The following is a 144179-nucleotide window of genomic DNA, read 5'->3' on the forward strand; positions in this document are numbered from 1 at the left end:
ACAGGTAGCTTTTTTTTAGTGGATGGTATCATAAGTCAGCATTAGACTTGTGCCACCTAAGCAACTTAACAAATATGTAATGGGAATAGACGAAATCCTGTCAAAATGAAGCGAACATTGAGTTTTAGGTATAAAGTGGTGATATTTTAATTTAAAAAAAAAAACATTAAGTTCAAGTTACATGGGAGGTAACAAAAAAATAAGACTTTAATCAATAGAAAGGCAACATCATGTACAGAAATCAGTCAATTTAATCAAAACCTATCACATATACAAATTACAAGTTGATCTTGCAAAGAAATTATGCAAATTCCACGGTAGTGGGAAGCAAGGATCCGAACCATGATGGAGCAATTTAATGAAATGGACTGGGAATGAGAATGTGGTAGGGAAGGCAGCGTAAATACATTTGTTAGAAACAACAGTAATAATAAATAGCATCATCAAAGTGAAAGACCGCAAAAATTACATTGCACAAAAGGGGCTAAAAATATATGCAAAGGTTCAATCCGCGAGTCTGTTCCCAATAAACTGAAAGTTTGTAAGCTTCTTGACATTGATATTTCTTGTTAGAGGCTTAGAGGTGAAGTCTGCATAAGATAGGCTGACGGTGATGGTGCAAAACTTGAACTTTGATAGAAACACATGATGATAGCAATACATTATACATTACAAAATGCTTAAAGAGAAACCCCCATTTACTGTACGAAACTAAAATCTTGAAATATTTTTATTGATTCCACATGAAACGAAGGCACATAATTTGAATTTGCATTTACGGGAACAACAATAATAACATATCTCAACATGAATAAACGAACCAAAGAATATATAGAAAAATTGAACATATTCAGACACACATATAATATATAAATATAAGTAAAATGATGCATCAAGATTCATGATAGAAATTAAGGTTACAAACCAAATCAAATTGAAGTTGGTAAACTAACTCTATAACTCATAGTCATATAACTCTGTAACTAATTTCGTATTGTTGAAATGATAAAATCATACCTGCAACAAGTACGCATCAAGTACAGTGCAATGAGTATGAATGATGTGACAATTTTAAACCTTCAGATGCATTTAATGGTCAGGATTTAAATTCATAGAATTCATATAAATTCATTTAATGCAAAAGATTAAAATTCTCATATTGGGAAGTTTTCAATCCCTTCATTTTTTTAAAATTTTTTTAATATTCACGTGGGTCCTAGATTGACACGGGGCGCCTAGTCATCATTTACGTGGGCGCCACGTCACATGTTAATTGCTGTTTTAACAGAAAGTTTAACATATGTATGAAACTGTCCAAGAATTCACTTTAGGTACCAAACTAGGATGAAAAAAACTTGAAGTATGAAATGTTGAAAACCAAGAAACTTCAAGATAGTAAAATGAGATTTACTTTAGTTTAATTTCCATGTGATGTCTAATCATTGTCTACGTGGATGCCGCATCATCAATTAATCGAGGTTTTGACGAAAAATTTAACAAATGTATGTAAGTGTTCCAGAATTATAACTTTATGATCTTGAATTTTAATAATTTCACGACATCACAAAGTTGCAATTTAGTTAGTTTTTATAGGAAAGAGGGGAGATGAGAGATGAAACCAAGGGTAAACATGCAGCTGTGGAAGAAAAACAAAGAGAAAATAGAGAAAAATGTATAGTATAAAAACGACTCATCACTATACACTCGTTAAATTTTGTATTCATTATTCTTTTAGGTTAACTAAATAAGAAAATTGACAAATTATAGAAAATAAGATTCCGTCATTTTTATTTCTGTCATTTTGGAATTTCTCATCCAAACACAATGTGTAAATGAATTTATGAAAATACCAAAGTATTCAATCAAGATCTCAAATGATTTTACAAAAAATTATAGAAAACCATTAATGTATTCAATTATGATTTTAAATAAATTTACAAAAGTTTATGTGTATTCCAAATATCATTGATTTGATACGATTTTTAAAAGTGATGGATTTTGGAGTTTATATTGTAAATTAAGCCATAATAAATCTTGCCTTTTTCTATAAGATTTTGATGAGTTTGTCTTACCTTGTTTCTCATGATATCTTACTGATTTATCACTCTCACCATCACAATCATTTGCTCTCCCATTTTCATCATCTTCATCTCCGGCTTCCTCCACGTCACATTGCATGCCTCATCCAAATCACAAAAGTCTCATTTCCCACCTTCATTCATTCAACCACAATTGAATCCGAGTCTCCCTAACTACTGCACAACCAAGAAGTACGATCGTCCCTCTAATCTCAAAACATGATTTTGTCTTTGCATGAAAACACAAGCCTAAATGTTTAAGCCAGTGTGTATCCTACAATGAATCTCAAAATACTTGGCAATTGCTTGCAGGTTGTGATGGCTAGTGACTTCGTTGGAGAGAAATTTGGTTGTCCCAAAGCATTGGTTTTATAAAAAGATTGCTTATATGGTAATACCATGGTTTTTCACATAGGAGGATGTAGGTGCAAAGGAGATGCAACTTTTTGGTATGATTTCGACCTGTAATTTGTTTATCAGGTATAATTTCTGATCTTCAATTTTAGTAATTTCACGACATCACAAAGTTGCAATTTAGTTAGTTTTTACAGGAAAGATGAGAGATGAGAGATGAAATTGAGGGTAAATATGCAGCTGTAGAAGAAAAACAAAGAGAAAAGAGAGAAAAATAGTTATTCACTGAAAAAATGGGTAAATACATTGCAATGAGTATGAACAATGTGGCACACTCTAACCCTTCAAATGCATTTAATGGTCAAGATTAAAATTAATAGAATTCACAAAAATTGTTCAAAATAAAAAATAAAAACTCACAAACTCCATTAAATCCACTTAGAATTCACTTTTGAAATTCAAATGGAATTTATAAAAATCAATTAAAATTCTTCGAATTAAAGTCATTTAATCACAAATAAATAAATGATTAATGATAATTTTACAGAATTTGTCTATTTATTTTTGTATAGTTTGATCATCAAATGATTTTATATTGTATTATTTTTTCACAGATATAATATAATTTTAATATTAAACGATTTCGATCGTAAGATTGGGAATTGGATTTTCTCCTGAGCTTGGACTCAGGAACCTCCTGACTAACACATAAGGATCGTTGGATTTTAATTCAACGATTACAATTATTATAACTTCTAAAATACCTCTTGTTCGTAATTATTTGATCAAATTCAATGATCCATTAGGCAGCAAACTCTTAAGCCCAAGTTCAAGAGAGGATGAATTCCGTACGATTGAAATCGAGGAATACGTAGCAAAAGTGAATGGGGAGGAACTCTCATCAGCCATCGAGCCAAGTTAATCCTTTTTGGTAATCATGTGGGTTTTCAGTATTAAAAAAATAATAGGGTGAAGGATGGGACAAACATGGTGCCTAGAAGAGTTGACCTTGGCAGTTGGGCAGCCTGTGAGAGCAGCTCAGAAGAAAAACTGAAATAAATCTCTCCCTCTCTCTCTTCTTAGATTCAGATTGATTGATTGGGATTTCGATTAGGGTTTCAGTTTCTTTCTTCTCGTTTTTCCTCCCAGACGAAAGAAGGAAGAAGATAATGACGCGGGAATGGTGACCAAATAAACCAAAAATCCCAATAAAAAGCAGAAAAATGGCGTGGAAGAATGCGTTCGACAAGGCGAAGCCAGTGTTCGTGACGATATACGCCACCGTAATAATTGGGATCGTCTTCTCGTCTTTGTATGTGATATCCGCCATCTACTCCGGCAAGTCTGCCGCTGATTCCACCACCTCCTGGCTTTCCCGTCAGTTCCCCCTCTATCCCTCTCTCTTGATTTGCTTACAAGTGAAGTACCTTTCAATTCATTTTCTGCAAAAGCTTCAATCTTTATCACTTACATTGCATATTCGAAACGGGGGTTTGAGATTTTAATAATTCAGCACATATGTGCTCAGTTAATAATTAACGCAATGGACCTTGTCTTTCTAACCAAGTACAAATTTTCAACTCCTTGCTTACATGTCCAAGTGATGAAACTGATTCAGCTATTACATCGTAACCGGCGAACATGAATGCAACCTCATTTAGGAATTATATGATCAAATTTTCTACCTTTGGTATTTTTTTATAATCTTTTCGGGTTGGGTAGAACTAAAGGCGATCAACTCTGTGCTTCTTGTTTCTTCTTATACACCAAGAGTGTGAATTTTACACATTGTGGTTACTGCCGTTGTGTTTTGGAGTTGCCATTGGAGCTGATTTAGTCCGTTCGGTCTAAGTATGTGTGTTTGACTTCTGAGCAGACTCCAAGCATTGGATATATGCGTCAGATTTTGTGTATGTGATTTTGACGTTCTATTATCGATTACCCTGCAGTCAGTAATATTGTATAACTCGGGACTTTTTGTTTTGTTCAATGCACCCTTTGTTGCAATGTCTTGCGTTTATTCAATAAGCAATCTGTCTATGATCCCAGTCTTCTCCCTCTTCGTGCATGTGTTTTATTTATGTGAATGAACGAATTGTTACAGATTTAGGTTCTCCTCCTTTAGAGCAAGCACCCAATGTTTCTCAACCAGAAATAGTTCAAGCAATGGCCACACCTTCAGTAGGGCCTCAAAGCATGTCAACAAGACCTATTTGGGAAGCTCCCCCACGCACAAAGAAAATGCCACCTTTGAAGAAATTTAGACTGAGCAAAGAACTAGTTCAGCAAAGAGTGAAGGATAACGTTGTTATAGTGACCTTTGGGAACTATGCATTCATGGATTTTATCCTGACTTGGGTTAAACACTTGACTGATCGGGGGCTTTCTAACCTTCTCATTGGTAAGCTACCCCATATTCTCAGGCGTGCGTTTTTCTTTCTTTACAGCCTTTGCAATTTGTATACATTTCTTGTTCCACTTCCCAAGGAAAAAAAATGTGCTTGTCTTTCTATTTTCATTTGCACCTCTGAGTTTGACCTTGGTGGCTTAGGTGCAATGGACACCAAACTGTTGGAGGCTTTGTATTGGAAAGGTGTTCCGGTATTTGACATGGGCAGCCACATGAGCACAATAGACGTTGGATGGGGGTCGCCAACATTCCACAAGATGGGACGAGAAAAAGTTATACTGATAGACTCAATTCTCCCTTATGGTTTTGAACTATTGATGTGTGATACAGACATGGTTTGGTTGAAGGTACTTTTTAGCTAGCGTTCAAATTTTTAATTGTTTAGTTGCTTCGTATGGCATTATGAGTTATCAATTTTCTTGGAACAGGACCCACTTCCGTATCTTGCTCGTTATGCAGAAGCAGATGTCTTAACTTCCAGTGATCAAGTTGTACCAACGGTCACCGATGACAGGCTGGACATTTGGCAACAAGGTAAAGATTTTTTTTAATATTTCTCTTTCTATCTCCTTTATCCTTTGTTTGCAGCTTTTCCATGAGGAGGATTTCAGTATAACTTGCATAAGATCTGGTGATATAAAAATGTGTCCCACCACAAATGATTACTATGGGTCTACCCATCAGGGAACTAGTATAGGATCCTAAACTCTCCTTATTTTTGTAGATACCTTCATTACTATTCTTGGATGTTTAGGCACTTAGAAAAGAAAAAGAACTACTGAATGTGCTTTTTGTCCTACTCCTAACGAACCTATACTAATATGTTATTCTGGTTTCTATTTAACACTATATGAATATTCTTCATGTACATACCAAGTTGGATTAATATATATGTCAGTGTTGGCTGTAGTATACTCTGGAATTCATACACATGATGTATATTGCTGCAGCTCCGTTCCTGGATTTAAAAGATACCCCAGTGTTTATTTTTGAACATAGGAGTTGTGCCCGTGTCAAACTAATATGCTCACCATTCACACTCTATCCACATTGTTTAGTGCAGTCTAATTTTGACTCCCTCTTTGTCTCTGGTCACCCTTGTTTATTTTTATTTTAGAAGTTATTTGTTCGGTTATGTTTCTTTTTCATGATCAATAGATTTAAAGTTAAATCAAAATTTGAGAATTTTAAAAGATGTATCTTCACCTATAACAGTTGGTGCTGCGTACAACATTGGAATTTTTCACTGGCGGCCAACAGATGCTGCTAAAAGATTGGCTAAGGAATGGAAAGATATGCTTCTAGCTGATGAGAAGATATGGGACCAGAATGGGTTTAATGATCTCGTACGAAGACAGTTAGGGCCACCAGTTGATGGAGAGAGTGGACTTGTATATGCTTTTGATGGAAGTCTCAAGCTGGGAGTTCTGCCTGCGAGTATATTTTGTAGTGGGCATACATATTTTGTCCAGGTAGATCCTGTAGTTTTTATTTGATAGTTTGGGTATCTTTTCAATTTACAGTGTTATTCCTTATTTTCATCAATTTTGCTGTCAAAGTTAGGTGTCTTTCAAGGACTTAATGCAACTAAGCTATAAAAGGTTATGTTTCACTTAAGCCCTAAGCTTTAACGCTTTAATGACAGGCCATGCATCAACAATTGAGATTGGAGCCATATGCAGTGCATACCACATTCCAGTATGCAGGTACTGAAGGAAAACGCCACCGACTACGGGAAGGCATGGTTTTCTATGACCCACCAGAATACTATGATGCACCAGGTACTAAAAGGAAATATCATTGATATTGTACTGTACATTGGATATCTTCTAAATCTTATTAGGATGCATCTTTCTTTCAATTGCTTGCTTAATGCGAATGTTCGGTATCATCCTTTGCATCATCTCTGCCAAGATTTCCTTCCAATCTCATGGAACTTGATCTTTCACATTAAGAAACCAAGGTACTGTTTGGTAGCTAGAATGAGCATTGGAATAGAATGGTACGTCTGAGAATTAGAGGGTAAAGTAGGAAGAATTGAAAATTTGGTATTACCTACAATATTTGGGGGAATGAACATTCTATAGGAATACTAGACCATCTCTAATAATTAAAACACCAGCTAATCTCTTTTTCCTTCAGAACTTCTAACCTCTTCAGCAATCAATAAGTTTGTGATTTAGAAGTGAAAAGTTGATCACTTGAATACATGGATACGCTACTACTGCACATTTGTTCTGACTGATGACTATTTATACAATTGACGCTTAACATCTTTCTTAACAAGGACTTTGCAAATTTACGCAGGAGGTTTTTTGTCATTTAAGCCGTCTATTCCTAAGAGCTTGTTGCTAGATGGGGAGCATAATGTTAAATCACATTTTACTCTTATTAATTACCAAGTATGTATGTGCTAACCTGCTTCCATAATCTTTTTACATTGTGTGGGATTGTATCTTAGTGTTACATCTTATAATTTTTATTCTAAATGATTTTGTTCAGATAAAACAAATAAGAACAGCTCTTGCAATTGCTTCTCTGTTGAATCGCACCCTGGTAAGAAAAATTATATATCTATTATCTCTCTTTTATTTTATTTCTTTTGGACTGAAATGTTCTGGTGGTATATGTGTGAATGAATTTAGTTTTGGATCATTAAATGAGTTTGAGTTTGAGTTTGGTTTGTTTAGATGTACCTGGGTGAAATTACAATTCACCATTAACAGAAGCCTTGATGCAATCGTCATCATCAATTTATCATATATGGAAATTGGGGGCTTATTAACACATGTTCCATTGTGCATGCTTCACAAAATATCACAGACAAGGCTTAGTTATTATTTTCTTGTTCAAAGGTGTAAACCTTGTAAGGACCTGCATGTCTAACAATATAGTGGGATCATGACTGATAATCTTAAGTACATACGTAGATATGTCTTCTAAGTTCTATGAGAATATAGAAATCTCAAATCAGATAGTCTAAGTCTTGTATCTCTTTATATAAACCACGGGCTTCTCCTCTAATAATCCACTGGTTTTTGGTTGCATTGTCCAACTCTGACAAGGTATGTGAGTGGGACAATTTATCCACATTTCAGGCCCAATTTGGCTGTACATGCTCCGTGTCATCCAATATATAAGTTAATCCATCTGTTTGGCTCAGACCAGCCACACATGGGTTAGTGTTGAAAATATAAAACTCTTACATCTGGTATCCAAATTCGTGTATCTCAACATATAAAGTCTTGGTCCTCTCCACTAGTAGCTATTTGGTTTTAGATTGGATGGTTCAACTTTAACACAGTGCAATTTGAATTGGTCACCTTTTACACACTAGATACTGTGTTGTTTTGCTTATTGGTTTGGTCATAAGGATAAGGGACAAAATCAGTCCTCTGATTAATCAAACAACAGTGTGCTGGGATATGTACTTAAGGTTTTAGGGTTTAGGTTTACAAGTTTGGAATTCATTATTGTTGAGATGAAATAATGCATTTTTCTGCATATGTATTTTAATCGTCATCTCTTTTATTTGTGTTTTTTAGGTTATGCCTCCACTATGGTGCAGGTTGGATAGGCTGTGGTTTCCCCACCCTGGCGTTCTTGAGGGATCTATCACTAGACAACCTTTTATTTGCCCTCTAGATCATGTGTTTGAGGTATGTCCAATTTGTCAGAGCTAACTTTATACAGTTTGTTATCTTTGCTTCCACAGTAGACAAGATTGCTTGAAAAAAAATTCTTGTAAGACAGTTGCCATTCCTTTGGTAGAATTTTGTATTAAATCAGCCTTTGTACTAAAATAGCAGAATGTGTAAGACAAAAAAAAAACAGCAGGATATGAGTTGCATTTTCTAAATTGAGTCAGTTACCATATTAACTCAAGGCTCTTTTTCTGCTAGAGTTTAATTGTTTGGAATAGTGAGTTGAATTACAATGAAATGGGACAAAAAGTAGTGATCGTATTATCAACTTGGTCCTCCTTGCAATGGGCTCGATTAGAATTTTAGACTTTTCCCCTCTCCACAATATAAGTATGTGATGGAGTCTGAATGACTATTTGTGCTGATTACTTTGTTGTTACTACCCTTGCTAAAAACCTATTAGGATTACTAGAAGTGTCAGTTGAATTTTCTGATTGCATCTCGTTACGATATCCCAGTTGCCATTTCTGAGCATGATTTATTGCAAAAGGGGAAGAGAGGGGGGGGGGGGTGTTGGGGTTGTGGGGTTGTGGGGTTTCCTTAGAGGGGATGGTTTCTAGTAGTGTCTTTTCTCTCATTTGTTTTTGGTTGGATGTGGTGCAACCGCACTTATGATGGTTTAGGGAATCGGCTTCACCTGAGGTATTTTTCTGTATTTATACACATCGTAATAGTCAACTGGTAATACAATGTCTTTTTCAGCTAAACTACAGATAAACCAGTCGCAACTTCGGCCTTATAAAATGTTTTATTTTTGTCACATAGATACCTATGTGGTTTCCCCTGCTACATAAAAAAGTTGACTTTGGTAGTAATTAAGCACGTCTGCAGCACATGATTTTGGTAAGACGCCATAAAAATCATACCTAATCTCTACTTCTCTTCCATCAATTTTCATATTAAGTACTGATGAATGAAATAAACGATAAGTGCCATGATGCCTGAGGACAATACATGTTTTACAATCTAACCACAAGATGTGTTTCCATAATTTTCCTTTTTCTCTATCCTATGTGTGGACCCTTTTTATTATAAACATTTAAAAGTGGCTGCGCTACAAAATACTCTCTAATCCCTGATTAACAGAACATGAGAAGTTTCAAGGAAAATTCATGGTTGGATTGGATATTTGAGAAGCTGAAATTTCTATAAACTGGAAAGAAAAAAAAAGATTCAAGGAGAGAAAAAGAGGCATACAGCGGTTATTTAATTATTTTCCTACACCTACCTGTGTACAATCGATTTTCTAGTTTTTTTTTCCTTCACCTTTGTCATTTGTCAAATCTTACATCTCGTTTAAACTGATTAAGTTCCACTGTTTAGATTAATGGGTTTGTACAGAGTGAAGCTTCCAAGAATTGCACAAATAATTCATAGGAACATTGGTGTATCTCAAGGTCCTACTGTGAAATCCCTTCTGGAGGTGGTAGCTAACAAAAGTGTACTGTGTCGCAGGTGAATGTCATGCTTAAGGAATTGCCAGCGGAGATATTTGGGCCCCCAATCGGTGTTAGAGAATACTCATTCTTTGACAATCCATTGATGCCAAAACAGGTAAATGGGTATCTATGAAATTTTTTAAGTCAAAAGAATCGGTTCCATTGATTCTGTAGCTAAGAGTAGACAACTTCATTTATGAATTTTGTTTTAGGTGAAGGACTCATGGCTTGATGTCCAGCTTTGTCAACAAGGAACGCGAGATTGCATAGCTTCAAATACTACCACCCCTTCAGGAGCACTCAGATTTCCAAAGAGAAGCAACGAAGAAACGGTAATGTGATACGTGTGTGCGTGTGTGAGTTCATTTTATTTCTCTCTTGGAAGAGTGTACAGATTAATATATGTATGTTTTATATGTGTAACAAACCCTGTTCCTTCTTAACCCTATTAATAAGTAGTGTCTTTTGAATCCTGGTGTTCTGAGTGACTTACACGATATTGGATTTCACTTGTATATGCAGTTCAAGACTGTATTCTCCTCGTTCAAGGATGTAAAAGTAATTCAGTTTTCTTCTATGCAAGATGCATTCCCAGGTTTCACCGACAAGGCAAGTCTTTTCGTCAATCTTATTCGGCTTTTCTTTCTTACTTTGGTTGTACATGCACCACATGCTTCGTTATCATGCGCTGATCTGACGCTTTGCGAAATTTATGGTCAGGCAAGGGAAGAGAAATTCAGGAATCGTGCGAAGCGGTATGTTGGTATATGGTGTTGTGTGGCTGAACACACTCCTGGTCACATATACTATGACATGTACTGGGATGAGAAACCAGGTTGGAGACCTATCCCTCCTCAAACCCGTGAGGACGATCACCCACCACCGTAAGATAAACGGAGCAATATCTGTACGTGGATCTGTCAAAGGAAATACAAAGACGAGGAGTATGGGAAAGTATCTGACAAACGAATTAGTTCCTAACTTACCTACATGAATAGACAGGAAGAGGACTGCATCCATGTTTGTACACGGAGGAGAGGCTGTACCGAATGCCGATCCATATTAAGAACGGGAGAAATAGTGTTGTGTATTAAAGAAATCTTTTTCAGGTGTATCATTCATAATCTTCATATGTAGCTCCAATAAAAGAAATGGAAAACTTCATATTAATTTGCACGTCTATTTTTTTCCATATGAAAATAGAAAAATATTAGGCGAGACTAGTTCTACGACAATTGACGTGTGCGAGGTAATGGGGAAAGGACTGTTGTACCTTGAACCCTCCGCCGGGCCCCTCTATTTTATTTTATTAATAATATGAAGACATAGTAAAACAAGCGGGAGGATTAGGTCGAAACTCGGCCTTAAATATTTCAGTAATCAAATAAAATAAGGAATATCATTGATCAGGAATACAAGTTCATATGTATAAAGGATGATACAATACGCGTCAAATTTGAATGGGTTAGATTAGAAGCCTATAAACTACGTACGCATCCGCATGGCCATAAAAGTACATCCGATTAGGAGCCACATATCATATGCAAGTCAAGCACAAGTATGATTACACATCTTGTATAGAAACAGTGAAAACTGGCGCCTGCAACCGGCACTTATTACATTGGAGTTGCGTAGTACCATCGATTCGGACTTATTACATTGAGGCAACACGTCACTTACATGCGAAATTTAGTATAACAGTATCACAACACGAGGATAAACAATTTAACACTTGATCCCACATTTTCCTTTCACTATGTCTTATCGAAACTCAAACATCTTGCATTGGCATCACCCTCAAATGCTCGGCCTCACGTTAAGACGAGATGCCAGTTTTTGACCAAAAGATCCGTCAGCCTGCATTTCAATTACCACCAGCACACATCATATTCCAGTAAAAAATCACATCCAATTATACCAATTCACAAATGCGAATACTTTGCACGTATGCACTCACCTGAGACCAGTATGAGATCCAAATGCTGCGAATTTCATAGGTGACACGAGGATCAGATAGGGCATCAACCCATCGGTGGAGGAATCGCTCTTGCCTGCAATTAACATTTAGATTATGAACATGACGTTTAAATACATTTATTTCCACATAGAGACATCATAGGGTTGGCAGCTACCTGTCGGGTGCCCAAGATCTGTATCTCTCTCCAGGTTGCTTGAAGTTGTTCTCCTTCTCAATGACGCACTGCATATCCAACAAAACCACCATACACAAATTAAACGCAAAGTTGCTACATGAATCATGATGTGCAGCACACCAAAAGGATTCAGATATGCAAAAAGCATTCATGCATGTATCTAACTTTTTACATTCCAAGTGCTTTCAAGTTTCAGGTAAAAAGAGAAACACAGAAAAACAAGAACATGGGAAAACTAAGGGAAATTTAAATGAATTCTTCTAAATTGATACAAACTGACCTTCTCACGCTTTCCAGTGCAAATATTAGAAGGAATTGGGAAGGTCTCAGCATGGCGAGCAGGATCATACCTTGATGGGAAGTAGTTAACCTACAGAAAACAGTATGGCATCTGAGCAGAGAAAACTTTGATGAACAAACAAGTGAAAATTTAAGCACATGTCTGAATCTTTAGCAATGCAAGTGTAAAAAGGCACAAAGATATTCAATAAGCGTCAGCAATTGAGGGAAAAAGTGGTATCGTACTTGGAAAAGAAATTCAAAAGAGCAAAAGTACCTCCTCATCTCTGTGCATGAAATTCATAAATCCTTCATGGTGATTGTTGTGATGAGAACACTTGGGAGCATTAACTGGGAGCTGCAGATAGTTCGGGCCAAGACGGTGCCTCTGAGTATCAGAATAGGAGAAGATTCGAGTTTGGAGCAACTTATCATCTGAATAATAGACACCAGGGACAACAATGGCAGGGCAGAAAGCAAGTTGTTCATTCTCTGCAAAGAAGTTATCAATGTTCTTATTCAGTACCAAACGTCCAACTGGCTGCAGGGGAAGAATATCTTCAGGCCAGATCTTAGTAACATCAAGTGGGTCAAAGTCAAATCTGTCTTCATGATCAGGATCAATTGTCTGAATAAAGAGTTTCCACTCCGGGTAGTTGCCAGCTGCGATGGAGTCATAGAGATCCTTGGTAGCGTGGCTGTGATTAGCTCCTCCAACCTTAATAGCCTCATCCTCCAACAAACACTTGACTCCACAAGTGGGTTTCCAATGAAATTTCACATAGTGTGCCTTCCCGGTCTTACTGATAAGAGTATAGGTGTTAACACCAGACCCTTCCATGTGCCTGTAATCTTGTGGAACTCCCAGGTCATCCAATAGGAAGGTGAACATGTGCAGGCTTTCTGGATGGTGGGAGAAGAAGTCAAGGATCCTCCAATTCTCTTGGATGTGGGACTTAGGGTTCGGTTTGAGAGCATGGACCATGTCTGGGAATTTCATTCCATCACGGACAAAAAAGACGGGGAAATTGTTTCCCACCAAGTCAAAATTACCCTGTTTAAGAAAAATAAAGTCACGGCATGAGTAAAGAAAGGAATGCAGGTATAAACAAGCAAAAACATTAGGACCAAATGATTTCCAAGAGTTAGTTAATAATAATGTTACAAAGAAATCAACAATCTGTAGAATCAAAACAATATTTAAAAAAAGAAAAGAAAAGGATGAATGTCATATTTCATGGAAGTCACAAGACTACTGGGTTTAGTTAAATATGACTAAAGTCTTTGTCACTGGAGCTGTGACTCGAGATACCACTGCATATTTTCAACTATAAATATGCTGTTGAATATAATTACGATCATCGACGTGTCAAAACTCAACTATCATTATCCAGAGGTCATAAAACATCAATAAGCCATTGAAACCTCACCTCTCTGGTGTAAAACTTCACTGCAAAACCACGAGGATCCCTCAGGGTTTCAGGGCTGCCACGCTCATGGATAACAGTGGAGAAACGCACAATGACAGGTGTCTGAACTCCAGGGGCTCGAAGGAAGTCAGCACATGAAAGATGAGAAATGTCATGGGTGACCTCAAAGAAACCTTTTGCACTAGCTCCCCTAGCATGGACAACACGCTCTGGGATCCGTTCTCTATCAAAATTGGCGAGTTTCTCCACCAGATGGTAGTCCTCAAGCAGAATTGGACCTGACAAATAGACAAAGAATTAAATTCTTAACTGCATCTACTCAACTCGACATAATCAACCATCCTGATTACATGCAAAAGATGTGATAAGAATGAAATTAGCGGTTATACATTTTATAAAGTATGTCAAGTATAGATGACTGCTCTCACTTGCAAAGATAGTAACTTTTATTTAGTTTCAGGCAACCAGACGATCAAAAAATCATCTTGACAACCCGAGAAGCAATGAAAAAAAGGGACCCGCAGGAATTCATTGAAAACCAACAGACTGGGAACTATAGTTGAGAAATTTAGACATTAATGTCAAATAGGGAAAGTTCTAACTTCAAATACAAACTATATATGTGTGTGTGTGTGTGTGTGTGCGTGCGTGCATATATATATCCGAAAAACAATGAAAAACAACAAGAGTTTCAAAATAGTAATCATCTTCATCTTGTAGATCACAATAACATAGACAGAATATCGATGCATACACAGATTACAGCATCAAAACATGATTACGATTATTCACAAGGTGCTTGAAAAGCGATGTGCAACTAAAAAAACACAAAAAAAAGTAAAACTTGAAGCAAATTTGCAATTGAAAATCTGTCAAAAGAAAATAAACAAATAGATAAATTAAAAGTGGATTAAGAATCAAATCACCTCTGGGTCCAACAGTCAGAGAAGAGTTGTTGTTCGAAACTGGAGCACCGGAATTGGTGGTCCAGAACGGGGAATTGAAAGCACTTGAAGGGCGGTGCTGCAACAACACACAAAAACAAACCAACCCAAATCCATTAGAGAGGGCTCTGTTTGGTAGCCGAGAAAATAAACAAGAAAATCAAACTTAAATAAATCAATTAAGAGCATAAACAAGTAAAAAAGAAAACATCCCAGAAAGATTAAGATTAAGATTAGAGTAGTACCCTGTAAGGATCCATGGAGGAAGGTCAGGTTAGAGAGAGAGAGAGAGAGAGAGAGCTTGATGGAGAAGGTAAGAGGTGAGCAGAGGAAGGGGATAAGCCACTCACTCGGATATTAGAGTAGAAATGTAGGTTTCTTTGTTTTCCAAGGAATTAGGTTTTACTTATTTAATTTGATTTACGTATTTAATGAGGTTTACTTATTGAACTTGCCTTGTGTTTTGTTCTCTGTAGGTTTCTTTGTTTTCCAAGGAAGAAACAAATATGTATTAGAATTGCGTCGAATTACGAAATATTTTGTTTAACTGATTTTAATGTAATAAATATTTCATTAATCAAATAAAATGAGGAACATAATTGATTAGGAACATAAGTACAAACATAACTGAAAGATAATACAATACTAACCCACGTAACCATATCTAACCAAACGAAAAAATAACGCTCACACAGACAACCTTGCATAACCTTGTAATAAACTTACAAAAGATAACGTTCATGCCTCAAATTAGAACGGACTAGATTAGATTATGGTAGACTCTTGTAAAACCAGTTGTCCTATAAACTACGTACGCATCCGCATGGCTATAACAGTACATCCGATTAGAAACCACATATCATGTGCAAGTCCAGCGCAAGTATAACTACACAACATCTCGCATAGAAACAGTGAAAATTTGGTGCCTGCAACCGGAACATTTTTTTTTTCTTTTTTTTTTTTTTTTTTTGGAAAAAGTTTGACTGTAGCAAAACTACAGTCAAAACTCCCTCACTTTTATTAAACAAGTCCAAAATTACAAGCAAACCAAATATGCAACTTACAACTATACACAGCCAAAAAGGCCTGAAACCAAAAGAAAACAAGAAAGAGGCCCCACAACAGTGAAGCCTCAAAAAAACACAGAACAACCAACCGAGAAGCTTCTACTGAAATCTCCTCCATCGACAGAGATCCAAGCCAGCCACCGGAAATGTCATCCACCACCGAGCATCGCCGCCTCGAACACCACCGCCAATCCCACCCCGAACAACAACCAGATCGTAGCCATTAATAGGAGATAGTTGGCACCAAGGAGGGATTACATTGGAGTTGTATAGTACGAACGATTCGGACTTATTACATTAAGGCTACATGTCACTTACATGCGAAATTTAGTATGACAATATCACAACACGAGGATAAACCAATTTAACATTTGATTTATCTCCTCCCACATTTTCCTGAAACTCAAACATCTTGCATCGGCATCGCCCTCAAATGCTCGGCCTCACGTTAAGACGAGATGCCAGTTTTTGACCAAAGGATCGGTCAGCCTGCATTTCAATTACCACCAGCACACATCATATTCCAGTAAAAAATCACATCCAACTATTACCAATTCACAAATGCGAATATTTTGCATGTATGCACTCACCTGAGACCAGTATGAGATCCAAATGCTGCGAATTTCATAGGTGACACGAGGTTCGGATAGGACATCAACCCATCGGTGGAGGAATCGCTCTTGCCTGCAATGAACATTTAGATTATGAACATGACGTTTAAATACATTTAATTCCACATAGAGACATCATAGGGTTGGCAGCTACCTGTCGGGTGCCCAAGATCTGTATCTCTCTCCAGGTTGCTTGAAGTTGTTCTCCTTCTCAATGACGCACTGCATATCCAACGAAACCACCATACACAAATTAAACGCAAAGTTACAATGTGAATCATGATGTGCAGCACACCAAAAGGATTCAGAAATGCAACAAGCATTCATGCATGGATCTAACTTTTTAGATTCCAAGTGCTTTCAAGTTTCGAGTAAAAAGAAAAACACAGAAAACAAGATCATGGGAAAACCAAGGGAAATTAAAATGAATTCTTCTACAGTGATACAAACTGACCTTCTCACGCTTTCCAGTGAAAATATTAGAAGGAATTGGGAAGGTCTCAGCATGGCGAACAGGATCAAACCTTGATGGGAAGTAGTCAATCTACAGAAAACAGTAGGGCATCTGAGCAGAGAAAACTTTGATGAACAAACAAGTGAAAATTTAAGTACACGTCCGAATCTTGAGCAACGCAAGTGTAAAAAGGGTAAAAGGCATTCAATAAGCGTCAGCAATTGAGGGAAAAAGTGGTGTTGAACTTGGAAAAGAAAATCAAACGAGCAAAAGTACCTCCTCATCTCTGTGCATGAAATTCATAAATCCGTCATAGTGATTGTTGTGATGAGAACACTTGGGAGCATTAACCGGGAGCTGCAGATAGTTGGGGCCAAGACGGTGCCTCTGGGTATCAGAATAGGCGAAGAGTCGAGTTTGGAGCATCTTATCATTTGAATAATAGACACCAGGGACAACAAGGGCAGGGTTGAAAGCAAGTTGTTCATTCTCTGCGAAGAAGTTATCGATGTTCTTATTCAGTACCAAACGGCCAACCGGCTGCAGGGGAAGAATATCTTCAGGCCAGACCTTAGTATCATCAAGTGGGTCAAAGTCAAATCTGTCTTCATGATCAGGATCCATTGTCTGAATAAAAAGTTTCCACTCCGGGAAGTTGCCAGCTGCGATGGAGTCATAGAGATCCTTGGTAGCGTGGCTGTGATTAGCTCCTCCAACCTTAATAGCCTCGTCCTCCAACAAACACTTGACTCCACAAGTGGGTTTCCAATGAAACTTCACGTAGTGTACCTTCCCGGCCTTGCTGATAAGAGTGTAGGCGTGAACACCAAAGCCTTCCATGTGCCTGTAATCTTGTGGAACTCCCACGTCATCGAATAGGAAGGCGAACGTGAGCAGGCTTTCTGGATGGTGAGATAAGAAGTCAAGGACCCTCCAATACTCTTGGATGTGGGACTTAGGGTTCGGTTTGAAAGCATGGATCACGTCCGGGAATTGCATTGCATCACGGACAAAAAACACGGGGAAATTGTTTCCCACCAAGTCAAAATTACCCTGTGTTAAGAAGAATAAGGTCACAACATGAGTAAGGAAGGAATGCATGTACAAACAAGCAAAAACAATATGACCAACTGGTTTCCAGGAGCTATAGATAGTTAATAATAATGTTACAAAGAAATCAACAATCTGCAGAATAAAAACGATATTTAAAAAAGAAAAGAAAAGAAAAGGAAGAATGCCATATTTCATGGAAGTCACAAGACTACCGCTGTAGCCGAACTAAAATTTTAAAGGATTTTAAAAGTGATAAATTTTATAGGATTTAAGAAGATTAGAGTCTTCAACAAAATTCATATGAATTTTTAAAGAATTTAAATGGATTGTGGTGGAAGGATTTGAAATCCTAGGGATGAGATTAGATTCTTTTTAATCTTAGTTATATATACTTTTGGCTTTCAAATTCCACAAAATCCAAATTTATTGAAATCCTCTAAAATCTTAATTTTTTTATTACACTTAGATTTGGATGGATTTTAAAATCCTTTAAAATCTTTTAATTGATTACATCTAGATTTTAAAAGATTCTAAAATCCTTTAATTGACTACACCTAGATTTGAATGGATTCTAAATTCCTTTAAAATCTTTTAATTGACTACACTAAAATTTTAAAGTCTTTTAAAATTCTCTCAAATCCGAGTTTAACTACACCCCCTAAATACTAGCAGAGCACACTTTGTGTGTGTCAACAACTGTCCACCTCCTTCCACTTTCTCCTCAAGTGCAACCGCTTCAATTCATTCAAATTATTCAAAAAACATCATGATTTCACTTACCTGTATGAAAAAATGATTGTAGGATAATTTCTCTTAATAAGTGAATATTTTTATCTTCTGTAAATATTTTGATACAAAATTATTATTTTACCTTCTTTGTGTAAATATTCTATATCAAAAATGAGGAAAAAAGGGATAGGATTGTCATTTTGTCAAAAGGTATAAAATTACTATTTTACCCTTCTCATCTCAACTTTGTATATTAAAAAATGAAGGGGAAAATTGAAAAAAATAGGCAAAAAGGTTCACAAGGTGTGTTCTTTTAATAATATAATCTTATGTAAAAATTTTGATACAAAATTACTATTTTATCCTTCTTATATAAATATTGTTTATAAAAAATAAGAGCAAAATAGGAAGAAAAAAAAAAGGATATAATTATCTTTTTATCAAAAGGTACAAAATTACTATTTTACCCTTTCATCTCAACTTTGAGAATTGAAAAATGAGGGGCAAAATTGAAAAAATGGACAAAAAGGTTCGCAAGTGTGCTCTCTTAATAATCTTAATAATATAGAAGATAGATAGATATGGATAATATAGATAATATAGATATAGATAGATAGATGACTTAAGTATTTGTCACTATCCATGACTTAAAGTATTTGTCAAGTATTTGTCACTGGAGCTGACTAGAGACTATCCATGACTTAAAGTATTTGTCACTGGAGCTGTGACTAGAGACACCACTGCGTGTTTTTAACTATGAATGCGCCGTTGAATATAATTACGATCATCGACGTGTCAAAACTCTACTATCATTGAAACGTCACCTCTCTGGTGTAAAACTTCACTGCAAAACCACGAGGATCCCTTATGGTTTCAGGGCTGCCACGCTCATGGATAACAGTGGAGAAACGCACAATGACAGGTGTCTGAACTCCAGGGGCTCGAAGGAAGTCAGCACATGAAAGGTGAGAAATATCATGGGTGACCTCAAAGAAACCTTTTGCACTGGCTCCCCTAGCATGGACGACACGCTCTGGGATCCGTTCTCTAGCAAAATTGGCGAGTTTCTCCACCAGATGGTAGTCCTCAAGCAGAACCGGACCTGACAAATAGACAAAGAAATAAATTCTTAACTGCAGCTACTCAACTCGACGTAACCAACCATCCCTATTACATGCAAAAGTCAGAGAAGAGTTAAATCACCTCTGGGCCCAACAGTCAGAGAAGAGTTGTTGTTCGAAACTGGAGCACCGGAATTGGTGGTCCAGAACGGGGAGTTGAAAGCACTTGAAGGGCGGTGCTGCAACAACACACAAAAACAAACCAACCCAAATCCGTTAGAGAGGGCTCTGTTTGGTGGCCGAGAAAATAAACAAGAAAAGTAATTCAACAAGAAAATCAAACTTTAAAAAAAATAAAAAAAAATCAAATTAAGAGCATAAACAAGTAAAAGAGAAAAACCCCAGAAAGATTAAGATTAGAGTAGTACCTTGTAAGGATCCATGGAGGAAGGTCAGGTTAGAGAGAGAGAGAGAGAGAGAGCTTGATGGAGAAGGTAAGAGGTGAGCAGAGGAAGGGGGGGGTAAGCCACTCGCTCAGATCGGCAATCAAGGCTGAAATGCAAGCAAATTTATAAGGAAACAGTTACTGTTTATTTTTAACATGAATGATATTTTAACTTTAAAAATTGAAAATTTTTATTACCATTCACTTGTAATTCCTTTTTTTTCCTTTTTTTATTAAAGCTTAAGGTTTTCGATCACTTTCCTATGCCATTTTCCGCTATCGGCCCCACGTTATCTTCATCCACACACACAGCTGGAAGGTCACTACATATCTTCTCCAACTTATTGTCACAAGTCGGAATGATTATCGTAAGTGCTTTGCTCGCTGATATTCCGTATGGTGATCGCAAAAAGACAAGAGGGCGAGGTGGAAAAAATCAATGTGAATAATTGAGAACGTTATGTATTCATTCTTCCTTATCCTAACGAGAAATTTTTAATTGTAACGGAAATACACAACCATTGACACCGGATGACATTGTCCACTCCTACGACACCACGTATACTATAAACACCTTCAAACGTGTGCTCTTTGAAATTACATAAAGACTATCCGATTCTCGAATATGCTTTAAAAACCTGAGTTAGAACATCCTATTTTGGTGCTTTATTAGAGGCATCTCTTGAAGATTTATCTAAAAGAGCAAATTGTAGCAATAGTCTCTCAATTTTAACTTAATTGGAATAATGATCCCTTAACTAAAAATCAAAACGTGCAGCTATAGTCCCTCAACTAAAAATTCATTACCAAAGGTCCCTCAATTTTAATCCAACTGGAGAAATGGTCTCTCAACTTTAATCCAATTGGAGAAATAGTCTCTTAACTTTAACCCAATTGTATATATGGTCCTTCAAACATAATTCATTTTGACAAAATTCTGACGAAGTTGATAAAAATGACCATATCTACACGTTTTGATGAGTTAAGGGACTAATGACAATGGATTTTTAGTTGAGGAATCATTGCTCCAATTTGTGGAATGAATGAAGCAAGACACAAAATTTACGAGATTCCTCTACAGTCAATGTGACGGGAGTACGTCCTTGAGACAGTAGTAGTGCTTTCATTTATAATAATAGGAGTACAAAAATAACTTTCTATCCTTTCATGTTTCTCTCAACCTTGAGCCTTGTGGCTTCACTCATTCCTTCCTTTGTAAGTTCTCATTTTATAGGAAAAATGTTATTGTAGCAACACTATTCATTTTACAAAATTTCCGTAAATGAATAGTGAAAATATTGTGCATGAATAGTAATACATACGTGTTTCTACACATGAATAGTTGCACAGCCAAACAGTACTTCTCTGATGGATTATGGAGGAGTTGGCCATCCTTTACCTACTTAACTAAGGAAAAACTGTGAATTTTGCACGGATCGGCTATTGATGTTGTCGGATTTTGAGGCCTTGCCTCCGGAGCTCAAATGAGAGAGAGCTGCTGAGCTTGAAAAAGAATAAATGCAAAAGGTACATAGCACCATGTGAAACCAGGACAAGGATTGTTTGCCTCCCACTTCCGATGCCCTCCCATACCCTCCTGTTTGTGTGGTCACGGTTAAACCACGTCAATATTTTATATTACTATTCATTTTTGTCTTATTATCTTTATAAAAAAAACAATATAAAATGTTGACGAGGTTTAACCGTGACCACACAAAACAAGAGAGCACGGGAGGGCAACGAAAGTGAGAGGCTAGACAATCCTTGTTCGTGAAACCACGTGATTGAACAAGAAAAAATAATAAAAAATAAAAATGGGGACAAATGTTCATGAGGTGCAGTTTTGGTTGCATCCTACGCAACAAAATTATAATAAAATTGATAGTGGAAAGTTGTATGGTGTATGCCCTCGTGCATTTGGTATGTGAACAGCCACATCATTTGAAAAATTTACAAAACCCAAGGAAAGGAAGGAGAAAGACTCATTGTATACAACAATTATCATTTAATTAATGAGTTTTTCTTAATTATTAGTTTATTAAATAATGAATTAAATTTAAAAATATGATTAATTCAAATGATGTGGCTAGCCACATCAAATGCCACCTAAGGTGGTATGAAAATGTGATACAAAAATATGGTATGAATAGTATTACTCTATGTGATATTGTCAAAAGTGGCCATCATTTCATTTTTGTATGTTTTCACGGGAGTAGCTCTATAAATAGAGTGTTCCGTGTGTTATCAAAATGCACATTGTGAGAGAAAAATAACTGAAAGCAATAAGATCAGTATCCTTCACTTCCTCTGCAATATTTTGTGTTAGTATAATATTTTGCAGCCTCTTCGCTCATATCCCTAGCAAATGTTATCTCTATATTTTTTGCCTATTTATAACAAAAGAGCAATCATTTTTGAAATTTAGGAAGCAATATCCACCTGTTAAATATTAAAAAAATAATAAAACTAGTGAAGTTTTTTGTTTTTTTTATGAAACAAGCAGATTGGGTTTGTTAATATTAAAATATCCAAAGTCTCTTAAAATTTTGATATAAAAAGTTAAACTGAGTAGCTACTGCAATTTTTTTTATACAGTTCACTTGCTCTTTTAACAAAAATTTAGCTCTTTCTCTTAAAGATGCTCTTAGCTAGTTTTTACAAAAACGAACAATATCACTTTGTATTACAATTTAGGGATACTTTTGTTAATTATAAAGCAGGAGTATTAGTTTCGACTTCCGTAGATGACAAGTTGACACTAAATTTTCTTAACTGACTCATTGTGTAACATAACATTATTTAAAAAATTGTTTGTCTAAAGCATCAAACCTAATAAAACTGAAGCAAAGCATTACAACCTCTTCTACCATAGAAAAGACACCAAAAATGTGAAAACAAAGGTATATGTAGTCTGGACAATTTTGGAGCAGTGATGAATTGAATTGAGATAATACAAAGGTAAGAGTAAAACCCTACCTGTTGCTCTTGTTGGAGAAAACGCCGAGTAGACGAGGCAGCGTCAGTTTCTCGATATGAACTTCACAGCTAACGATACAAATGTGTTTTGAATGCTTTTCATCTTTGCATGTACAATATCATTTTTCTCTTCTCTCAGTTATAGTATTGTTTTGCATGTAGTCCAGCATTCAAGCGAACATGATTTTGGCTTCATTCATGAGCCCTGGGTTTAAAACTCATTGTTGTAATAGTTTTCAAACCCTTCCACTCCTCTTAATAATAATAATAATTTAAAAAAAAATTAGAGTATTGTCTCATCAAAGAAAATCAACCCAATTTCACAAATTTTGTACCCACATTTGAGAAGAAGATATTTGAGTTTGTCTTCGCTTAAATGACAAATTAGAGTGGGAACTCGATTTTATCTTCGATTAACAAGTTATTAATGTGGAGTGTGATTAGAGATTAAATTTTTTACATTTTCTCTAAATCTAGTTAAAAAAGCTCATTAAAAAGTCCATTGAATATGCTTTTAGTCTTAGAACATCTCTAATCGTGTAAGGAAGATAATTCATTTTAATGAGTCACATAGTCAAAAACTAACTCCAACGTAATAGGCAATTGACAAATTTTACCTATTCTCTCAAAGTAGGCCAATAGGGCCTCACATATATCTCCATAATAAAAGTAGAGAAATATGACAAAGCTAAAAGATAAAATAAGATGTTATGAAAGAAATATAATTTTGCCACTTAATTTGCTTTATCATTGGAATTAGGGATGGATTTAAAAAATCAAAAATCAAAAATCGAAAAAACCCGAACCGAACACCGAATCAAGATAAAAAAAAACAATTGAAAAAAATCAAGCCGAATTAATTAAATTAATATTTTTTTGTTTAATTATTTGTTTTGGATATGTACATGTGTTGGAATGTGTAATGGGTCATTATTATATTATTAAAATAAAGTGTGGCTGACAAAAGTTGATCAATCAAGCACATGGGTGCTTGCTTTCTAAAGACAACTCTGTCTGTCTCTCTCTCTCTCTCTCTACAACCCAGAAGGCAGTAACCACCCAATTTCATCTCCTCTTTGTTCTGACTTCTCAGCCTCTCTCTCTCTCCACCGTGGAATTATTGCACCTCCATGCTGCTTTGCTTTCTTCCTCTCTTCCTCCAAATCAGACTCTCTCTCCCTCTTCTTGCACCTCCATGAACCCGCGGGGCATTCCTTTCCTTCACTCCAAAGCTTGGCTGCAGACGGTTCCTTGCAAGCTCGAAGAAGGTGCTGCATCCAATCTCACCACCAGATATTCTGTCTCTCTCTTTCATAGCCATGGCATGGCAATTACTCATGACGTGATTGTGATCGTGACTTAACACCAATTATCTTATTTTTATACTTTATCAATTTCAAATATAAAAATATACGTCCACCTAACATATAATTATATTAATAATTGGGTACAAGTGAAAAATCATTCAAACGACAAGAACCAATATTAGCGTGCAGGTCTGCGATATATTGCGAAACGTCGGTGATATTTTGTATGGTGATCGCAGAAAGACACAGAGGGAGGTGGAAAAAATCAATGTGAATAATTGAGAACGGGAACGTCATGCATTCATCCTTCCTTATCCAAGTTTTGGTGTTTTGCTGACTTCTATGCACAACCACTGATGCCGGGTGACATTGTCCACTCCTACGCTTTGAAAAGTAGACTTAGAAAACCCCATTTTGGTGGTTTATTAATATTAGAGGCATCTCTTGAAGATTTAGATAAAACAATCAAAACTCTTAGAATAGATTTTTAATGGGTCAGAAACATAGTTTTGTGCATCAAGTGTCATTGTATTATGAGATAAATTTTTTGTCGAGTAAATTGTAATAATAGTTCCTTAACTTTAACTCAATTTGAACAATGATCCCTCAACTAAAAATTCATTACCATTGATCTCTCAACTCATCAAAACGTGCCACTATAATCCCTCAACTAAAAATTTATTACCATTGGTCCCTCAACATTAATCCAACTGGAGAAATCTCTTGAAGATTTATATAAAACAATCAAAACTCTTAGAAGAGATTTTTAATGGGTCAGAAACATAGTTTTGTGCATTAAGTGTCATTATATTATGAGATAAATTTTCTGTTGAATAAATTGTACAATGGTCCCTTAACTTTAACTCAATTTGAGTAATGATCTTTCAACTAAAAATTCATTACTATTGGTCTCTCAACTAAAAATTTATTACTATTGGTCCCTCAACTTTAATCCAACTAGAGAAATGATCCCTTAACTTTAACTCAATTAGAGCAATGGTCCTTCAACTTTAACCCAATTGTAGCAATGATCCATCCAACACTACTTGTTTTGACAGAATTCTGACGAAGTTGACGAAAAGGACCATAACTACACGTTTTGATGAGTTGAGAGACCTCAATTGTAGTAATGATCTTTCCAACATAACTCATTTTGACGAAGTTGATGAAAATAACCATAGCTATATATTTTGATGAATTGAGAGACCCATGATAATAGATTTTTAGTTGAGGGATCATTTCTCCAATTTGATTAAAGTTAAAGGATCACTGCTACAATTTACCCTTTTCTGTCAGTTAATAATATTATGACACTAGTAAACTGAGCCGTATTCTCAACACACTGAAAAGTTTCTACTATTTTAAAAAGTTAAATTTAGCCACACAGTATTACTGTCTAGTGGTATTCTTTCTCACTTATAAATGAGAGGTTTTAGGCTTGATTCTCGCCAAAGGCAAATTGAACCACATTATTGCTAACTCATTATAAGACTAAGTCCACCTTCTATTTTTTAATGTTGATAATATCATTTGTTAAAAAATTAAAAATAAATAGTTAAATTTAAAAAATTTATCTCTAATAAATGTTGTCAAAGACTATTTAATTATAGCAAAAGAGCAATCATTCTTGAAATTTAGAAAGTAACTAGTAAATTTTACCCGCACATTGTTGCGAGAGTAAAAATATAACTATAGATAATGTTTTTAACATGTAAATATGCAAAGAGTGTTATAAATACTAAACAGAAAATGGATATATCAAAATCAATTTGAACATATGATAAAAGTCCCTATGACAGTATCAAAGCAACTATAATCACAAAGAAGTTGAGAGATTACTTTCTAATTATCAAAATCACTCTTGGAGTTATGCAGACACAAAATCTCACAATATTATTACCACAACCTTATGCATAATAGGAAAACACTATAATCATCTGCCTACCAGAAATTAACTCTTCTACAACAGCAAGTTTAACATTATAATAAATTGAAAATATCAACTTTATGGTAAATATATATAACACTTAAAGGCTTGTTTAGAGCAAAAGCTTTGAAAAGCTTGTCAACGTCCTCTAAGGTAGTTGTTTCGCCAAACGAAACAGTGATCTGAAATGAGTTTAACATTCAATAACCTCATGAAGTAAAAGCACTCCATCCTTCGTCCTCAGAGAACAATTAATGAAATAACCGATGCAAGCGACTCATGAAAATAAAAAAACTTACAGTGCTCGAGTCTACTGCCCTCAAATTTAATCCAAGCTTGTTAGCAGCATCCGAAATTGCATGTGCATCAGCAACCTTAACCTTCACAGTGTTGAAGAAGGGAAGGCTCTGAACTTCCACGGTTCCAAGTTTCTTCAATCCAACTGCAAATGCCTGCCATAGAACAATTAATATGAATAAATGTTGACAAAAATTGATAGTAACTTAATATCCCAAAAAAAAAAAATGAGAAAGTATGAAAATCAACCCCGAGGTGATGCACAATCGGAGATTCAAAAAAGCCAGACAGAATGATAGCAACAAATTTAAAAGATTAAAAAGAAGTAACTTAATATCCCCAAAAAAATAATGAGAAAGTATGAAAATCAACCCCGAGGTGATGCACAATCAGAGATTCAAAAAAGCCAGACATAATGATAGCAACAAATTTAAAAGATTAAAAAGAAGACAACCAACCAACCTTTGAACAAAGAACACAGGGACAGAAAACATAAAATTAATAACAAGGAAACATGAAGAACTTAAAAAGATGGGAGAAAGGAATATGTGACCAAACGGAGGAGTTGAGCCCGAGTCAGTAAGCCAAGTCAAGTAACAAGTCTCAGAGAGATTGAACTCGGCAGCCAAAACCTGCAACCACTGGTCGTCTTTGTCTTCCTCCAGCAAGCAAACCGCTGCTGGGTTCCCCTTGAAAGCTGAGCCAGTGAGCACATCCATGAAAAATGAGATGGACCAATGCTTTAACCGAAACACAAAATAACCATCAAACATTATAATTCCAAAATCATTACTCAAAGTGGGCTAAAAAGGGCTATTACCACCACTAAAATTACCCTCTTGTGAATTTGAATCAGAAGTCTTTGATAAATAATAATGTGAACCTTCATAGTTACCTCCAGGCCAAAAAGCCTCTGGATCTAGTCCCATGATTGATGTCTGGTTTACCTACTTAAAGATTAATGTAGACAAATGTGAATTTGGTTAGTAATTAGTAATCTTTGTTTAACCGGTATTTTTATTCCTACTTAACAAACCAATTTGAATGGCTTAAAACTCAAAAAATGCAAAATTTAAGAGAAAAGTTTCAGTCAGACCTTATTTCAAACACATTGCTCTGTTCTTCTTGAGGCTGCAGAACAACACCTCCACCAACATTGATTTACAGAATCTGTTTCAATCACTTACTCATCAACCCAATAGAGCACAATGTTCAAAGGTTAGTATTTACAGAATCTATTGTCCAGTGAGGCTCATCCTGTATCAAGCAGATGAAATAGACTTCAGTTTCGTTCGGGCAGAATTCAAAACTTAAAACCGGGCCTTAGAAAAAGCTAATTAACTTCTCAACCAACAACCTTAAGCTCCAAAGCAGTTCATTACCCTAATCTCAAAATTCCTCCACCCTTCTTTGTGAGTATAAAGACATCCTATTTTTTTACCACATAAACAACAAATCACATGTGATGTGTAATATATATTTTTCTTTTCAAATTTGAATTTGGCATATCACTACCAAATCAGAAATTTAATCTAAGAATTGTACAAAACATACTAAAAAACTACTAAGTTCAGATAAATTTTTTTTCTCCGACACCCAGAAAGTTAGCAAAAATCTACAAAATGATGAAAAATGTACTAAAACCCAATTATATTTAATGACAAATTTGAAGTAGATCCAAATTTTACATGAGTATAAGATCCATTTTGTTATACAACGATATTTTATTTGACACAACGAGGTGAGGTACACATCCATAAGCGTTATATAGCTTAAATACTAATATATAATCCCTGATTCATTTTAATTGTGCAGTATCTCCGTTGTTTTTCTTTTTGATTTTTCATTATTTTACATAACTGTTTATAATAAATTCAATATATCTATGTAGTAGACTGATAATTATCATTCCAAAAGTCAGCAAGTACAGAACTTTTCCTGGCCTAATTTAACTAAAAGCCAAAACATCACTCGTAAGGAATTCAATAATTACAAGGGGAGAGGGGTTTAGAGCTGAACAAAAAGAGGAACTATAATCATGTAATTGGCATAGAAAAAGAGGAGAGATGAAATATCATTCCAATATTACTTTTACCAACATAAACATGCATTATACTATAATCCATCAACATACGAATATACATTATAATACATTATATTATTTATATTATAATACAGTATGAGCACCAGCCTGTAAGAAACCATAGTCAGAAAATTAACCAAGATAAACATGCATTCAAACATACTTTTATAAGCAGATGTTCAACTGGCACATTGTTATCCAATCGCGACGAAAACAAAGTAAAACCCTACAATTCTCTTTTTTCTTCGCTCTATTGTTTACCAGCCGTGTCAATCTACAAACTTGACGTAAATGGATAAATCCTTCCTATAAAAACAGAGTACGCAATTCAAGTATCCGTGGAAGGAGTCTCGGAAGGGTTGAATTGATCAGGAAGACTTTTCAAATCTGTGGAAATGAGGAGACGCATGCACGGAAGAAAAATGAGAGAGGGGCAAAACGGCCAATTCACCATACAACCCCACTAAAACCAAAACACCTTGAAGTGAATGAGGGGCAAAACCGGGTGGACAGTGTTAGTGAACAGTAGTCATCCACTAGGTTTTAGGAGAGAATAATATTCACCCGTTAAATATTAAAAAAATAATAAAATTAGTGTCAGTTTTATTTATTTATTTATTTATTATGAAACAAGTAGATTGGGTTCGTTAATAATAAAATATTCAAAGTCTTTTAAAATTTCTATATAAAAAGTTAAACTGAGTAGCTACTGCAATTTTTTTGATACAGTTCACTTGCCCGTTTAACAAAAATTTAGTGCTTTCACTAAAAGATGCTTTTAGCTAGTTTTTACAAAAACGAATAGTGTCACTTCGTACGACAATTTAGTGATACTTTTGTTAATTATAAAACAGGACTATTGAGTTTGACTTCTGTAGATGACGAGTTGACACTAAATTTTATTAGCTGACTCATTGTGTAACATAACATAGTGACCACCAGTAATATAAATATATTATCTTAATAAAAAATTAATTTAATCCACGTGTTTTCAATTTGACTAATTTAGTTCTTGTATTGGCCTCCGTTAACGAATCTACGACAGCATCCATTCATAATTCTAGAAATCTTAAACAAAATTGATTATTACAAAATAAATTAAAAATAAACACAATAACCAAATAGACAAACTGATAACACAAAAACTAAATGCTCCAATACAGTAACCTAAAAAACTCCCAAAAAATAATATTAGAAAAGTAATGTGTGTGGAAGCTGCCATATACTGTCAATATGATGATAAGGTTGGAATGGGCCGTGAGGTGGGATTAGCCACAAAAGCCTGTGCCTCTGGACCACTTCAATTTTTTTGTATCAAACACCCACCAGAAAAAAAAAAAAAAATCACTCTTTCATGGCTCTTGCTTGGTCCATAAGCTCATTTAGATTTTTCTTCCTTTTATTGGTCTATAATTAAACAACTATTGTCCAATTTAAACTCTGGCTTTCTCGTGTAGTAACTGTCATTCTCACATGTATAACATGTTTGACGTTACTTTTTTTTATACAAGCGATACTGAAGAATGATATTTGAATAAAAGACCTCGAAACAAGAGTGAACGCTCTTAACCACTTGACGTACAAGTCTCTGCCTGTGAGATTTCTAGTTTATCATTATATTAAAAATGGTTTGTCTAAAACATCAAACCTAATCAAAACTGAAGCAAAGCATTACAACCTCTTCTGCCGTAGAAAAGACACCAAAAATGTGAAAACAAAGGTATATGTAGTCTGAACAATTTCGGAGCAGTGATGAATTGAATTGAGATAGTACACAGGTAAGAGTAAAACCCTACCTATTGCTCTTGTTGGAGAAAACGCCATGAGTGACATATGGCAGTAGATGAGCCAGCATCAGTTTCTCGATATGAACTTCACAGCTAACGATACAAATGTGTTTTGAATGCTTTTCACTTCCCCAATATATTTAGAGCTTTCATCTTTTGGATCTCTTTTGCTGCGTAATATGCATTGATTACTAGAAGTTATTTAGTTAAAAAAATCAAAGGGAGGATCCGAAAGCAAGCACCAAACTGTGAATCATAGCACACATTTATATAGGATTACCTTCCTCAACTGATAGCTGCATTGATCTTTTCTCTAGCTCAACGGCATGTCTGCTAAGCTCGGATGAAGGTATACAACGAAGCACTGATAACGCATTCAGAACAAAGAGATTTTCAGTACTGGAAAATTTTACTATAGCAAAATTTTATCTTAAAGAAGCATTGCCAGAAGACAGTGACATACTCTGGAGATATTCGCTCTGATCAGACTCGTCAAAGTGTTTCAAGAGGTTCTGCAGATGTAGAAACCGTTCTGTCCTTTCCTCATCACGGTTCCTCTCAGAAAGAACTGACTGGGAAACTTCAGATTCAGGAGTAAATCTAAGGTGCTTGGAATGAGCAGCTGGAAGGCCATTACTAGACTTTCTAAGAAAATTTGGAACTGGTGGTCTACCAGGTGAGAATTTAATCGGAGAAGTCCAATGCTTTGGTGAAAATGCAGATATACAAGATGGCTCTAACTCTTGCTTCTTGTTTCTTTCTTTAGGCAGGTCTGGCTGCTTTTGCGAACAATGTCGTTTGAAATTTAGACAATCTTCCTTAACACCTTGAGCTCTTCGCTTTCCTAGCTCCGAATCTAACTTCTTCACAACCCCACCATGCATGAGATGATCACTTGGATCGCTGATTCTCGTGAACTGGTGGCAAGGAGGGCTCCGCGCAAACTCAGGGCTGAGTATCTTAGTTCCAGAAACCTTACTTGGATCTGCGAAGAGCCGTCCTAGAAAAGAATTCTCAGGATAACTAGGCGTACAGCTTCTATTATCGTTCTGTACATCTCTCAACGCCACCTTTTTTACCGGTAATGTGGATTGCTTATGGCACATAGATGAACCAAGCACACTGTTGGCCAGTGCATTGTTGCTGAGATTCGAGTTCATTATTCGAGGGACCAGCAGAACCAACTTGGCTTGGAATTAAGGTTCTGGCTGCAGAGGCATTACATAAAAATGAAAGATGAAATCAATACATGCTACAACACAGTATCTTAAGCTGAGGTTTTCAGATGCATAAGACTAAAACAATTATTATAGGGGCAACTGCAACATTTTCAGTAGGGAAGCAACAATCTATGCTGAATTTGTAAATTCCGTCCATAACGAAAGTAATCTCAAACTTACAAGATTCACTTTCTGCAATCAAATAATAAAACTATATTTCAACAATTCAAATTCACTAATTACTCACTAGAAAACCAAAATTGATGAGCCCGCGAGTCCGATTTAGATATGTAAACAATTCGAACGAAAGAGGAACTCATATCGCAATTCAATGGACTAAACTGAGAGCAACACTCCAAGAGCCATAGGAATTAAATTGAACAAGATTCATTCATTCGATTAAGTAATACATATCTACCATCTCTGTGTGTGTGAGAGAGAGCGAGAAAGAGAGTATTGGATTACCGTTGGAGGTGAAGAAGTTGGAGCTGTGGAGATCTGCAACTGCAAGTCGTATTGGGAATGGATCTCACTCTCAGGCTTGGCTCAGGAAAGGAGAGAGTTCAAAACAGGAAAACTGGCTCCAAAGGTGGAGGTCAAATCATTTTGACATTCGTCTTCTCATGTTTACGACGCCTCGCGTCATAAATTCACGTAAACCAAGGAGTTGGGCAACTCCGCTCAATAGAGTTGGCTGGCTTATCAAGCCAAATAAGGCCCAATGAGAATTCCACTAGCCCAGGAGGCAGAAGGTTGAGCAGATGACATCAGCCTAAAAAGGTCTGATAAGGCAAGATCTAGCAGGATACTCCAACCCACCAGCCAATTCGATCCACATTTGGAGACAAAAGGAGATAAATTTTTATGAGTAGGTCTATTGGATCGAGTTCGAAGTGCTTATCAGTGACCTGACCAAAATGAAACAATACGAGCATGAGTTTACAAAGGATTTCATTGCATGATATGTTGAAGATGAAGCGTAATTTCAATTTGTCCAACCAGCAACAAAAAATTTGATGATGTTACCTTTTATGACCTCCGAGATACACTGGTAACTACTAAGTACTCATCCACCATATAGAGCATGGATGTTTGTCTGGCCCTAAAGGGATTGGGGAATAAGAATACGATGTTGCCTTTGCCAAGATTGATATGAAAAATCCATTTGTTTTGGGAAGCATGGTTACGTCTAAAATTTTATACTACATTGCTTACATATATAGTTCCAATTCGAATTTTGGAGGGGCATTGTGCCATTTGAAATTTGACGTGTGATTGTGTTCCATTTTGGATTAATTTGGTAATTTTGAGAATTAATGAAAATTAACGGGAACTTTTGAGATATGACATGTGACTTTGTGCCATTTTGGATCAATGCTATCTTCCTCTTAAAGCCCATTTTATTGCTTATAGGTACATAAAGTTTCTAAAGGATATCACACAAATTTGTAGTTAATAGACACAATCAATAGCTTCTATGCATTAAGTCTATTAATAATGTACGACAATCTCAGTTCTTATTGATTAAGACTCAACTTGTTTTCTAACTAAATCTCACATACTTCTCCGAACTTATTTGGAAGACATTAAACTCGGAAAATTATAGCATTTTAGCAATGCATACGCCATAAGAATACAAGTAAATTAGTTAAACTTTATATCTTTTCCAAGATGTCAACGTTGTTATTCCAATCTAGTAAAATCCTGGCATGGTTTGGTCAAATAATAGACAAGAAAAACTGGTTAATCTTAAAAATGTTGAGGAGATGGTGAGTGCCGAGGCACCAACCATCCCTCCTTATTTTACTCATCCCTCTAAGAATTTCTGATTCCATTTGCTGCATCAGCCTTCATCACCATTTTAGAATCACCACCCATCCCCCACTGATTCTCTCAAATCTCTTTTTCTATTTTTTAATTTTTTAATTTTTTTTTTTTTTTTTTTTTTACATGCGAAATTTAGTATCACAACACAAGGATAAACCAATTTAACATTTGATTTCTCTCCTCCCACATTTTCCTTTCACTATGTCTTCTCGAAACTCAAACATCTTGCATTGGCATCGCCCTCAAATGCTCGGCCTCACGTTCAGACGAGATGCCAGTTTTTGACCGAAGGATCGGTCAGCCTGCATTTCAATTACCACCAGCACACATCATATTCCAGTACGAAATCACATCCAATTATATCAATTCACAAAAGCGAATACTTTGCACGTATGCACTCACCTGAGACCAGTACGAGATCCAAATGCTGCGAATTTCATAGGTGACACGAGGGTCGGATAGGGCATCAACCCATCGGTGGAGGAATCGCTCTTGCCTGCAATGAACATTTAGATTATGAACATGACGTTTAAATACAATTATTTCCACATAGAGACATTATAGGGTTGACAAACCTGTCGGGTGCCCAAGATCTGTATCTCTCTCCGGGTTGCTTGAAGTTGTTCTCCTTCTCAATGACGCACTGCATATCCAACAAAACCAACATACGCAAATTAAACGCAAAGTTGCTACATGAATCATGATGTGCAGCACACCAAAAGGATTCAGAAATGCAACAAGCATTCATGCATGTATCTAACTTTTTACATTCCAAGTGCTTTCAAGTTTAAAGTAAAAAGAAAAACACAGAAAACAAGAACATGGGAAAACTAAGGGAAATTTAAATGAATTCTTCTACATTGATACAAACTGACCTTCTCACGCTTTCCAGTGCAAATATTAGAAGGAATTGGGAAGGTCTCAGCATGGCGAGCAGGATCATACCTTGATGGGAAGTAGTTAACCTACAGAACACAGTATGGCATCTGAGCAGAGAAAACTTTGATGAACAAACAAGTGAAAATTTAAGCACATGTCTGAATCTTTAGCAATGCAAGTGTAAAAAGGCACAAAGATATTCAATAAGCGTCAGCAATTGAGGGAAAAAGTGGTATCGTACTTGGAAAAGAAATTCAAAAGAGCAAAAGTACCTCCTCATCTCTGTGCATGAAATTCATAAATCCTTCATGGTGATTGTTGTGATGAGAACACTTGGGAGCATTAACTGGGAGCTGCAGATAGTTCGGGCCAAGACGGTGCCTCTGAGTATCAGAATAGGAGAAGATTCGAGTTTGGAGCAACTTATCATCTGAATAGTAGACACCAGGGACAACAATGGCAGGGCAGAAAGCAAGTTGTTCATTCTCTGCAAAGAAGTTATCAATGTTCTTATTCAGCACCAAACGGCCAACCGGCTGCAGGGGAAGAATATCTTCAGGCCAGGTCTTAGTAACATCAAGTGGGTCAAAGTCAAATCTGTCTTCATGATCAGGATCAATTGTCTGAATAAAAAGTTTCCATTCCGGGTAGTTGCCAGCTGCGATGGAGTCATAGAGATCCTTGGTAGCGTGGCTGTGATTAGCTCCTCCAACCTTAATAGCCTCATCCTCCAACAAACACTTGACTCCACAAGTGGGTTTCCAATGAAATTTCACGTAATGTGCCTTCCCGGCCTTATTGATAAGAGTATAGGTGTTAACACCAGACCCTTCCATGTGCCTGTAATCTTGTGGAACTCCCAGGTCATCCAATAGGAAGGTGAACATGTGCAGGCTTTCTGGATGGTGGGAGAAGAAGTCAAGGATCCTCCAATTCTCTTGGATGTGGGACTTAGGGTTCGGTTTGAGAGCATGGACCATGTCCGGGAATTTCATTCCATCACGGACAAAAAAGACGGGGAAATTGTTTCCCACCAAGTCAAAATTACCCTGTTTAAGAAAAATAAAGTCATAGCATGAGCAAAGAAAGGAATGCATGTATAAACAAACAACAACATTAGGACCAAATGATTTCCAAGGGTTAATAATAGTTAATAATAATGTTACAAAGAAATCAACAATCTGCAGAATCAAAACAATATTTAAAAAATAAAAAATAAAAGAAAAGGAAGAATGCAATATTTCATGGAAGTCACAAGACTACTGGGTTCAGTTAATTAAATATGACTTAAGTATTTGTCACTGGAGCTGTGACTAGAGATACCACTGCGTATTTTTAACTATAAATATGCTGTTGAATATAATTACGATCATCGACGTGTCAAAACTCAACTATCATTATCCAGAGGTCATAAAACATCAATAAGCCATTGAAACCTCACCTCTCTGGTGTAAAACTTCACTGCAAAACCACGAGGATCCCTCAGGGTTTCAGGGCTGCCACGCTCATGGATAACAGTGGAGAAACGCACAATGACAGGTGTCTGAACTCCAGGGGCTCGAAGGAAGTCAGCACATGAAAGGTGAGAAATATCATGGGTGACCTCAAAGAAACCTTTTGCACTGGCTCCCCTAGCATGGACAACACGCTCTGGGATCCGTTCTCTATCAAAATTGGCGAGTTTCTCCACCAGATGGTAGTCCTCAAGCAGAATTGGCCCTGACAAATAGACAAAGAATTAAATTCTTAACTGCATCTACTCAACTCGACATAATCAACCATCCCGATTACATGCAAAAGATGTGATAAGAATGAAACTACCGGTTATACATTTTATAAAGTATGTCAAATATAGAAAACTGCTCTCCCTTGTAAAGATAGTAACTTTTATTTAGTTTCAGGCAACCAGACGATCAAAAAATCCATCTTGACAACCCGAGAAGCAATGAAAAAAAGTGACCCGAGAAGCAAGAATTCATTGAAAACCAACAGACTGAGAACTATAATTGAGAAATTTAAACATAAATGTCAAATAGGTAAAGTTCTAACTTCAAATACAAACTATATAAATAAGTAAATATACATACATATATATGTGTGTGTGTGTGTGTGTGTGTGTGTGTATCTCAAAAACAACAAGAGTTTCAAAATAGTAATCATCTTCAACTTGGTAATGATACAAACATCCAAAAAGTCATCTTGTAGCTCACAATAACACATAGATAGAATATCGAAACTTTCTCGTAAGCCATATATATGTACGCCTGTGTGTACACAGATACACACACAACACATATATATATATATATATATGTATAATATATATATATATATAATATATGTATATATGCATACACAGATAACAGCATCAAAACATGATTATGATTATTCCCAAGGTGCTTGAAAAGCGATGTGCGACTAAAAAAACACAAAAATGTAAAACTTTAATGCAAATTTGCAATTGAAAATCCGTCAAAAGAAAATAAATAAATAGATAAATCAAAAGTGGATTAAGAATGAAATAACCTCTGGGTCCAACAGTCAGAGAAGAGTTGTTGTTCCAAACTGGAGCACCGGAATTGGTGGTCCAGAACGGGGAATTGAAAGCACTTGAAGGGCGGTGCTGCAACAACACACAAAAACAAACCAATCCAAATCCATTAGAGAGGGCTCTGTTTGGTTGCCAAGAAAATAAACAAGAAAAGTAATTCAACGAACTTAAATAAATCAAATTAAGAGCATAAACAAGTAAAAAAGAAAAAAATCCCAGAAAGATTAAGATTAAGATTAGAGAATTACCCTGTAAGGATCCATGGAGGAAGGCCAGGTTAGAGAGATAGCTTGATGGAGAAGGCAAGAGGAGAGCAGAGGAAATGAAAGCAAATTCGGGGGATTTATAAACGCTGAGTTTCGGCTTTGGGTATGGGTCGTGGGCGTGGCTCAATCTTTTGTGTGAAATTACCATTTTCCGCTCCCAGCCTCACGTTATTTTTATCCACACGCACAGCTGGAAGTTCACTACGTATCTTCTCCAATTTATCGTCACGAGTCGGAATGATTATCGCCAAGTCCTTTGAAATGGAATTTTGGTGCATTTACATGGCAAAATTATAAATATTAGACAAGGTTTATTCGTGGTTTATTCAATTCAATAATAAATATACAAAATTATAAATATTGATCCTGGTTCGGTATGGGATACCGAACTGAAAACGGCATATCAAGTCTCAAACCGATTATTTTCGGGATGGAAATCTGAGGACCGATCCCAAATCAAAATTTCGGTATTCCCGAAATATTTTCAGTATTTTAGGATTTCCCAAAACCGAACATGAAATCATCTGAACCTGCATTAAAATTTTAAAATTTAAAACCCCAATTTAAAATCAGAAACAGTGGTGAATCGATGAAAATTGAAGGTCGAGAGAGAGAGATAGAGTGCAGAGATAGTCAAACCTTCGTCTTTCTCCTGACCTGAGCCCCCAATTCGAAACCCTAAGCCCCAATTTGAAACCCTAACCTTGATTTGAAACCCCACACATATAGAGAATCGCTGGAGAGAATCAGAGGTGGGGATGAAGCAATGAGGTGTGATGGTGGCCGAAGTGGAGAGAGTTGGTTAGAGTCTAATTGTGAGAGGATACGTAGATCTTCGAATTTGAGAGGAGAGACAGAAAGAGTCTGAGATTTTGGCGAAGGCAGAGATGGAGACTTTGGCGAAGGCAAAGATGGGAGAGACATTTTGTCTAAAGAGTCTGAGTCTTTAGACATCTTTCTGTAAACTTTTCTTATTTTAATATTATACAATAGGCTATGTTTGCAATTTGCTTGATAGTAATTTAGACAACACACAACATTCATGTGCTTTTCTACACACTTTGATTATTTTAATAATATATAATTGATATTGCTGTTTGCTTTTCTGCACACTTTGTTCTTTGATAGGGTGGGAAGTACGAACCAAAAGCAAAAGTAAAAGAAGATTTCGGGATTTCAGGATTATCGAAAAATGAAATCTGAAAACCAATACCATACCGAATATTTTGGTATTTTTCGGTACGGGATTACCAAAGTTCGAGATAATTTCGATTTGGGTTTGAAATTTTTTCGATTTGGTTTGAGATTTTTGGAAATTTTTACCAGCCCTATATAAATGTATAAGTCCAGCCAACATATAATTGGGTGCAAGCGCAAAATCATTCAAACGACAAGAACTAATATTAGCGTGCAGGTATGCGATATATTGCGAAACGTCGCTGATATTTTGTATGGTAATTGCAAAAAGACAGAGAGCGAGGTGGAAAAAAATAATGTGAATAATTGAGAACGTCATGCATTCATCCTTCCTTATCCTAGTTTTGGTGTTTTGCTAACATCTATGCACAACCACTGATGCCGGTGACATTGCCCACTCCTACGTCGCCACGTATACCAAGAACACCTTGAAACGTGTGCTCTTTGTAACTGCACAATGACTGTCCGATTCCGGGATAAACTAGAAATCCTCGTATTGGACTCTGTTAGCTTAATCCAGGACAGAATCCATTCATAATTCTAAAAATCTTAAACAAAATTGATTATTAACAAATAAATTAAAAATAAACACGATAACCAAATTAGCAAACTGACAACGCAAAAACTAAATGGGCCTACACAGTTACCAAAAAACTCCCAAAAAATAATATTAGAAAAGTAGTGTGTGAAAGCTGCCCTATACTGCCAATATGCTGATAAGGTTGGAATGGGCCGTGAGGTAAGACTAGCCACAAAAGCCTGTGCCTCTCTCGCCCACACCAATTTTGCTACATCAAACACCCACCAGAAAAAAATCACACTTTCGTGGCCCTTGCTTCGCTACAGAAGCTCATTTAGATTTTTCTTCTTTTTATTGGTCTATAATTCAACAACTATTGTCCAATTTAAACTCTCGATATCTCGTTCTCACGTGTATAGAATGTGTGACGTTTCTTTTTTAATACAAGCGATACTGAAGAATGATATTTGAATAAAAACATCAAAACAGGAATAAACGCTCTTAATCACTTGACATACAAGTCTCTCTGTCTGTGAGATTTCTAGTTTATCATTATATAAAAAATTGTTTGTCTAAAACATCAAACCTAACCAAAACTGAAGCAAAGCATTACAACCTCTTCTGCCGTAGAAAAGACACCAAAAATGTGAAAACAAAGGTACTTGTAGTCTGAACAATTTCGGAGCAGTGACGAATTGAATTGAGATAGCACACAGGTAAGAGTAAAACCCTACCTATTGCTCTTGTTGGAGAAAACGCCATGAGTGACATATTGCAGTAGATGAGACAGCGTTAGTTTCTCGATATGAACTTCACAGCTAACGATACAAATGTGTTTTGAATGCTTTTCACTTCCCCAATATATTTAGAGCTTTCATCTTTTGGATCTCTTTTGCTGCATAATATGCATTGATTACTAGAAGTTATTTAATTAAAGAAATCAAAGGGAGGATCCGAGAGCAAGCATTAAACTGTGAATCATAGCACACATTTGTATAGGATTACCTTCCTCAACTGATAGCTGCATTGATCTTTTCTCTAGCTCAACGGCATGTCTGCTAAGCTCGGATGAAGGTAAACAACGAAGCACTGATAACACATTCAGAACGAAGAGATTTTCAGTCCTGGAAACATTTAGTAGAGCAAAATTTTATCTTAAAAAGGCATAGCCAGAAGACAGTGACATACTGTGGAGATATTCGCTCTGATCAGACTCGTCAAAGTGTTTCAAGAGGTTCTGCAGATGTAGAAACCGTTCTGTCCTTTCCTCATCGCGGTTCCTCTCAGAAAGAACTGATTGGGGAACTTCAGATTCAGGAGTAAATCTAAGGTGCTTGGAATGAGCAGCCGGAAGGCCATTACTAGACTTTCTAAGAAAATTTGGAACTGGTGGTCTATTAGGTGAGAATTTAATCGGAGAAGCCCAATGCGTTGGTGAATATGCAGGTATACAAGATGGCTCTAACTCTTGCTTCTTGTTTCTTTCTTTAGGTAGGTCTGGCTGCTTTTGCGAACAATGTCGTTTGAAATTTAGACAGTCTTCCTTAACACCTTGAGCTCTTCGCTTTCCTAGTTCCGAATCTAACTTCTTCACAACCCCACCATGCATGAGATGATCACTTGGATCGCTGATTCTCGTGAACTGGTGGCAAGGAGGGCTCCGCGCAAACTCAGGGCTGAGTATCTTAGTTCCAGAAACCTTAATTGGATCTGCGAGCAGCCGTCCTAGAAAAGAATTCTCAGGATAACTAGGCGTACAGCTTCTATTATCGTTCTGTACATCTCTCAACGCTACCTTTTTTACCGGTAATGTGGATTGCTTATGGCACACAGATGAACCAAGCACACTGTTGGCCAGTGCATTGTTGCTGAGATTCGAGTTCATTATTCGAGGGACCAGCAGAACCAACTTGGCTTGGAATTAAGGTTCTGGCTGCAGAGGCATTACATAAAAATGAAAGATGAAATCAATACATGCATCCTTGTTGCAGATATTACTATCAAGCTACAACACAGTATCTTAAGCTAAGGTTTTCAGATGCCCTTTGTGCATAAGACAAACAATTATTATAGGGGCAACTGCAACATTTTCAGCATGGAAGCAACAATCTATGCTGAATTTGTAAATTCCCTCCATAACGAAAGTAATCTCAAACTTACAAGATTCACTTTCTGCAATCAAATAATAAAACTATATTTCAACAATTCAAATTCACTAATTACTCACTAGAAAAACAAAATCGACGAGCCCGCGAGTCCGATTTAGATATGTAAACATTTCGAACGAAAGAGGAACTCATATCGCAATTCTATGGACTAAACTGAGAGCAACAGTATCACAATCACTACAGATCTGAGCTGGGTAACACTCCAAGAGCCATAAGAAATTAAGTTGAACAAAGATTCATTCATTTGATTAAGTAATACATATCTGCCATCTCTGTGTGAGAGAGAGAGAGAGAGAGAGAGTATTGGATTACCGTTGGAGGTGAAGAAGTTGAAGCTGTGGAGATCTGCAACTGCAAGTGGTATGGACAATGGATCTCACTCTCAGGCTTGGCTCAGGAAAGGAGAGAGTTCAAAACAGGAAAACTGGCTCCAAAGGTGGAGGTCAAAACGTTTAAAATTTGATTAAATATACGAGGGACCACGCTGTGCCGAAAGAGCCACTGCCCAGCCTCCGCTGTGACTCAACCCCTCCTTTTGACAACTGTCTTCTCATTTAACCTAATTTTAACTCTTGATTTTTTCAGGGGTGATGCTAGAGAGACCATCAACTTGAATTATCCTTTTCTTACGCCCGTCTTCTCATATTCGCGATGCCTCGCGTGGACAAATTTTTCATTATGACGGAAACACAAGTGGTACACCACGTGTTTTAGTAGAAGTGGTGAAAATTTTATTTTTCAAGTTATTAACTTTTTAGTACACATATTCCATTATTTGTATCGTAACACGTAGTGTACCACTCCGTTACCGATCATATTGAAAAATTTCTCCCTCGTGATAGATTCATGAAAACCCAGGAGTTGGGCACCTCCACTCAATAGAGTTGGTGGGCTTATCAAGCCAAGTAAGGCCCAATGAGGATTCCACTAGCCCAAGAGGCAGAAAGTCGAGCATATGACATTAGCCTAAAAGGGTGATAAGGCAACATCTAGTTGGATACTCCAACCTACCAGCCAATTCGATTCACATTTGGAGACAAAAGGAGATAAATTTTTATGAGTAGGTCTATTGGATCGAGTTCGAAGTGATTATCAGTGACGTGACCAAAGTGAAACAATACAAGCATGAGTCTACAAATGATTTCATTACCTGATTCAAAAGGTTGAAGATGGAGCGTATTTCAACTTGTCCAACCAGCAAAGCATAGCTATTGCTCATAAGGCATTGAGTACCCTTTCAACAAGAAATTTGATGATGTTACCTTTTATGACCTCGAAGATATGGTGGTAGCAACTAGCAACTACTAAGTACTCATCCACCAGATAGAGCATGGATGTTTGTATGACCCTAAAGGGATTGGGGAATAAGAATACGATGTTGCTTTTGCCAAGATTGATATGAAGAATCCATTTGTTTTGGGAAGCACGGTTACGTCTAAAATTTTGTACTATGTTGTTTACAAACCATGTTTGTGAGAGATCAACCATATGTAGTTCCAATTTGAATTTTAGAGCGGCATTGTGTCATTTGAGATTTGATGCGTGACTTTGTGCCATTTTAGATTAATTTGGTAATTTTGAGAATTAACGGGAACTTTTGAGATTTGACGTATGACTTTGTACAATTTTGGATCAATGCTATCTTCCTCTTAAAACCCATTTTATCGCTTGTAGGTATAATGTCTTTGGCGTGTCAACTGGTGTCCAAATTTGATTGGCACTTCCAAAAGTCATATGGGACTTAAAGTTTCTAAAGGATATCTCACAAATTTGTAGTTAATAGACACAATCAAAAGCTTGTATGCATTAAGTCTATTAATAATGTACGACAACCTCAATTCTTAATTTGATTAAGACTCGACTTTCTTTCTAACTACATTTCATATACTTCTCCGAACTTATTTGAAAGACATTAAACTCGACAATTATAACGTTTTAGCAATGCATACGCCATAAGGATACAAGTAAATCAGTTAGACTTTATATCTTCTCCAAGATGTAAACGTTGTTATTCCATTGTAGTTAAATCCTTGCATGGTTTGGTCAAATAATAGACAAGAAAAACTGGTTAAAAATGTTGAGGATAGGACCTCTTTTGCTGGCTTCTGTCTAAAGTGGGAGATGGTGAGTGCCGAAGCACCAACCATCCCTCCTTATTTTACTCATCCCTCCGAGAATTTCTGATTCCATTTGCTGCATCAGCCTTCGTCACCATTTTAGAATCAACCCCCCATCCCCCACTGATTCTCTCAAATCTCTTTTTATATATTTTTTAGTTTAAATTATTATTATTATTTTTTGCTACTTAGATTGGGGGATGTCACTTTACTTTTCTGATCGTGTGGGCTAATATGTGCTTTGAGTTCTGTATGGTTCATAAATTAATCGAGGAATTTCTATTTATATTAAGATCATCTTCAATTCTTACATTAAAATTTAAAATTTAGGTTTAAACTAACTCAATTATTCTTCAATGGGTTGGGCCTAAAGTAAGTTTTAAAACTTAAAATTTGAGCACATTTAACCTAGAATCCGGCAAAGTTAAAATGTTGGCCCACCTTATATACGTGGACACGCCCATAAAAGTGGTGGTCGCAGCAAGGCAACGTGTCCAACACATGAGAAGCATGAGGGCTGACAGGAAGTTGGGCCTACCCCTGAAGAAAATGTCAGCCACCCAAAATGAGCCCAACGACTCTATTTCGATCCGACGATTTCAATTATTGGATCGTTGGTTGATCTAACTGTCCATATTCAAACCTATTTAATTGTTAAATACATTAAATCCAATGATTGAGATTGAATATGATCAAATCTAATAGTAAAAAAAAAAAGAGATTTAACAGCTCAAAATTAAATCTAACAGATGAAATAATTTAAAAAATATTTAAATCAAAATTTATCAAAACTCTATAAATACATGATTCATGGGGTCGGTTCAGTGAATCTTTCAACTTTTCTCGAAATCTACATAAATTTTATTCAAAACAAAAAGTTACCGGAAAAAAGAATTTAGCCTAAATTCATTCTTTAATAATTTCGGGCTAAAATCTTAAACTGAAACTATTGGAGTAAAAAAAAAATTGTTTTTGGGTTAAAACCTAAATTTTCTAGATTAAAAATTTTAGGTTTTAAGCCAAGGGTTGGAGAGGGTCTAAGGGGGTAAGGAAGATTTGGCCTAACCCTTAAATTGATTTCGAACTCGGTAGTCAAATTTAAGTTTTTTCACTTACAAATGAAATAGAATGTAATTAGACCGTTGTATTATGTGGCATTGATTTGAATACTATAGAAGGTGAAAGTAATGAGGGTCCATTCGAAGCTAAGAAAGGTAATGATAAAACATATTCAAAAAGAAGTAATTCCGGTTCTTTATATGGAGGTTGTTTTTTTTTTTTTTTTTTTTTTTGGAACAATCAATATTATCCACATTAAGGGGGATGGAGTGGGCTTAGCCTTATAATGGACTAGCAATAATGTGGTTCAAATTCATATTTGGCGACAATCGAACCTAAGATCTCTTACTTACCAATGAAGATGAATAACACTAAAATGTAAGACTACGTGGCTCTTTATATGGAGTTTGAAACAAAAGATGAAGCATAAATAGTGTCTACATCCCCTGGCATTTTTGAAACTTCAAAGAAATTAAAGAATTGACGCTAATATTGAAACTTTAAACACCTATTTCCAAATTGTATATTTGTTCTTTTCACCAGAAGTTTCATCCAGCTTCTCTTGTTAATCAACTACAAGATGGTCGGGGCTAGTTTTGAGAATGGAGTAGGATTCTCTTCCTTCTTTTTTTTCTTTTTCTTCCTTTCACTTCTATTTAAACAGTCACAATTAAGCCACATCAACATCTTATATTAATTTTTTTATAGAAAGAAAAAGATAAAATAGAGAATGTGAGAGGAAGAGATGGAAGGAGATGGAAAGAGGAGAATTGTGAGAGCAGATGTGTATATACAATAGGGAACATGATTTTTTTTTTAATTTTTCACTCTCTTATTTAATCATGTCCGTTACTATTGTTTGATTTACTCGATCAATTGACTAGAAATGAAGAAGATGTATTAGAAGGTAAATTGAGTGTGTGAAAATCATCTTCTATATAATATAAAAAGGGTAGTGCTATCAACATACCCCTTTTTACCTCTCACGCATCTTCTCAAATTTTGACCTCAGATCAAATATATTGAAAAATATTAAATAATATAAATTTATTTGAAAAGATCGTACAAATTGAAAAAATCAAATTTTATATCAAATAAATTCAAAAATATCAAGTCACCATTGCAAAGCATTACAAAATACTAAAAATTCCTCACATAATGTATATTTGACAAATTTCGGTCGTCACGAGGCGTGTCGTCTATTAAAAACAATATAAAAAGTTACAAGAAAAGTTATTTAATTTCCACAACTAGACAAGTTTTTCTTTGGTACTCCAACCTACCAGCCAATTAGATTCATGCACATGGAGACAAATGGAGAGAGATTCCTATGAGCAGATCTATTGGATTGAGCTCGAAGTGATTATCAGTGATATGACCGAAGTGAAACAATACGAACATGAGTCTACAGAGTATTTCATTGCCTGATTCACGAGGTTAAAGGTGAAGTGTAATTTCATATTGTCCAACCAGCAGAGTATAACTATTGCTCATAAGGAATTGAGTACCCGTCTCAACTGGTTAAGGAGAAGCAACATAGCAAACATTCATCCAAAATTCATTTCTGTGAGACCAATGTACTCATCCACCACCACCAGATAGTATGGATGTTTGCATGACCCCAACGGGATTGGGGAATAGGAATACGAAGTTGCTCTTGCCGAGATTGATTTTTAAAATCCATTTGTTTCAGATGCGCATTTTTATTTAAAATTTTGTACTATATTGCTTACATACTATCTTTGTGAGATATCAAACCACAAGCAGTAATAATTTGAATTTTAAAGTAACTTTGTGCCGTTTGAGATTTGCGGTGTGGTTTTATGTCATTTTTATTAATATGATAATTTTGGGAATTAAGTAATTAAAGGGAATTTGAGCCATTAATTGCCTGCACACTATCTTCTCCATAATGATCATTTTATTGCTGGTAGGCACAATGCCTTTAAAATGGGCCATTAAGGGGAATTGGCTTTGTGCCATGCTATCTTCCACTTAAAGACCATTTCATTGCTTGTAGGTACAATGCCTCTGGTGCACAACTAGTGTCCAGACTCGGTTGACACTTACAAAATTCGTCTCGGATTTAAAGTTTCTAAAAAATACCTCCAAAATTAACCTGCACTTAATAGACACAACTACAGGCTTGTAGCATTAAAGTTTATTGACAATGCACGACAACCTCAACTCTTAATTTGATTAGGACTCGATTTTTTTTTCTAACTACATCTCATACAGTTATCCGAGCATACTTGAAAGACATTCCATTTAACAATTATAACATTTCAACAATGCGTATGTCACAAGGATACAAGTAAATCGATTAAGCTTATATCTTTTTTAAGATACAACCATCACTGTCATTTAAGGTGATGAAAAAAATATTATTATGATGCAGAAGTTATATCATTGGAACTGGAATAAAATAAGGAAGGAGAGTGAGTCAGAGCCGTGCGAGAGCATCTGAAGTGGGAGATGGTTAGTGCCGGGGCACGATCCCTCCTTATTTTACTCATCCCTCTAATAATTTCTGATTTCATTTGCTTGCTTCAGCCTCCATCACCATTTCATAACCACCCCCACTGATTCTCTCAATCTCCTTTTCAAATTTTTAGTTAAATTTAAACGTTCCTCCTTGATTACGATTCTCCTCACAACTCAACCAATCTCTTTCCAAGCTCACTCAACTGACTCAGTCTCTCGTGAAGAAGTTGAGGTACACTGTAAAATTAAAGATTCTTTATTTTTTTAATGCGGAATTTACTCGCAACACGTCTTTTAGTTGTAACGAATTTTTCATACCTAACACATGAACAATATAAATAAAGTAAAATAAAAATTGAACTTCACACATAAGATAACCTGCTTTGATTGAGGTTTCATTGTAGATTCAATAGGGAGGAATAACACAACTCAACATCTCTGTTTGTACTTTGCTGAGCTATCAGCCATTGGTTGACTTTAAAGCGAGAAGTACAATGTCCATGATGGGCTGCATACGTCTGCGGTGGGGACCATTTGTGCAAGTTAGAATCTTTCTCACCAATGAGGTAGCCTGGACTGGAATTATAATATATTCCTAGAAGGAAAGATGGGAACTTTGGAATTGTGGTGGGGATGAGAAGGGGAGAAGGAACTCTCTGTGACTAGGAAACAACTACCTCTTCAACTCAGAGCTCTTTTCTGAGTTTGTTTGTTATATTGCAGTTGCAGATAGCTTTTTATGGGTTTATGCAGAAACTAGTGTCTGAATAAACCGAGAAAAAAATAAATAAAAAACTCCAAGAATCTTCACACAGTGAGTTCTTCTTATTCCTTTTTCTTTTCTGTTGCTTTTTCTGGGTCTCAGAAACTGGATTGCTCCTTGTATTGTGAAGTGAAATGCTTGAATTCTCAATTGGAATCTTGACTGTAAGTGAATGAAAGATTGTTCCTTTTTTTGTTTACAAGATTTGACCCTCCTCTTTCTTAAGAATTTGTGGAAAGTGGGTTTTATTTAATTTCTTCTGTTTTTGCCTTTTGATTTGAACCATTGATATTGGAAGATTTGATGGTTCTATGGTCATTGACTCGTATGGAATTTCTGTTAGTGGAAAGGAGAATCTAATCTTTGTACAATAACTAATATATATATTTACAGTTTAATTCTTGTTCCTTTGCTTTTGTTTAGTTACTACTTTACCTTGTTAATTCTACGAGAAGAGTTGTTTGCAATTTCTTTTGTTATTTGTTGTACTCGGAAGAATTTTTTTTAATGATTTTGGGGAATTCAAACAGACTCGGATTTGAAGGCCGGACGCTCAAGAATTGAATTCTTGCCAAGATTAATGAGCTTTGGAACCTACTGGTTGGGGGATAATCCGGAAAGTGAGGCTTCTGCAATGGATGATGGTGTTCTGTCACCAGCTACCATGTTGGGAGCTCAACCTGATTCCGCTACGGATTTAGATTTCATGGACGAACTCTTCTTGGAGGGATGCTGGTTGGAAACCACACATGGACCTGAGTTTCATAATCAGAGCCTTCCCAGTACCGCTGCCCCCTTGAACCCCTCGTTTTTTTGGCATACGTTGGAGACCAATGGCAATATGGCCATGAACACGTCTCACAGCAGTAATCAAGAGGAGATGCAAAGACCATTCCTTAAACAACTCGTAGAAGGTCCTGTGAATCCTCAGTCTCCTAGAGAGAATATGATAAAAGATGCTGTGGCGTACTCTGGTCAATCAGTGGATCCTACAATTGAAGGTCGTGAATTTAGCAGAAGGTGGTGGATTGGTCCCACTGGAAATGAAGGTTTTGCATCATCTGTGACGGAGAGATTAATGAGGGCTCTCGTGAACATTGGAGAGGTCATGAGAAACGAAGATGTTCTTGTACAAGTATGGGTGCCAGTGAATAGAGGGGGTAGACATGTTTTAACAATGAATGATCTTTTCTATCTTGATTCTAGCTGTTCCAGGCTTGCTAAATATCGAGACATCTCTGCTAAATACCAGTTCGCAACTGGGGAGGATTCAACAGAAATGGTTATGGGGTTGCCTGGCCGGGTTTTCTCAGGTAAGATTCCTGAGTGGACTCCTGATGTTCGATACTTTAGACATGATGAATATCCACGGGTTGGCCATGCTCAACAGCATAATGTAAGTGGAACTCTAGCCCTTCCCATCTTTGAACAAGGTAGTAGGACTTGCTTGGGCGTTATTGAGGTTGTTACGACCGACCAGAAGATTAAATATCAACCTGACATTGACAGCGTTTGCAAGGCACTTGAGGTTTGTGCTCTTTCCTTGTATCAAAATTTCATTCATTTGGCCTTCTTCCTTTCACGTCACTGCAATAGGCACTTGGAGTTTATTAGGTTTGCAAGTTTCTTGCTTTATATTCTTTTTTGTATATGCGGCATCTAACACTGTTTTCCAAACCGAGAGAATACTTAAAGAATTAAACTTAAACTACGGGAGTGAAAGCAAGGCTATCTCAACAGAGACTCCGTCCCACCCATGAATTGGAAACTCAGTTCTGTTGTTTATCCCTATGAGCTTCTGAATCAGTGCACATAAACACCAATTTGAGGATGGACATATGAGTAGAAACCTCTTTTTTTCGTTACTGTGTTTGTTTTCATTCAATTTACTTAGATAAACCTTCATAGGTCCATGCTCCTAGATAAATAGACTTTTGAATTTCATATCACAGGGGCTTATAATTAGTTGTAGGCTGTTCACATGAATCTTGTTTTCTGATGTCGACAAGCTTTAAAATTTGCAGGCTGTTGATCTTCGAAGTTCTAGAAATTTGAGTACTCAAAATGTAAAGGTAAATGCATAATTACCCTGAGGGAAGATTGATTTATCACATATTAGTATATTCTGATTTTTGTTCTAAGGTTATTTGGTGGATTATCTTAGCAGGGGTGTGGCAATCCCTTTCACGCTGCGTTACCCGAGATCCAAGAGGTCTTGAGATCTGCATGCGAGACGCACAAGTTGCCCTTGGCACAAACCTGGATGTCATGCGTCCAACAAGGTAAAGATGGGTGCCGGCATTCTGATGACAACTACGTCCACTGTGTTTCAACTGTGGAGCATGCTTGTCATGTGGCTGATCCTTGTATCCAGAGTTTTCATGAAGCGTGCTCTGAACATCACTTGCTAAGAGGCCAAGGCATCGTTGGGAGAGCTTTTATGACCAATCAGCCATGCTTCTCAGATGACATAACTTCCTTTGTCAAGACAGAGTATCCTCTATCTCACCATGCCAGGATGTTTGATTTGCATGCAGCTGTTGCAATACGTCTGCGGAGCATTGACACTGGTTCAACTGATTTTGTCCTGGAGTTCTTCTTGCCAGTGGAGTGCAGGGATCCTGAAGAACAGGAAAAGATGCTCACATCACTGTCCTTGGTTATGCAACAGACATGCCGGAGCTTACGGGTTGTCACAGACAAGGAAGTTGAGGAGGAAACTAATTTTCATGTCAGTGAGGTGATAGATCGGTCAGAGCCCGGACCAAGTAATATTGCTTGTTTCACAGAGGTCCAACAGAATGGTAAGGATGTCTCAATGTTCCCAAACCAAAAACCACGCAAGGTGCTGAGTGTGAAATTGTCGAAGTTAAGGCAGCATCAAGAAGATTCAAACCTAAAAGGTGGTGTTGAGTGTGGACAAGAGTTTTCTGCTCTAGGTGAGGGTAGCTTTTCAAGTGTTGGTGTGAGTAAGACAAGAGAGAAAAGACGTACCAAGGCAGAAAAAGATATCAACTTGCAAGTTCTTTGCAAATATTTTTCCGGTAGTCTAAAAGATGCTGCAAAGAGTATTGGAGGTAAGCATTTCTTGTGATAAACCTGCTTCCTGTTTGATGTTTTAGTTGTGAATATTCGTATGGCATTTTGGTGGCCTTTAGAGTAATGGGACTGCTGTGTATACTTGATGCAATTTATAATTGTTTTACTTGTACAATCTGTATGGTGTACGTATGCACCTTGCAATCTTCCGAAATTAAGTTTTTCGTGTTAGTATTTTCTGTTTCTCCGGCTAATACCAATTGGACTTTAAAAATATCTGCTAGCACGCTAATGCCTTGCAGCATTCTATGTTTATGTGGCTTATGTTGAACTTTCTACTATGAAGGTTTTGTGTTTCAAAATTTTAATGAATTTCTTTTCGAATTGATCATGTTTAGTCTGCTCCACAACCTTGAAAAGGATATGCAGACAACATGGGATTAAGCGTTGGCCATCTCGAAAAATCAAGAAGGTTGGTCACTCTTTACAGAAACTCCAACTTGTAATCGACTCAGTTGAAGGCGCATCTGGTGCTTTCCAGATCAACTCTTTCTATACGAACTTCCCAGAGCTAACATCTCCAAATTTATCGGGGACCAGCCCATTTTCAAGTTCAAAGCTGAGTGATCAACCAAAGCAGACAAACTTGTCACCCAAAGGTGGTGTTTTGAGCCCCCAAGCTACCGCATCAAAATCTCCGCCATCTTCATGTTGTCAGAGTTCCAGTTCAAGCCAATGCTGTTCCAGCAGGACACAGCAATGTCCCTTCTCATGTAACATTGCTGGTAATGATGATCCAGTTGTTGGAGATAAGTCAAGAGATAGTGTGCTAAAGAGGGTCAGACGTGAGGCAGGATTGCATGCTTTTGGCCAAGATCGAGCGGAGCTACTGCCAAGATCCCAAAGCCAGAAACTTCTCTGCGAGCAACGAAATCTGCAGTCTATTCCACATTCACTGAAAAATAATGGCCGGGTAGCTCAAGAAAGCAAGGTTCAAAGAGTAAAAGTTGCATATGGGGATGAGAAAACCCGCTTCCGCATGCAGAGTAATTGGAGACATGAAGATTTGGTGCAAGAAATCGCAAAGCGATTTAGCATACAAGACATGAGTACATATGATATAAAATACTTGGATGATGACTCGGAGTGGGTCTTGTTAACATGTGATGATGATTTAGAGGAGTGTGTTGATGTGTGCCGATCTTCAGAGAGCCGCACAATTAAGCTCTCTCTCCAGATATCTCGTCATCACTTGAGAGGTTGATAGGTAGACCGTCATGATAGTAAGATGTTTGTCTGAGTTTGCAAGCACTGAAGTAGCAGAAGTCTGCAGTCAATAAAGTGGGGATGCATCCGTTAGTTTTAGTAGGGATGTTGAAACCTTGCTTCATAGATCGCTGCTCCGAGCATATGAAATCTTCGCAATGTAAAGATGGAAGTTTTGCGTCGTGCAGAATTAAACGAAAGGATGGTGGAAAGGAACATCTGGGATCTCCATCTGAAACTGCAGCAGCTTGAATGTATTTTGTTAGTCTAGTAGCTAGCAGTTAGTGACTTAGTGTATTCCTAATTTTTTCTTTTCCTTTTGTTAATTACTAGTGGATAGTTGTCTGTGTATTTACATAATTTTTGCCAGTTAAAACAGTGCTGTTTATATATTTATTTTTAAGAAAAAACTAATGAAAAATGCTTGAAAACTTTGAGTTTTAACAATAAGGACAAAATAAAGGATAAAGTGAATTGTACCAGCATTGACTTTTTAGTGTAAAAATATGGTTTTTCGTTAAAGTGAATAGTACCGAGGGTTTTTCGTTGAAGTTCCTTTTTTAATATGTGAATTGGGAATAATTGTGCCAGATTTCTAAGCATTGAGTCAATTTCCAGAGGAAGAATTTCCTTTCAGATGAAGCTTTAATAAAACAATTAAATGGGTTTGTTTCCTATCAGATCAGATGTTGGTAAATCTTTTCAGGGTGTTGGGAGACTTTAGATGCTTAATTGGGTTTCTGCCTTATAATGCGAATGTTCCGTCAAGGGTATTAATTGGAAGAAAGGAAAGGGTTTAGGACTATTTCGTTTCTAGTTTTCATTTGTCTATTACAGATATCGAAGAAAATACATTGAAAATAGATAATTGAAGTAGGATCGAAAGTACGTTTATCACTGAAGTATAAAATGTCGACTACTATAAGCATCGGCTCCCGAAAAGATGGACTTTCGTAACGAAACCACTAGCTGGTCCCTTTAAAAGAAAAAGGAAGTAAAAAAAAAAACCTCCTATAAGCTTCAAGAAATTGTGTATAATGTCTTAGAAACTACACAAATTGTGAAAACTGAAAGTATTACCAAATGTGTTGTAGGACGAATAAGAAAGATTTTAAAAGAACACATAGATAAGTTGAAACTTGCTCAATCAGGAACAACAAAACAAGATCAATATCATTAATCGTGGATTCAATCGATATTACCAAGTCACGCTTGATTTGAGAAAGAAATCATTTACTTCAATTGCACACGCAAATATAATCTTTAATTTATCAATTCTCCCTAAGACCTCTAGTACATCATTTTTCAAAGAAACTAAAAACAAAGGATGAACTTCGTAAGAAACTCTCGCCATACTCTAAATATGACTTAACAAATTCCTACGTTATTATTCCAATGCAATTAGTGGTCTTCGATTTTATTTTTTTCAATAAAAAAAGTGTTCTTTTCAAAAAAAAAAAGAAAAAAAAGAAAAAAAACAGTTCTTTTCAAGGTTTGACTCCCGCATCAAAACGAGTATTCAATTAAAAATAAAAAATTAAAAACTGAAAACAAAATAGTTATCAAACGGCCTTTTAATAAATCAATAATTGGATGCATCCTAAACGGAATAGTTTTCTGAGTTCTTCCTTTGTTCTAAGGTTAACATATCTTTATACATTGATGTGATGTATGATATTTACGCCAAGGGAAGTTGATGCTAGCCAAACAAACAAATCTCAAAATCTACCATATTCTTGCTCTTTTTTGTTTTCTGTTCCTTTGTCAGCAGCGGCAGTTTTATAATTTACACATTTAACTATTTCGATATTTCTGTTCGTACATAATAATTCAGCTGTAAAACAACACGAAAAAGAACTGGAGAGGTAGTAATCCGCTATCTTCATAGTTGTGGGGAAACAGATGTCTGATCTTGTCTCTGCTCAACGGGCACGCGTCTTGAAGGCGGACCAAACATGCTCAAGAAGACCTGTAAACAAAACGTCGTTATGTACTAGTTGATCAAAATTCAAAACCAGACTAATGCAAGACATGGTTTCTATCTCTGTTCAACATATTTTCTTTTCAGATGCTGGTTATTGTTCAAGAATTTTATAATTTCCGTCGAGGATGGCAAGGACGTGATAAGGGAACTGTACTAACTTACCGGCAAGAACACAAGCCCGTGTAAGAAACCAAGAAGAACCAATGCTAGGTACATTTGGAAGTAATACACCTACAAAACATAAGAGGAAAAGATGTGTTCAAAGGGGGATCCGACAGTAATGGCCAGTATGATTAGACGGTGAGTGAAAGATTTAGTACCACAAAGATTTCCGTCCTCGAGAAACAAAGTACAATAACCCCAACTAACTTTGTTAATGTGATTCCACTGCAAAAGAATGTCAAGAGAGAATGGAAATGTAAGCTTAGATCGGATAAAATTTATCACACAAAATCCTATTGGCACTGCACTTGAGACTAGCTATTTGGCAAAGAATGATCAATCGCAGAAGATGCTCGGAGATGGAACAAAACAAAGTAGGAGTTTCTCCCTTTCTTACGAAGGAGGGTTGGAATTGGGCCAAGTACCTGAATACAGAGGCACCCATTGTAGCCAGAGCCTCCTTGGTGCGCTGGTCTTTATCTCCTGTGCTAACCTGCACAACAAATGTTAATTATACACTTCAGAAGAAAAAGGTAGCGTGTTGTCGCCAATGATAACTTTGATTCTGTTCTGTGAAGCCAAAATCAAAATACCCCAAGATTTGAAGGGACTTTAGGCATCACAAAAACTAACAATAGCGAGAAAGAGAAGGCAAAAGTAAATAACTAAAGATAATGTTTAAGAGTTTGACACTGACCGAGAAAGCATGTGTCATATGCACACAAAACTCAACCGAAATGCCCACTGCCATTACAAGATTCACGACAGAGACTGCATTCAATTGGATGTTCAGAATTGCCATCACACCCTGTAGTATGTTATCTAGTGAGCAAATGTGACCACTAATAGGAGGTATTATTTGTTTCAAAAGAGAAATTTTAACGAAGAAAGATCACCATGAGATCCACTAAAATCATTGCCAACACCAACAGAATAATAGCTGAACTCCATAAACTACAAAACAAATTTGAAGGAAGCATCAATGTATCATTATAAACACCTCTTTGCAAATTTATTTGCTAAGGAAGCTGAACACAACGAGTAACCTTGCACACAATTACAAGAATTAAACGAGGCTAAGAATATGAATACTGACCTGCATGTGATAGCTAAACAAACAATAAACACAGCAGCTGGTACACCAACAATATATCCAGATTAATCCTTTTACTAAATGAAACCACAAATCTACCATATGCATATCTATAGTAGATAGATACAAGCTGAAATTAAAATCCGAGTTCCAGAGAGGTGAAATTTGAATTTTATCAATTTTTTCCCCACTAAGATATAGTATTCAAAGCTATAAAAAAAACTAACCAATGGCTATAGAAAGGTTGATCAGTGCCGTTCTCCAAATATCAAGGTATTGCTCAAAGAACATATAGTAAACTGAATATGGGAATATCTCAATCTGCACCAGAAAATAAATATCAGTTCCACAGGTATACCACGAGCAACGCATTAGTGAATCAAGCTAACTTATTATAGTTTAACTGTCCCAGTGTGAATAAATAATGAAATTTTGAAGCAGTGGCTTATGGAAAGGGGCGGCACAAGACTGTTGTACTCAATCTAAATGTAGAATTTGGGGTCTCTTGTCAAATGAATCAAATGAACCAATGGACATTAACCCTTTTCCCATTTGCATGGGTTGTGATGTCGGCATAATAGACACCGAGTCGTTTGCAGATGTGGGCACAACCACATTGGCTAGAACAGATGTGCCACCCCCTATGCACTCAAGTTCGAATCTCCCTCCCCACAATTTAGATTAGTTTAAACTTTAAACTAGAATACTGCTTAAAAAAACTAGAATATTTGCTTGTATCAAAAACAAAAACAAAGTAAAGTATAGGAGTCATCCTTTTGCATAGTTTTCATATAGGGTTGCTTCACCACAATTCCGTTTTGAGCTATGTTTTCTACTTATTTACAATACAGATTTTGGTGTAGCTTTATAATATTAAAGTTGTACTGTAAATAAATCAATCGACTTAGCAAGTAGCCTTCAAATTTTTACCTTCAAAGAATCAGAAAGTCTAGAACTGAGCTCCCGAGCAGCTCTCATTGAATTTACGTAGTCAACCTAACATAAATTTGTAGATATTCAAGTTATGGGGCTTACTTTAGTGTTGAAACCTAGAAAAGACGGGAAGTGGTAATCTTTTTTGATTGATCACAGGATGAGATACCTGCTTGTTGAGAGGAGTATGATATGTACGAAATGATGATGCTTGAATAGTGCCACTTTCATTGCCTGATAACAAAAATATGATTAACATGTTAAAATGTAAATTCAAATAAAAAGCTAAATCTAATGGAAGTTTAACCTGAAAGCAGATAAGCCGTTTGGAAAGAGAAGTCATCATAAAGGCACAATATTCCATCAACAAACCTTTGAATTCCACACTGCTAGTGTAAGCTCCATGGCCACCTTTAGCACAATCATTAGAGGGTAGAGCATTGAGGAACCATGGAAGTTTTTCTTTAAATTGTGTGGTAGAGGGACGGTCATTGTGAAGATCTGAATGACGAAAGCACTGACAACAACAAAATTGAAAATGAGAATGGATGTGTTCCCTTATAAACAAAGAAATTCAGTTAAAATATTTCTGTCATGCCATGTGTATATTACCGTAGTACAGTCTTTGCACACTCCACCAAGGCTACAGGAACTATCACTGGGAGAGCAGCAAGGTGGCTGGAAAAGTGGAAAGGGAAAAACTTAAATTTAGTACCAAGGGGATTGCAAGCAAAACAAAAACAAGATGATTTGTGCTCTTAACAGATTTATAAGCGGACAAGAAAAGCATCATTATCATAAATTCTCTTTTGCATGTAAAAGAAATTCCAAAACTGAAGACAATTCAACAATTTTGAATGTAAAACAAATTCCAAACATCAGACCACGCTTCCATAAGCATACTAACAATCATACTAAGAAAAATGCACTGTCACCTGATCATCAGGAGGGCAGTAAGTCCCATCTGTAAACTTCCGACAGCACCCAAATGCTTCTGGAGATATCCACACAAGAAAATCATCAAGCCATGAAGCAGCAGGCTTAGCAATGTAACTTGATTCTGGATTTAAGGATGCTCTTGCAATCTGTGGAAACAAAAGGACAATCAACACAAAGAAAAGGACAATTCAAATTTAGACATAGAAAAACAAACAAATGATTCAAATACAAACAGACAAATCAAACACATAAATTCTGAAATTAAGGATGGTCTAGCATTTCTGCAGATGCAGAAGGGCAACTCACAAATTCACACACACATACCAAAACAGAAACTAAGGGGCAATCAAACATAATGGATACCAAAACCCTGACACGTATTGGTTGGAACCAACCATAGGCAAAAGAATGAAGGACATGGAAAATTTAATAGCCGAGTTAAAGAATAAAAGCTCAAAGAGATATGTACCAATTCACATTCATAAGAAAATGAACAGACAATTCAGATATTAAAAAGCTAGAACTTTCCAGCATTACATATCATATTAAATGTATTATGTACTAATCTCTTTATAATTACAGATTGAGAAAATATTAACATATAATATACTAATAACGCTAAATATGAATTAAGCTTAACACATCAATCACTCTGGATTAGCAGTAAGATTGAAAAGAACCAGCTTGAATTAGCAAGAGATATTAATTATTGTATGATTATCAAGGAAATACTGGCATGTGAACAAGAAAAATGCAGGGGGCATTTTATGCTCTAAAACAGCATCCAAAATCTTATAATTTTCCCATTATAAAGAGAACAAAGAACGTTTTACCTCATTCAAAAGAGAATCTGAATCACACTGGCTAATTGAGCACAACTGGTTCGTATGTCTTGATTCTGAACTGAGGGACAGAGCAACATCAGAATGAAGCAGAGTTTCAGCAAACAGAAGCATTAAGATAAGTGTTTGCAATAAATAAATAATAATAATAATAATTGGCATCGTAAATGCATACATGAAAAGGTAAATGGAGAAAATTCCTTTTATGACTACAAATAGTTGCTTTCATATGCAGATGTATGCATGCCAACTGTCCATGGGATGCCCATTCCTAAAGGAAATAGTAGTTCTGATAGATAGCCACCATTGGGCATTTGGATGGAAAATCAAATGAAATGCTGAAGCACAATGTTGAAAGGTGAACATTTCAATCAGATTATATGTGATTTTCTGGGTAGAGTATCAGCAGCAATCTCAAGAACTCATGACTGCTATACGATATGGTTTATATGTTGACCTAAGAAGACATTCATAACTAGTTTGGTTACATCTTACATACATCAAACAAGAGTGAACATGAATAACAGTAAGATACCTATAATTGAAGTTCTTCACAACAAAGTATAGTGGGGGTCCAATTCGGAGATACTCTGAAACATTATTGAAATACCCCTGCAATATATGAAAGACAGTGTTACCTCAAAGAAAGAACAGAGTAATCAATAGCAAAAACGCATTTTTATAAGTAGGCAACTGACTTATAGACCTGAAGATAGGAGTCTCGGGGAAGAACAATCTTTTGTTCCAAACCAGGCTGAATTCTGGTGCATAATGCCTATAAAGTTCAAAAGAATCAGAAGTTAACTGAGGAAGGTGTGGCCACAAACAGTAAATTGGATATTCACATAGATATGAAATATATGATATGTTAGGAGGAAGAATCAAAACTCACAATACTAGCCAATGCAAATGCAACAAAGATGGAAATGACAACTATCTTGACTCCCCAAAGACTGAGAATGGGAGCATGGATCTCCTGGAAATGTAAAACAAACAAAAAAAGGAGAAAAAACAACATTGTTAGAAATTAGGTAAGCAGAAAGCAAATGACTATCATCTACCAGGGTTTTTGAAAAAATAGCATCAAAGTTTTTAAGGAAAACTAATGAAAAGGGCTCGAAACTTTGAGTTTTAACGATAAGGACAAAATAAAGAGTAAAGTGAATAGTACCAGGATTGACTTTTTAGTGTAACAAATGTGGTTTTTTGTTAAAGTGAACAGTAACAATAGTTTTTTGTTAAAGTTCCCAAGTTTTTATTGACAAGCCAACATTCTATTTCTTAAAGGTTTAAGCCCTTGTACATAGAAAAGTATGAAAATCATGGTAGATTTGTAATTCCAACTGCCAATATCATCCCTACGATCCATCCACATGGTTTTGTAAGACCGTTTACTGTAGTAAAAAAAAAAGCAATCACCTTCATATAACGAGTCAATAAACCAGGATTCTTCTGATCAATACCTAAATAAAACAGCATTCAAATGAAAAACATAATATGAGAATAAGAGTAGGGTTGATTGAAAATTAGTGTTGGCATTAGGGAAAATGCATCAACCTGAATCAAGCTATAAAAACATTCCGATACCTTTGTCAGAGTTAGCATATGATGAAATTTTCATGCATGGGAAACAATCAACCCTCTTATCCTCAGTTCTCCTAAAATCAAAAACAATCAAAGCTACAAATGCAGTAACTTGAAGGAGAAAGTCCAGCAGAACAGCCAGTGCTGCAGAAGAACGTGCAAAAGTAAGTTTGGAGGCCTGAGGTCAGACAGCAAGACAACAAAAACGTATAACAAATATTTCATATATCTAAAAGTTATTATGGATCAGAATTTCCAACCTGCAAACATGGAGAACACGCGGCATGCTGGCATAGGAATAAAACTTCCAACTGCAAATGCTAAGACCTCTGATAGACTAGCCAGTGTTATTGATGGTCCAACTTCCACGAGTGCATTGCTTATTCGCCCTTCTAAAGGCAACTCCAAGGGTTGCCGTTTGACAGCATTCACCAGAATACACATATTATCTACCCCAACCTATACACATTATGAACAATTTGGCAAACCAAATTTTCAAGCAATATGTATATGTGTGTGTGTGTGTGTGTGTGTAGACACACATTGTATATGATATAAACAATTTGGCAAACCAAATTTTCAAGCGATATGTATATATGTATATATATAGACATACATTGTATGTATAATATATGTAAGAATGTCGAGGAACTTACAGCTAGAACAAGAAATGGAATAACTTCCATGATGATTAAGGTAGATTTTACACCTATAACACTGAAAAATCCCACTGATCCAAGAACTGACAGCATGACAAGCACAACCCCAGAGAGACCAAGCAATACCTGGAATTCAAACGTGCACAATTATAGTGACATAAATGATTCTCAATTTTGAATCAGAGGAAAACCAAACACATACAAATAGGGCAGTATTTTCCAGTAACTTGAAACAAACTAAAATAGTTGAGAACATACCTTAGACGAAATGTAAAATGATGATAGACGAGGTGAATCACCCAAAGTAAGAGATATATAAGCAAACATCACAAGATAGCTTATCTGCAGTGAAACGCAAAACCATAAATAGATTAGTAATTTAAAAGATTCAAATGATAAATGAATAAAAAAAAATTATTTAACCCACATACTATATCATGTACAGTACTTATGCATTATAGATATTCTGAGCCTTGATTGTAAAAGGAAACATGCAACTAAAATGAAAGAGAGAAAACACTTACCAATATTGTAATAGCATCTGCTGTACTTTCTCTTTTAAGTTCTTCTTCAACAGAACTTTCCGATGAAAAAGAAAGTGTTAAGTTTCTAGATTGCACCATCTGCAACAATTCATCCTATCACAAAAACGAAACAATAAACGGTTATGAGAGAAATATGTCTACTTTCATTCGGGACAGGATGGTAACACGAACAAGAATGCAAAAAGTAAACAATTACAAGAATTATGCTAGAAAAAGAGTAAACCTTTGCAAGCTCAATAAAGGCTTTCTCCCATGCCACTGCTCTTTGAGTTTCATTCCCATCATTATTAAGAGCATTGTTTACAGGATAAGTTACAAGAAATGCTGACGCCTGCATTGAAAAGAATCATAATGGTCAATAAATACTCAAAGAATTCGATCTTCTTATCAACTTAAAAAGGTGAAAAAAAAAAATGAATTTGTTCATGAAAATACAGAAAAATCGTTACCTCAGAGTAGTTTTTCCCAGAGAAGCCTCCTAATGCTGTGCTAGGATCAAGAGGACCTTTAAATGCACTCATACATGTCTCAGCAGATGAATAGTGCTTCAATAACACAAAACACAAATGTTAATAGGTCTACTTTCCGTAACAGTATTGCCATGTTCTTTGAGAAATTTGGAATGGTAAAAAAAGCAAGAAAATCAATTATAGAACAAGCTGGAGAGAAATGTAAGTATATTAAAATGTGAATTTGGTCATTGGACCAGATGACTACGGCTTATCTAGAAGGAAAAAAAGAGAAAATATGGAGAGATCTCTATGTTCTCATTATTTGAGAAATTGAGCAGAAAATAGAAGCACATAATAATAATATAGATCAAGCAGTGTGATGAGCAACAGAGATATTAGTTTTATCCATCAGCCTTAAATAAAAACAATATTGTTTTGTGTTACCAACCCTGATATTCTAAAAATAACATACCTATAAAATAGTGATCAAGCATACTACTATAAGATGCACATATGATGGACCCTGGATCATGAATCTCATTAGACAATAAACTAGATTTACACTTCAGATAAGTTGTAGATGGAAATTATAAGAATATACCTCAAAACAATACTTTAGGTGTTCAACCCCACCATAACCATCATAATTTGCAGGATCCATTTTGAAGTACTGGAACGAAGAGAGAAACTGTTAAATAATTTTAAAAATATCAAGCCACAATGCAATAATTTTTTTGGAATATGAAGAAATTGTGGTTTAACACCTTAAAAAAAAACCAACACACTGTCAGTGCAAGTTATACATTTAGGTACCGGTTTCAAGAACTCGTATCACATTCAGAATGATTACAAACATGCAAAAAGTGTGAAAATAAGGATAAGCTAAACAAACAAAAAATCACAAGTTTCGTTTACCATATGGTCACCCAGAATGCATCAACTAAATGTAGGCCATCAAAAAGAGTTGTACCTGCAGGACACTTTGAGTGGCGCAATCTTTGTCCATGGGCTTCATGCAAATATCAGCAAGAGATGCCACGGATCCAGAATAATCTGCTTTAATTCCATCAACCTGTCAAAGATGAGTAATGTTGTATAAAGAAGTATTCTTTTACCACACGTCAATGCAGAAAAAACAGACAGAACAAAAAATCAATTGGAGTACATATCAAAACCATGAACATTTCTAGTCTCGTATAGCCCATCCTATCTTATAAGATAAATACTTAAATTCTGAAAAGTAACACTACAGTCTGGAAGGATAAGTACCTTCTTCTGTATCTCAAAAAGTAACTTAATATTGTCCTCTGTCACAATACTAGGTGAGTTACCATGCTTACCCTCTGGAATTGTTGCTAATATTAGCTGCAAAATATAACACAGGGTGTGACATAAGTTTCTCTGCAAGTTGAAAGCTAAAGGAGTTGAGTTGTAAATACAACTTCACCCTATACTACGGCAGGCTTCTCATACCAACAACAGAGTGATGATGATACATAACGTCCAGATAAAAAGGAAAGGCAACTCATTTCCAATATATGTCTGTTGGCTCTATGCTTTTTAACCTTTTTTACTTCCCAGTTCTGCTACCTTGGAAAGGTAACCTCATTGCATCGCGTAAAGTGCAACACCTCATAAGATGAAAAATAGTTCACCAAAAACAGTGTGTAACAATGTAGTACCTGCTCAATTCTGTAGAAAGGGGCTAGGTGGCTATCAAAAAATTGCTTCTCTTCTGCTGCTTTACTCCCAGGCCCTACCCACAGCTGCAACATTACACAACTTAAGTTGAACAGAATGGTACAACTCCAACAATAACATAGAATGCTTCTGGCCATAACAAATTAAAATGTAAAACGTATATATCTAGTGACATAAAAAAATGTGGCATGCATACAATAGTTGTTTAAATGCTAAACGCCCACAAAAGAACCCACGTCAAGGTTCAGAGGGGAGAGAGTATAATTGTGAATAAACAGTGGGTTGAATACTAACTTCACAAGATTTGAAATTGATGAACCTCATGAGTTATCTAGGCACACGTTCCATTGTATAAAAAACAGTCATGGTTCCAAAGGCCAAAAACGAGAAAAAGAAAATTTTGTAAAATAACTGAGAGCACTAGAACTCATTTCATTCAAAATAGTGCAACCGATCACATTCACATTTTTTAAAAGCATAAATTATTTAACTTAAAAAGACCATTCAAGTACCGAACCGAACCTTTTCAGGCCTTGTTTCCACCTTGAAACGGATAAGACCCAAACAAAGCAGAAGAACTACAGCCAATGATGAGCACAACACTATAATTGGATTCCTAGCAACCCATGTTCCATATCTCCTGTACATCAAAATGTAATAATTTAAGAAAATAATTCTGCCTTAACTGAGTCACTGACAGAAAAGTTTGACATGGAGCAATCACTCTGCAAGGGATAGCAATCACCTGAAAAATTTTGAAATGTATCCTTGCACAATTGAAAGTTGGACATCATTTCTAACGTGAGGAGCATCTTCAAATACCTATTACCAACAATTTTAGTGAAATATATGCTTACAGACTCGAGATGGCAGTGATATAAGTTGAGCACACCAGAAGCACACAAAGCAATTTCATGAAGCGAGTTAACCAAAAGCTAAAGAGGAAGACAATACTGGTAGAAAGCAACATATTACAGGGACAGTTTTTTTGGCAAAGAACTTTGCTATATAGAAGCAAAGAAAAATTCTGTAAGCATATGTCAACTAGAGAGCAGTATCAGTAAACTAAAGAATATAACAGTAAAATAATTGGGCACAATACAGAAAATATATCAAGCGTTTATACTACTGAAAGCTAATGAGGAAGACTATACTAGAAGAAGAGCTGATAGAAAAAAATCCAGTGAGAATTCATCTTTTGTTAGAAAATGAAGAAATTAACTAAAAAAAAAAAAAAATCCTAAGCATATCCCCGCTTTTATGTGCTTAGTTCATCAATGTAGATTGGTAATCTGACATGATATAAATAATAAATTCATTATTAACAGGAGAATTTGCAATAAATATGAAAATGACAACATAGCAAGGAAAACAAAACAAAACATAAATCGAGGAAGGGGCAGGTGAGGTCAGGAATGACATATATGATCCATAAAGCTTCGCAGATAGATGAAACAGACAGCTAGCTAAAAGTAGCAGAAATATATGGCGTATGTATGATAGAATGCACACAAACTGTCAAATGAAAAAAACCAAAAAGCAGATTTAAACATGTAAACACGGAAGACAAAAATGATATAAATTTCAGATCAACATATGAATAAGTAAACTATTAATATATGCGCGTATTACATATGTATATCACGAAAAGAAAAAAAGAAATTGGTTTCCACCTGCATCGGAGGGTTCTCATTCTTCTCCCTGTTAGAATGAACTTCGCCATCATCCATTGCACTCCACCATGGTTTTGTCCCAGAAGCTGGCTTGGTTTTTCTAGTCCGATGAAACAAAACCCACCCAAAAAACACAGAAACCAGTGCAACATATAGAACAGCAACAGCAAGGTCAATACATTTAGCCTGCAGTTGTCACAGAAGTAAAGCGTATGAACAAAGAGTATAGTTCCTGACGTACCTACATGAAATATTCATCCGATATGACCAAGCTAATTCATGTGAGAGCCAAAAGCTTAAAATATACTAAAACATGCTCTCTCACCTTAATCGATCCAATTCTCACTGAACATGAACCTCCTTTTCGGGAAACCGGAGAAACTGTGTTAGAACAAACTGTAGCTGAAGGGCAATCACCACAGGAACAGCCCAGTGAATTATCACCACATGAATAAGTAGATACATTCATAGGTTTCATCCCAGATGACTCAGTAACACTTGAAGGGAATCTAATGGCATATGGAGAACCTGGCATACTAGGAGGTGCTTGTCTGCCGATAAAAGCAAACCAGTCTGCCATAACCAACAGTAAAAGCACAGCTAGTTATTAAACAGCACAAACTAAGGCCAGGCATACAAGCACTTGACCTTAGAGCAAAAATGTAGGCCTCAATTGCATAACGTAAACAAAGAGATGTTCTTGGAATTCTATAGAACAAGGAACATCACTCAGAGATGCCTTGTCTCTGCCAATTAAGTATCCAATGGCCAATCAATCCCCACTACCAGCAAAAGCAAGAGGCTAAAAGACCCACGTTTCATGATAAACTAAATAGTGAAGCGTTATTTCCACAGTTAGATCTTATCAGCTATTGCAAAAGTAGCCATGTCACTTGATTAATTTATGCCATTTTGATATGCTTATCTTTCCATTATCATGCCCCACTTAAGGGTAAAATCCATGTAGTGTACATTTGTCTGTCTGTGTGTACGTGAGAGAGAGATAAAGAGAGATGGAGAGTGTGTGAGAGAGAGAGAGAGAGAGAGAGAGAGAGAGAGAGAGACCTAATTTGCAATTTCAAAAGAATAAACTTACCTTTAAAATTTTTAGCACCAGCACCAATAAATTCTATAGCTCGAGAATTCATGGTACCGAACTTGACATCCTTGCAGGAGTTAAATAACCCTTCACCAAAGTCATCAGTTATATAATAATCAATCCCATCGACAGTCATGTTTCTGTTAACCTGAATACGGAATAAGCTTCATTAAGTATTGTCTCTCTCTAAGAAGACATAATCATATTCTCTATTCGATAAAAAATAAATTTAAAAAACAAAATTATTTCCAAGTAAAAGACTAAATCCTTGCAAAATTCAAACTTTAATCAACGAATCAAGAGGGTAACAACATGCTCAAGTAATAAAAGAATTATCTGCTTCCTTTTCCCATTTTTCATCAACTAAATGTGTACCAAACTATCAAGTAAATTAAACATAAGGATGAATATCAAACGATTTCTGGGACTTAATCCTTTTACCATATAACTCAGAGCTTTCATTTCTATTTTTAGTTGATGCAACAGTTATAAGACTACATAGAGACCAATTGATACCATATTGGCATGTTAGATATAATTCTAATATTCTATACAGACATCATACATCACAAAAAACAATCGACTGCACTAGGTTGCTTCGGCAAGCCAAGAGATGTAAACACATCCCGATTGGCAAGAAATTTTGTAAAAGCATGAATCAATGTCTCTTGTTGTGCTTGAGATCATATATAGCCTTCTTATTTGTATAATTAATAAATCATACGATTGTACTGCAGGATGAAGGGAGCATAAAATATTTCAATATGGAACGGTAAAATACAAAGAGGGTTTTCTGACCTTGGCTACAGAAGTCACATTGATAAATAAACTCTGATTTGGAGAGCAGGTAAGCTCACAAAACAAATTCAAAAAGTTTCTTAAGCATGCCGGACAACCTACAAGTAAGGGAATCGCCTGCAAAAATAAAACACAAGTTAAAAGAATACTAATTATATATTGTGGGGTGAGGGTGAAAAGATTATGGAGAGAAAAATGAAAAACCTAGTTTCTTAGCAGGGAGGGATTACGACCAACTCGAACAGAAAAAAAATACTTACTTGCTGGACCTGTGCCCGTAGTGTGTCAAATTGAGCTTCTGTACAACAAACATTTTCAGTAATTGTTGGACACAGACTTTGGACCTTGGACGAAAGTAAATCATCCGGCTGGAACACATAAAATATGCGATATTTGGGTTAATTAAAAATCTTAAACACACACATTATGATGGAATAAGAAGCAAGGAGGACTTAAAGCTACTTTTTTATCAGCTCTTTTACTGATAAAAGAGTGACTGGTTCTACCTTAACGGATGGGGTACCGAAGGGGCAGTTTATGTACTTTCCATCACTACGTTGCCCGCAAATGCCATACATTGCGCAATACCCTTCCGAATGTCTTTCCCTAGACAACAAGAAAAATAAAGTGAAGAACAAATTCAAGAAACCTCGAGTTCAATCGTCATACTATTTTTTATTCATTGGATAATTAATCCAGGAAATTAAAATTACGATTCCCGGAACTAAAGACAGTTAATTGAACAACCATCATAGAAACACCACATGAGCAGGACATAATTCAGATCAGGAGCGATTTAAAAACAGCTAATTTAAAATTAACTTCCAGTCACCATTTATTTTATTATTACTATCAATATTTTAGTGAAATTTAACTAAAACACACTATATGTATCATGAAGTGCCAAACTTAAGCAGAATTAACTAAATTAAATAACAATGAAGCCTCGGAAGTTTGCTAATACAAAAAATAAAGTTGACATCTTGTGCATGTAAAATGTCAAGGAAGCCGCCTCACCCCGCCGCCGTAGCATTAGACGTCACGGAGGTCTGAGCAGCATATGCTACGCCCAGAATAAATAACACCTGCATAAACAACACTTGCATCAGTGAAAGTAAGCAAAGTGAAAATGTTGTTAATTACACTCGAAACGAAGTCGAACGCGCCTCAACTAATTCAATTCAATTAAATATTGAAGTGAAAATTCTGTTTGGTTACTGAGAAAACTGTAAGAAAAACTTGGGAAAAAAAAAAGAAACAAATCGAGAAAAAAGCTCAAATTCTTTTTCCGTTTCTTCAGCTTTTCGTGGTCCTCAGGAAAAAAAAAAAAAAAAAAAAGTTGGAAAGTTGGGAAACGAGCAAGAAATTCCGTCGGAGTTTTTATGGACATATTCGGAAAAAGGAATTAAAAGTGCTTGCCTGGAAGAAAGAGAGGGGGAGGAGGAGCCCCGGACGGCGGAGGGCCATTATCCTCTGCGTGCGACCTCAATCCTCAATCCAGTACGGAAGAGTCCAAAACGCAGCGAATAATGCGGAGGAAGACGGAGACGACCACTCCTCTGTAACTGCGTCGGCGCGTTTATCGCTCTGTGCTCTCTGTATTTGTATGTTGGAGACAGAAAGCGAGGAGAGAGAGAGGACTGAGAGAAAAGAGTGAGAGAGTGTATTTATAACTACAAAAAAATATAACGTTTCCTTCCCTTCGCTGCTTGTATTGGCTTTCGCCTGTACGATGACACGTGTATTAATTTAGCTTCAGTGAGTGAGATATTTTTCAGTATGACCGTCACATAGGTAGTACATCACGTGTCGTTATATAAATGATGGGATATCTATGTTAAAAAATTAATAACTTAAAAAATAAAATTTTCTATCACTTGCATAAAAACACGTGATATACTACCCGTCTTCCTGTCACAACTAAAAATTTATCCTGAAACACAGAATGATACACCACATATCACTACATTAATAGTAGTGAAATGTGTGTGATAAAATGTTAATAATTTAAAAAATAAAAAATTTCACTATTTATATAAAAACAAATGATATACAACCTATGTTCTTGAAAAAAATTTCAATATGATTTGAACACGGTTTTAGGGTAGGTTCTTCCACTCTTTCTTTATCTCTCACAAGTCGCACCATCTTCAAGGGGCAGCGAAATCAAGGACACGACGGCAATAAGAAAATTACCGGTTTCATTTACGAATTTGCCCTTGCTTTCGGTTGGTTTGTCGGAGCATCTCAATGATTTTTAAGCAAGTACGACAGGGATTCATATCACTTAGTACATAAAACTGATTTATTGATTTTTTTTGTCAAATAATTGATTTTATTAGATTAAATATTAGATTAATCACCGACTGAATTTGTATCTAAATCATCACGTAATGGTTGATATATTTTTATCATTGTGGTAAATGATCATTTAAATTGATTTATTGTAACTATAACAATTCAATTCTTATATAAAAATTAACATATAACATTATAACATTGAATAAAAACATTATTTGACAATAAATTTAGTTTATTTTAGTCATTCGCGTTATTGGGACGTGGCTGTTTTAGTAAGTTGAAAATACGTTGACAAGGAGTGGATTTAGGTCGATAGAGAGGATTGATTTAGTGATTACGTAAGGATGAGATGAGATGGTTGATTTGTGAGCTGGAATTAAGTCCGTTTTGGAAGAGAGACAAGCCAAAGTGGTGGACTAGAAGTGTGAACATAATTTTCTTCTTGTTAGTGTGAAAGTGTGCAAAATCTTACGCAGACCTATGATATATGGCCTTGGGATTGAGTGTGGTTGTTAAGCGATAAAGACGTATGGCATGCCCACAATATCAAATCAAAAGATTTATCTATGACATTTATCTATCAACTGTTATCGGTATGAATTATGTAGAAATTTACGAATTGCGTATTAATAAGAACGACTGACAGTCTAAAATATTACTCTATAATGTAATAAACTCCTTAAAATAGTAAGAAATTTTGGTCTCAATATCGTGGTATTTTTTGTGTTGATTTTTATGTCTCTCAATACTTTGAAATATGAGATAAGCTTGTCCCGTTAGGCATTTTGTTTCTTATTTTAAGGAATAAATAAATAAAATTAGATAGAGTCACCCCTGTTACAACTCCCATTCGACACTTTGCTGATCTGTGTATCTCAACTTTTTTTTTTTTTTAATTGATGCTTTTAATGACTTTACGAAAAATAATTTTATGCTTGAAATTTTGGAATGAGTAGTTTTTCATGATTATTAGCAGTGATTTTCACATGCACTTTGTTTTCTCTTTTTATACTCCTTTTTTGGGTTTCTTGATATCTAAATGCTAGAGAATACAAGTGAATGCAAAGAAGAAAATAAAAGTTCGAAAATCGCTTTTTATTTATATATGTATTGAGCTAATTGTGAGTAAGGACTCGAGAAATACTCAAAGTTGTTCCAATAATATTAGCATTCATTTTACTTTTACAGAAACATATAACATTTATATAATTTAGCTTCACACACATTCTGATTTATGCCAAGCAATACTCTAAAGTTTTTATTATTTTTTTTATTTTTCAAAAAGACTAGATGTTGGTGGCAGTTTATCTTTTCAAGGATCTGGAAGACTCATAGAGGCATTTCAAACTCTTTATGCCCACTATCGTGTGATTTTTCAGCATCAGAAATCGAACTCAGAACGTGCCATATGGAATATAGACCTGAAATTTGTCTCCAATCACCAGACCATCTCGTTATGGTTAAAAGTTTTAGAAATAGTAAGTTTGTTCAGCATTATTGCCATTCATTTTAAATTATTTTTTGGCCCATAATATTATACTAAACAAAACTATTTCAGTTCAACACAAGACAAAGGCAACAATTATAAACAAATTTTAAAAAATAAAATAAAATGCCCACCAAAAAGTGCAGCTTATTATTTCGGGTGCGGTAGTTTGAGATCCTAAAATGATTTGAACTTCTATGGGTCCAAAGCTGTTTTTAACTAGTTTGACTTTTGTGCGGTCGCAACTGGGATTACGGTCTCATCTTATTTTCTGTATTTGTACTCAGGTTTTAAATTTAGGGTAGTGATGAGTTTACCAAAAATAAAAAATAAAAAAATTAGGGTAGTGGTGTTTAAAGGGGGCAAATTAACATATTGAGTTGTTAATTTGTACTCGTTAAAATTTATTTAGTTTGATTTCAACTTACATCATTATCACAATTAGTTCAAATACCAATCTCACATCTGTATTGAAGTGATCTTAAATTAAATGCCTCTTAACATGTATCCACTCACAACCCTACGGGTTGATTTGCCACCTTTACCGATATCCACACAAACTTTTTTCTACCTTCCACGCAAACTTTTTTACCTTCCACACATCATTGTTAATTTTTATTCATTAACATTTTTCAATTCATTTGATTTGAGAATAGAAATTTAAGAAAAATGTTTGAACTATATAAATCGCACTATCTTAATTTAATTTCTATGATTGACAGTGGTCATATCAAATTATTAGGACGAATTTACAGCATAGCCTGACTCAAAATTAGGTGATATGGCATAAACCCTAATCCCTACATACCTTGTACGTAGGCTTCTAGATGGTGCCAGGTAATTTCACTGCCAGACACATCAAAGGGTCAGTTCGGTGGCTGTGGATTTTAATGGGTCGAACCAACTACCAACTACCAACGGACCAGGATGCTCTCCTAATTTAAGGATGAGCATCCTTATGATTAAGGGATATGGATCGTTGGATGAAAATTTAACGGCTACAAACAGGAAGGTTCTTTTAAAGTTATAATAATTATAATCGTTGGATTTTCATCTAACGACCCACATTCCTTGATCATGAGAATCCTCATCCTTAAATTAGGAGAGGATCCTAATCCACTACCAACTACCAACAAACCCTAGTGACTCCGTGAGTGACTAATGCTAATTAGCACCAATCCATATGATATTATAAAAGATGATGTTTTTCTAGGGCACGTAGCATAAAACTCATATCACTAATGAGACGTCGCATCGTAGTCGAGCCTATTTTATTAAGGGTTTTTAGGAGCCGCTGCCTCGTAAGTCAAAAGTTTAGAATAATGGCTTACCATTCATTCTTTTGATTGAGAGATAAATTGAATATATACCGCGGTGCGACGTGTTACATTAAAATCTAATTAGATTTATAGTATTTAGAGATGGGAAGTACTATTGATGTGGAAAATGTTAAGGTTTTACAATAAAATTAAGGGAATTGTTTTTAGCACTCTAAAAATCTCATCTGACATTCCAAACTTTCTATAATTAGAAAGAAAAATACACTTGTAAGGAATATAGAATGAGATTTTTTGAGTACTAATAACAATTTTCAAAATTAATTGACAATATATATAATAGTTTAATTATTTTATAAGAGCATGTAAATTCCTTCCTCTTAATATTGTAAAATTTATTCTCAACACGTCCTCGTATGTGTGGCGAATTTTCAAGCTTAACATGTAGACAACACAACTCGGGTGACGTGGAGCGTGTGTGACCATTGGGCTTCACACATAACACAACCTATTTTGAAACTATAAAGAAAGTTGATGTTCCACCGTAAAACCAATTGGCAATATAGAGAGTAACCCAACTACTTTATAAGCACGTGCAATGTCTATTCTCTCATCAATGTGAAATTCATTCTCAACATAATGTAGGACTCGTATACGTCCTAAATAACATTGTTGTTGTATATCCACTTGTTGCCGTATTAGAGAGTGCACACTGACAGTGCTGATTCGATGAAGCTAACACAGCCTTAGAGAAATTAACAATGCAGTTATATATATTATCAGCTCATTTAGTACATGATTGTCTCAGTTAACTACAATGCATGCATATGTCACATCTTGGTCCGGAGGACCACTTTTCGGACCCGTTCCATCACCGTAGCACGATATTGTCCGCTTTAGGCTCCGACCATGCCCTCACTGTTTTGTTTCTGAGAACTCACACGAGAACTTCCCAATGGGTCACCCATTCTGGGAATGCTCTCGCGCGCTACTCGCTTAACTTCGAAGTTCCAATGGAACCCGAAGCCAGTGAGCTCCCAAAAGGCTTCGTGCTAGGTAAGGATGAGAATATACATATAAGGATCACTCCCTTAGGCGATGTGGATGTCACACATATCGATAACTTTCATGATTTCGCATAGGTACGTATATGAATATGAACAGTGTGGTGATTGGGTGATATACATGGGAATTGATGCATGGGGCTATATTTAGTACATGAGACAACCTGCTGCTCTGATATCATAAAAAAATTGATGTTCTACCGTAAAATTAATTGGCAATATAGAGAGTAACTCAACTACTTTATAAGCATATGCAATGTCTATTCTCTCATCAATGTGAAATTTATTCTTAACATAACGTAAGACTCACAAGCGTTAGTCAATATGTGCCTAAATAACATTGTTGTTGTATATCCACTTGTTGCCGTAAGTTAGAGGGTGCACACTGTCAGTGCTGATTCGATGAAGCTAACACAGCCTAAGAGAAATTAACGATGCAGTTATATATATTATCAGCTCATTTAGTAAATGATTATGTCAGTTAACTATAATGCAATGCATATCTAGAACTTTCATGATTTCGCATGGGTACGTACATGACGACAGAAGTCGAATATGGACGGTGAGGTGATTGGGTGATAACATGGGGCTATATTTTAGACACAAATTTAAAAATTTATCTTTAGGTTATTAAATTTAAACATGTTGACCAGTACTTAAGATTTAAAATATAAACAGTTTAAATCGTTAAAAAAAATTATGAAATAGGTTTTACAAAATGGATGTTAAAGTATGTTAAAAATATTAGCGTCGTCAGATCATAACCTATATATATTGTACATTATCTTTCACTAGATTTTGAGGAACTCACAACATCATAGTTCATATTTTGCAAACTGCAGGCTATATATATATGATATCATATGTACTTTTTACGAGTGGAACTCATTTTCTCCTAGGATGGGTATGGGTTAACCAACTTTCTGCACGCAGCTCAATTTTCTGTGCAAAAGTAAAGGTCAAGACTTTCACTTAAAGCAAAGGCTCCTTTTGGCTAGACATGGCAAAGTGATCGATCACAAGTTGAATTGCATTGCACATAATATTGCATGCGTCTTTTATCATTTTTTTGCATGTAAGTAGTTGTAACGTTACATATATTCTGCATGCGTCTTTTATCTTCTTTTATATGTAATAGTAGTTGTAACGTTATTCGACCAAAAAAAATTGTAACGTTATATATATTTTGGATGAAAACGCTTGCATACCAAATTACCAATAACGTACAATATACTTCAGTCGTCATGTATATGTATAAGCCTATGATTAGTTACCCATCTTTGGAAGTAAGTTCAAATAAAATTAACAAGGATGAGAAGTCTTTCATTTTTGAGCTATCTTTGTAAAAAGATGACAACTTAAGCCAATTAGTCGTATAGGTCTATACCTTTCAAAAAGTTAGAAGAACAACAACGCAGAGAAAATCAATTCGTTTATAGTACTACTTTGCATCCTTTGAATAGTTGGCCGGTTTGTTAATGATTGATATGTATGCATGCATTTTTGAGATATGAATTATGCTAGGTAGAATAATATTTTAAACTAAATTTGTAAACTACATAATGTGTCACTAATAAGTGGTAAGTATCTTAATCAACACTTCAGTAATAATTTAATAATAAGCAATCATGTCATATAGTTTATAAAATATAGTTTAAATGAATGATCTTCCTAGCATTACCCGATAAGATATGTATAATTTAAAGAGATAGACGTTTACGATAGTAATTCTACCATCTAAGTGCCACTTTTTAAAACAATAATATCTATACTAAGAAGTGGAGAATTTGAACGACTAGTATTAATGAACTTGTCATCTATAAGTGTCGAATCTAAAACTTGTACTTACGAGTAAAGATAAATACAAATGGATCATAATGCTAGAGACATTATCGTCTTCATTTTTATTCACAATATTAGACAGGTTCAAATATAATACCTCAAGATATGTTTTTATACTATTATTAGGTTGTTGCAAATTAACTTGCTTCTTTGGTGATATTTTGCTGATGATATAAATAGTTTCAATAATTTGGCTATTTATTGGTTGCTTGTTTCTGCCCTTTCCTTTGTTCACTGTTAAGCAAAAAGGAGCCTGAAATGCAAAAAAAAAATAAATGAATAAATAAAGGAACCTTCTAAGCTTAATTTGTTTTTCTGCGGTCACCAGCATAATGCTGGCAGGGCACAGCAGATTCGAACTCTGGAAGTTTAAACCAAGCAGCCCCCTCCGTAATCAATCTGAGAGTCAGTCAGTCAGATTTTCTTAGTGAGGTTTTTTTTTTCACCCATTGCCGTGACTGATAGGGATCCAGATAGGTAGAAGGAGGAAGATAATTAAAATGAAATTAATAGATTAACTAAGTTACCGTATAAAATTAAGAAAAGTATTAGGTCAAACCAGTAAGTAGCTGATGCTCATTATATATAAGGAAAACTAATGAAAAGATTTTGAAAATTTTGAGTTTTAACGATAACGACAAAATAAAGGGTAAAGTGAATAGTACCATGATAAATTTTTTAGTGTAAAAATATGATTTTCATTAAAATGAACAGTACCGAGAGCTTTTCGTTAAAGTTTCCTTATATATATATATATGCTTAAATACCATGCAGTTTGGGGATGGGCAATTAAGTAAAATAAATAAAGGCTAGAGCTGCATGCTGATTAATTAAGATAAAAATGATATTCATTAAGTAGGACAAGAGATGGCACGAGTACACTATTACGGTGATGTTTATTAAAATAATACGAAAATATATGAAGAAAAATTAACACATGTTTTTATATTATTGGCATATAACGCAATCCTGACTATATACTCATATTATACAAGTCATTTTGCCATGTAACAGTCACGAGTACACTATTACAATAACGTTTATTATCAATAATACGAAAATACATAAAAAAAAATTAACACATATTCTTGTATTATTGACATAGAACGCAAACATGACTATATATTCATATTATATAAGTCATTATGCCATGTAACAGTTGGCAAGATGATACTCTATCCAAAGCTAGGTGGGATTAATGATGCGAGTGATAACCAGATTCTACTTGTAGGACCTACTCTTCACTCGGTCAGCGACTCACCACACCGGATGATGATTAATTTGAGAGAGAGAGAGAGAGAGAGAGAGAGAGAGAGAGAGGGAGGGGGAGGAACACAACACACTCGGAGAAGGGGCTTTTGGCCTTTTAGATTTAGATTAGGCTTTTTAGCTAGTTCAAAAGAAGAGAAAAAAGAAAAAAGAAAGAGAAAAAAGAGAGGGATTGCCATTCAGGTTCATGATTGCCACTCATTGGAATGTCATCATCACCATCAGCGGCACGCCTGGACTGATGATAGATATATACATGGCCGTTCAGCATATTCACGCTCCGACTCTCATGTACTTATTTCGACAATTAAAGAAGAATGTGTTGAATAATAAGAAAATAAGTTTTTGAGATTGGTTTGTATTCTTCTTCTTACTTATGATTAAAGTATCCTCTCCATATAAACATCGGAACAATTTATTATTTTTATCATCCGTTAAAGATCACGTTTACAAAAAATTACTCAATTTGGAGAATCTTTAGCCATTGATATTCATCAAATAAATGGTCGTTTCATCATGAGGATGATCCTTGTTATCAAAACCGTCGTTTGGTTTTACATGCATTGATGGCTAAACGATTTTCAAATTGAATGATTTTTTGCATATATAATCTTTAGATGATGATAAAGAGAATAAACGGATCCGATTATGATGTTAATTTGTATGGTAAAAATACATTAATTATAAGTAGTGAAACAAGTAGGTTCCCCAACACAAGTTTCATAAATTATGCGAGTGTATGTTATTTTATTAGGGAATGGTATCCAGGTTACTTGTCTAACCAAAGATTGTTTTTAGGTGTAACAAGTATTTCATTAATTGAATAAGACGAAGAACTCATTCCTTAGGAATACCATTTCATGATTATAAACGTAGCAGAAATACAATACCAAACCTATCCATATAACCACATCTAATCAAATAGAAAGATAATGCTCACTAGGACACAATTTTGCATCACTTTGTAATGAACTTGCAAAAGATGACGCTCATTTGGCAAAGAAGCCCTGCTATGAGATATCACGAAGATGTCCTCATAGTCCTTTGTCAAGCAACAAACAACTAAACTCTTCAAAGGTATGATTCCTCAATCACAGAAGACCCACACCTGACCACCAGGAAAGATAAGCACACAAGGCTTAAGCCCTACAAGCCGGACCTAACACCGTCAAGACACAAGAGGTAAACATTGTACCATCACTTGAAGACTTTGCAACGACAAGAAAACATGATTGTGAATCCCTTGAACCACTACAACTACCCAACAAAGGAAAGACCGAATCACTCTTTGCTGAGCTTGCAATCGTCGGCAACAATTCTTGCCCTAATTCACCTCAAACAAACGTCGAGCTTCCTCTGCATAATCCTTGCCAAGCACACAAAACACAACATCATCATCTCAAATTTGGTCAACAATTATCGCTTTAAGATCTGTGGTTGAGCGGTAAATCATAACTGCTACAAAAGCTCTCCTCCTAAAAAAGAGAGTGACCACAACTTACTTTTGGGGTCTCATCGGTCATCACATACAATTTGATCCTACAACTGGAATGGCAACCTTAACTCCCACGTGATTTCTTCCGATCTTATTGGTCTCTTGGCAAAGTTAACAGCTTTCTGTTTTTATGTTTGTAATTTTTCTCATGCATGTTATTCTAACATTTTCTCTATCGTTCTAATTTTATGAGATATCTCCGAACTCCGAAGAGACTTGTATTTTTAATCTGCCCTTTGCATTATTTAACACTTAATTATTATCTTGCAAAGTCTTACGTACTTTTAAATTTATTCGTCCATCTGCATACTTATTATCTTGTTTTGTTCGGTCCTTCCAAAACCAAACGTAGCTGTCCCATATAGATTTGCAATATGCACAACAACACAAGCTGCCATGTATATAGCTGTAGTCTTATCTTCTATAAATGATGCATGCATGGATCCAAGTACTTGGATGGGACTTGTAGATCTCCAGCCGTGAAAATGATAACGCCAGAATGAGATTCCAACTCATTCACATGATAAAGCAATAAAATGTGAGCTATGTTTACACTTTGAAATGTGAAAGACGTACTTTAATTTCATCAGTGTCACGCCTTGAAAACCCGTCACGAGACAGCGGCACGTAGAATCTCAAGAATATAATGCTCAATTGTCAAAGCGTTCTATTTCCAAGTACCTTCAAGATATGTTGAGCCTTTTTTAAGTAAGTGAAAACGGATGAATCAGAGGTTATAATAACAACGAAAATTAAAAATATTTGAAATATTTTACAATCGCCAACCGAAGGTTACAATAGTATAGTAGTTCTATGTAACCATAATTAAGATAAATACAGAGGAGCTGAAAAATATTTTTCCAAAATTCTTATAATAATTTCTTTGGGTCTCATAATCAATGTTTAGAAAACTTTCACTACTAGAAAATATTCCTATAACAATTTGCGATTGGATTGTTGAAACATGTAGACAACATGAACTAGAAAAGTGAGCAACAACTACTCCCATATAGTAGCTATTTGGCTTCTGATGTTGGAGTAACAATGATGTTATCAATGTGAAAATGATGGAAAAAGATTAATATATATATATATATATATATATATATTTAATACATTAGTCATTGCAGATAACGAAATTTCAGTGAAATAAATGTTCATCAATGCATTAAAGTTTCGACGTGTCAGGATATATGTGGCATGTGCCACATTCACACAAATTGTACACATAGCATGTGATTCAACAAAATCAAACGAGTCATCCAGAAGGACGCGTGTCAACACTTGGCGGAATGAATGATTTGATTTTAATTTAATTTAATTAAATACTGATTGATGGAGTCAAATCACGAATCGACCCACAAATCGAGTTATGGTTCTTTCCTCAATTAACAAAGCCACAAATCAAGGCCAAATCCATCTGTAGTCAAGGCTCGGAGAGTTTATAAATAGGAGGCTCCAAGACAAAGGAAAGATTGATAAATCATTTCACGCCCAGGTAGTGAAACTTTGAAACTCTAAAGCTCTCAAACATCCAAATTCCTCAAATTCCCAAATACACAGAAGAATTCAAAAAGCCCTCTACATTCTTTGCCAAAACCATTGAAGAATCATCAAGCATCACTACACATGCCGGTTCTTCCCTCGCCACTAGCCAATTCCTTGCGACATCCGTTCATCCAAGATCAAGTCATCGCGACCCTTGGATTAACAACACTACATGTTTGGAGATTGAATCAGAGGATTCAAACTGTAAAGAGATTGTAACCCTAAACTCGTTTATACAACTATTCTTTGTACATGTGTTCTTGTCTCATTTGTCGCAGGAAATTCGTGTTTACAGTCACTATTCTGGTATAGCTATTACTTACTTTTTAGATTTTTGTCAAATTTTTTTAGTTGACAACATCATTATTATTGCAACAACAATAACCAAATAACTATGGAAATTGAAGGGAATTCTAAGGTGCAAATATAGATTATTATTCGAGATTGGAAATTGAAGGCTCCAGTGTTGACTCTTCGACTACAACTCTCAAGATTGGAAATTGAAGGTTATTCCAACGTGCTAATATAGATTATTAATCGAGACATTCAATTACAATGGAATATCAGATCTCTATTGTTGAAGATATTTGGCATTCGTTGGAGCAAGATATCACAGTTTTCAGTTACACGTATTTTTATCACCCGTTAAAGATCATGTACACGAAAAATTACTCAATTTGGATAATTTTTAGCCATTCATATGCTTCAAATAAATGGACATTTCATCATGGGGATGATACTTGTTATCAAAACCTTTTGGTTTTACATGCATTGATGGCTAAACAATCTCCGAATTGAATGATTTTTTACATATATAATCTTTAGATGATGTAAAGAGAATAAACGGATCCGATCATGATGTTTGTATGGTTAAGATACACTAAATATTAGTGGTGTAACAAGTAGGTTCCCCAACACAAGTTTCATAATCCAGGTTACTTATCTAATTTTTTTTTTTTTTAGCGTAACAAGTATTTTGTTAAGCGAATAAGATGAAGAACTCATCCATTGGGAATACAATTTCATGATTATAAACGTAACAGAAATACAATACAAAATGTATCCATATAACCACATCTAACCAAACGGAAAGAAAATGATCACAAGGACAAAACCTTCCATCATCTTTTGATGAACTTGGAAAAGATGACGCTCATTCGACAAGCTATGAGACATCACGAAGATGTCCTCATAGTCCTTTGTTAGGAAGCAAACAACTAAACCACAACAAAAGAAAAGGATAAACACAAAATAAACTCTTTAGAGCTACAATTCCTCAATCACGGAAGACACCCACACCTAACCACCAGGAAAGATAAGCTCACAAGGCCTAAACCCTACGAGCTAGACCTAACACCGTCAAGACACATGAGGTAAACATCGTACCATCACTTGAAGACTTTGCAACAACAAGAAAACATGATTATGAATCCCTTGAACCACTATAACTACCCAACAAAGAAAAGACTAAATCACTCTTTGAAGAGCTTGCAATCGTCGGCAAAAATTCCTGCCATGAGTCATCTCAACCAAAAGACGAGCTTTCTCCACATAATCCTTGCCAAGCACACAAACCCCAACATCACCACCTTAAATTTGAACAACAATTATCACTTTAAGATCCATGGTTGAGTGGTAAATCATAACTGCTACAAAAACTCTCCTCCTAAAAAGAGAGTGACCACAACCACAATCACAACTTACTTTTTGGGTCTCATCAGTCATCACATACAATTTGATCCTACAACTGGATTGGCAATCTTAACTCCCATTTGATTTCTCCAGATCTTATTGGGTCTCTCAGCAAAGTTAACCAGCTTTCTGTTTTTGTGTTTGTAATTTTTCTCAATTCATGCACGTTATGAATTCTAACCTTTTCTCTATCGTTCTAATTTTGTGAGATATCTCCGAACAACGAAAAGACTTGTAGTTTTAATCTGTCCTTTGTATTATTTAACACTTAATTATTGTCTTGCATTGTCTTACATAGTTTTGAACTTATTCTTCTATCTGCATATTATATATCTTATTTTGTTTGGTCCTTCCAAAACCAAACGTAGGTGTCCCATATAGATTTGCAATCTGCACAACACAAGCTGCCATATATAGCTGTAGTCTTCTCTTCTATACATGATGCATGCATGGATCCAAGTACAGGGATGGGAGTCATGGGACTTGTACATCTCCTTCCGTGACAGTGATAATGTCAGAATGAGATTCCAACGCATTCACATGATAAAGTAATAAAATGTGAGCTTATGTTTACACTTTCAAATGTGAAAGTAAGAATTTAATTTCGTCAGTGTCACACCCCGAAAATTTGTCACAAGACAACGGCACATAGAATTCCAAGAATGTATCGCTCAATCGTCAGAGCGTTCTATTCCCAAGTATCTTCAAGATACATTGATCATTTTTTAAATAAGTAAAAACTGGTGGATCAGACGTTATAGTAACAACAGAAATTAAAAATATTTGAAATATTTTACAATCGCCAACCGAAGGTTACAATAGTATGGTAGTTCTATGTAACCATAAATATAAATATTGAGGAGTTGAACATATTTTTCCAAAATTCTTCGTCTTTGATAATAAATTCTTTGGGTCTCACAATCAATGCCTAGAAAACTTTCCCTACAAGAAAATATACCTATATCAATTTTAGATTGGCGTGTTGAAACATGTAGACAACGTGAACTAGAAAAGTGAGCAACAACTACCCCATATAGTAGCTATTTGGTTGCTGTTGCTGGAGTAACAATGATGTTATCAATGTGAAAATGGTGGAAAAAGGTTAAAAAAAAATATATGTGTATATATATTTATATATTAATGCATTAGTCACCATTGTGGTATGGCTATTACTTTTTGAATTTTTGTCACATTTTTGTCATTGACAACATAATTGTTACTGCAACAATAACAACCAAATAATTATGGAAATTGAAGGTAATGCTAAGGTGCTAATATAGATTATTAATAGAGATCGGAAACTGAAGGCTCAAGTGTTGACTACAACTCTCCAGATTGGAAATTGAAGGTGATTCTAAAGTGCTAATATAGATTATTAATGGAGACATTCAATTACCATGAAATATCAGTTCTGTTGTTCAAGATATTTGGCATAAGTTGGAGCGGATCTCACAGTTTTCAGTTAAACATATTTTTCGTGCTGTCTAGCAAATTTAGGACATGCTTTATGACCATTTATGTGTTTGGTTTGGAAAATCTTCTAGTTTAGTATTACTAGGTTAAAATCTGACTTGTATGGGTAAGGATTTATAGAGGATCCTTGTTGTAATTTATTTCGGCTTTCAAAAATGATGTTGCGGTATTGATGTTAAAAAACCGTTCCATATAAATTTATCTCTTCGGGTTGAGTTGTAAGAATTTGTGTGGTCGTTAGCTTTTAAAAGTGAAGCAAAATAATGAAGATTACGTCAAATTTCAACATAAGCCATAAAACACCAATTTGACTTTTACATATGTTTGGGCTTCATTTTGTAATTAGCCCAATAAGAGAGAAAATAGGGCTTGGTGGGTTGCGTTGAACATTCCATTTAATTACTCAAACCCCAAATCGTTTTAAGGCCCAGTGGGTCAAAGGGGCAGAAATGTTTATGCAGATCAACCAACTTGACGGATTAAAATTTACTTTCTCAATAGGAAACAGTTGTGCCCTGTACCACTGGAAATATATGGAAGTAATTTTTCTGAGAAATTTTACGGTTCGTGATTTCTAATTTTCAAGAGGACATTACGACGCAGGCTAGTAAAAACATGAGCGGAGATTGCGAAATAACATAAGGTGTCAAATTTCAATTAAAAAAAACGTCCAAGGAACAAGGGAAGCATCGAGAAGAGTTCAAGACCAACCTAAGGTTCAGAAATTAATTAAACATGTAACCAATACTAAGAATGATGCATGATATGAACATATAATGCAAATACCTTCCACCTAAATTGAGATTCTAAATTATTCAGTTGTTATTCCATAGGACTATTAGTATCATAAAATTTATCAGTTCATATCAACGAAATGATGAAGCTTTAGACTATCAAATTCAAGGGCATAATAGCTTGAATCATTTTTATGCACGGTTGCTCCTTGTACAACGAAATGATGGAGAGTTATAGGAATTATTTGGGTTTCACTCTTCCATGTGGCACATGTTAGGTACTCAAGCCCAAGGAAGAGCCCAACCCAAAAAACTAGTCCAATAGGTGGAAGGACCCCAAAGACTTAAGAACCCTTACACCCCCATAAGTGTAGTCGATGTGGGATCATAATATTATACCACCCTTCGGAAGCCGATGCCCACGGTGACCCTTACTCTGGTGGCTTTCACTCTTAACAGCGGCGCACCCTTTGGTCGTCCCGTTAAGGTAGCCCTTTCCAGGTAGCCCCCTCAGTCACGTCAGGAACCTAGGCTCTGATACCAATGTTAGGACCTGCTCTACATCTTCCACAATTGTAGAGAGAGAGAGCAACAGAAGAACAATCAAACAATACAATTTTTCTTCTCTTACAATGTACTATTTGTACTAATACTCAACTCTAACTGTCACCACAAGTTGATGCCATCTGGCATCCTAACAGCACAAGGGATGGCTGACTAATTAAAATCCTAACTCAGTTCAATTCAGATACAATTACGTAAACCAAGTAGGGTAGAACATTATTATTTGACTCTAACAAGTATAAGGTATAATTAAATTTGCATGTTTTTATGGAATTATATAACGTGTGAGCGCAATAGTAACTTAAAGTTTTGCATCCATCGACATTCGACAGCACACTTTAAACTAGTTATATATAATAAAACATCAACACGTGAAATACAAAGTAGATAAGTACAATACAAGGAGAAAAAACACCTCAATTCAAAACATGTTACAATGCTACAAATCTTGATTAATTAGTACGGACGATGTTGAGAACTAGCTCTAACACCGCCGTTCTTTTGGTGATATGGAGACCTGTTACTACTATGATGGTTATGTGCTGAAGAATATGGTTCCTGATCATGTCGTCTCCCATTGGATTTTGTACATTTTGGTTTCTTCTTAATGTCGTTAATCTTCTCCAGAACTGTCAAAACCTCTTCCATGGAAGGTCTGCTTTTAGGATCAGGTTCTAGGCATTTGAGAATAAGCTCAGCCGCTTGGAAGGCACCTTTTAACGAGTATTCCTCTCCAAGCCCTGGGTCCATTATCTTCTTCAGCCACTTTTTCTTGTGAAGCGACGGCCTCGCCAAGTCTACCAAACTGTACTCGCAAGATGGCCGATTACTGTCAACTGCCGGTAATCCCGTTAGCATCTCCAACAATACGACACCGAAACCATACACGTCGCTCTTTACGTACAAGTGCCCTGCAGTTGAACATGCATGTTAAGTGTTTGGAAAATGTTCATTTGCTCAACTACTTAACATGTATAATTTATTTTTTTAAACATAAATAAATATATAAAGGCATATAAAGAACCAATTGCAGGATATTTGCCACAGGCTTTCTCATCGTCTTATATTTTAAAGCATGTTGAAGTCGCATGATCTATTGAAAATGAAATATTATGTGCTCTAAATCTAATCCTCCTTGTTTTAAAATATATAGTAGAATTCAGTATATAAATGAAATACATTACATCTGTTGATTTAAATATTTTGAAATTTAATCACTTTTATATACTTTTATTGAGGAAATTGTCACAGTGGGTCGATAGTATGATAAATAAATAAATAACTATATATATATATATATATAGCAGTCAAGTCAAGTCACCTACACGTACGTTAAGTATTGTTAATAGCTTACTGGTATACGGTATACCCTATACGTACGATAAGCTGATACTAGCTTAAAAAATCATTTAGCAGTCAAGTCACCCAATGCAATATTTTTCTTGGCCGTAAGTTAATATATTATTATAGTTTCTGTGGAAATCGTGTATCTCTGACTATTGAGAAAAGTAAGTTTTTTGATCATTGACTCAAATCTCGTCGAACCCCACCAAATGGACATGGGAGGATCCATGTATGTTAATTTACCAAATTCATGTATTTGAATTATTAAAATTTAATTTAACGGTTAAAATTGTTATAATTTTTAAAATAAATTTCTATTTATAATCGTTGAATCAAATTTCAATAATTTAGATACATCAATTTGGTAAATTAAGATACATAAATCCGAAGAGGACCCATGTCCCCACCATATGCAATGTAGAGTTTCTCTCCTTTTTCCACTTGATCAAAAAATTCAAAAGAATAAATATTAGGAAGACGACATAAAGTTTTCCAAAATGAAAGTCACTACTTAAAAAGGACCTCCCTCCAATAGAAATAGGCAGCGTAAAAGCTGGGTCTACTGACAAAAGAGTGATTTGAATATATGAAATAAGACACTTTTAGATTCAAGTTCAAAAGTATAGATTATTTTTTGGGATGAATCCAGTTATTTAATTATATATTTTTATACTAATTTTGTCTTCTTAAATAAAGATATCTCAATTCATTAACTTTTGTGATAAAGTTAGATTATAAAAAGAAAAAGTATGTAATACAATTAACCTGTGTTATAAGTAGACAATGAACAAAAACCTATGATATATGTAGATGAACAATGACACATATATTATACCTATAAGCATATGAAACCTAGCTAAAAGATACAAAAACGTTTATATACCTTCAAGCAAAACATATTATTCAGTGATACATTGTTGATGTAAAAAAGAATCTTTCACATAGATAGATAAATAAAATTAACCTGTGATAAAAGTAGATTATAAAAATTAAAAATAAAATCTATAAATGGGGTTTAGAGTAGAAAGAAGAAGAACAAGAAAAAAAGAAGAAGAAATAATTAAAGAGATAATTAGGAAGAAATTAATTTTTATAGTAAATCTTATCAATAAATAAATAACTAGTGATAACAAAAAAATCCTAAATTTAAAGGATTGGACTTATTCTAATAAAATGGATTATTCCTAATATTGGTTAAAACAAATTGGACTTAATTGATCAAACAATGGATAATCTAACTTAATCGATTAGTTTTTGGTCGAGTGTTATTTTCTTTCCAAAGTTTGAAAAGTTCCTAAGTTAAAATTTGTTGGAGTTAGGCTAGAGTTCATATAATTAAACGCCAAATAAAAACAATGCTCAGTGATAATAAAGAAACAGTTGTATGATTGAGCTAGTTTATATACATTTTCATGTGAATATATCTAAATAAGGAGATTACATCCGACTATTGAATACATAATTGTATTAAATACTTGTAATTATTGGAAGAGTTTGGCTAAGCCACATAATGAGCAGCATAATTTGGTATCTAATTCATCATCCACGTGATTTGAACTTAAGACGTCTCATTTTTAAGTGAAGAGGAATACCACCAAACCATAGTACTGAGTGACATTATTATTCTTGATAATGATATAAAACTGGATTCACGTTGGCTTAATGGTAAGGAAGGCAAGTAGGGCAGATCAATGAAGACAGGACACCAAAGACCAAACCATACAATATATATGGTTTCGAAACAGAGTGATATTCTCACTGTCTTGGGATTTGTTAATGGTTCAAAACTGTAGCCTTTTGTTTGTTTCCCATTTTTAGGTTTTTTTGTACTTGGCACAGGGGATCTGATTTTTGGAGTTTAGTGTTTTTGGGAATTCCATGGTGGGTAATACTTTTTCAGTAGTATTAGTTGATATCTCGTGCCAATTTGATTACATGCTATGGTGGATAAAGTGATTAATTAGTTGCGCTTTTCTTTTGTTTGATTGATATATGTAAAATTATGGACCGAAATTACAAGAAAAACTTTGGAGAAGCTAGTTCGGAATCTATAGATACTTCAACTAAAAATTTTGATTCCAAGGTGTAAAAATGCTGAATTCTCCATTGTATATATATATACACAATAATCCCTTACTAAACACCACCAAGTGGCTCAGGGCCAGTTTAGTGTTGATGTACGTTTGTATAGAAACTACTTAGTGTTTTAAAAATAATCAAATGTAAAGAGAAGCCGTTAAATGTTTGGTCATAAATTTTATAAATTAAGATAACATATGGTAGTTATAATTTATGGTGAAGGATTTTGTAGTAATGTCCAAATAAGATACCACAATAAAAAAGTTGAAGTTTACATAATAGATTATTAATTTTTGAACAGACGATATTATTTAGACTAAGACAGTTGGAGTTGGCTAAGCCTTACAATTTTCTTATAAGAAAAATGTTAGAATTTAAACTAAAGCCTCACTATCTTCTTTGAGGAAAAGTTCTAACGAAATGAGAGTTATTAATTGCACTTTATAAAAAGTTATCATGCACTTCCTTGTAAAATACCCCAAAAAAAAAAAAAAATCAATGAAGAGGAGTGCAAAATGATATTTTTAGCGTCACAAAAAATATATTTATCTTGAAAATTGTATTACCAGTTGCGACATACTCTGGAGCTGCATATCCGTGAGTTCCAATAATACGCGTGGTTACATGGGAGTTTCCATTCATCGGCCCTGTCTTCACCAGCCCAAAATCTGAAAGTTTTGCGTTGTAGGCCTAGATAACAAAATTACCACCAAGAATAAAAGTCAATAAACGAAGGAAAAAAAAATGTCAATTTAGAAATTGGTGTTTCATTTTCTTCTACTTTGTTGTTTGGTAAATGACAAGGAAAAAAAAAAAACGAAGAAAGAAGAACGTACAGGATCGAGCAAAATATTGGAGGCCTTAAAGTCACGGTAGATGACTTTTTCTGAGGTGTGCAAAAAGACAAGGCCTCGCGCAGCTCCAATTGCTATCTTTAGTCTTATTTCCCATGGAAGTGGTTGTTGACCTTCTGTAGAATTATCATGATCTCTTGTTAATCATATATATTTACTGCCTACTTTTTGACTGAAGTGTAGTAGACCAAAACAGACATGCATGCAATATTGCATTACAACTAATCAACGTGAAACATGCGTGTATCCCAGTGTTTAAAATATCGATATCGATGAAAATATCGATATGTAAATTTGTGAAAATATCGACGGACATATCGTATATTGATATCGGTTATTTTCGATGGAAATGACGAAAATTTAAATTGAAACTTTAGGGATTGTCAAACATTGATTTGGACAAAATATAAGAGTACCCGATATTTAACAAATGTGTTAGAAATATCAACAATATTTGTCGATTTTAGCATGAACTTAAAAGTTTATCCGATACGAGATGAAGCCCCATTTCCAAATCTTTCTTTGATTTTTTTTTTTTTTTGGATATTTACAAAGAAATATTGATTGTATCAAAGAAGTTTTAAACATTGGTGTATCCTTGTTTATATATGTTAATCTTACTTCTGAAAAGGTGGCCTTCCAAGCTGCCTTTCGGCATATATTCGTAGACAAGAAGGAATTGGCTTTCTTCACAGCAATGTCCCAGCAGCCTCACAAGGTTTGGATGATGACACTTCCCCAAAAAATTAACCTCCGCCTGCATATATACCAACCCAACTATTTAATATCATATATGGAAAGAATTATCTATTTATTAATTAGTCACTGCTAATAATTTATTTTCATGCAAATGCAAATATGTTTTGTGTTTATAAATGGAAGACGACTAAAGCTAATCATGATTCATCAGCCGCTAGTACGTAGTACTGCTACCTTAACAACTAAAGCCTGCAATCATGGAAGTCGTACTGTTCGATCCACTAGTTTATATACATTAGGGTTTTTTAGGTTTATTGGAAGGGTAATGTTATGACGATTAAATTTGGAGACTAAGTTTTGAAAATTAAAAGACATGAAAGTTGATGATTTGTTGATTACTTAAACGTTGATAAACATGCTTATTCATATTAGTGACACATCATTTAGTTTGAAAATTTAATCTCTCTAACATTACTCTTATTGGAATCACCTTTTATGTGTTAGTGAGGGATTGATAAACATTTTATTTTTTAATTTTGTTTTCACTTTTTTATTTTATTTAGTATAGTTGTTTTTAACGGAAAACTGAAAGCTTTGTGAGTTTCAAATTTTGGTTTGATTTTAATTTTTATATTCATTTTTTTAACTAAAAACTAAAAACAATTAGGAAACAAGTTTTTAAAAATTTAACTATTAGTTGCAACGACATCTTGTGCCCAATAATTCAGGCCATGTCTAACATGAGGAGAAACATTTTACTCAAATGTAGGGTGCCTTATGCTTAATTAAGCCATACTAATTAATAATACTAGGCATATAATCATGTCAAGTTATATATACTAATATCATGCAAATTAATTTTACTTGGCCGGCAAAAGTAATTAAGCCTTTACCTAGTAGCCAAAAATATTGTGCGTATAAATATGTGCATTATATTACTAATCTATCGGCAAACCCTAGCTAATTAAATAAAAAAGAATGACTTGCCTGCCATTCTTGGTGACCTTGATAGCTGTCTTCGCTGGACTTCTTGACTGCGACGGCCAAGCCAACGCCGACCTTAGACGGGGCATATGTGACGGGATCGACCCAGCCCTTGAAAACCCTTCCGAAACCTCCCTCACCTAGTATTGTATCTGGTCGAAAATCTCGAGTACACTTCTTCAGATCTGCTAACGTGAACTCTTTCAACTTTGGTATACATTCAATTGGAGCAGCTGTTGCTGCCGCAGCAGGAGGAAGAGGAAGAGCCACACCTCCAGCTGCTTCGGTATAATTCTTTCTGCTGCTGCTTTTGCTTAATATCACTTGTGCCTTGCTATCCCTTCTCTCCGTTGTTCCACCAGTACTTCTTTTGCCACTAATATTCCTGGGAACTTTTTTGGTGCTGACACCTTTTCCTACGAATCCATTGTTCTTGTTAATGTATCTCGATGCTACTGCCAATATATATAAATATTTTCATAAACTTGCATGTGATTAAATCCTCTTAAATAAATTCGCATTAATGAACACTTAAAAGTTGAAAACCAAACAACTTTCACGGCAAAGAGAGGACGCAAGAAAATTGAAGTTTTCATGGCAACCAAACAGAAAATAAAGGAAAGAAGCAATTGAAGAATACTTTGGAGGGGAATATTTGTAGTAACTATGCATATAATATACACACACACACACACACACATATATATACCTAGGGTAGCCGGTTTGGTTGTAGATGCTGAACTATGATTGACAGGAGCTCCAAAACAGATTCCCATGGCAAGCAAGCAACCGATCGATGATCACTTAATTTGATCCAGATATATAGTGATGTGGTCTTCCGGTGTCTGTCTCCAAGTTCCAGGAAAGAGTGGAAGAAGCAACATAGAAATAGCCAAGCAAGAAAAAAGTAGCCACCTATAGAGCTCGATATGTACGTAATAAGTGTGTATTTGAGACTTTTGCCTTTGGACTTTTTCACAAACACTGAGACAGAGACATAGGCTTCAATATATATATTTTTTAAATAGAACGATATTATTCACAGTGTTATGTCGCTTTTTCATATTATTCCCGCATCTTAGTCAATATGTACTCTTTCTTGCCCAATATTTGTGCTAGTATTGAGGGACAGAAGCTAGTATATAGGATGGTGTTATTCACGCACTCATTTTTACTTTTTACATAATCTTTTCAATTTCTGGTCTTTGAATTGAATAAATTGAAGAAGATTAATAGACACAAATTAATAAGGATATGTGAGACGTAAAAATAGATGTGTGAATAACATTATCTCATATATATTAAAAAAATGGGAATAAAAGCTCAGGCTATTAGAGGATTAGGACAAAATGATAAAAAAGTGGAATTTTACGAGGCAGGTCAATGGCAGAGTCACGCAGACCAATCCCCACTTTGGGCGGCAGCTGCAAGAATCATGCAAAGATAGCTGCGACTTTTATCGACGAGAGGAATGGCGATTCGGACGACTCTGGCGACAAGAATCGAAGTACGACGATTATCTTGAGGACAAGCGTTGCCGATTCTCAGCAGTGGGCAGTAAAGATGAAGATGCCAAGTCATGACAGTTTAGTTAGCATAATCAGTCGATCATTTAGTTACATGTGTATGTAATTAGTTAGTTTGTTATAGTAGGTATGTAAATAGGTTTGGCTATATATACCAAAACAATGAAAAGAGGAATATTCAGAGACACAATATTCTTTGGTTTCTTTTAGGCAGGCCTCCAGCCCCGTGTTCTTGCAGCTCGCGTTGGCCATGGTCTGCAAAAGGGACTCTTTTGAGAACCCAGAGAAACATAGAATTGCGAATGAGTGATTCTCTTAATGTCACTACAAAATTAAGAAGAAGTAGAGGCGTTACGTTAATAGTTGCATCCATTAGATAATCTTAGGGGCAAAAAATGAAAACTCTGCATCTAATAGTAAGGAGGGATAGATGACGTAATTGCATCCGTCTCTAATACTCTCATTGCCACATAAGCATGTTTATTGTTGAAAAAACAATAGGTTCAGATAATCAAACTATTAGGGGCATTATACTATTTATTCTCCATATCTGTGTAAACCTTGGTTAATTTTCATAGTCAAATGTCGGTTTGGTTTTCAAATCCTGAATTATGTTATATCATCAATATTTATTTTAATTCATTAATTAATTAAGTGAATGTATGTTCTTCCGCTTTAGTCTGCCATTAGAATTTGATTTAGGCCATGACCTGTAAACAAAGAAAAATGAATCTGTCGTATAAAGAAGAAAAAAAAATCACAAATTAACCAAAACAAAATCTATAGAAAAGTAACGATGAAGAAGATTTCTGAATACAAGAACAAGGGTTAAAAATTATAAGGCAATGACACCTTCAACATCCACCGCTTGAGCATTCAACCTTCAACAAGAACACAAATCAAATGTAAGTGAACTAAACCAAATTTACGTGAGAAAGATTTTTTAAAAAAAAAAAAAACCAATTTATAGTTACATGATTTACCCAAAAAATGTAACAGATTTATCAAATCCATAAGAAAAATTATACCGAAAAACACACCTTATCTAAAGAGGTAAATTCCTAAAGTTAGAGTAATGTTACACTTTTGCATTCCATTTAACATTTTCTGGAGACGTAAATAATGTGAGTTGTACTTCAATGGTAGAGATGTAAACTTACAATCTCATTTAGTTTTTTTTATTTTTTTTTATGGGGCCCCTAGAAGGGTCGTTGAGGGAGAGCAAAAAGTGCAGTCGCACAGAGAGCCCCAAATTTGAAGCCCACCCTCCCCCAAACACACACAAAAAAAAAAAAAAATTGTTACCATCTAATATTATGTAATAATGTTCTATATTTACAAAAAAAATGATTTTTTAGCACTTTAAAATCTCATTGTGCACCACTTATAAGAGTAATTTCTCCCCCACTCCCCCCCCCCTCTCTCTCTTCTAAATATAAAAATTTGGATACAATGAGATGAGATATTTTCTAGTAATAACACACTCAAAATGATTTTTTTTTCCAATTTTATTAGATAATAGTGTTATATGTTCAAGTGAACTTCAAAGTTAGAGTTTTGGTTGTTCAAGAATAAACAACTTTTGCTTATTCAGTGAATGTTATGTTTGTAACTCTTTTTACTTATAATTAATGACATTTGTAAACTTGCAATCAGTTAGTGCTAAAATTTATTTCGATTTAATTGATTGTTTTCTAGTATCAATATATTGTCATTTTTTTAGACTATCTTAAGGAGAGGCCCCTTTTCAAATTTCAAGCAGGGCCTCCGAAATTTCAGAGACGGCCCTGACGAGGCCCTCCTTCAAAAGACGTAAAAAAATATGCAAATTTGCATTTTAATTTACATTTTTCGATCAAGATGTCAATTTTACATCTTTTCATTGGAGGACTTTCCGGCCAACCAAAAATATAAAATGCTCATTTCAAAACATTTTACATCTTCAATTGGAGATGCCCTCATGAAGAAAGTTTATCTATTCCAATCCTCTCTAAAATAATAGTATTAATGTGACATCCCACATCGCCCAGGGGAGTGATCCTTATATGTATATTTTCATCCCTACCTAGCACGAGGCCTTTTGGGAGCTCACTGGCTTTGGGTTCTATGGGAACTCCAAAGTTAAGCGAGTAGCGCACGAGAGCACTCCCAGGATGGGTGACCCATTGGGAAGTTCTCGTATGAATTTCCAGAAACAAAACCGTGAGGGGGTAGTCGGGGCCCAAAGCGGACAATATTGTGCTACAGTGGAGTCGGGCCCGAGAAGTGGTCTTGCCCGGGCCGGGATGTGACAATTTGATATCAGAGCCTGGGCGAGACTACTTCCTGGGCCCGACTCCACCGTAGCACGATATTGTCCGCTTTGGGCACTGACTACCCCCTCACGGTTTTGTTTCTGGGAATCACACAAGAACTTCCCAACCCCCATCCTGGGAGTGCTCTCGTGCGTTACTCGCTTAACTTCGGAGTTCCCATGGAACCCAAAGCCAATGAGCTCCCAAAAGGCCTCGTGCTAGGTAGGGATGAGAATTTACATATAAGGATCACTCCCCTGGGTGATGTGGGATGTCATAATTAAAAGGGATGAGCTTTATTCATGTCTAATCATCTTCTAATCCCCTCCAGATAAAAAAGCATTCCCTCACCTTTCAATATGTGATAAAATTAAGAAATTATCCTTTCCGACCCAATCCTACATACTAAACAAAATCCAAGGCCATTTGTAAGAATTGCCAAATCCCTTTCAACATATTTTGGTCAGATTTGCATTTCGTCAGTGACAAATCCCACGTACATCAAGATGATGCTACTAGATTATGCCTCATTTACTAAATAGATTGGCCCAATATTTAGTAAATTCAATAAAACACCACAATTTGCATATGATCAATTCGAATTGGGCAGAATTCAAATTTTAGTAGAAAAGCGAATTCTCAATGACATAACAACAAAAAGGACATATATTCCATAATATTTGTCACCTTTTTTTTTTTCTTTTCCCGGCCAACATTCCAGTCTGAACGTATTACTGGACGATAGTAAAAAGTAGCAGCCAAATGGCGTTGGACTGAAGCGTGGATAAATAAATTAATAAGCTAATTGAAAGTAGCAGCAAGTACTGTTTGTCTTCTCGACATGTAAACAAAATATAAAACTGCATTTTATCTTCCAGAAGAAAATTATAGCCAACCTTAAAAATGGAAAGGGATTCGGATTCCTTTCCACCTAATCTATCAAGTTTGAGATCCGGACCGTTGAAATTTGATCCAACGGTTACAAATAGGAGGTCCTTTTAAAAGTTATAATAACTGTAGTCATTGGATCAAATTTCAACGGTCCGAATCCCGAACTTGATGAATTAGGTGAAAAGGGAGCCCGAAAATGATCCCTTTCCCTTAAAATAGACACGATAAAGAAACAAAAATGCAATCTATGTTATTTCTTTCTGTGACTAATGACTATCTATTTTTTTTTATTTTTTATTTTTTTATATAGCGTGATCTCTTTTCAGACTCGAAAGATCTCGTTTGGTATTGAAAATTGGATTGGAATAATTAAACAATTGTTTTTTTTAAGGGTTGTTAAAGAAAAAAAAAACAAAAAAGTTGTAACTTTGAGGTAGAAGATGAATTACATAATAAAATTTCAGAAATGCAAAGGACATTCTTAAGTAGGACTCTCTATGGGCTTTTCACCGTCTCATTTTTTTGCCACAATGTTTTAGAATGTTGGCACAGTGGCGGAGAGTCCATAGAAAGTCTCATTTTTGAGAGAGTCCCCTTAACATTTCTTATAAAATTTATACATTACAATCCTCCTTATAATTGTAAGAGTAAAAGGAAGAAGTTTTCTTTTAGCCAAATCTTTTGTAATTCCTCCAAAATGAAAATCATTCTAATACATGCTCAATATTTAGAGGTTATTTCAATCCAATCCTAGATACTAAACGAGGGCAAAGAGAAAGCACTGGCCTCATTTTAGTCATTGCAGATTTTTTGAGAGCTGTTAGGCCTAGTTTGATTCCTATATATAAGAATTAGACATACTAAGTTTGATTCTTCTAACATTATTGCAATGGTAAGTTTGATAAAGATGAGTTCTATGTAGTGGATGAGTTACACACTCTTTCATCATTTTGCACACTCATGTTTATTTGTCCTAGATTATTGTTTATCTAATTCAATGACTAAAAATACATAGAGATAGTGACGATGGTTATCTTTGACCTCAATAACTTCAAAAACTCTATGTATATTTGTTTGTGTATTGTATATAACCCCTATAAAAGTTATGGCAAACTAAATTACAACCTCTTCCGCATACTTCTATTTTCTTCTATCATATTTGTCTTTCTTTTCTCTCTTCTTGTATGCGACTCCATTGCGCGCACCATGTACTCGATGACATACTTTAGTTGACAAGCCGTGTCAATCATTAACATTACTCCACAATACCCTGCATCCACCATTGACAAGTCTCTACAATAGTAATAGTTGTCGACATACGTTGGCATAAGATTTTGCATATGTTGGCAGATGCTTACTAGGTGCTCGACGAAATAGGCCAATAAAACTATTGTGATTGATATTATGACCTCATTATTTGAAAATTTTGACTCCAACACCACATATCACGTGTAAGGGAAAAAATGCGAATGAATTTCTAGCCCCTTGTATGTATTAATTGCATGCGCGACCCATATACTTTTTCTTTGTTTTCCCACCTCACTATCAGGGACCCAATGACTTTTTATTTGTTTTCCCACTTTACTTTCAGTTGTTCTCTTTTCTCTCTCGTTCCATAAGTTGGTCGTTTGTTGTACATGAACCAAACTCGTGAGCTCAATTAGAATCGCTCTCTAAAACTCTAAAACTCGAATTTTCCGGCCCAATTTAAGATTTTGATTTCTACGATATTTGAATCAAATACGAATTCTTACCCGAATATGAAAAGCTTATAGTTACTTCAAATATTTGAATCGAATTCGAATTTTTACCCGAATACGAAAGACTTATAGTTACTTCAAAAATGTTATCTTGAACTCATCCACGCACAGTTTAAAATTGGAACCAGCTCCTTTTTTTCCTTTCCTTTTTTTTTTTCATGGTAAATGATGGTGATTGAGATATGGAAGCCAACTGTATTATTCTTATAAGTGAAGAAAAGTCTATTAGTATGGTCTTTACTCTCTTGAAAAATGGATTAGTCATGCAATGACGCTGTCCTTTTAACCTTTGACTTGGCCGGCAGACTGCCATTAAGCTATATTAGTTAATTAGCCGATTTTGTATCTGACCATGCCATTAAGCTTTATTATTTATTAATTAATCGATTTCGTGTCTGACCACTCCAAATTATTGAGGGAATATTCTTACTCCACCACGTGATAACGATATTTACCACTTAATGTATCATCGTTAGATGAGTTTAAATTTTGAGATTTATAAGATGAAAAAATATTGTTCTCAAAATTTAGATCAATCTAATAATAAGTATGATAGTGAGTAAAAATACACCAAGTTACTCGATAAGAAGAAGAATAAAGTTTTCGATTATTCTTTGTGGGTAAAGTTATAACATGTTTGTTGGTCCACGTACAATTATCCATACAAAACGCATTGCCCCACGTTAGTGGACAACCACCTTAATGCATGCATCTGTTTCAACTTTCATACCTTTTATATTGCACATTATTTTGTAGTCTGGGACCCTGGTATAGAAAAGAAAAAAAAAGAAAAAGAAAAAAACAAGTCTGCCGCTTTAACTCACTGAGTTCGAATTTTTACTCTCTAAATTATAGTAATTTAGAAAGCAACCTATAAAGTACAATGGTTTTGTCCCACAGTTTTCAGATTAAGTCTTCTACACTTATTTCTTGTGTGTGGCATCTCTGTAGCCTCTATCATTAATTGACACGCATTAAATTTATAACAACAAAGTTAAGGTGAGTTAAATTTATTAACACATATCTATTAATAATAAAGACCACATATCTCTCGAGTTAATCCCTTACGTTCCCAATTGCTGTAATGACTGCTGTTAGTGGATATGAATTTACATCACAACTTGAGTTTTTATCCTGCCAAAACTACCAAAATGTCATCAGAAGACACTTTTCTTCTGTAAAAACCTATTGAGTTAACCTTATTCAGTTTGAAAGAGGGTTTTGTCATGCACAATGCCATGTATAAAGTATTTATAAAATCTTCGAGCTTGTGCACTGTTCATTCCATTCACAATAAAGGAAAAAGATCCTCGCCGGATTCATTTCCTGGGGATCGTAGGAATCCGATGATAGTAACCGTTTATCGTACATCGTGTGATCAGAAATTATTTTAAAATTTAAAATTAAATATAAATAATACATTATGCGAATACGATGCTCCTTTGATTCAGTTATATTCCAATCCTATTTTCACTTTTATTAAAAGAATCCACACCAGTAGATCAAAAATACAAAGAACCTGAATCTTTTTAATTTATCAAAAAGCTACACGTCCAAACCCAAACATATATATACATATTTGTGCACATTTATATACCAATTGTTCATGTGTGTATATTACATTTGGTATTCCGGGGTTTCCTTTGGGATTATCTTCGGTGTTCAACGAGGGTAGGCACCTGCAAGAACAAAGTGGGAAAATGTTCCAACAATGAGCATTCAGAACTCATTAACAATGACAGACAGATCAGCGCTTAGCATTTACAGAACTACAACGGCCAAGGAAAGAACAAAAAGGGAAGATGAAAAGACGATGAACTGTCACGATAAATGTTTCTGGTACATTGAATCACAGAACAGCATGAATCATGAACATCAAACTTGCACTTCAGAAATTTAAAAGCGCAATTCGCTAGACAACAGTAAATTAATGCAATGAAATGACCAGGGGAATATGAAATTTACAGCTTCATTCATTAGCAAACACTATCGAACAATCTACTTTCGTGTCATTCAAGAATCAAGACTTCAGAAACAATGTTTTAAAAGTGCAGTATACAACTTGTAAAGAAACACAAGATGTATGAAGCAAATGATTTCTTTCTACTTTTTATTTTTTTGATACCCAGAAATTCCCAAAGACACTTTGCAAACTCGGATACAAAGCAGGGGACCCTCACGGGATCCTAACACAATCATTGATATGACACTTGTATGCTTTTACTTTTGGAAAAATGGCATAGAACCCAGTGACAGAAAAAGAATTCAAATGAATTCGAGGACTTGAAATATCCTCCGAATGGGGGATCAGACAGGGTACAGTAGCTAACACAAGATAAAGGGCAAACACAAAGTAGGATACCCATTTATCCTACTCGCTAGCCTATGCTATTCGTTTTTAGCAACTTAAGTTGACAAATCAAGTAAATCATCAACCACAATGTGGAAAACAAAGATGAACTTGAGGAGTACATTTTGCTTTTAAATGTTTATGCAATCAAAACATATATGAATTTCATGGTTTAGAAAAATTTATGCAATCAATGCAAGAAGTCTTCCTAGCGACAACACATATGATTTCTCAAACAGCATAATAAAATATTGTTTCACAATTATTGGAAACCATGACCATATGATCGAAATTCCTTCCAAAAAGTGATTTTGTGCCTTACATCAATCAAGCTGTTTTTGAGCAAGTTGATCCGAAGAACTTCTAAGTAGAAGTTGAACTCATTCTGCAATAAGAATCCTGCGAGACAATATCCCTGTTCTGCTGTGAAGGTGATGCCGATAAGGGACTATGGACCCCAGCTTTACGAGGGTCAGGTTTGTGGCTCTGGGACGCCAAGTACTCAAGTGCTACAACAATATCAGTAACAAGAGGACGGAAAGTTGGTTGCTCTTGAAGACACATGGCAGTAATGGCAATTGCATGATGCAAACAACGAACTGGGAAACGTCCTTGCAACAGAGGATCAACTAATTGGACAAACTTCCTCCGATCCTTCAAAAATGGGCGAGACTGCGTTTACAACTCAACAGAGGTGTTCAATAGGTTAGAAAAAAATAATAATAGGAAATTATTTGTGATACAAGCCAGCAGTAGTTCCACAAAGGTAAGTGAGACTGAAAATCTGATAGTCCAAAATTTGAATGAAAACTGAGAAATAGAAAGAGTTAACTCACCCAAGATACTAGGTTCTGTTCTCCTGGCCTCTTAGAGCAGTCAATTGCCTTCTTCCCAGTAATCAGCTCCAACATAACCACACCAAGGCTATAAATATCAGATTTCAGAGTCAACTTGCCGCTCATGGCATATTCTGGTGCACAGTACCCGTATGTTCCCATCACTCTTGTTGAGACATGAGTTTTGTCACCCACAGGTGCAAGTTTAGCAAGCCCAAAATCTGAAAGCTTTGGATTGAATTCATCATCCAGCAGTATATTTGCTGATTTCAAGTCACGGTAGATAACTGGTGGGTTAGCTTTGCAGTGGAGGTATTCAAGGCCCCGTGCCGCACCAACAGCTATCTTAATTCGAGTGTCCCAACTCAGTGGCTCTTGACCAGGGCTAAGATCTGAAACATAAAATACCACATTTGTTAGGTCAATTACAATGGAGTACAATAATAAAGAAGAGAGGCTGCTAAAGAAAGATTATATGTCTTGTTTAGATGTTATCCATTCTTTCCTTAAGCCATCCTCAATAGCAGGACAACTGTAACTGAAATTGAAGTTTAAGTGAAACCAACATACCAAAAATACAATTATAGCGACAGAAATGAATGATCGGAAATTCAGCCTTCTAAACTATTCCTGCCAACGAATATTTTTGGTGTACAACACCCATATTTCCCCCAATGTGATAAATATAAAGTATCAAGCTATCATTTAACATGAGGGATAATACAATAGGAAAATGGATGAATTAGAGGCTGTAAAATGGATGAGAATGTACTGTACTTAAGCATCAAGATGCATACCAAAAAGATGATCTTCCAAGCTACCCCTTGGCATGTACTCATAGACTAAGAGTCTCTGATCTCCGTCAGTACAGTAGCCAATCAAGGTGACCAGATTTGTATGGTGTAGCAGGCTTAACATGAGAACCTCGACGATGAATTCTTGGAACCCTTGAACACCGTCATGATTAAGTTGTTTAATTGCGACAACCTGCTCATATAAATGAAAAGCCGCAACACATAAACATAAAAAACAAACTAGTCTATAAAATGATATTTGGACTACATCCAGTGGATCAAGTTTTCATCCATCTACAGAAGGGTTTATGGAAAGATATTAATTCTGATTTGAACGAGCAATTCCAGTTTCATTAACATCCAGAAACATATATCGGCGGACATGACCCTAATTAAAATTTCCATACAAAGATTAACGGAATAACGGTAATATGAACGTTGGAAAAGCCGTGCAACACTTACCTGGCCTGCATCAAGCCGGCCTTTGTAAACCCTTCCAAAACCTCCTTCCCCAATCAAATTCACTTCCCTGAAGCCTTTGGTGGCTGCTGCAAGTTCGCGAAATGTGAAACTCCGTGCCACATTTTTCTGTCCGTTGCTGCCTTTTCCCCTCCCACACTCTGCACATACATAAACATAATAAAACTCAACTCAATTTCGCTACTACAAAACAAAAACACGAAATTCCAAAATTCCAGATAGTGTGTTAAACAGCTGAATCTCAAAATCCAGAAAAATGGGTGTCACAACAGAACCAAACAAGCAATTAAAATTCCAAACTTTCAGAAATTAGGGGTGTTTGAGAATCTTACCGCTGTCATTGGAATTTCCTCTGCCTCTCCCACTACCTGCTGCAATTTGCAATAAAAACCACTCACATTCAACAAATCGAGCCAAAAAAATTCCAATTGGGTAAGTATATACGTATCCATACATCTATATAAGTAAAAAGAGTGAAAGGCAGACTGACCGGAGGATCGAGTGCCGTTATCGATTTCGACCTTGCTAACATCTTTCCGGTGAGGACTGAAGCAACTAAAGCAACTCATCCCTTAAGCTTCCATCGATGTAATCAATTAAAATTCATACAAAAAGAAGTAAAAAGAGAAACCCTAACCCTAACCCTAATCTACAAACAGATAAGCTTTGGTTTTGTCCTCTCTCTCTCCTCCGTAGCCGGAGACGGAGAGATTCAGAAGCCGAAATCTTTACGAGGCCCCGACAACAAAAAATTCCCAAATAATTATAATCCCAATTGGATATGATTTCAGATTTAGATGCTACCCATTAATAACACGAACCAAAAAAACGTAAATAAATTAGCAAAATAAAAAATTATTAAATCAACTTCCCCAATTAAAATTAAATAAACTTACAAGAAATTAAATAAATAAATTGGACAAAACGCGTTCGCTAAATTTGGGCAGTGAGCTAGCGCATTTAGCGGTGGCCTATGAACAACTGGATTTTCAGCTTCCATTTTTTTATTATTTATTATTTATTATTGTTAAGAAATAAGAAATTAAATTTGTTGTAATAAATATACTTCATGTGGTCCCATGAACGTGAGCTGTGCCATTTATCACTCCGACTTCTCGCAATCTCCCTTCCCGCATTTAAACGTTCCGGTTGGCTACTGGGCTGATATCACGTTATTGCCCTTGTTGTTGGGTTGTTTTTACTACTGCTGACACTGACAAAGCGATGGTTTGGGATTCAAGTGACTCACCTTTTTTTGACCAAAAAATAAGTGGGTGACCTTTTTCCGACCCACACTGGATCCCGATGAGTGTGTTTCATGGGGGAAAAGGCTTCGATACGATGATGTACTGTCGTTCATTCTCCTACCACGTGACCTACTCGTGACATCACGTGAGCTTCATTTCATTTTTTTTTTTTTTTTAATTGACAACTATACTTCGTGATAATTATATATTTTGGTTCTAAGAAAGAAAAATTTGATGTTTGTTGTAATATAATACGTGGATAGCCCACATGAATAGTTTGTTAGTATTCATCCTAAGAAAAATCATATTGGTTATCATTTTATAGGAAGAAAGTTTGTAAAGCAAATAGTGTTGTTACAGTAATCTTTTGCCTATAAAATGAGAGCATACGGAGGAAGAAAGAAAGGGAGAAAGAAAGGACGAGAGATGAGAAGAAGAAGAGAAAGAAGAGAGATACATAATAAAATAACAGTGAGCTGGGCTAGAGAGAAGAAAGAAAATAGTGAGAGTTATCTTTGTACTCCTATTATCTCACATAAGGAAAGAAAGGACTACTGTTGCCGCAATGATGTAGGCACACTTGCCGAACCTCGTAAATACTGTGTCTTATTTACTTTATGTTCCACTACACACATACCGTTGATTTTACAACATGTCATCAGAACGAGAAACTCTCGTGTCGGTGGAAAGCATAACGCCATAAATCCGATGAAGCACTACCTACCTCTCATCTCTGTCGGCTGGAATCTCACAGATATGAAAATCTTTTCATTTCATCTTCATATCTCTGTATGACTAATTTTCTTAAAGTAAATATACATTTGGTTATATAACTACTATCATTATTATTGACAAAATCTGACAATCATGCAAACAGCCTTTGAACTCCAACTTGTGGACCTTGGATTGAGATACTTCCATCTTGAAAGTTGTTCGTCCACCCAGTACCTATAACATATCAAAGTTTTCAGAACATTCCAACGGTGCGATCGTCACAGATGTCTAAAACACCAACCCAATTTCCAATTTTCGCAGAAAACTGGACAACCATCTTATGAGTACCAAAACTCCATTTTTGGTAGCTCAGATCGAAATTGTTTCTTCACGAAAGTTGTTCGTTATACTCTTATCCATATCATACTAAAATTTGAGCCAAATCTAACAGTTTGACCTTCTCATAAGTCACAGACACTACTCTTGACTCCAAAACTTATGGGAACCGTTTCAATTTTTTCGAAACTCACTGGATGAGGAACACCAACTGGGACTTATTGTTACTATTACTCCCTGGGTAACTAAAGGGACTTACAACTATGAAATGAAAATAAAATAAAAGGGATGAAACAAAAGAAAGTGGCAGACAAAGAAAAAAGAAAAAAAAAAAAGATGGAGACTTAATCATTGTGTTTTCTATTTTTGCATATTTATGTGGATGGTCCTCGTTTAAAATCCTATCACAAATTCTATTTATTTAAAGCAATTTATTTACAGTGGGTGGAGTTATTACCCTTTGCTTTAAGCTTTGATATTTATATGAATGGTACTGAATCAAAGCCCTTGTCACAAACTTTATTTACTTAAAAGCAATTTATTTATCATGGCTGGAATTACCGCCGATTGCTTTAATTTATTTAGTGTACTACATTTTATGATGAGAGCATGAAAGGACCCGAAGTTCCTTGATCAGATTAGAACCTGAAGTTTTTTCATCATCATCATATAAAATGATTGGACCTGAAGTTCCACCATTAAAAAAGATCGGACCCAAAGTTCCTTGATCAAATCAAAACATGAAGTTTTTGAATCAACTGAGAGAGTAGCAGTTCCTCAATTAAATTAAAATGACGGCCATAAGTGGCTTAGTCCACAAACTATTAAATTAAATAAGGGCCAAAAGTTCTTTGGTTCACGTAAATGAGGACCATAAGTTCCTTAATCCATGTATAGATTAAGTATGGGTATGAATTTCAAAAATATGAACCTAAAGATTCTAATGATGTCAAATTTGAGAATAAATTTTGAGTACATATGAATAATGTTTTGACTTGAAGTTCAAAATATGAATAATGTTAAGAACTTGAGGTTCTAACATCTTGTGTAGACATGTGCTACATGTGGTATGAGTTAATTATCGCAATTTCTATCATACCTAAATTTCTTCTTTTTGGAAATAAGGAAATGGTGAACTTAGCAAAACTCAATTTTATGACCATCGACATCTTACACAAGTGATATTTTCATGAATTCATAATACCCGAGAATTCATGCGGAAACATATGATATTAGTAAACATTTTTGCTTAAAGGCTTATTGATTCATATTAATGGAACCAGAAGTTTCCATAGTTTCCTATATCTAACAAACTGAACTAGAAGTTTCAAGCATGTATAAAACCAGAAGATAAGGAATTTTTCTATATATATATATATATATGTGTGTGTGTGTGTGTGTGTGCATACACATGAGTTGCAACAACAAAAACAAACAAATATGGGGCCTTCACAAAGGTTGCTCATGTGAAGCCTCAATACTTGGCGGCACCCCAGAAGGGGGAGGCACTGAAGATTGATTATGTGATGCCCCAGTGTTCACTTTGAATCCTACTTAGGGGTGGGGTTCAAAAAACCGAAAACTGAAAAAAATCGAAAACCAAACCAAACCGAGGCCGAAAAAAACCGAACCGAAACTACCAAACCGAATTGAACCGAACCGAAAAAAAAATCATATATAAATACTAAAAAATACATGTTGTCGTCGGGGTTTGAACCCTTTCCCTATGGGTTGGGGTTGGTTGTTGCAAGCCAACTTGACTGTAGGCTTTGTGTTGTTATAATTGTACCAGTAATTTATTTATAGGTTTCTTATGTTTAATGCTTTATAAAATTTCTTAACTTTACAAACCCTAGCTGTCTCACTCCCATTTCATTTCAGATCTCAAACACCTCTCTATTCCGTCCGTTGCTTCCTCTTTGCCTTTGCTTCCTCTCTTTCTCTCTCTCTCTCTCTCTCTCTCCTTCCCTCTCCCTCTCCTTCCTCTGTTCCTCCAAATCACTTTCTCTCCAGTCTTCTCCTGTCCTCCTCGCGGATTCCTTCTTCCAAACCATGATTTTCCCTCACCCTTTTCGAGATCTGACAAAAAGAGGAATTGAAAGAGCTTGCGACGATCATGGCTATATCGCTGCAACAAAGGTTGTGGTTTTATTTATTTGTCAGTTCATAGGTTTTTAATTGTATGGTTACCCATTTGAAATTTATGTAATTTAAGGTGAAAAAGTTTGTATTTTTCTCTAAATATGTTTTGGAATTTTCTAGATCTATTGTGGACTTGACTATGAATTTGAATGTGGGCACTGGGCATGCGTTATTGAAGTCCGATTATGGTATTTAGAAGAACCCAATTGCTTTTTTTTTTTTCGATTTGCATCGATCAGTTAATTTGTTGAGTTATTTCATGATTTTGTAAATTTTAAAGTTTTTGAATTTTGAATCCTGGTGATGTATATTTCCTTGAAGAATATATGTTTATGTATTTGCTTAACTTTTGAAAATTTGAATTCGTTCTGCTTCATCACAAGGAGTTGAATTACTTGAATATATTCAGGATTTTAAGGCTCTCAATTCTCTGATATATGAGAACTGGGAGGTTGATAGGTAGGTTCCTTCCATTTACATCATTTAAAAATAAAAATAAAAAACCGAAAAAAACCAAAACTGAACCGAAAAAACTGAAACAAAAAAAAACCGAATCGAAAAAAAACCAAAAAAAAAATGAACCGAACCGAACCGAAATTTTGGTTTGGTTTCGGTTTTGGCAAAAAACCGAACCGTTTTGAACTGAACCCACCCCTAATCCTACTTTCAGATTCCTGCATCTGGTCAAGCTTTCTTTTTATGCTCGTTGAGTAATTATTTGCAAGCATGTGCAACTCTCTATTTTCGTGCTTGAGCTCTCTGATCTTTTGTCTAAGACTAGCCATCTCAGCCATCAATGATTCAACTTGGCGAGTTCGAGCAAGTAGGCGTTGTCCCATATTAGATACAGAGCCCGCACACAGAACATTGAAAGCCAGAGAGTCTTGAACAACTAATTCATTGGACAGTTTTGAAAGTATCCTATTATATTTAGGAATGAGAAGATTCCTAACTATCTCTGTAGCAGTTATGTTATTCTTCATCACAGAGTCTCCAATCGTAAGAGGACCATTGGCAAATGAGAATGATGGGTGTCATATATTGTCTTGAGGAGACATGTCTGCATCTTCCATAACATTCAAATTAAAATGACAGTTAGATGAGCAAGCCATATTAAAAAATGATGAAGGAAAAGGAGGTCAGATAAATTGAAATCTTAGAAGTGCAAAAATGGGAAATTTCTACAGGTAGCAACTTTTGGAGCGTGCTTTTGAACACAATTGATGCATCTATAAAAGAAGAAGAGGCAACATTGCCATTTGTTCAAAAATCGAAGAGCACCGCTCTCCGAATTTGAAAAGCCAGATTATCCTGAATAAAATTCGTTGACACTTTTCAGACGCAATTTCAGCTTTTTGGATATAAGGGGAAACTTTGTCAAAGATCTTTGACAAAGTTGAAACGCGTGAATTTTACAGTTCCAATTACACCATTGTTGCTAACAAACGTAAAGGAAATGATTCCAACAGTACCACTACTTGTTATTGGGAAATCCTTATATATGTTGACCTCCGTCCTCTATGGCAAAGCAGAACTGCAAGAATGCCTAACTCTTCCTCATCTCCGAAAGTGCATTTTCAACGAAGCATTCGAAATACTCAGTTTTCTTTCTCTTCGAGAATACATCTTCAAACAAGTCACTCAAAATACTCAACTCATTTCCTCAGCAAGAAAATAGTTTTGATCTGAAAGTTTTGCATCAGTATCAAAACCTTCTACTGTTTTTTTTCAAGGGCAAAAGTATCTCGTATTATCAGGATCGAAAGCAAAAGTATCTCATATCATGCTTTTCCTTGTCCTTTTTCTTTGTTGCTGTTCTTACCTACAAGACAAAGAGAAAGAGAGCAATCAGTCGAAACTTGAAATCAAACTTTCGATCTGGAACTGATTGCCTGGAACCATTTCCCTGATTGCTTACCTTGCATTGCCCTCGAGTAGTCATCTTCAATTGTTGTTAAGTCTCAAATTTCCTCAGCAAATACCTCAAAACAGTTGATATGATGTTGACTTTTTACACTGAAGCTATCAAACATGGACGAGTTACCAAAAGGTGATGGACCATCCAAGAGCAAAGGTTGCGCACCACTTCTACTGGGCAAGAGACTGAAGCAAAATGATCAAAGATAAGCCCATGGAAGTCCAAATATAGAAAATTGGTGGTTGACTGAGTAAATCGAAGACTAAAGTTCAATGATGGGAATCCTACTCATAGCCTCAGCAAAATTTACCAGTTTATATCATTCACATTATGTACAAAAAAGGTAATGAAAATTACTAATTGATTACAAGTTACAGAGATACTGCACGGATTGAAGTCTTAGTCAGACTATCATAGACTTGACACTACTGAACTGTTGCATGCTTGAAGCATGACAGTTGTCACATGGATTCAAGTTCCAAAAGGGATAATCCATGAACACGGCAATCTGAATATATCTCATGCCTAAAACATGATTGATGTGTAGGTTCCAATGACTCAACTCCCCAAAAGTGGAGATTAAAAAAAATCCAAGCTCTATAACGCAGGGCTAAAGGAGATTATGATCCAAATTCTCAAACAATTCATCTAATAAGAAATGATTGTCTTATAAGAGACAATGTAAAGCCCCTGAAGAGGCAATGATATATAAAGTAATGAAATACTTATAAATATGCATGCGTATGCACATGAGAATTGTGGGATCTAGAATTGATGATTACCAATATAATTTTGGTTTTACAGTAGCTACTAAATTCATCAATGAGTTGTATTGATATTGAACCACATTCTTTTGTTCGTCGACAAAAAAAAGAAAAATTATTGGCCAAAAATGGAGAAAGGCAATTCCATTACAATTTATTAAGAATGTGGAAAAGTTGACTTATAGTACAAATCGCCAAATGATGTTGAACCCAGAAGGTTATATATGGGCATTTGTAATATAGTGAAATACACTCACATGATATGATACAAAGTTTCCAATTGAAACCTGAAATTGTAATACACTCTTGGAAACATGATTTCCCATTGTGAAGCTTATTCACTTTAGTGGAGAATTATACATGCCCAAAACATATCTCCACAAGTAAATCTCTCAAGTATACATGGAAGCAGGTTACTCTGTATAAATTTTAAAGGAGAATGTGTCATAAAATGTAGAAAATTCATGAAGGATTCATTGCCACATCTTCATCTCTCAGAAATACAAGAGTTTGTTAAAACTTGTGATTATTACAATTTGGGGCTCATGCGAACCACCTTTAGAAGCAAACACTCCAACCATCATGAATGGTATCAAATTACATCAAAATGGTAGTCAGTCAGATTAAAGAATTCGAAATCAAGGGGAGCATCCAAAATGGATGAAAGTTTTAATGAGGCAACCGAAATTGATATATGATCATCCAAGGGGGAGTGTTGTAATGTAATATGTGGATGACCCACATGAATAGTTTGTTACTATTCATCCAAAGAAAAATCATATGGGTTATCATTTTATATGAAAAAAGTTTGTAAAGCAAATAGTGTTGCTACAGTAACCTTTTACCTATAAAATGAGAGCATACAGAGGAAGAAAGAAAGGGAGAAAGAAAAGAAGAGAGAGGAAAAGAAGAAGAGAAAGAAGAGAGATACAGAACAAAATACTAGTGAGCTGGGTTAGAGAGAAGAAAGAAACTAGTGAGAGTTATCTTTGTACTCCTATTATTTCACGTAATGAAAGAAAGTACTACTGCTACCCCAAGGACGTAGGCACATTTGCCGAACCTCATAAATATTGTGTCTTATTTATTTTATATTCCATTGCACACATACCATTGATTTTACAACAATGTTTATATTGTGGACTATAGTTTAGTTGAAGTTTTCTTTTTGTCCTTATAGTTTTAATTGTCTCAATTTCAGTAATTTAATTTAGCAAACAATCTAACTGAAAGACATTTATATTTTCGTTCGATTTTAATAATAGAAAAAAAATGTGCGATTCACATGCACATAATTATGATTAAAATTAAAACACAAGAAACTAAGTAATACTTGAGTGTTTGGTACGAAGATCGGATGGAGCGGAAGTTCCATGCTACGCTTGGTATGCACAAACTAGAATAGGACAGTTGTTTTGTTTTTCGTTTGATATGCATAGGACGCAAACAATGGAACAAAAAGATTAAATAACCAATGTACCCATATGTACCCTCTCTATGAAAACTATCATAGAAAACCTGAAATCTAAGGCTCAACACTTTATCATTTCTCCACATTGGTTTCTCCAACAAAATTGACATCGAAAAAGCACAATGCTTACTACAGAGGCCAAAACAAACTTACTTTACCATACAAACTTTTCTCTCTGCTTGAGAGACTTTTCTCACCATTGTTTGTGTGAGGGTTTCACTTGTGTTCAAATCCGATACCACTGACCCTAGTTATGGTTGGGGTCGGTGATCGTGCTTTCATTGTTCTCATCTTCCTTTTTGCTATTTTCCCTTGCTCTCCTTCCCGACCTGCCCATTTCTTCACACCCCATTAGTGTCACTCCTCCTTGCTCATCTTTGCTTCGATCTACATCATCTTCATAACCACGATTTGTTGCGGTACTTTGAGATGTGTGTAGAGTTCCGGTGTTCCCACCGGCTCGGGTGTTCAACACCACCACCTACTCATTATCTGCCTTTGTTGGCAATGTTGCTCATGGAATCCTGCAAGCTTCTTTACTTGGTTCTTGGTTCTCGACTTTGTGGCTGTGTTCGGACAGGTGCTCGTGGTTGGATGTTGCAAACGATGAGGTGTCGGTCGGTTGGTGGTGTGGGCCTGTGTTGGTAGTGATGCTCAGTAGTGGGGGATGTAGTGGAAGACTAGGTCTTCTTTTGTTGCATTTTATGATTTGGGCCTTAACTGTTGTTTGGGTTTGTTGGTGGTTTGATAGGTCATCTTCTGTATATTTGGACGTTGTAATGTTTTTGTGCGTTTGATAATGTAAAAGACCCGCTTTTCAACAAAAAAAAAAAAAATCAACATTCCAACATATTCAAATTATGAAATTGAACAAGAAATTTTAATTCATACACAAAATCCAACATTACATGCACAACATTAAAATTTGAGATCTCCAGGTTTGTGCCTTTAAAATGCTGCCTGCAACCTTACTAAGATCTCTAGATTTCATAGAAACAATGGAGTTGTGCTTTTCAACTGCACAGAAGATAAAAACCCATATTTTTTTTTTTCCCAAAAACAATGGAGTCACACGCTATTTTTCGTGCCAAACGTGAGACGAACTATTTTCCGTCTCACTGTGTACCTTTCCACCCAACATAAAGGCTGAACAAAAATAAAATTGATCTATTATTTGTGATGTTTCACGAAAATTTGTAAATTGGCATCATAATTGTTCCATTACTAGTCTTTAGGTCCAATGACATGAACCAATTATTAGCCTCTTGCCCACCCGTAATGTGCTTAACTGATTTTCTTTTGTTTTTTAAATTATTTAATAATTTATTTGGGATTTATTTATTTATTGATAGAGCGATATATTTGCACTAAAGAGTGGGAGAACAAATTGATATTGAATTAACCATTATAGGTCTCAAACCTAAGGTATTTCACTTATAAGTGACGATAAATGCCACAAAATTGTAGTATTAGATGGTTGAGATCCTTGAATTTAAATACCAAAAGAATGAAGTTAACCACCTACTATGTAGATTTTAATTTGAGATTTAAAATAGACTGCAAACTATTGTTTTGTTCCATTAATTATATTGTCTTCATTTAGAAAAGTATGATTATTTGTCTTTTTATTATTCTCTTCTTTTCTCTCTTTTGTCTCACATTTTTTTTTTGGTTTTTTTTTTATATACAAAATACAAAATAAGATATTGACGTGATTTAATTATAAATGTTTAAATAAAATAAAAGAAAAATGGATCGAAAATAAGAAGAAAGATAATCCTCTTCCCAATTTGAAACCATAGTACTTGCATCCTTGATCGAGAGCTATGTCTCACGAGACACACAGTTCCGAAGGAATATGTATGCGCAGATTGCCAACTCTGCACCTTGTGTCAGTCATCAGCAAGAAGACCCTCACCTATGGCCCACTTTCCCACAAAGAGGCCCAAAAACAGAATACAAGCCTTTTGGGCTAATAGAGCAGGGCCTACATAAGGAGGAGAGACCCAAAGAAGAGGTTGGATTCTGCCAAAACAATAGGCTTGTTATTGTACATTGTATTTCTTTTTCAGTGGATAGCGTATTTCTTTAAGTGAACCGCTTAAACTTTATTGTATTTAAATCTCACGCACATTGTGCCCTCATCATATATGAGTATTAACAAATAGAAATACTAGGAGAAATTACTCCATACAAAAAGTGGTGAATTATTCCGTACTAATTTGATGTTTCACAAAATTTCCGTTTATATCCAAGACGACCACGAGGGGTAGGAACATGAGGAGAAATGGGAATTGCAGGGTTAGGGAAAAAAAAATACGAGCACTAGGAGGAATAGGACCACTGAAACTAAGAGCAATCGCCTTTGCATCCAAAGTTCTGAATTCAAATTTCTCCTCATCGATGAAAAATAATAATTACAACGTTTTGATGTTAAATTACTGAAGAAAGCTTGGGCTGTTTCGACAAAAAAGAAAAAAACTTGGGGCGAACATGTGAATAATCAAAAGAATGGATATTTGGTGATCTTTGGGCTTTAGCCCAATCATTGGTTACGGTTAAGACTAATATAAACTCTTTTGCGCCCTTTATTTTCAATAGTATGCTAATAACGTAGAGGTGATTGTTGCGCTTTCTCTGTTGCATTATAAATCTTTAGCTTTTTATTGAAAATAGTCTCTAAGATTGACTTAACTCTTTAACTTGGTTTTTAAGATTTAAAATCAATAGAAGTGATTCCTGATATTGTCCACCGTTGATTATTTTGGTTATTTTGTGAATAATCTATGTTGAATTGAAGAAACCAGTTCAATAGCAGAGATTGATTTAACAAAAATACTCCACTTTAACGGAGATCTCTCACAGAATGACCAATGTGATTGACGGTAGACAATTTCAGAGACCACTCTTATCGATTTTAAACCTTAGATACCAAATTGAAGAGTTTTGTCAATCTCAGTGATAATTTTAAATAAATAAAAAAATAAATTTTCTTCTGACCTTAAATTGAATAAATCATACGAGAATTAAGAAACAAAAATCATAAAAGTTAATAAAAGAAAAGAAAAAAAAAAAGTAGAACTGTAGATTATCACTACCTATTTCTTTATGTTCCTTGAAGTGGATCGAGCAATAATTCTAGTAAGACCTAAAAATTTATCTTTAAGTGATTTACACCTATGCTACATAATGCATTACCACAACAAATTGTTTGTCCTTAATCTTGACACTGGCCATATATTTTTATTTGTTAAGATCTGTAAGAGACATCTCTATCGCGTAACAAATTATGGCCACATATGTATCAAAATATAAAACAATCAAAATTTTCAACGTGAAAAAAGACTATCGTCCAGGGACCAGAGGACACCGTGTGCAATTATATATCATTTTTATTAGAATCATTCAAAATGATGACGAATCAGTGATGATTATGAAAATAAATAATAGTTTGGAATATTGCCTAGAGGGGTTGGGATGATTCCAAAATATAAGAATATATGCTTTGGATGATTTTGCGTTCATTAGTTTATAGGGTTTTTATTTGAATTCAAAATGCATTATATCGAAGAAAAAGACCTTAACTATCACGATAAGCCACCAACTACGTGCTTGTAGACATCAAAATTTCGGTGAAATAAATGTTGACCAAAAATTAAAATTTCAACGCTCACGTATCACATAAATTTTACATGTAGCGTGTGACTCAACGAAAAATCGAAATAAATTGGAAAAGTCATCAAATAGGACACGTGTCAATACCTGGCAGAAATGATTTATTTCATCTGATTATTTAAATCCAAAAATCAAGTTTTGGAATTCTATAAATAGGAGGCCAAAGGCATTCATTTGAAGGAAGGAAGGAAGGAAGGAAGGAATGAAGGAAGAAAGAAAGAAGCCTTGAAACTCTAAAGCTCTCAAGCAAATCCCGAAGGATCAAGGAAGCAATCTTCGTTCTTCGTCAAATCCACCTTCAAGATCAAGCCCCGACGGCCCTTGAAGAACTTCCACCAACTCAAGATCAAGCCCCGACGGCCCTTGAGGAAAGTGTTCATCGTTCATCATCCGTTCAATTCAAGATCAAGCCCCGACGGCCCTTGAAGAACTTCAAATCCACCTTCAAGATCAAGCCCCGACGGCCCTTGAGGAAAGTGTTCATCGTTCATCATCCGTTCATCCTAAGTCCAAGCCCCAACGGCCCTTTGGATCAACAACCTCAACAAATCCGCTCATCCACCAACCTTCAAGATCAAGCCCAAAAGCCCTTGAAGATCCGCTCATCCACCAACCTTCAAGATCAAGCCCAGAAGCCCTTGAAGATCCGCTCATCCACCAACCTTCAAGATCAAGCCCCAACGGCCCTTGAAGAACTTCCACCAACTCAAGATCAAGCCCCGACGGCCCCTTGAAGAAAGTGTTCATCGTTCATCATCCGTTCATCCTTCAAGATCAAGCCCCAACACCCTTGAAGAACTTCCACCAACTCAAGATCAAGCCCCGACGGCCCCTTGAAGAAAGTGTTCATCGTTCATCATCCGTTCATCCTTCAAGATCAAGCCCCAACGCCCTTGAAGAACTTCCACCAACTCAAGATCAAGCCCCGACGGCCCTTGAAGAAAGTGTTCATCGCTCATCATCCGTTCATCCTAAGATCAAGCCCCAACGGCCCCTTTGGATCAACAACCTCAACAAATCCACACATCCGTTCATCCTTCAAGATTAAGCCCAGAAGCCCTTGAAGATCCGTTCATCCTAAGATCAAGCCCCAACGGCCCCTTTGGATCAACAACCTCAACAAATCCACACATCCGTTCATCCTTCAAGATTAAGCCCAGAAGCCCTTGAAGATCCGTTCATCCTAAGATCAAGCCCCAACGGCCCCTTTGGATCAACAACCTCAACAAATCCACACATCCGTTCATCCTTCAAGATTAAGCCCAAAAGCCCTTGAAGATCCGTTTATCCATCAACCTTCAAGATCAAGCCCAACGCCCCTTGAAGATCCATTCATCAGCTGTGCATCCTTAGATCAAGCCCCGACGGCCCTTTGGATCAACAACTCATCCACAAACCCACACCCTACGAAGATAGAATCAGAGGACCAAATTACAAAGAGATTGTAACCCCAAAATCATTAATACAAAATATTATTTTGTACACGTATTCTTGTCGCTTGTTTCAGGAATTTCTCGTGTTTACAAATTTGGCACGCCCAGTGGGACAATCTCTACCTCTCATCTCTATCCTCAAATCATCAAAAACGCAAATGGCATCAAGAAAGGATCAAGCTGTTCCTGCAATCAAAGCAAAGAACAAGAACATCATCGCCGCAAGTGGTGATATTTCGGGCATCATAACCCGAAGTAAGGCAAGAGATCTTTTTGCCGCGGCTTCCGCCCCTGCATTAACTCTGTCAAAGGAACAAGAGCACCTGAGGTACGAGCCTGTGATCACCCTAGCCTCGCTAAGGGCATCAAAAGGGGAGAGCCCAAGGAAATACTCAGAGTCCCTACTCTCCGACGCTGATTCAAGCGGCAGTACAACCATGCAAGTCATGACCACTGGAGCAACTTCAATCGAGGAGCAGCTAGCTCAGATGAATGAAGCAATTGCAAAGCTCACACGGACTGTGGAAGAGAAGGACTTGCAGATTGCCGCACTCGTCAACCAACTAGATGCGCAGCTCGACGTGAAAGTCGACCCAATTGTTGGCCTATTAAAGAAAGAAGGCGACGAAGAAGAGGAGCCTCCAGCAGAGAAAGTCGAAGAGAAGCTGAAACTAGACCAAGCAACGGCGTCCATGGGATCTCTCTCTATCCAGCAACTACAGGAGATGATTGCAAGCACTATCAAGACACAGTACGAAGGAAGCTCGCATGACTCCGTACTGTACTCAAAGCCTTACTCCAAGAAGATTGATGCTTTGAAGATGCCAAGGGGTTATCAGCCCCCAAAATTCATGCAGTTCGATGGAAAAGGCAACCCGAAGCAACATGTCGCCCATTTCATTGAAACTTGCAACAATGCTGGGACAGAAGGAGACTACCTCGTCAAACAGTTCGTGCGTTCGCTGAAAAGTAACGCTTTTGACTGGTACACTGACCTCGAACCTGAGTCTATCAACAGTTGGGACCAGCTAGAAAGGGAATTCCTCAACCGTTTCTACAGCACTCGTCGTACTGTAAGCATGCTAGAGCTAACCAGCACGAAACAGTGGAAAGATGAACCTGTCGTCAACTACATAAATAGATGGCGCTCCTTAAGTCTGGATTGCAAAGATCGGCTTTCTGAAACCTCTGCCATTGAGATGTGCATTCAAGGCATGCAGTGGGGACTACACTACATCCTTCAAGGCATCAAACCACGAACATTTGAGGAGTTAGCCACCCGCGCCCATGATATGGAGTTAAGCATCAACCGTCATGGGAAGAAAGAACAGATCGCCGACTACAAGAATGACAAAGTTTTGGGGCCAAAGGTGGATAAGGCTACATGGAAACCCACCAAGGAAGCAATGACGGTCAACACAACTCCAGTCAAAATCCCTACACGAAGCAAGGCAATTCAAACCGAAGCTTTTCGTGATCAAGAGGTACGTAGACGCACTTTGAAGGAGCTTGAGGAGAAGACTTATCCATTCCCCGACTCTGACGTGGTTGCCATGTTGAAAGACTTGCTTGACAAAAAGGTGATCGACCTACCTGAGTGCAAACGGCCAGAAGATATGAACCGTACTGACAGTCCAAGGTACTGTAAATTCCATCGCTTCATTAGTCATCCGACGGAAAAGTGCTTTGTGCTAAAAGATCTCATCATGAAGTTGGCGCAGAAAGGGATCATCGAGCTAGATCTTAATGATGTGGTGAAGTCAAACTATACCACCGTCACTTCTGGCTCTTTGAACTCAAAATCTCCACCTCAACCGCTGGGGGCATGCTCCAAAACCATGTCAGTCAAGCCAAGTGAAGTTGAAGGATGGACTTATGTCACTCCAAAGAAGATGCACAAGAAACATAGGTCTCCTCCACAAGTTCACCAATCGGAAAGGGGGCAAAGCAGCTACCGTCAACCTTCAAAGCTACATGAAAGTGTTGAGGATGATGAAGTTATGACACAAAGATCGTCCGTTGCCATCACAATGCGCGATTTCTTCCCCAAAGACTTCTTCAAGCACTCAGTCAAGACTCCTTGCTATAAAGATTGCAAGGAATGCTTCTCTAAGATCGTTTGACAAATTCAAAAAAAAAAAAAGCTCCTCGTTCGCACGAGCCTAAAAGGTGACAACCAAAGCTCCTTGTCCGCACGAGCATAAAAGGCGACAACAAACGCTCCTGGCCCGCAAGAGCATAAACTGTGTACGGCAAAATCATCATTAAAACCATCACTCATTTGAACTACGTCATGACTTGATCCCTCCTCAACCAAGGGTACGTAGGCAACTTGAAACTTCAAAACTTCAAGTACAGTCACATCACCAACAAAAACACAAACACTTTGAAGAAAAAAAAACGAATTCAAACTATGAATACTTTATTTCTTTAAAGGAATGATTTGGTTACAAAGCCGTATTACAAGGGTGAGCATCACACCAACGTCACCACCGAGGAAAGTTGTGACCAAAAGGCACTACACAGCATAAACTCGCTGCAGTCTTTTGCACAACCACACACGATAAAAGTGACACTTTGGAACAAGCTTCAAGTAGCAGTGGTAAAGAGCCCACGACAAGCAGTAAGGTCAATGTGCACAACAAAGTCACCGCCGAGGGAAAACCGTGACCAAAAGGCACTACACAGCGAAATCCCGCTGCAGTCTTTTGCACAGCACCACATGGTAAAAAGTGGCGCACTGCAACAAGCACCAGGCAAAGAGTACAGTTGCACCCACATCCTGCTCACTCCGTCACCAATTCCAAATTCACAAGAAGCTGCCACCAATTGTGAACGTGGGTAATCCGTCAAAAGACAGCAAGGAAATCTATGAATGCAGTAAGTACCTGTAAAAAAAAAAAAAAAAAAAAAAAAAGCATATGTATTAATATATATATATATATATATATATATATATTCTCCATCAAAAAAAAAAAAAAAAAAAAAAAAAAAAAAAGCATATGTATTAATATATATATATATATATATATATATATATTCTCCATCAAAAAAAAAAAAAAAAAAAAAAAAAACATATGTATTAATATATATATATATATATATATATATATATTCTCCATCAAAAAAAAAAAAAAAAAAAAAAAAAAAAAAAAAAAAAAAAAACAGAAGGAGGAGCTTCCCAATTACCCAATGCTCCAATGCTCCAATGACCCCCAAAATAAAATATTCAGAGAAAAGCTCGGATCTTTAACTACAGTATTGCAATTATAGTTGCAATTCGACAGATCTAAAAAAGCCGCGTCACTACTCTCTCTCTCACATAAACACAAACACACTGTGCCCTCTTCTCTCTCTTCTCTCTCTTCTCTCTGCTTTCTGTCTCTCTCTGCTGCAAGCCGACGACAAACTCCGCGCTGGCAAAGATTCCCTTCTCCTTCCTCTCCTTTGTCCTTGCCGTTCCCCACTGCCTCCTTTTCCTCTTTACCTATTTCCCTTAGATTTAGCTTCTCTTTCTGTTTTGGAAGTTCAAAACTGATGAACATCCAGTGTGATGTGTGTAACAAGGACGACGCCTCGGTGTTCTGCACTGCCGACGAGGCCTCGCTCTGCTCCCGCTGCGATGCCCGCGTCCACCAGGCCAACCTCCTCGGAGCCCGCCGCGAAAGCAACGCCGGCGCTGTCTTCGTCCTCCAATCCAAAGGGCAGTGGTGGCATGCGGGGTTCCATCTGACGACGCCGAGTTCGTGGACCCGGATCCGGGTCACTCATTCGAAGCGGTCGAGCAGCAGGTATTTGGGTCGGGTTCCCTCCCTTCGATGACCAGGTTCGTTGAACAAGCATTGTCAATGTCCCCAGGCGACTCTCCCTGCCGTCACGATCCTCCCCTACTCACTCGCCCAAGCTCCGCCGCCGGCCTCCGACTCCTGCAACGGCGTTTTCCTGTCGTACGCCTACACCACCGGAGCCCAGCTCCCGCCCGAGGTCAAAAAACCGGTCCCAGCAGCCCTACCGGTTCGAGTCGGTGCTTACGGTGCTCAACAACGGGCTCGACGATCTCAAGTCGTGGAGGGTGTTTGTGGGGTTTACTAACAATGAGTACTTGGTCTCTGCCTCCAATGCCGTTTTGGCCGACGGGGGTAGCATTCCTGTGAGTGTGGGAAACGGCACCGTTTTTGCTGGGTATCCGATGACCGATCTGAAAACGGCTGTTAAGACGGCGGGGGACTTGACCCAGTTCGGTGTGGCCCCACCCAAAGTTCCCATGCCTTCCAATCTTACTTTGGCCAATGATGGGTTCGTCTGCCCAGCGGCTGCAATGCAAGGGACCCATGAAATGTAAGTCTGTTGCACCGTAGACACAAAATTTAAAACAAACATCACCGTTGTCCCTCTACCCATATTTTTCTTCACCTCCACTGTTGCGGCATCGTCCGATTCATCATCATCATCACTTGCGAGACCCGGGGAGTTGGGTGTCTTGAGAAATTCTTTTCGATTTTATCCTTGCTATCTCTACCGCAACGGATGAGCTTGAAAGGTGGGAAATGGACGCATACTACGGTGATAGCTGCCATTGGGGTGAATAAGCAGAGAACGCAGAGAGGCTTCAGTGGTGGAGGAGCAAATGGAGCTCAAACTCCAACAGTAGCTTGTTCGCTGCCCGTCAACGCCTCCACCGTCAGCAGCAGCAACCATCCTTGCTGTCTTTGCCGCTGTCAACTCCTCCCACGGAGTGTTCCTTCTTCATCTCCACCAATGGAGACATTTGCAGCACTACAAAAAAAAAAAAAAAAAAAAAAAAAAAAAAAAAAAAAAAAAACAACTGAGATCTCGCCAACAACAGCTCATCACCTAGTGCCTGCAAGTCCCTCAGCTTCACTCTGGCCACCGTGGTTAAAATCAGCGAAGAACTTCAGTGACCGCTGTCAAACGACTAGCCGATCATGAAGCTCGACGCTTTGCACTACTTCAAGCTCTGGCTGCTTCTGCACTTCCACCATGGCTGCTGCCTTTGAATGTGATCAACAAAATCAAAGTTTGTCAACTCACACCCAAAGATCTCGTCCGTCTGCTTGCCTCTGCTGCTGCCTTTGAATGTGATTAACAAAATCAAAGTTTGTCAACTCACACCCAAAGATCTCCTCCGTCTTCTCTCGGACTCGGCCTGGGTTTTCACCCACGAACTCAGCCTTGCAGATGGCCTTATAAAGAAAAAAAAAAAAAAAAAAAAAAGTAGCAATGATTATGCCGGGAAGCATATTTCAAAAGAATAATAAAAAAAAAAGCAGCAATGATGATGCTGGAAGCATCTTTCAAAAGAATAATAAAAAAATAAAAATAAAAATATATATATATATGTATAATAAAAACAATTATTGTGTTTCTGGAACCATGTGAAAAAAAAAAAAATATATATATATATATATATATATAATAAAAAGAAAGGAAAAAACAATGGTGGTGCTTCTGGCACCATCTGAAATATATATATAAATGAATGGTGGATCAGCGCCACCGAAAGCAAAGAAAAGAATAAAAAATTGATGATGGACGGTGGTGTATATGTTTTATCTGTATTTAGCATAATACACTAAATAAAACAAAGCATGTTCATTGATTTTCGAGAAATTACAAATGTGTACAAAAAAAAAAAAAAAAAAAAAAAAAAGTTGAAGCTTTCACAAAGGATGTGTACGTGAAGCCCCACTACGTGGCAACACTCTCGGAGCAGAAGGCATTGGAGCAAGAGGCATCGGAGATAGAGCATTCGAGGCCTCAATACTTGGCGGAACGCTGGATGACCCAGGAAAGAGGTGCCTCTGGAAGAAAGCTGCAAACCGTTGACGATCATCAAGCTCCTCAAGCTTCCTCTTCATGCCCGACGAATAGTTATTTGCAAGCACATGCAAACTTCTATTCTCGTACTTAAGCTGTTTAATCTCCTGCTTAAGATCTTCCACCTCTGCCATCAATGATTCCACTTGACGGGACCGAGCAAGCAGGCGTTGGCCCATGTTGGACACAGAGCCCGCACACTGAACACTAAGAGCGAGGGACTCTTGAACGGCCAACTCATCGGACCGTCCTGACAGCAGCCTACTATCTTTTGGAGTAAGGAGGTTCCTAGCTACTATTGTAGCTGTTGTGGCGTCCTGCATCACTGAGTCTTCACCTGTAAGAGGACCGTTAGAAGATAAGAAAGAAGGACACCATACATTACCTTGAAGCGGCGCAACCGGATCACTGCTGAGACTCAATTCTAAGCTAAGGTTCGATGGGTTAGCCATTTTTCAAAGGTGTTAAAAGAGATGGGTGGATGAAGTTAAAACTCAAAAGGCCGGAGATGATTTTCAGGAATGAGCAACCTTCGAAGTGTGCATGTTAGAGGTGATCAATACCTCTATAAAAACGAAGAGGCGCTTGCTCAGAAATCGAAGGGCCGCTTGTTCAAAAGTGAAGAGACATCGCTCTGCAAATCTCAAAAGCTGGATTTTCCGGCGTAAGTTAGGCGACGCTTTCTCGGCTTTCCAGAAAACGCGTTCAACTTTGTCAAAAGATCTCCGACAAAGTTGAAAACACGTGGAGGCTGGCGACGCTTTCGCGGCTTTTCAGAGCACGGGTGCCACTTTGTCAAAAGATCACGTGGAGGTCATCATCGCAGCTACACATCTTTAGCTGACGAGCGCAAAGTTCGGCGACGCTTTCTCTGCTTTTCAGAAAACGCGTGCCACTTTGTCAAAAGAGACGCTCGTTCAGAAATCGAAGAGGCGTCGTTCAGAAATCAAAGAGGCGTATTCAAAGATCGAAGAGTCGTCACTATTTCAAAAAGCCGAATTTGCGGGATCAAAACGTTTGTCGACAAGGGTAAAAGAACAGTACCACCACTTGCTATTGGGAAATCCCTATATATGTCAACCTTCATCTTTTATGGCAAGGCAGACCTGCGAAAAAAAATGCCCAACTCTTCCTCACCTCCGAGAGTACACTCCCAGCAAAACATCTCAAAATACTCAATTTTTTTCTCTTCCCCGAAGATGATACCAGATGCCTGGAGTACAGATGACCCAGGAGGAAACGGTAGATGGAAGCATGTGCTGATTCATTCACCGCTTCTTCAAAAGCAAAAGTATCTCATATCATCAAGGGCGAAAGCAAAGGTATCTCATATCATGCTTTTTCCCTGTCCTTTTCTTTGTCCTTGCTCTTACATGCAGGAGAAGGGGAAATAGAGTTATCAGTCGGAACCTGAAATCAAACTTCCGACCTGGAACTGATTGCCTGGAACCTTTGCCTGGTTGCTTACCTTGCATTGCTCTCGAGTACTCATCGTCGCTGAGAAGTAATGTTTTGAAGCACCATTTAAATGCAAAGGTTGCATTCAACTCCTGCATCAGAGGACGAATACTACACGAGAAGATGCCAAACCTGCATAAGGAAATACCACTTCTGCAAAGGGAGCAAGTAAGACAAGTGAAAATGATACATCAAAGCATGTGGAGACAAGCACAACAAATTTATGTGCTGATTCATTCGCTGCTTCTTCAAAAGCAAAGGTATCTTATATCATGCTTTCTCCATGTCCTTTCCTTTGTCCTTGTTATTACTCGCATGGCAAAGTGAAAAGAGCAATCAGACGGCACTTGGAGTCAGTTTTCCGATCTACCCTCTTCAATACGAATTGGGGAAAGATTGAACAAAGAAACAGGTCATCACTTCCACCTCGTGCTTGCCTGCCATGTGTATGAATCCTGCTACCCAGTTCAAGAGTAGCACAAAGGAAAATCAACGATAGGGGGAGACCAAAAGAATCCTCCAGCCCAGTTCAAGATCAAGCCTCGATGGCCCTTGAAGAAATCACAAGTCCGATTCAAAATCAAGTGTTCACCACCTTTGAATCAAATTCAACTCCAGATCAAAGGAGTAAGTTCAGACCTTCGGAGGAGACCAAAAGAATCCTCCAGCCCAGTTCAAGATTAAGCCTGCGGAAAATCAACGATTGGAGGAAACCAGAAAATCTTCCAGTCGAACTCAAGATCAAGCCTCGATGGCCCTTGAAGAAATTTCCAGCTCAATTCAAGATCAAGCCTCGACGGCCCTTGGGTTGACATCTACATTAAGGGACTTCAAAACGCATCTTCTACATGTGACAAGCACATGTCTACGACACGCCTTGAAGTGGGGGCATTTGTAGACATCAAAATTTCGGTGAAATAAATGTTGACCAAAAATTAAAATTTCAACGCTCACGTATCACATAAATTTTACATGTAGCGTGTGACTCAACGAAAAATCGAAATAAATTGGAAAAGTCATCAAATAGGACACGTGTCAATACCTGGCAGAAATGATTTATTTCATCTGATTATTTAAATCCAAAAATCAAGTTTTGGAATTCTATAAATAGGAGGCCAAAGGCATTCATTTGAAGGAAGGAAGGAAGGAAGGAAGGAATGAAGGAAGAAAGAAAGAAGCCTTGAAACTCTAAAGCTCTCAAGCAAATCCCGAAGGATCAAGGAAGCAATCTTCGTTCTTCGTCAAATCCACCTTCAAGATCAAGCCCCGACGGCCCTTGAAGAACTTCCACCAACTCAAGATCAAGCCCCGACGGCCCTTGAGGAAAGTGTTCATCGTTCATCATCCGTTCATCCTAAGTCCAAGCCCCAACGGCCCTTTGGATCAACAACCTCAACAAATCCGCTCATCCACCAACCTTCAAGATCAAGCCCAAAAGCCCTTGAAGATCCGCTCATCCACCAACCTTCAAGATCAAGCCCAGAAGCCCTTGAAGATCCGCTCATCCACCAACCTTCAAGATCAAGCCCCAACGGCCCTTGAAGAACTTCCACCAACTCAAGATCAAGCCCCGACGGCCCCTTGAAGAAAGTGTTCATCGTTCATCATCCGTTCATCCTTCAAGATCAAGCCCCAACACCCTTGAAGAACTTCCACCAACTCAAGATCAAGCCCCGACGGCCCCTTGAAGAAAGTGTTCATCGTTCATCATCCGTTCATCCTTCAAGATCAAGCCCCAACGCCCTTGAAGAACTTCCACCAACTCAAGATCAAGCCCCGACGGCCCTTGAAGAAAGTGTTCATCGCTCATCATCCGTTCATCCTAAGATCAAGCCCCAACGGCCCCTTTGGATCAACAACCTCAACAAATCCACACATCCGTTCATCCTTCAAGATTAAGCCCAGAAGCCCTTGAAGATCCGTTCATCCTAAGATCAAGCCCCAACGGCCCCTTTGGATCAACAACCTCAACAAATCCACACATCCGTTCATCCTTCAAGATTAAGCCCAGAAGCCCTTGAAGATCCGTTCATCCTAAGATCAAGCCCCAACGGCCCCTTTGGATCAACAACCTCAACAAATCCACACATCCGTTCATCCTTCAAGATTAAGCCCAAAAGCCCTTGAAGATCCGTTCATCCATCAACCTTCAAGATCAAGCCCAACGCCCCTTGAAGATCCATTCATCAGCTGTGCATCCTTAGATCAAGCCCCGACGGCCCTTTGGATCAACAACTCATCCACAAACCCACACCCTACGAAGATAGAATCAGAGGACCAAATTACAAAGAGATTGTAACCCCAAAATCATTAATACAAAATATTATTTTGTACACGTATTCTTGTCGCTTGTTTCAGGAATTTCTCGTGTTTACAGTGCTCGTTTAAAAGTATTTTTAGAATGGCTGAAAGCAATTTTAGTGAAAATATTTTTGGAACTAATTCATAATAAAAATGCAAGTGAACTTTAAAAAAGCTTTTGAAGTACTTCCTGTGCTTCTTGCAGAAAGCACAGGAAGCACTTCAAATGCTTTTAGAACTCAAAGACATTTTAACTTAAAACACTTGCAGTTATTTAAAAACATTTGCGTATGAAGCTTACATTTATAGGTCACTTTTAATTACAAAATTTTATTAGGATATCATTGGTAGTGTGTGGCACGTTTGGCTTTTCAACACTGTAACAAATGCCCAGGCATGCATGCTCTCGATGCTGGCAATAAAGCCACTGAAATAGCACCACTTATCGGCCATCTTCTACATGAAATAAATCCTATTAGGGTTAATATTGGCGTCCAACTATCATTATTAAAATAAATAAAATCAAATGCTATCATCAACTTCGAATAGTAGTTGTTAACTGTCATGGTTCGAAAGCCTTGTGGATTAGTCAAATGGATTATATAGATATATAAGCTTCATTTTATTTTGCATATCTGCATAAAAATGGCAAACCATGTGATTAATTCGCTTTGCATTATGTAATTAAATAGGATACATACACACATAGACATACAAAACATCGTACACTTGTGTAGTAAAAAATAAAAAATATTTATGTTGTCAAACTCTGAATCTAAATTATAAAAATGTTATTTACTTCAAAATTTGACAACGTTTATAGTCTAGGAATAAGAAATTTCTGACCGCATTCATATACATGAATTTTTAATGATGACTTAAAAAACAATCTGTTCAAATCACGAAGAATGTGGCTTACTATCAGTTGTTCTCCTTTTAAAAAAAAAAATCACGGAGAATGTTATAAAGAAATGTAAGTACTCTATGTACTCATTTTCTTATTTGACCCAATAAAAAATGCTTTGTGTTTTTTTTTTTTTTTAAGTCCAAGAATTATCCTCATGTGCGTATATCTAATATGACTTATATTGCTTGGGTAATGCTCATTCTCTAATACGATTGGGGATTTGACCAAAACTTGAATCCAAAGTGCATGTTTTTTAGATCACTTGATTTAAAGTACCCACAGATAATATGGTTTTGCGACAAAAGTCAAACAATTGTGCTGCTAGTGCTTCAATTGTTTTTATACAATTATTGAATGAAAAATTCGGAAGGGCAATGTACATGTTACTGTCAGGGAGGCTGAAATATCTTTGTAAGTCTTCCCGATCCCTGAAATGAGTAAATAATCGTGACTTACCATCGTTTGTTCTTTTTATTTAAAAAAAAAAAAAAAGTTAAATGTGATGTGAGTTAACTTTCGAAGCTATTAAAGGATAATATCATATAATGCATCATCCAACAATATATATGTCCATCAACCTTATCAAAATGGCATAAAATCGAAGGAATGTTGAACTTTGTGTGCACTTGAAGCACAACCTTTGTGCTTTTAGAGAATGTGCGAACCGTCCGTAAAGCCATGGCTCGTGGTCCATACTTCTGTAATCTCTACGTGGTCCATGCTTCTCTAATCTCTACTCACTCGCTGCCTCGCAGTTTTGTTTATTAAGAAGAGTGATATTTTATTTATGTGTAAATTGTAGCAATTGTTCCTTAACTTTAATCAAATTGGAGCTGGTCCCTCATCTAAAAATCTATTACCATTAGTTTATCAACTCATCAAAACGTGTAGTTATGGTCATTTTTGTTAACTCCGTTAGAACTTCCGGCAAAATAAGTCACGTGTCATACACGTAAGGCCTAAATCAAGGGGCAAATATGGAAAATAAAATAAGAAAAATTGTATCAATGATCCATCAACTTTAACACAATTGAAGCAATGGGCCCTTGTAGCAATGGTTCTTCCAACATAACTCATTTTGACATAATTATGACGAAGTTGATGAAAATGACCATAGCTACATGTTTTGATGAGTTGAGGAACCAATGGTAATGAATTTTTAGTTGAGGGACCATTTCTCAATTGTGTTCAAGTTGAGGGACCATTGCTACAATTTACTTTTTATTCATTGAAAAGAAAGCATCATAAGCCACTTAGTATTAAGGTCGATTAGTATTCCTCTTCATTTGTAAGTGAGAGATCTTAGATTCTATTTTCTCTAAAGACAAACTTTGACCATATTATTGCTAGCTCATTTTAAGACTAAGCTCACCCCCTCCCCATTTGTGTAGATACTATCGTTTGTTAAGAACAAAATTATTGAATACATATTATGAAAAACTCCATCTAAAAAAGGTTTTTGCAAATTAAATATAAAAATATTACAATAAAACATCACCAGTCACAAAAGAATGAGTAGACATCAAGCATTCATCCGAGCTCATCTGGAACTGCAAGATTACACAAATCATAAAACCGTTAAACATCATGTTACATGAAGATCATTTAAGAACAAAAATCTCAAATCATATATTGAGACAGGAAGTACGATGCTAATAGGTCCACTCGCATCACCTAATCACCGTCACGATCTCAGAATAGTAAGTGAAGTAGATCCAACAAATTAAACTCCATTTTTCTTTGCTCCATCTCCTTCTCTCTCTGAAAACCTCAGTATTAAAACATGGCTCCAAATGCTAATATTTCCAATGAATTTGCTTCGGACCTATTTATAGGAAAAAGTGGCGGCTCACTTATGTTTCTTATTGGTTCAAACATGCAGTACCAAATGACATATAGAAGAGTTTCTCATCCAGTCGGGGGTTTTCAAATGCTTATTCACTGCTAACATATCACCCACCTCATATTGCATGGCCTTATTAAGCCACCTCCTGCAGCCTACGTGACAACTAAAGAAGAAGCTAATAATCTAAATGGGACATCCTATTGTGATAATTCATGGCTAACATTCTTATTTAACACCTCGTCTAATTACTTTCCACCAATGCGTACTAATAACACAACCAGTGGCTTTGTACTGTCATGATCACCACGTGGCACACACTTAGCCACTCAATGGTTGCCATGTGTCATTGACTCAACGGTCAAACTCCAAACCCTAAATTCATTTGAGCTTTGAAAAGTACTCCGAAAAATGCCACAAACTCGTAATCAAATATATTTTCATCTTGTGAGTTACATATAATATATTTTCTCTAAAATTCAAACTAATTACTTTTAAACCACTTCTAAAAAAATTAAAAAAAAAACTCGGGGTTTCACATAAATAGTTCAACCCCTTCACACATAGATCCAAAAGAGTACACCAAAATGAAAATTAAAATGAAGCAACTCTCTTATAGAGAGCAATCAAACTAGCAAACTCTCCTGAAGAGAGAAATCAAAGCCAAACTCCAAGACAATTACGGAAAATTATTAAATAGAAACAAACCTAAAGGATAAAATCATGTCGCTGCTCCACATCCTCTGACATCCTAGAACCATATCATCAAAACCTTACGCAATCCGACATCTTTTAGGGTTCCAGCTTCAACCTCAAAACCTTGTGTTTACTGTGTGTGGGGGCCAAAAGACGACGACTATCACATCAACTACAACTTTTCATGACAATAATTTTATACCAAAACAAAGTAAACGTTAAAAAGGAGAAAAGAGACCAAGAATGATTGTTAAGAAGATTGCCACCAACCCCAAAGCCAAAGGCGAGGTCCGGCGGCATAAAATTTTTCTTTGGTTTTTCTTTAGACAACTATGATTTTTTAACAGACCAAGTCACTTAAATTATGGTAAATTTAAGTTAGTCCACTTGCCATGATAGGAAATTGAACTATAAAAGCATAACCAAAGGATATTTAAAAAAAAAATTGAAAAAAAAGGATATTCCAAAAAGTCTAAATCAGCATTAATAGTAAAAAAAATGAAAACAACAACAGAGGTTTCTAACCGAAAAGACAATGCTAATGTGGCATGACGTGAATTGGCAATTGCCACCTTTGCTCAAAATTAATAGCAACTTCAAGTTATTTTATAATTGATCATTAAATGTTTGTTTATTATTAATTTTTCAAAAAATATTTTTTATTATTTTTAATTTGACATCTCCTTAAAAAAAAAAATAATGAAAATGACTTGAAAACTTTGAGTTTTAACGATAATGATAAAATAAAGGGTAAAGTGAATATTACCAAGATTGATTTTTTAGTGTAAAAATGTGATTTTTCGTTAAAATGAACAGTACCGGAAGTTTTTCATTAAAGTTCTCAAAAAATAAAAAAAATACTCTAACGTATACGCTGACATCGGTTGCTCACGTGCTCTAAAAATAATCCCAACAACCTCAACAATTATATCAGAAAAGAGAACTATTTTCTAACTTGTATATAATTCTAAACGGGTTTGTTTTGTATTCGTGTTTGACATTAATCCGATATGTTTATTATCAATGCTAGCAAATCATGCTATACGTAGATTAATTTGTGTCAAATTAGATTAAAAAGCCAATTAGAAGCAACCAAATCCCAACGATGAAGTTTTTCATAGGGGTTTAGGGACACAAATAACATATTATCTAATTTTTGTGTTAATTTATACACTTTTTGACATCGATCTGCAGCTTCCTAAGGAGAAAAGAAAAAAAAGCGATATATATGTGAACAAGCATTCGAATTATTCATTAAAAAAATTAAGGAAAACTAACGAAAAATTCAAAAAAAACTTCTCTTTTAATGAAAAGCTCTTTTTAAAAGTATAGGGAATATTATTAGGGAAATGTATAAATATGGTTTTTCGTTAAAAGTAAACAGTACCGGGAGTGTTTTGTTAAAACTCCCTTTAAATTAAGCTTGTCAAATATTAGGATGCGTTTGTTGCACTAAAATATTTCGGACTGGACAAGTTTTAGGAACTATATAAATTATACTGACTTGGCTTGGACTAAGCAATATAAAAATAGTGAAGCAGCAAACTAATACACAGACTACAATTTTTTTTTCTTTCTTTAAAAAATGGGGACTGATAGCAAGGCACGGTTATTCACCCTTTCTGGGGCTAGAGAGGCTATGGGGATTTCACCTTACCCGTGACCATAATCAAGCAGACTCACTAACTTGGAGTATCAAACCTTCGAACTCCCACATTTTTTTGTTGATTAGGAGCCGCAGTTCATGCCCTTACCACTGGGCCAATTGATGTGGTTACTCACAGACTACAAGTTATTTGCATGTTTTAATTTACTTTTAGGGGATGCGGCATAGAGAGAGAAGAGAGGTGTGGAATTGTGAGGTATGTGTTATGCTACCCCATTGTGCCTTTGTTTATAGTAGTAGGGAAGGTAAATTTCTTACCCTAATTAGATTATAACTCTAATAGGATAATATTTGGTCTAAGAGATATGATAGAATCTCATAAGGATATCCTAGATATGATAGGATTTACACAATCACATTCCTAATCTAATACGACTACAACACTCCCCCTTGAGTGTGTAAATACTCAAGTAAATGGCGTATCAGGTATTCAATGATAAAGTAAGTGCAATTGATGAAGTCGTCGGCACAATGAACGAATGTGAGTCTTAGATCAACGGAAGAATGCATAAAAGGTAAAACTCACAAAACCTTGCTATGGTAAAACCCAAGGTGGGAGAAAAACCCATAGACTAAGGAGAAAAGTGAGAAATTGCATTAAGTCAAACTATACGTCTTGTGGACACAAGTAGAAGAGCTCAAATAGGTATGACCAACCCATGATGGGTGCTTTGTCAAAACCTAGTTAGGTAGCAAAAACCTAGTAGGAAAAGTGCTCCTAATAGTAGGAAAAAAATTACATTAAGATCAAGTGAGTATACTTTTGGATACTCCCCTTGAGTTTGACAAAACTTCCAAATAAGAATCATAAGCATTTCATATGAATAGTTAGGCATACCAATTCCTTGGACAAGCTCCTAAAAGGTTGACTTCGACAGTGACGTCGAGTAGAGGTCAGCAAGGTTGTCTGGGATTGGACTGCTTGACTTCAATCTTCTGATACTTTGCTGATGTGATGTAAACGCAATATGTTTTGGCGTTGACTTCGTTCGTGTATCATGTATTGGTCGGGTTAATACATTTGGCAAATCTTCATGGATCGTCATTGAGACTTAATGATGGATGAAAATGGCAAGTACTTCGAATATGCTCAACAATAGCTCTCAACCATGTCTCACGTGTGGCATCATGAAATGAGGTTAGTCTTGGAACAATTCGAAGGTTTCACAACTAAGGTCATATCATGGACCTCCAGATATTGCGATATCCCTAACAGTAAGTCATAACCACGCAAGGATATGCCTTGTGCAGGTTTGATGAGTAACCAACGTCAGCATAACAAACAAGGCAAGCATTATTTCGAGGATCAAGAGGGTTGAATCCGCTCGGGATGCGTTGGGATTAGCCCAAATCCGTAGTAACTTCAGGGTAGACAAAAAAACATCTTTAATACCGCCAATTCAGTGGTTGCGTGTAGGCACGGTGCTGCATCTTTACCAATAGATCAATAGCTAAGGAGATGTCATGTCTAATACAATGAGCTAAGTACAACAAAGCGCAAAGTTGAACTCAGATATGGAACTTTGGATTCCATAACCTCTTCAAGGGTCCCATTTTGCATGTAGCGTTGAAAGATCATACGTATACTCAAATGTAACACCTTCGGGATGTAGTTCGACTAGTAGAGACCAAAGTACCATCAGACCAATGCTTGAACTTCAGGTCAAGGTGTAAATGAGTTTTCCCAAGATCCTTCATCTCAAATTCTGTCTTCGGGTGTGAGATAGTTTTCTCAAGCTCTTCTAGAGTCTTAGTGAGATGCATGTCATCGACATAAATTGTAACTCTAACAATTCAGAATAAGACACGATGACATTTCTCCCACACAAATCATAGCCAGCACAATCACTTATAGCAGTATGAAGACGATTGAAAAATTCACGGCTTTCTAAAGCAAATCACATCAAGGTTGCAGAGAAACTAAAAATCAAAATCTCAAAAACATATTTTGCGATGATGGTGAGATAGTAACGATCGGATCGAATTGAATACGATTTCCAACAAGACCAGTTTGTAACTTCGCACGATCTCCTCTGTGTTGGGCAGCGACAATGAGGAAATTGACTAAACCAGTTGAGATTTTAGTCTGAATTAAAAACCCAACTAGGAGATGACTAATTTGGTGACAAGAAAAAGGGAAATTGATTATTTGTAAACCATTATTAAAATTAGTTCAGTTATAAGATGAAAAGTCATAATCATAGAGGTTGATGTCGATAGTATGATGAAACACCATTAACCTTTCTAGTTTCTAAGAGATAATTATATAAAACATTTTGATAAGAGATAATGTTGTATATAAAGTAACACCAAGATCACACGCATGATTTCATCATATGACACGTGAGTTCCGTGTAGGAATGAATACGTAAGTTGATTAACTGTGATCTTTTTGTATCTTTCATTTTCGTTTTAACTGGGGTAGGTTTAGTTGTGTCTTGGCTTTTACATTTGATTTTCACGGATAAAGGATCATTTTCGTGATGTTTCCGTAATCGTGATATCAATACTATGCTATAAGAAACACTGAATTTTCATCAAGATAATTCAATGCTATTCACACACTCTCATTTACCTTTTGCACACACTTTCTAATTGTCGGTTATCAGATCAAATGAACTGCAAAGACTCAAAGATATGTGTAGCTAACACCACCAAAAAAATAAACAAATTAGACTGTTGAAATTGGATGTAAAGTGGACTTCAGAACTAGTCCCTAATTATTGCATGAAAATAGGATCCCTTCAGATACTTGTACTATTAAGCAAACTTGTGTTGCTCTCTAAGCAACTTACATCCTGGAGGATCAGTATTTCTTCACCCACAAGCCAGTTTTACTTGACTAACATAGAATCCAAATATTTTAACAAACCCAAAAGTATAAAAAAATAAGTGAACGAAAAATTTGTAACACAAAGTGGGTCCATATATCCCAAAACATTAATGTTAAACATTCAAGCGAAAATTAGCTTACATTTTCTATGTGCCCAATAATCCTAAGCATGTTATAATAGTCTATTGGAAGGATTGACTTACAAGCAGGGGAGAAATTTCCCATACCCTTTTTCAGGCCCAAAAAGGTGAATAACTGTAGTTTGCCATCAATTTTCCTCCTTTTTCTTATTGACAATTATTGGAAAGAATGGCTTGTGGCCAATGTGGTTTCCTCAAACTCATGCTTTTTTTTTTGTTGGGTACCTCATTTAAGGGGTTGGGTAAAAGCAGATGATTATGTGTGTGGTGAGAATACAACATAGTTTATGGTGGTGAGTCAAAATGCTGTTCAAAACAAATGATGTGTCACCAATAGAAAATAAGCACGTTAATCAACATTTAAGTAATAATTCAATCATCAACAATCATAATATTTAATTTAGAATTTGATATCCATATCATTACCCAAAAGTTAATGTTTGTGGGTGTCATAACGAGGTGGCAAATTTTATTGGCACTCACGGTTTCTTCATAAGTTCTTCAATTACATGGATTGTGGGTTTTTGTGCCGATCTTAGTCAAGGTGACCTGTTCATATAGGATATGAGATCTAAATTTGGAGATTTGAGTATGTGTGTGGTGAGCAAAAATATTTTCTTAAAAAATGTAGATATATTCTTTTAGCAGTTCAATTGTCCAATTACATATAGGGATGGAAATTTTTACTAAATTACCGTACTAACCGTCCTACCAACCATACCATACCAAATTATTACCAAAAATTTGTACCAATTGGTAATGGTAAGGTATCTGTACCATACCATACAGTTTCGGTACGGTACTGGTATCCAAAACTAGTACCGATGGTATACCATACCTATCAATATTATTAATATTATATTATGTATTTATTCATATAATTATTTGAGGGTAAAATTAATAATAATTGTTGTAGAAGTGTGAAAAAAGTGAAAAAAAATATATACAATTACTCATAGTGACAAGCTTTATAACAGGTCAGCTTCAAAATCCAATGCTATAATCCATAAACCTTAAATTTATATTTAACCATCGATTGTCATTTATGCTTTATTCTTCTTATTAAATTTCATTTTAAAATTTTTCTTTTTTGAAAACATGATCATCTGGCAGATGTAAGAAGATGAACGGTTCAGATCTTTGATATCACGTTTCGATATTTACGGTTAACTGAAATATGAGTCGATGTCATATAGTTTGTAGAAACTTTATAAACATCAAGCAATATTTTTACTAATTGTAAAACTCTGAACATAATATCAACGATCCAAACCATTCATCTTCCTACATCCTCTAATAGATCATGTTTTCAAAAAAGAAAATCCGAAAAAAACAAAATTTGATGAGAAAAATGAAGCGTAAATGTAAACAACAATCAACGGTTAAATTTTGATTTATGATTTATATGATTATAATGGCGAATTTCAAAGTTAAGTTCTTCATGAAAGTTGTATAGTCTGTCATTACGAGCGTTTATATATTTTTTCTATATTTTTTACACTTTAGATTTTGGGCAAACTAAATGGCGTAAAACAAAGTGGCAATTACCATTGGTATATCATACCAACCAAACTATTTGGTATACCAATATTCGGTATACCGAAAGTTTGATACGGTAATGGTAATAGATTTTTCCGTACCAAATATTTGGTATGGTAATTGGTACAGAGATTTTGATACGGTAATGTACCAAAACCACCCCTAATTACATGTTTTGGTACCATTTTTCCCTTTGAGACAAAAATATTAAATTTTTTTATCACTTACACAGTTTTGAATTTTAAATATTTAAATCCTCAAAACTATTATCTAAGAAATTTGTCCTTTAAATGACAGAATATTCTGGTTTAGATAGAGCATATATTACTTACAAACACGAAAAAATAATTCCAAAAATAGTTGTATAAAACTAATTTCAAATATCTGACTACTATATGGGTAGAGAGATAAAGTTGATTTTCACTAGAGGAAGGTCGATTACAAAATCGACATGTAATATATATATATATATATATAGGTAGAAAAAGTAATACACGTATATATAAGTAAGTTATATAAATACTCTCTGGTATGAAACAAAAACTGACACACCCCGACCCAGAAAGTCCACTTGGACCCTGAATCGAGCTGTGCTGGTCGACACCTGGAAGGTGACGAAGCCATAAAATATGATAGTGCATAAAAAGTGAATAAATTTGAATCTAAAAGTGTCTAAGTACCAGAGTGCGCTACGAGTGGGAGCGAACCCATTTCACGCGCGATGTCAGAGCATAAGTAAGGTACAATAATGTGGGTAAGAATCATACCCACCTTAAAAATATCCATCAATACTAAGATTCGCCACAGATTCTTGTCGATACAAACTCAGCAGTTAAAACCTGGAGGGCACCAAACAGAAGGTGTGAATAAGCAATAAAACCAAGCTTCCCAAAGTTACTACCTCTCTAAAAGTAATGCCCCTAAATGTAAAACCCGTATCGTTTTCCATAAGACAGTACAACATATATACATATATCCAAACCATACTCGGAAATGACCAAAACCACGGTTTGCCATCAAATCCACCATACATTAATAAGTAGGCCAAATGAACTAAATCAATACAAAGTGATATATCAGTCAGAGTCATCTAAAATGACATGTACAACTTAACCGTATCTCGTCAATCATGGTTAGTATATAAGTCGGAGTCACCTATAGTGACCTGTACGACTTATCCACATCTCGTCAATCCTGGCTAGCATATAAGTCGGAGTCACCTATAGTGACCTGTACGACTTATCCATATCTCGTAAATCCTGGCTAGCATGTAAGTCGGAGTCACCTATAGTGACCTGTACGACTTATCCACATCTCGTAAATCCTGGCTAGCATGTAAGTCGGAGTCACCTATAGTGACCTGTACGACTTATCCATATCTCGTAAATCCTGGCTAGCATGTAAGTCGGAGTCACCTATAGTGACCTGTACGACTTATCCATATCTCGTCAATCCTGGCTAGCATATAGCTCAATAAGTATACCTGCAAACGAGTCGGAATCACCTAAAGTGGTCTGTACGACAGGCCTGGGTGCGATACATATAAAAGTTCTAGTGCTACGATCACGTGAAGACTGTGCGAATAATCGTGGGTCACCTACGAGTCGGAACCACCTAAAGTGGTCTGTACGACAGGACTGTGCACCTACCTTGGATCCAAGGTGAGCGTAAGGTGCGGGAGGTGAACATCACGTGAAGGACTGTGCCCTGGCCACGGGCGGGAGCACTAACACCGGGGTGCAGGTTTATGAGCTTTCAATGCATCTCAATATAACATGTGCAACTCATAGCAACCAGTACGACAGTATCGAAGTTGCCTAACTCATAACTGTAGTCATACTATAACGCAATCGATTCAACTAGTACCATAAACTCACCTGAACTTACCTGGGTGTCCTGAGTTCACCTTTGCACTTGAAAGCACTTAAAAGCATTCCCAATAATTATATGCAAGTAATATACATATGGATATATCATGATGCAATCTACTACTCAACCATGTCGTAGCATTTTCAATTATAAACAATATGGTATGAAGTGTACAATCAATAACGCCCTATTCCCAAACTACTTATTTTCAAGGATAATTATCCATGACAACCCAATTAACTCTAATTTAACTAACTAATTCACAAAACTAAAACTTGTCTTTACCAATTTCCTTTGCATTTCCTTAATTTCCCAAGCAAGGCTTTTGTCTCAATTATTTTATGGCTGCATCTAACGTCTCGTTAGACTGCCTACATACCCTAAATAGGGATCAAGCCATTCGTAGTTCACATAGTACTTCAAGCATTCACAATAATTATACGAAGGTAATATACCTAATCAATTTAAAAGTGTCGATAGAACTCTCAATAATATGCACAATAAAAAGGAAAAGATCCACTCACCTGGAGTCCACGCTATACTTCTCTAGCACGCGCATCGAGGTGTCTTGAATGATCGGTCCTTGTGGCCAATTATCAAATCACATCTCAGAACTCTTATCTGAAGAATATGCAATTCACATAAAACACAACCTCAACGACATTCTAAAATAGGTTGAAACCTATTGACCACAAGTCAACCGTCGATCAAAGATCGACGGTAGGGTTTACAACCCTGTATAACTTGACCCCGAAGATCTGCATATCAGATTTTCAATCCGTAACTTCCAACGATCTACAATATGTTTCTAGAATAACATATTAAAATTTCATTACGATCCAACGGTCAGATCTCCGCCAATTGCCTAAAACGAATGGCCGTGAACATTTATTTTACTAACTTACAAATCTAATTCAGGAAGATCCGTAAGTTGGATTCCCGATCCGTAAATTCTTTTGATCTTTAAATATTACGTATTATAATGTATCCAATTTTGGTGACGATCCAACGGTCGGATCATCGATTCACATTTTTATCAAGTAACGTATCGTAACGAATTTAGGTTCCAACTATCAACCTACGTCATTCAAATGACAAAACTGAATTCAAAACATTTGACATAGCCTAAAACTAGTATTGGCGGCCCACTGGCCACGCGCCGCCGCGGGTGGCGGTCGGCCGTCCCGACTCGCCGGAAAATCCAACTATTTCCAAAAATTCTCAAACTTCACAAAAATGAAGATCTCAGTGAGTGGAGCAACTTTCATACCTGCCACGAAGTCCAAAAATGGACGGAAGATGATCAATTTTGCCCACGAAGTCGGCGGGTGCCTAAAACTTCCCGACGTCGATTCGTCGTCTACGGTGGTCCAACGGGGTCAAGGTTGGTTGGGTTTTGCTCCTGGGATGATGGGCTACAAAGCCCAAGTGGTGGCATCGGCCATCGCTTTGCCGATTTGCCGGAAAATGGAGAAGGGTGGCCGGAGCACCATTGATTTTCGTCAACTTTCGTGGCCTCAAACCGCCTCATACCATGGTTAATCAAGGTGGTTCTTGGGTGGGTTTTGTAGAGGGGAATGAGAGCTTCAAGATGGTGGTGGTGGCATCGAAAAGCTCCACCGGAGTTGGCCGGAATCGGCCTTGGAAAATGGATGGTCGTTCATGTCGGGTCACGGTTTTGGGGGGAGCTTTTTCCTTTTTTTTTTTTTTTTTTTTTTTTTTTTTTTTTTTTTTTTTTTTTTTTTTTTTGCCTTTTCTTTTCTTCCTTCCTTTTTGATTGGCTGCCAACTTTACTTCTTCTTTCCTCCCTCCATTTTCTGATTGGGTTCCCCCCCCCCCCCCACAAAGTGGGGATTGAATTTAAATAAACATTAAACCTTGAACAACCAATTTCGAACGTCCGTAACTATACCGTTATAATCCGGACTCGCAAACGGCTTTCGCCTTTGCGTTCACATCCACGAGTATTATGAGAATATGTTAAAAGAATAAGTCATACGTCTCTCTAGACGATGCTCAACATAAGTCAAAGCCCTTGCCTCTAGGGCAATTTAGTAAATTCACGCTTTTAAAATAAAATAAAAACGTAAAATTTGGAACGGGTTGTCACAAAAACAAACTAAAATCTGCGGTAGAGGTAGACAAATAAAATCATGGGTTATAGGTAAATAATACCATGTTTAATTAGGAGGAGTATGTTAATACGTCAAAAAAAAAAACTAATGAAAATGGCTTGAAAATTTTTAATTTAATAAAAAATCATGTTATAAGTTTTGTTTAACGATTAGTACAAGACCCATATTAAAGCAGTCAAACTAAAATTGGCCCAACTATAATAAATTATGATTTGTCGATTTTACCCCTAACTTTTTAAGGTTGAGTTCCAGATTTTCATCGTTAATGGAATTCATCGTTGTTTTGCAGACTTTGTTCTTTTTCTTTGAAACAAAAATATAGATCTCATGCTATTTAATTTATATTTTGTATTATTTCGTTGAAATGTGATCGTCGTTATTATTTATAGTGTATTCGAGGTACTGTTTTTCAATTTTTCTTTGTCAGTGGAGTTCATCGTTTGTTTCTCTAGAAAATAAATTTGAGATCTGCATGTTATTCAATAATAACGATAGGTCACTGTTTATGGACTATAAAAATAAATTGTCTCTGGTTTTTAAGTAACACTGTTTCTGGAATCTAAGTCACAGTTTTTTGAATTTAAGTTACTGTTTCTGGAATCTAAGTCATTGTTTTTGGATTTAAATATTTGTTGGCCCAAGCTGTAACATCTCATATCGCCCAATGGAGTGTATCCTGTAAGCTTTATATGTATATTCTTATCTCTACCTAGCACGAGGCCTTTTGGGAACTCATTGGCTTTGGATTCTATCGGAACTCCGAAGTTAAGCCAGTTGGCGTAAGAGCAATCCCAGGATGGGTGACCCACTGGGAAGTTCTCGTGTGAGTTCCCAGAAACTAAACCGTGAGCGCGTGGTCGGGGCTCAAAGTGGACAATATCATGCTACGGTGGAGTAGAGCCCAGGATGTGGTGGCGGCTGAGTTGGGATGTGACAATTTGGTATCAGAGCCAATCCTTAGCCGGAGGTGTGCCGACGAGGACGTCGGGCCCCTAAAGGAGGTGGATTGTAACATCCCACATCTCCTACGAGATGGGGAGTGGATCCTGTAAGCCTTATATGTATATTCTCATCTCGACCTAGCACGAGGCCTTTTGGGAACTCACTGGTTTCAGATTCTATCGGAATTTCGAAGTTAAGCAAGTTCGCGCAAGAGCAATCCGAAGATGGGTGATCCACTAGGAAGTTCTCATGTGAGTTCCCAGAAACAAAACTGTGAGGGCGTGATCAGGGTCCAAAGTGGACAATATCATGCTACGGTGGAGTCAAGCCCGGGATGTGGTGGGAGCCCAGGTCGAGATGTGACACAAGCCATTTTCATTAAAGCTCCAAAAAAAAAAAAAAAGGCACCAAAAGCACAAGAAGTGGACAATATCATGCTACAGTGGAGTCGAGTCCAGAATGTGGTGGGAGCCCAGGTCGAGATGTGACACAAGTCATTTTCATTAAAGCTCCCAAAAAAAAAGGCACCAAAAGCACAAGAAAAAAAGAGGATGATGGATGAGGTAAAAATGATACGGGAAGAAAAAATACACAAACAGAGAAAATTTTATGAGAAAATAATTATTTAAGAAACAAAAAATGAATTTCCAATTAAAAAAAAAGAAAAAGAAACATGGAGATAGAATTAGAAAGAAAAGGGAGAGCGAAGATACGAAGAAGGAAAATTAAGGAGGAAGAAATACACAAGGAAAGAGAATATTTTATGAAAAGATAATTTTAATTAAGAAACAAATGATGAAAATACGATTAGACGGAGATAGAATTAGAAAAGATAAGGTAGAGGGAGGACATAGAGAGAAAAAAAGGAAAAATGATAGAGTAATGTTATTCATACTATATTTTTATACCACTTAAGGTGCAGCTATTGTGGGCAGCCACATTATTTGAAAAAATTTGCAAAATCCAAGGAAATAAAGGAGAAAGACTCCTCGTATACTACAATCATCATTTAATTAACTAATTTTTCTTAATTATTAATTTATTAAATAATGAACTAAACTTAAAAATCTAATTAAATTAAATGATGTGACTGTTTATATCAAATGTCATATAAAGTGGTATAAAAATGTAATAAAAAAATATGATATGAATAACATTGAGTTGATGAAGAGAGTCAAATAAGCAAAGAAAATGGAGGAGATGACCCCAAAATCAGTTGGAGATACTATACAAGAAAAATTAAAAAGAATTCGATTAAGCGTATTTTTAAAATAATTAAAAACACTTGAATAATGCATCGTCACACACAAGCTGATCACACTTGGATAAAAATAAGGAAACGAAAACGACATCGTACCGAAAACAAGTCGACAAATAGAACAGAATAGAAGCGGAAGAAGCAGCACAAGCCGCCCATATTCCCCAAAATCCTTGTCCCATCAGAATGTGACATCTTTTTGTAAATAAATAAAGAAAGTGATATTCGCATTCTAAAATTTTATTTTACATTTTTTATAAGTATATATTTTTTTTAAATATAAAAAATTTAAAGTGTAGAATGAAAATTTTAAAATGTTAATAATAATTCTCATAAATAAAACAGAAATAGGCATTCCGTTGGTCGTCGTATTCCATTTCTGACTCTCTGTTTCCTTCCCGAACAAACCAAACAAATTAAACACTCAATTCTTTCGAAACAACACAATTTTTAACAATTATTATCATCTCATTATTTTCCCATATCTCCCTTTAATCTCTCTCTCTCTCTCTCTCTCTCTCTCTCTAAACCAAATTCAAACTTGAATCCAAACGCCCGTCACCAACGATCCAATTCCAATCTCAACTCGGATTTGGATTCGATTCGAATTTATATTCGACGATGACGATCCAAATAAAGCAATTGTTCCAGCTCTCCTCCTCCCCACCACCACCACCGCCACTACCTTCCTTAAATTCTCGGCCTCCTTCGTTTCTGTCCCTCTTCGTTTGCTTCCAAGAAGCCATGCGCCGCACACTCCCTGCTTTCCTCCTCTTCACCTGCGCTTCCCTGTTCCTCCTCGCCTTCTTCTCACTTCACCTCTCCCGCACCACCGACTTAATCCACCACTTCCCCATCACCCTCGCCGACGACCGCCACCACTCCATCGCAATCCGCGATCAGCCTCTTCCTACCCCTCACCGCACTCGCCACGACGTCTCCTCGCTCACGAACTCCTCCTCCACCGCCATATCCACCGTCTCCGTTCTCCTCCCCTCCTGGGAGATCCTACTCATTGTCTCTCCAGAGACTCCACTTCCATCCGCCGGAGGCAACACCTATGTTTGTCTCTTCCAGAACAACGACACATCTGACGCCAGGCTCTCCAAACCGTTGCCGTTTACGAACCGGACGACGCTGGCGTGCCCCATGCCCAACCGAGTGAAGCGTCTCCGCCCGTTTTACCAACCTGTGTTGGCCAAGTGCTCCGACAAAGACACGCTGGCGCCGGGTTCGAATTCTCCGGAGCTGATGGTCCGGTGGAACTTCATGGTCTACGAGTCGTTCTCGACCGAAGACGACGTCGTCCTGTTCGCCAAGGGTTTGAACAACCGCCAGGGCGTCAACCGACCTCCCACCGAGTTCAGGTGCGTGTTTGGCGACATCAACAACAAAAACGCCGTCAGAACCGCCGTTACAAGCTCCGTACAAGAGGTGTTCAGGTGCCACCACCCCAACTTGACGGACGTCAATTTCAACGAGAAGCTCATCAAAATCTCACTGGAAATCGTTGATGCAAATGTCGTAGTCCCGTCGGTTGCGTACTACTCGTGCAGGCTACCTATGGAGACTACTACTAGTGCGGGGGCCTCAGAGATTGCTACAACCGTGGGGACCACAGAAATTCAGCAAAATAATTTGGACGAGGTCTGCGTATGCACCATGGTGTACAACGTGGCAAAGTTCCTGAGGGAGTGGGTGATTTACCATTCCAAGGTCGGAGTCGATCGCTTCATCCTGTACGACAACGACAGCGACGACGGTCTCGAGAGTGTCGTAAAAGAGCTGAACGACGAGGGGTACAACGTTTCGACGCTGTTTTGGGTGTGGCCCAAGACGCAGGAAGCCGGGTTCTCGCACGGTGTCCTGTACGCCCGGCGTGCGTGCAAGTGGGTCGCGTACATCGACGTGGACGAATTCGTGTTCGCGCCGAACTTGTGGGCCCAGTCGGACCAACCGTCGAAGCACATGCTGAAATCTTTGCTACCGGAAAACAACCATAACAACAGCGTTGTTGGGCAGGTTTCGATCAAGTGCAACGATTTCGGTCCGTCGAACCAGAAAAATCACCCGGCAGAAGGCGTTACGCAAGGGTACACGTGCCGGAGGCGGTTCGAGCAGCGGCACAAGTCGATAGTGCGGCTGGACGCGGTGGACGACTCGCTGGTGAACGTGATACATCACTTTAAGTTGAAGAAGGGGTACAGGACGAGGCAATTGAGCATGGAGAAGGCGGTGGTGAACCATTATAAGTACCAGGCGTGGCCGGAATTCCAGACCAAGTTTCGGAGGAGGGTGTCGGCATACGTGGTGGATTGGATGCAGGCGCTGAATCCTCAGTCCAAGGACAGGACCCCCGGATTAGGGTTTCAGCCGGTGGAGCCGAAAGGTTGGGCGGAAAAGTTTTGCGAGGTTAGAGACGAGCGGTTGAAGATGTTGACCCAGAGATGGTTTGGGTCTCATACGCCGGATGGCTACAGAATGGTGTGGCAATCATGAAACATTTATCTCAATTCATTCCATATATATGTTTCGTTTCCTACTTGTTTTTGTTACCATGGCGATGGCAGCCATGGATTCGAGTTCGACATGCAATTGAAAACAATGTGCAGACACAAGCTTAGGTATGTAGCAGGAGTTCATGTTTGTCACAAATGTATACATAATATTGAAGGCATAGGATTACATGGTGGGAAGTAGTTCGAGTTGATGAGGTGGGATTCTTTCAATTTCTTGTTCATTCTGTTCATCATGTTTGTTTTTTTGTATAGGATATAGATTTTATTCCTGTGATTAGGAGAGAGGAATTTTTTTCCCCTCCATTGGAACCTTACAGTCGATTTTTCTGGTCCCTTGCTAGTTGAATGTGAAATTAAGATCAAGGAGCTTCTAATTTCTAATTTTTTTTTTCATGTGTATTCATTTTCAACAAATTATTCAAATTGTTGACACGCGATGCGATCTCAATTCGTAGTTGAGATTAACTTACACACCTAAATGCGTAATTCTAATGATATAACAAGTTCTGTGAATGCTTACTACGTATTTAAAACTGAACAAACTAATTAGTAGATGTTTGCTATCTGGCATGTTTGGTTGCATGAGAGTAATATCAACAAAAAGGTCAAAATGCATGATGAACATGCTTTTGCTTGATATGCATAAATGAAGGAATATGCCCATCAATTTTTGTTTCTATTTCAATCAGGTTATCATCACGGGTATTGTTACATTTACTATCTATTTGTACCATTTCTCTAATAGAGGTAAGCCTAACAACAGATCTGTTTTAACATTGAAAAGAATCCGCCATCCAAAAACATAAAAGAGTAAAGAAAAGAAGAAAAAGAAGAAAATATAAAGAAGAGCTGCAGGCTGTCTGAGTCTTATCGGAGTCTCAAGCAAACGGTTATTCTCGGTTTTCCTTCCACGTGCAGATGCAAGAAATCTTTTTCTAGACCACGCAAAGAAGCATAGCTGAATTGTTGGCCTTGCATACAATACTTTATCCGCTACTAGCCAACTACATTCTCCAAGTACATAAATATTTAGTTATGATTCAACAAGACTAGTATTTCTAGTACTAGCGGGCTCAACGAGGATTTGTATGGCATGGATATACTCTTATTGTAGCGTCTCGTGTTAATAATATAATGATATGTTTTTATTTTTTTACAAAGATTTTGTATCATTGGCACAAGACTTCACAACGGTATATTATTCCAACTTTTTATGTTCTCTCTGACTTTGCATCTCTTTGTTAATGTTTCCATTCGGATTTGATCATTAATAAAATCAGTTTATCATTAGGTCAAAAAAAACTTCCGCCTCTATGGACATTTTACAAGTTTAAAAAATTTCATTTCTATTTTAATTTTCTTCAACAAAGCAAGTAAACCCGCTCTTTGACAACCCAAGAATCCTGTTTTCATTTTCGAGGGTTTGCTAATTAGTATAATTCATGTGTTGGTAAGGTCGGGTCTATGATCATCTATCTGTCTTTGATTTTAACTTTTCAACTTTCAGGCATCAAGATACGTTTCAAACGTGGATGAACAAGAAATTAGGTCCTACACAAGTTTTTTCTTGTGGATGAAACAGGGTGGACTGAGCTTGGAAAAATGAATAGAAAATAAATTTTGCTTCAACTTCACCTTAACTTGCAATGCACGATTCGCAACAAAACTTTAAATAAACCATATAAAATCCCAACAAAGTGAGTTGATAATTTCAGCCTGCAATTGCGGATATCAATTACAATTTGTAATTAACTGTGAAAGAAGCAAATGTGTGGGTTTTCTTCTTGGGGTGTGATATTCACACACCATTTTTTTCTTTTCTCACACATTTTTAGTTTTCGGCTGTCGGATCGGATGAATTGAAGAAGATCAACGGACATAAATTAACAAGGGGTTGTGAGAAGTAAAGAGGGGTGTGTGAATAGCACACCCCTTTCTTCTCTGATAAATGTCAAGTGATGATCAGGATCAAACAAGGGGATGTAGCTCAGATGGTAGAGCGCTCGCTTAGCATGCGAGAGGTATGGGGATCGATACCCCACTTCTCCATCTTTTGTTTTGTAAACATTGATTTTTGACACCCAATGCCGATGCCTCATTTGGTAAACTTTGGATGGCGGTGACCTCAAACTCAAAGCCCTTTTTTCAACAACATCCTCCTCCTCCTCCTCCTCCGTCGTCTCAAACTCCTCCACCGCCTTTCATGAAAATATTTACAAAACGTGAGGGCCAACTACTTGGAGACTCAATTAAATGAACATAAACGACTACCTATTTCGTCAGCGAGTTTCTTCCATCTGCAGTTGGCAAAACTTACTACAAAATTACATAACCTACTCCGGACTCGTTTGACATTGTTTCTTAAACCGTCAAAAGTGCTTTCAAACAACCAAAGATATTTCCCACATCGGTTTTAATAAAAACTTAAAAAGTACGGCTGTGTTCAAAACATTTTGAAGTGCTAATCCGTAAAACAATTTTGTCGTGTTTC

The 144179-nt window shown here is 36.4% G+C and overlaps 11 protein-coding genes and 1 non-coding gene across 21 annotated transcripts; 4 read left to right on the forward strand and 8 right to left on the reverse strand.

Annotated features, from left to right (window-relative positions):
- The first annotated feature begins 3655 nt into the window (after positions 1-3655).
- Positions 3656-11161, forward strand: LOC125472894 (arabinosyltransferase XEG113-like). Its single transcript, XM_048574968.1, has 13 exons — positions 3656-3809; positions 4537-4833; positions 4984-5189; positions 5271-5376; positions 6058-6314; positions 6488-6623; positions 7150-7244; positions 7345-7398; positions 8388-8501; positions 10002-10100; positions 10198-10317; positions 10508-10594; positions 10706-11161. Exons 1-13 carry the CDS (start codon positions 3656-3658, stop codon positions 10871-10873), a joined length of 1893 nt encoding a protein of 630 aa, XP_048430925.1. The 3' UTR covers positions 10874-11161.
- A 326-nt stretch (positions 11162-11487) lies between these two features.
- Positions 11488-15197, reverse strand: LOC125472896 (catalase isozyme 1-like). Its single transcript, XM_048574970.1, has 8 exons — positions 15037-15197; positions 14774-14870; positions 13848-14125; positions 12695-13471; positions 12419-12508; positions 12118-12185; positions 11943-12036; positions 11488-11842 (listed from the first exon to the last, which is right to left on the reverse strand). The coding sequence occupies exons 1-8, from the start codon at positions 15049-15051 to the stop codon at positions 11783-11785; spliced, it is 1479 nt and encodes a 492-aa protein (XP_048430927.1). The 5' UTR covers positions 15052-15197; the 3' UTR covers positions 11488-11782.
- On the reverse strand, positions 11488-37464 carry LOC125472897 (catalase isozyme 1). 2 transcript variants are annotated; one of them, XR_007254874.1, is made up of 9 exons: positions 37314-37464; positions 37041-37137; positions 35956-36233; positions 34787-35563; positions 34511-34600; positions 34211-34278; positions 34038-34131; positions 33793-33937; positions 11488-11706 (listed from the first exon to the last, which is right to left on the reverse strand). XR_007254874.1 is itself a non-coding variant. In XM_048574971.1 (8 exons), exons 1-8 carry the CDS (start codon positions 37326-37328, stop codon positions 33878-33880), a joined length of 1479 nt encoding a protein of 492 aa, XP_048430928.1. In that variant the 5' UTR covers positions 37329-37463; the 3' UTR covers positions 33443-33877. The 2 variants fall into 2 exon arrangements, 1 of the variants encoding a protein (XP_048430928.1); XM_048574971.1 differs by lacking the exon at positions 11488-11706 and having other exon boundaries at positions 33443-33937; positions 37314-37463.
- On the reverse strand, positions 16096-20324 carry LOC125472895 (catalase isozyme 1-like). Its single transcript, XM_048574969.1, has 8 exons — positions 20195-20324; positions 19909-20005; positions 19530-19807; positions 17200-17976; positions 16924-17013; positions 16624-16691; positions 16449-16542; positions 16096-16347 (listed from the first exon to the last, which is right to left on the reverse strand). Exons 1-8 carry the CDS (start codon positions 20207-20209, stop codon positions 16288-16290), a joined length of 1479 nt encoding a protein of 492 aa, XP_048430926.1. The 5' UTR covers positions 20210-20324; the 3' UTR covers positions 16096-16287.
- Positions 30397-32429, reverse strand: LOC125472899. 2 transcript variants are annotated; one of them, XR_007254875.1, is made up of 4 exons: positions 32274-32429; positions 31048-31796; positions 30869-30952; positions 30397-30758 (listed from the first exon to the last, which is right to left on the reverse strand). XR_007254875.1 is itself a non-coding variant. In XM_048574975.1 (4 exons), the coding sequence occupies exons 2-4, from the start codon at positions 31746-31748 to the stop codon at positions 30712-30714; spliced, it is 828 nt and encodes a 275-aa protein (XP_048430932.1). In that variant the 5' UTR covers positions 31749-31796; positions 32274-32429; the 3' UTR covers positions 30397-30711. The 2 variants fall into 2 exon arrangements, 1 of the variants encoding a protein (XP_048430932.1); XM_048574975.1 differs by having other exon boundaries at positions 31052-31796.
- A 2056-nt stretch (positions 37465-39520) lies between the features above and the next one.
- On the reverse strand, positions 39521-41790 carry LOC125472898. Of its 2 annotated transcripts, none has more exons than XM_048574974.1 (4): positions 41529-41790; positions 40237-40981; positions 40054-40137; positions 39521-39943 (listed from the first exon to the last, which is right to left on the reverse strand). In XM_048574974.1, the coding sequence occupies exons 2-4, from the start codon at positions 40931-40933 to the stop codon at positions 39897-39899; spliced, it is 828 nt and encodes a 275-aa protein (XP_048430931.1). In that variant the 5' UTR covers positions 40934-40981; positions 41529-41790; the 3' UTR covers positions 39521-39896. The 2 variants fall into 2 exon arrangements, with proteins under 2 accessions (XP_048430931.1, XP_048430930.1); XM_048574973.1 differs by having other exon boundaries at positions 39521-39964.
- Positions 41791-47478: 5688 nt separating this feature from the next.
- On the forward strand, positions 47479-52336 carry LOC103959218 (protein NLP5-like). Of its 3 annotated transcripts, none has more exons than XM_048574863.1 (5): positions 47479-47803; positions 48170-49167; positions 49664-49711; positions 49804-50716; positions 51077-52336. In XM_048574863.1, the coding sequence occupies exons 2-5, from the start codon at positions 48220-48222 to the stop codon at positions 51940-51942; spliced, it is 2775 nt and encodes a 924-aa protein (XP_048430820.1). In that variant the 5' UTR covers positions 47479-47803; positions 48170-48219; the 3' UTR covers positions 51943-52336. The 3 variants fall into 3 exon arrangements, with proteins under 3 accessions (XP_048430820.1, XP_048430819.1, XP_048430821.1); XM_048574862.1 differs by having other exon boundaries at positions 47479-47690; XM_048574864.1 differs by having other exon boundaries at positions 47479-47690; positions 49807-50716.
- A 1167-nt stretch (positions 52337-53503) lies between these two features.
- LOC103955523 (NPC intracellular cholesterol transporter 1) lies at positions 53504-68053 on the reverse strand. Its single transcript, XM_009367414.3, has 39 exons — positions 67828-68053; positions 67426-67493; positions 66915-67014; positions 66669-66776; positions 66409-66525; positions 65608-65758; positions 64837-65084; positions 64512-64697; positions 63584-63660; positions 63361-63478; positions 62820-62903; positions 62407-62502; positions 62108-62209; positions 61739-61807; positions 61135-61230; positions 60909-61016; positions 60665-60778; positions 60399-60482; positions 60138-60266; positions 59742-59940; positions 59485-59625; positions 59317-59360; positions 58790-58873; positions 58604-58672; positions 58433-58509; positions 57889-57958; positions 57052-57201; positions 56729-56794; positions 56489-56633; positions 56286-56350; positions 56114-56179; positions 55411-55504; positions 55187-55223; positions 54987-55044; positions 54788-54898; positions 54516-54583; positions 54249-54315; positions 54091-54159; positions 53504-53913 (listed from the first exon to the last, which is right to left on the reverse strand). Exons 1-39 carry the CDS (start codon positions 67873-67875, stop codon positions 53827-53829), a joined length of 3870 nt encoding a protein of 1289 aa, XP_009365689.2. The 5' UTR covers positions 67876-68053; the 3' UTR covers positions 53504-53826.
- Positions 68054-83484: 15431 nt separating this feature from the next.
- Positions 83485-90020, reverse strand: LOC103955586 (probable serine/threonine-protein kinase PIX13). Of its 4 annotated transcripts, none has more exons than XM_048574877.1 (6): positions 89823-90020; positions 89117-89523; positions 88052-88187; positions 87413-87546; positions 87143-87266; positions 83485-84064 (listed from the first exon to the last, which is right to left on the reverse strand). In XM_048574877.1, the coding sequence occupies exons 1-6, from the start codon at positions 89887-89889 to the stop codon at positions 83610-83612; spliced, it is 1323 nt and encodes a 440-aa protein (XP_048430834.1). In that variant the 5' UTR covers positions 89890-90020; the 3' UTR covers positions 83485-83609. The 4 variants fall into 4 exon arrangements, with proteins under 4 accessions (XP_048430834.1, XP_048430832.1, XP_048430831.1 ...); XM_048574875.1 differs by having other exon boundaries at positions 89117-89565; XM_048574874.1 differs by having other exon boundaries at positions 89117-89568.
- Positions 90021-97030: 7010 nt separating this feature from the next.
- Positions 97031-101132, reverse strand: LOC103955524 (probable serine/threonine-protein kinase PBL21). 2 transcript variants are annotated; one of them, XM_009367417.3, is made up of 7 exons: positions 100535-101132; positions 100377-100412; positions 100027-100184; positions 99568-99757; positions 98771-99162; positions 98257-98606; positions 97031-97263 (listed from the first exon to the last, which is right to left on the reverse strand). In XM_009367417.3, exons 1-6 carry the CDS (start codon positions 100611-100613, stop codon positions 98298-98300), a joined length of 1164 nt encoding a protein of 387 aa, XP_009365692.2. In that variant the 5' UTR covers positions 100614-101132; the 3' UTR covers positions 97031-97263; positions 98257-98297. The 2 variants fall into 2 exon arrangements, with proteins under 2 accessions (XP_009365692.2, XP_009365691.2); XM_009367416.3 differs by having other exon boundaries at positions 100377-100415; positions 100535-101127.
- Positions 101133-139696: 38564 nt separating this feature from the next.
- LOC103955526 (glycosyltransferase family 92 protein At1g27200) lies at positions 139697-142069 on the forward strand. The gene has a single exon (XM_009367418.3). It carries the CDS (start codon positions 139791-139793, stop codon positions 141666-141668), a length of 1878 nt encoding a protein of 625 aa, XP_009365693.2. The 5' UTR covers positions 139697-139790; the 3' UTR covers positions 141669-142069.
- Positions 142070-143664: 1595 nt separating this feature from the next.
- On the forward strand, positions 143665-143737 carry TRNAA-AGC. Its single transcript has one exon. It is a non-coding gene; the product is annotated as a tRNA-Ala (tRNA).
- The last annotated feature ends 442 nt before the right edge of the window (positions 143738-144179 follow it).

Source organism: the organism of the source record quoted next, unplaced genomic scaffold, assembly GCF_019419815.1.
Source record: "Pyrus x bretschneideri cultivar Hongxiangsu unplaced genomic scaffold, Pyrus_bretschneideri_v1 Contig76, whole genome shotgun sequence".
NCBI classification, from domain to species: domain Eukaryota; kingdom Viridiplantae; phylum Streptophyta; class Magnoliopsida; order Rosales; family Rosaceae; genus Pyrus; species Pyrus x bretschneideri.

Coding starts and splice junctions, on each gene's coding strand:
- LOC125472894 (XM_048574968.1), top strand. CDS start 3,656: ATGGCGTGGAAGAATGCGTTCGACAAGGCGAAGCCAGTGTTCGTGACG. Junction 6,315..6,487: donor GGCATACATATTTTGTCCAG/GTAGATCCTGTA, acceptor CTTTAATGACAG/GCCATGCATCAACAATTGAG. Junction 10,595..10,705: donor TCCCAGGTTTCACCGACAAG/GCAAGTCTTTTC, acceptor ATTTATGGTCAG/GCAAGGGAAGAGAAATTCAG.
- LOC125472896 (XM_048574970.1), bottom strand. Junction 12,509..12,694: donor TCATGCACAGAGATGAGGAG/GTACTTTTGCTC, acceptor TGTTTTCTGTAG/GTTAACTACTTCCCATCAAG. Junction 11,843..11,942: donor GGATCTCATACTGGTCTCAG/GTGAGTGCATAC, acceptor ATTGAAATGCAG/GCTGACGGATCTTTTGGTCA.
- LOC125472895 (XM_048574969.1), bottom strand. Junction 17,014..17,199: donor TCATGCACAGAGATGAGGAG/GTACTTTTGCTC, acceptor TGTTTTCTGTAG/ATTGACTACTTCCCATCAAG. Junction 16,692..16,923: donor TCACTGGAAAGCGTGAGAAG/GTCAGTTTGTAT, acceptor TTGGATATGCAG/TGCGTCATTGAGAAGGAGAA.
- LOC125472899 (XM_048574975.1), bottom strand. CDS start 31,748: ATGAACTCGAATCTCAGCAACAATGCACTGGCCAACAGTGTGCTTGGT. Junction 30,953..31,051: donor TCAGAGCGAATATCTCCAGA/GTATGTCACTGT, acceptor ATGCGTTATCAG/TGCTTCGTTGTATACCTTCA. Junction 30,759..30,868: donor GCAGCTATCAGTTGAGGAAG/GTAATCCTATAT, acceptor CATATTACGCAG/CAAAAGAGATCCAAAAGATG.
- LOC125472897 (XM_048574971.1), bottom strand. Junction 36,234..37,040: donor TCTGACTGTTGGACCCAGAG/GTTATTTCATTC, acceptor TCTATTTGTCAG/GGCCAATTCTGCTTGAGGAC. Junction 34,279..34,510: donor GCACTGGAAAGCGTGAGAAG/GTCAGTTTGTAT, acceptor TTGGATATGCAG/TGCGTCATTGAGAAGGAGAA.
- LOC125472898 (XM_048574973.1), bottom strand. CDS start 40,933: ATGAACTCGAATCTCAGCAACAATGCACTGGCCAACAGTGTGCTTGGT. Junction 40,138..40,236: donor TCAGAGCGAATATCTCCACA/GTATGTCACTGT, acceptor ATGTGTTATCAG/TGCTTCGTTGTTTACCTTCA. Junction 39,965..40,053: donor GCAGCTATCAGTTGAGGAAG/GTAATCCTATAC, acceptor AATAACTTCTAG/TAATCAATGCATATTATGCA.
- LOC103959218 (XM_048574863.1), top strand. CDS start 48,220: ATGAGCTTTGGAACCTACTGGTTGGGGGATAATCCGGAAAGTGAGGCT. Junction 49,168..49,663: donor GCGTTTGCAAGGCACTTGAG/GTTTGTGCTCTT, acceptor TAAAATTTGCAG/GCTGTTGATCTTCGAAGTTC. Junction 49,712..49,803: donor TGAGTACTCAAAATGTAAAG/GTAAATGCATAA, acceptor GGATTATCTTAG/CAGGGGTGTGGCAATCCCTT.
- LOC103955523 (XM_009367414.3), bottom strand. CDS start 67,875: ATGGCCCTCCGCCGTCCGGGGCTCCTCCTCCCCCTCTCTTTCTTCCAG. Junction 62,503..62,819: donor CTTTCTACAGAATTGAGCAG/GTACTACATTGT, acceptor TATATTTTGCAG/CTAATATTAGCAACAATTCC. Junction 60,779..60,908: donor CCTTTATTGAGCTTGCAAAG/GTTTACTCTTTT, acceptor TTTTTGTGATAG/GATGAATTGTTGCAGATGGT.
- LOC103955586 (XM_048574874.1), bottom strand. CDS start 89,889: ATGGGAATCTGTTTTGGAGCTCCTGTCAATCATAGTTCAGCATCTACA. Junction 87,547..88,051: donor GGAAGGCCACCTTTTCAGAA/GTAAGATTAACA, acceptor ATAATTCTACAG/AAGGTCAACAACCACTTCCA. Junction 84,065..87,142: donor TCCAGAGTATGTCGCAACTG/GTAATACAATTT, acceptor GTTCAACTGCAG/GGCACTTGTACGTAAAGAGC.
- LOC103955524 (XM_009367416.3), bottom strand. CDS start 100,613: ATGAGTTGCTTTAGTTGCTTCAGTCCTCACCGGAAAGATGTTAGCAAG. Junction 100,185..100,376: donor AGGAAATTCCAATGACAGCG/GTAAGATTCTCA, acceptor ATGTATGTGCAG/AGTGTGGGAGGGGAAAAGGC. Junction 98,607..98,770: donor AACAGAACCTAGTATCTTGG/GTGAGTTAACTC, acceptor TTGTAAACGCAG/TCTCGCCCATTTTTGAAGGA.
- LOC103955526 (XM_009367418.3), top strand. CDS start 139,791: ATGACGATCCAAATAAAGCAATTGTTCCAGCTCTCCTCCTCCCCACCA.